The sequence below is a fragment of the Bubalus bubalis genome, chromosome 3 (assembly GCF_019923935.1).
Source record: "Bubalus bubalis isolate 160015118507 breed Murrah chromosome 3, NDDB_SH_1, whole genome shotgun sequence".
NCBI lineage: Eukaryota > Metazoa > Chordata > Mammalia > Artiodactyla > Bovidae > Bubalus > Bubalus bubalis.
In genome coordinates, this window is record NC_059159.1 from 94,501,884 (window position 1) to 94,646,062 (window position 144,179).

Here is a 144,179-nt window from a genome sequence, read left to right on the forward strand (position 1 = left end):
CAGAGCATAAGACGGTTGGATGGCATCACCGACTCAATGGATGTGAGTTTGATTAAATTCCAGGAGTTGGTGATGAACAGGGAGGCCTGGTGTGCTGCAGTCCATGGGATTGCAAAGAGCCAGACGTGACTGAGCGACTGAACTGAACTAAGAGCCAGAAGTGGTAGACAGGAGTGAAAGAGGTTAATGCAGGTATGTAGCATCAATATTGATACGTCCATTTTTTAGTGGAAAACAGGGAAAGAAATAGGGTGAGATTTGAGTGAGGCAAATATAAATATTTTAGGTGGACTTTATTCAAATTTTAGACTCTTTGCATCCTAGATTAGTGTGTCATGCAAAAACAATAATTCATAGGAGAAGAGGTATAAGGAGAGGAAATGAGAGGGAGAGAATTCCATTCTTTACTCAGACTCTGGAAATGACATGAAACTAGATGAGAATCCTAGCAACACTTTCTGGGCTTCCTGGCTCTCTACCCCTAATTAACTTTATGCAGTTTTCTCTCCAACACAATCCAGACCTTCTTCTTTGTCAGACAGAGTTCAAGCTGCCATTTCTTTACAATACTTCATTTTCTTTAACCCCTATTCACTTGGTTCTTAATATATTTCTCTCCCCCTTTTCTTATAGCTATTAAGTGGATTTAACATCTTTTGGTTTAGGCTTTTAATTGATTATTTCACAAGGAAGATACAAGGGCATTATGAAGAATTCACAAATATTCTCAAAGCAGTTATTTTTCACCAACATACATATAATACATTAGAACTTTTGTAAATGGGAAGATTAATTTGAGGACACAAGGCATATATCCTACCAATTTTAAATAATATCTAACATTAGTGGTAAAGAACCCGCCTGCCAATCCAGGAGACATAAGAGACATAAGTTCTATCCCTGGGTCTGGAAGATCCCCTGGAAGAGGGCATGGCAACCCACACCTGTATTCTTGCCTGGTGAATCCCATGGACAGAGGAGCCTGGTGGGCTACAGTCCATAGGGTCACACAGTCGGACACGACTGAAATGACTTGGCACAAGGCTCAAAACATTTACCATGTAGTATGTACTAGTAAACACTATGTCTCAGGTATAGTATTTTATTTTAAGCCTTTTACATGTTTTAACTCATCTTGCAATGACCCTCTGAGGCAAGTACTATTAATATTCATATTAATGTTGATGCTATTAATATTTTCTCTATGAGGAACCTGGGACAACTTAAATTATTGTTATATTAGGTTATTATTTGTCTTATTGTTATATTGGTTTTATTATAAGCCTATTTCCTAAGGAAATAGGACAGTTGTTGGGTAACTTATTCAAAGTCAGGAATAAGTAAGATTATTATTTCTGAATAATAGATACAGAGAAATGTGACCCAAGGAGTCTATATCCAAAAAACTTGAGCTTAACATTATATGGCCTCACTTTTCATCTTTGTAGTTAAAGGATACTGCCTCATGTACTTATTTTATAGTGATAAAATTTTAAAATCTGTGTTATCATGGATAATAGATGATTTCCTGCTGAATTGAATATCACAGTTTAATGTAGGGAGAAGTATATCTTAGCAAGCTAATTTTTACAACTCAACTAAAATTTCCTGAAGTTTTCTGCTGAAATACACTGTCTTCTACTTTCTGTTGCTTTTTATATTTACTGAGATTTTTGGAACCCAGAATTGGGGTAATTAGCAAGTGATTAATAACTAAATATTTGTTGAGCATTTACTATTATTATGATTTTTCATTTTTCTAAAAAGAACAAGAATAATAAGCCAATATAACAATAATTAAAAAAAATAAAAACCCTTCAGGAACTGTCCTCAAGGTGCTTGCAAAAATATTGAATAATCTGTAATAAAACACAGGGATATATGGAAACTAGAATTGAAGCTAGCAGCCTATACATCTATTGGTATAGCTGCTATTCATCCTCCAGCAAGTTATCAAGGAACAATAAGCCACACTAGGGAAAGTTTCTAAACTTCCATTTTCTGTGATAGATGAACTTAACCCTTTCTAATCACAATAAAACACTTAAACTCTGTTCAAGTAGAGAGATTGTTGGAGGGATTTGATGTTGCAATTTTTCCTACTTTCCATTAGAAAATAATTTGGGAAATTCTACAGGAAAGTAAGTTTTTGGACTATTGAAATTAATTATCAAAGCATGTTGGAGTAATATATTAATTTATTGATATATAAAATTAATTTTTACTTTGTGCTTTAAATGGTCTTAAGCACTGGAGAAAGAATAGTAAACAAAACATACAAAGCCTGTACCTTTGTGTGTCTTATATTCTGATGAGAGAGGTAGGAAACAAACCAATGATTATATGACATATCATAGAAAATGAACAATATACCATATCAGGTAGTGTCTGGTGTCATGGTGAAGAATGTAGTGAGAATGAATAGCATATTGGAGCTCATTGTTTAGATAGGGTTCTCCAAGGAAGGGTTTTGTGAAATGTAATATTTGACAGAGGCCTGAAAGAAGCAAGAGACCATGGGATGATAATATTTGTGGAAAATAGAATCTCAGGCAGAAGGAATGGCAAGTTCAAAAGTCTGAGACTGGAATATGTTGGAGGAATGACAAAGAAGCCAATAAGATACTGGTGCATACAGTGTTGTAGAAGAATGCTTGTTGAAATTAGGCAATGCCTGTGATAAATCAGTTCAGTTCAGTTGCTCATTTGTGTCCTACTCTTTGCGACCCCATGGACTGCAGCATGCCAGGCTTCCCTGTCCATCACCAACCCCTGGAGCTTGCTCAAACTCAGGTCCATCGAGTCCGTGATGCCATCCAACCACCATCTCATCCCCTGTCATCCCCTTCTCCTCCTGCCTTCAATCTTTCCAAGCATCAGGGTTTCTTTTAATGAGTCAGTTCTTTGCATCAGTGATAAAGGAAAATATAACATAGTATGTAAAACATTAAATGATTAATTGCTATGTATAAAAGCAAATAAAACCATCTGATAATGTGTGTTATATAAATGTAAAGATGTACAAATATAAGTAAAAGACTGTCAATACATATTGTAGACATGCCATGTACCAGAAATAATACCGATTATTATCTCTGGTGTTTGTGACATTTTTCTTATTTGCTTTTCTGCGTTTTAGTAGTTTTGTGCATTATGCACACATTATTTTAAAATCTTAGCTTAAATTGATCTAGTTAGCACAGCAGAGGAGAAGGCAATGGCACCCCACTCCAGTACTCTTGCCTGGAAAATCCCATGGACAGAGGAGCCTGGTAGGCTGCAGTACATGGGGTTGCTAAGAGTTGGACACGACTGAGCGACTTCACTTTCACTTTTCACTTTCATGCATTGGAGAAGGAAATGGCAACCTACTCCAGTGTTCTTGCTTGGAGAATCCCAGGGACGGGGGAGCCTGGTGGGCTGCCGTCTATGGGGTCGCACAGGGTCGGACACGACTGAAGTGACTTAGCAGCAGCAGCAGCACAGCAGAACTTTAAGAGTTCTGTTATGCAAAGTCATTTAACCTCTGCTTTGAGTTTTACACATGGCTTTCACATGACAGCAAAGGCAGGGTTAGAAATATAATAAAAACATAGAAAGTCAAGTGAAAGTGTTAACCGCTCAGGTGTCCAACTCTTTGTGACCCCATGACTGTAGCCCACAAGGATTCTCTATCCTTGGAGTTCTCCCAGCAAGAATCCTGGAGTGGGTTGCCATTCCCTTCTCCAGGAGATCTTCCCGAACCAGAGATCGAACCCGGGTCTACTGCATTGCAGGCAGACTCTTTACCATCTGAGCCACCAGGGAAGCTCATAAAGATATAAAGCTAAAGCCAATTGGATGACTGAAAATTACAGACTAGAGAATGCTAATGAATGTATGGGGTAATAAATACAATAAATAAGTCTAAAAATTAGACAAATTACTTATCAGAGAAAAGCCAAACATGGAATAGAGAATGGACCTTGTAAAGACCTATAATGGACCTAGTAAGGCATGATTCTGGGGCTTAACAGTGTAGAAGTGGTATATAGCACTTTGATGGATAATCAGGCAGAACCTGAACATGATTGCTGGTATTAGCTTAATAGCAATACAGAATTAATGAAACATTTAGCAGAAATTTAACATCAATTCATCATTATGTATTATCTTTAATCAAAGGCATTTTTAAGGAGAACTTTCTGTGGTTTCATATGGTAAGTGTTTTTCAAGGGAGAGCTGAATCCCCAGTGTGTTAAACACCATCCACTGTATTTCTTTTATTCAGACACATAAGGTTGGATTATAGAAAAATAAGAAAACTTTTAGCTTTAGTGCAATAGCTTTTTATCAATCAGCCCAGAAGGAACAGCAGAGTGTTTTTCGTGTGTATTTGCTTGACTTGACACCAGTCAGTTTTGCATAAAAGAAAGACATCAGTGTGTATATGTAATCAGGATGCCTTTGAGTCAGGATGCTGCTTTCAAAATGGAATTTTATTTTATAGCAGAAATAGACAACTGGCAGTTAAATGGTCCAGGCTCCTTTCTATTTGTGCCATTAGTTTTGTTTATCACCTGAGGCATAACAATTTTATTATCTGATAAATGAAGAAAGCAGCACTAGCCTGTGCCATGCAGAGAGAAAACAGTGATGACCATTTTATCTTGCAACACACACCAGTGAAAAATTAGTTTTCATCTTTATAAATAATGCAGGTTTTATATGGCTTTCCCATCTCCAAATATACCTGTAGCCTTTCTTTATAATGAGTGTATTCATCCTCATAGCTATTTAGAAGAGATCCACACAAGACAATAAATAAAAATTTGTGTGGGTATATATACCATAATACCATAAATGTCACCCGGTTTTTCCCCCCCACTGGTGAATTTTCTCGTTGTTTTTTTTTTTTTTTTTGTATTATATGTATTTTAGGTATTACATATGTATCACTAAATATTAATACAATCACCTTAAAGTTAGCAGAGATACAATTCTAACTACTTGCAAAGTGAGTGCATGATAGAGACACAGTGGCTGCCCTTCTCTGACTGTGTTATTTTCATCCACTCACCCAGCCCACACCTGTGCATTGTTGGCTGAACTTCATTAAACCCTGCTGTTACTTTCATATCCAACAGAAGTAGGTAGTTCTTGTGTTTTTCCCAAATAGTGCAGAAAGGTCACTGCCCTGGGAGTCTTACTGTTTTGATTTGCTTCTTGTCTCTTCACTTATTGTATAACCCAACCTTCCTAGAATTCTCTTTTTTTTATCATCTCTAATATATGACTGATAAAAAGTTTTAAAAAGGACTGAACAGGCTAGTGTATATAAAGTCAGTTTTCAAAATATAAACCATTTTCCAAATGTTTTGGTAACTAAAATGTCAAAATTTAAAAGGTGATTTGCCACTGTGTTTGTGGCTTTCTTCAGTGTTATGTAGGATTAAGAAATAGGAAGTAAGGTCCCAAGATATAGCTTATGAACTGGTTAATGAAACAATACTTATGATATAGTAAGAAAAATAAATGGGTTTCCCAGGAAGTGTAGTGGTAAGGAATCCACCTGCCAGTGCAGGAGACTCAAGAGACACAGTTTCAATCCCTGAATCAGGAAGATCCCCTGGAGCAGGAAATGGCAATCCACTCCAGTATTCTTGCCATCCACTCCGGTATTCTTGCCTGGAAAGTCCATTGGACAGAGTCTGGTGGGCTACAGTTCATAGGGTCGCAAAGAGTTCGACATGACTGAGCAACTGAGCACAGCACAGCACGAGAGATAATACACTTGTTAGGACAGCATTTGAAAACTATTGTAATACAAGAGTAGAAGGAGAGTCAATTGGTAATCAGTATTGATAGACAAATGATGATAAATGATGATATGGACAATAAGGGTTATTGCCCGAGGGGTAAATGGGCTTTGCGATGAGATGAATCCATTGGACCTTGTGGAAATGGGTAGGCCAGGAGTATGTGGTTTAAAGCCTTGCATACCAAGAAAGGCTTTAAGCATTAGCATGGTGGCAGATGAGAATAGAGTATCTTAATTGGACCTCTCAATTTACCTAGCTGTGTCTAGGATTACAAGTGGTAATATATTGTTTTAAGAAAAATTATGTCATTCTAAATTGGAAACCAATCTTTTTAATGATTTAAAAATCTCATTCTGTGTTTTAAACGTTTATTTGCTAACAAATAAGTTTACCAAAAAAATGAGGTAATATATTTCATGAAGATAAATTCTACTTATATTCCTTTCCTGTTGGAACTAAATCCAGGAAGCCAACTGGAGAAAACTAAGTGAGAAAAAGAAAAGTGAAAAAACAAACAGAAACTAGGAAAATCTTACTATTATATTTCACTAAGGGTATTATATCTGGTTTGTGGCATTTGTAAGAAATTAGAGTGAAATATCTGTACTGAGTACCTGAAAAAAGAATAAAGACTTATTGAATGTCTTCAAGACTTCTTTGTTCTCTTCTTTGGTGAATGTTGAGCTGTATAAGGAATAGCAGAATGGGGGTTGGACTTAAACAGAAAATTAAATTGTGATTGATGAGGATAAGCAAATTATAGAAGAAATAAATCATTAGAGAAAACATTGACCTTAATTGTAGAATGTTCAAATTTTGGTTTTCAAAAGAGGTAGTTGGAAGAGGTAGGGGCTATATCCCAAGGAGATTCAAAGTTGGAGGGAGATGAACATGTACAGACTATAGGGAACAATATTCACAAGGATTCTTTTAGAACCTGAACCATTTGAATCATTGGTACAGTAGCATCTCACCTAGAAGTGTTTATTTTGTTTGTTTGTTTGGTTTTGTTTTTGTTCACCATAAATAGCCCAAGTAACTTTTCTGGACAACCAAGTTCTCTCCTATCTGGCCTACTTCCATCTCCAGATGATTCATCGACACTGGAGTTGACAGAACTGTCTCATGGCATCTAGGGTAATGCAAAATACAGAGTGCCCAAGCATAGTCAATACCGATGGTGGTGACATGAGATAATGATAGATTTCTCTTCCTGCTTCCTCTCTTGTTAGTCTTTCTCTGTCCTTCTCATTTCAAACTTCCTCTCTTTTCCATGAAAGTTGAATACCTATGGTGATTTAATCATCTTTCCTTCTCACTCCTACAGACTGCTATTCTTTACATTTTTATTTACAGTTTGATTTAGGAGTATATTTTAAAGATTTATTTGCAGAGTGCATCGAATTTTAAATAAAACATGCAGTGAAATTCTAAGTTGTATCTCCAATATTCAAGTTATATCATTAATTCATTAGGTTTGTCAGTGACATGAATTATACAGCTAACTTCTCAAGTCATACAGCTGATTTGAATCCATAAATATCTCTATTAATAATAGCAATTTGTTTATAAGAACTGAGTTTACATGTTAATCTATAGTTTTTCTATTCCTAACTATATTCTTTATTCCAATGTCACATTCAAAAATGACAAGACTGAAACAGATTTATATTCTCAGAAGTTATTTTGCTGCTGTCAATTCATCCATCCATCCATCCATCCATCCATTCAATCAGCCATCCATTCATCCTTAGTTAGGTGCCCACTATAAAACATGCTGACCACAGGACTCATGATTGCAAAAAAACTATTGTAGTCCTGGCTGCTATGTAGGCTTCTAATATTAAAACACAAGAAACAAATATTATTGGTAATAGACCTGGCACCTAGGGCCCCTACTTTAATTCCTGTTCTTTTAGAGGGCCACACCTAGGTCTTCCTTTGGCTCTGCCCTCACTTAAGCGGAAAATACAGAGTCAAGTGTATAGAACCACATGCCTAGTACAAAGGAGGTCATACTGTGGATAACCAGGACTCCAATACTCCCTGTAAAAATGACCTTAAACTGCTTCCTTCCAATGCCTATATCAGACTCTCCCCTGGATCAGTACTTTGAGGTTCACCCAGTACCCAATGATGTTCACACTCTGAGGCCTAACGGTGTTAATGGGTCATGGATCTGGTATTTGAAGGATTGGAAGTGAAAAAAGAATGAGACAGATCATTAGCTTGAGGCCTTCATTTATTTTCTGGTTCTAGGTCTTACAAACATGGATGATACAACAATAGGTCCTACAAACAATAAATAATAGGATTTATATATAGACCCAAAAGTAATAAGATAATTGAAGGCTGATATGTACGGATGTGGTTACTTTGCAGCTGGTATGTGGTAGCATTATGCTTATCTTTAGGGATGACAGAAGTCTGGCACTGAAACTTGGCCAGGATAAGAATGCAATATACCAAATAGTGATTTATGATATGCAGTATGAAGTCCAGGACTCCTCTGGAGGCATCTTATAACATCTTATTTACATTGTTTGTTAAAATTTTATAGATTGGTATTTGGCAGTTGGGTTCCAAAAACTGGCTTTAGCCAAGTGACCAGTAAAAGAATAGTTAACTTGTGCCTTGAGACAGGAGTATCTTGCATGGATCGTGGTGGTTTACAATCTGAAGATAAAAAGGATGGGGATTAAGGCCCAGAGTTACAACAAAATGGTCCAGGACATGGTTTCTGAACGTATCAAATTACATTGATGTTTGTCTTTGTTTTCTTTGTCCTTGCTATACAACACCCTTTTTGTGCATGCTCAATCACTTCAGTCATGTCCAACTCTTTGCAACCCCTGGACTGTAGTCCACCAAGTTCCTCTGTTCATGGAATTCTCCAGGCAAGAATACTTGAGTGTGTTTCCATGCCCTCCTTCAGGGGATCTTCCTGACTCAGGGATTGAACCTGTGTCTCTTACATCTCCCGCACTGGTAGTTAATTCTTTACCACTAGCAGCATTACACACTTTATCTTTATTAAAGACTTAGCTTAGTATATGTTATAGAAGCTTGTGAATTCTTTCAGTTAGCTGACCCATACATACGTGAATGCTTTAAAACACATATATTTGGGATAGAAAATAATGAAAGTGCACACTCCTTTAGTTTGAAGGCCATAGAAGACTACCCTGAGTTGGTAATATTTCATCTAAAACCCTAAAGGATAGAACTGAAGTGCATTCATGTGGAGACTGTGAAAATTTTTGAGGAAAAGGAAAGAACAGTAGACTATTAGGAGACCAGGTTGGATTTAGAAAAGGTTTGCTTTGTTTTGGGATGGAAGAGAGACTGATTCAACACCTTGGCTTTCCAGCAAACATGCTCTAACATGTCTTTTTGTACTTCAGGCTCTAGTATCTGTCCTCCAGAAAAGGACCACGTAGGTCCCATCTAGGTCATCTGAAGTAAGGACAGTTGCCAGCACCTAAAGCCTGTCTAAAAGAGTATTCCTTACACAGGTTCATTTTTAAGGGGTTATTTGAAGTTCTTGGAAGAGATGGTGCCTGTCTTTCACACTGAAAATGGTGTACTAGATCACACCTTGTCCTGCCCTGAGATGATTTGGTCCAAGTCTGATGTAAATAATTTCCAGTCTTATAAAATATCTAGATGTGATTTAATGATGTCACAGGATTTTCTAGAAGTACACTAATGTTACAGTCATAGACCTCATGTGTCTTTTGGTAATCAAGGGCTTTCTTAAGAGTGCTATAATAATAAAATGTTTTTAAATGGCTCCATTTAGATACATGTAAGAGTAGTCTATATTTTTCTCTTCCTAAATATTTTGTCCTCACTGGAAATAGCTCAGGTAAAAATGAAGATATGTAGTATTACATTGCACCGAAAGCTACATAGCAAGAGACTGACAGTTAAGGCTGTGTGTAGAGTACATGAGATGAAAACTATGTCAGTGCTGTCCAGAGAAACAGATTTAGTAGAACATATATATGTCTAGAATGAGATTTATTATAAGGACTTGACTCACAGCTATGGAGGCTGAGAAGTTCCATGTCTGTGAGCTGGAAACTCAGAAAAGCTAGACAGCTGATGCTATGGATTCCAGTCCAAGTCCAAAGATCTGAGAACCAGGAGTGTCTAATACAGAGGATCGCTATCTCAGTTCGTCCAGTTAGGCAGAGTATGATTTCAACACTCCTCGACCATTTTGTTCTGCTGATGAAACTTGGTGGATGAGATGCTGCCTGCCCACACTGGGAGAGCCACCTGCTTTACTCAGTCTACTGATCAACATGTTAGTATCTTTCAGAAATAGTGAAAGACACTCTCAGACATAATGTTTAGCCAGATTTCTGGGCTTTCCACGATCCAGTCAAGTTGACACATTAACTGTCACAAGGCTACCCTTTGTCAGCTTGATACAATATGCATCTTCTCAAACCAGACTTATTCTCAAAATAAAGATAACAACAAGACCAAGATTATCCTAACATGATACAAATATGTTGTATACAACCAAAAATGCAGTTACTGTTTCCCTAAAGAGGAGGTGTGTAGAGTTGTTGAGAGGTATTTATTCTCCTTGGTATCCTGTAACTTAAATGCTAGGATATAAAATTAGCAAGTCTTAAGTACTATAGTATAAAGTCAATACATCTTATATGATAACGGGAATATTAGAAGAAAGAAAACCAAAGTATCTGATATATATTCATCTTTGTATGTCATAGAAGCAGGAAGCAATGATTCTGCTAATGAGTATCTAAGAATTATAATGAATAGTGCCATTCTATTTCTACCCATTGATTCCTGGACCTGGGAATCTGGCTGTGTGAGAAATAGTATTTCTACCTAATAGAAATATCGGGTGCTAATTCAGCACATGTACAGCCTACTGGAGAATCTTACCCCAGCCCTACAAGATATACCACCTAGCTGGTACTGTAACTGAGTCTTCAACAGACTATTCCATCATTCTATCAAACCAGCCTCTTCAGGATGGTGGGGGCCATGGTAAGACCAGTACATTTTAAAAGCATGGGCCCATTGCTGAACTTCATTTGCTGAGAAGTGAGTTCCTTGAGCAGAAGCAATACTATGTGGAATACCATGATGGTGGATGAGGCCTTCTGTAAGTCATTTTGGTAGAAAGTATTGCATGCAAGGATGTCAAATCTGTGTCTAGAGTGTGTGTCTATTCTAGTGAGAACAAAACATTGCATCTTCCGTAAGGAAAGTCAAGCTGTGTGATCGGTGTGCCACCGGCTGGTTGACTGATCATCCCAGTGAGTGGGGCCAATGAGGGACTCAGTGCTGTTCTCTGCTGTTGAAAGACTGGGTGCACAGTAGTGACTGTATCCATGCTGATGTTGCTGAGTAGAAGTCTTTGTTGCTGAGCCCATGCATAGCTTCCATCTCTGCCATGAAGCTTTGTTCATGAGCCCATAGCTGGAGAAAGAAGCTGACTGGTATTCATAAGACAGGTCTTCCTATCCTCTTATTATTAAAATAGTCTTCTGAAGTCACGTTTGGTAAGTATTCACTTGGGACATAGGTATCTTCAGGATTTTTCCCGTTCAGAGAACTCAGTTTATATACTTCTTTCCTGGAGTTCTTTGTCACCAATTTTCCAGTCGTGTTCCCTCCAAATCTGTGACTATCCAGCCACACTATTGCTCCTTGAATGAATTAATATACAATTTCATATCTGGCCATTTCTCCTTTCTATCACATTAGGCAACCAGATACACTGATTGAAATTCTGCACACTGGGAGGATTTGCCCTCACCATTCACCTTTAAGATTATCCCAGAGAGGGGCTGGAGTGCTACAGCTGTCCACTTTGGGGTGGTGCATGCATACGTGCAGAACCACCTGTGAACCAGGCCCAAATCGTCTATTCCTCTGTCAGCCAATCGTAGGGAACTCCCCATGAGGATGCAGGGGAGAGACAAGGCAGTGTGGCAGGAGAGGGAACCATGGGGACATGGGCCACTTCTTCATGTAATTTACCTATAATTTTAGGGCCCGTTTGGGCGCAGTCATGTATGTATCATTTGCATTTGATGATGCAGTGCTGCTGTACATGCCCAACTTTACGGCTTTGTGGGTCAGATAATATCCAGTTCCTGATGGGCAGCTCAGGTTACACGCCATCTTGGTAGCCCATCATTAGATGTTTAGTCTCTATAAGATCTGTTGTTGTTCAGTCACCAAGTTGTGTCCAACTCTTTGCAATCTCATGGACTGCAGCATGCCAGGCCTCCCTGTCCCTCACCATCTCCCAGAGTTTGCCCAAGTTCAGGTCCATTGAATCAGTGATGCCATCCAGCCATCTCATCCTCTGCCACCCTCTTCTCCTCCTGCCCTCAATCTTTCCCAGCATCAGGGTCTTTTCCAGTGAGTTGGCTGTTTGCATCAGATGGCCAAAGTATTGGACCTTCATCTATAAGGTCTAGTAGCAGACAAATAACTGTTTCTGAACATGAGAGTAGTTACCTGATTTGGGGTTTTGCTCCAAAATCCTAAGGGTCTGGGCCATAGCTCATTTATAGGAGCCTGCCAGAGGCCCCAGATAGCATCCCTACCTGCTGTTAATACTTCAGCCACCATTGAATCTGCTGGATCTTATGGCCCAAGTGGCAAGGCAGCTGGTATAGCAACCGGGACCTGTTGCAGAGCCCTCTCCTGTTCTGGGCCCCACTCAGAACTAGCAATTTTGGGGGTCACTTGGTAATTGGGCCATGGTGACATGCCAAAATGAGGAATATGTTGTTTAACAGAATCCAAAAAGACTCACTAGGCATTTGCCACTTTTTAGGTTATGTGTGAGGGTGTCAGAGGAAGCAACTTCTCCTCCACCTGAGAAGGGATATTTCAACATGCCCCATACCACTGACCCCCTAGAAATTTCTCTTGGGTAGAGGTTTCCCCATGGTGTTTCTTAGATTTATTTCCCAAACTCTGTCATGGGAATGTCTTATCAGTAAGTCTAGAGTAGTTGCTATGTCTTGATCACTAGATCCAATCAGCATAAAAAACCAATGAAATGGACCAGCATGATATCTTGTGAAAAGGAAGAGTGATAAAGATTACTATAAACTAAATTATGACCCTAGGCCAGAGAACTGATATACCTGCTGATATAAAAGAGTGGAAGTGTATTGCTGGTCTTGACAGCTGAATGCCAGTTGATTCTGGTGGACCATATTTACAAGGATGGGAAAAGATTCATTTGCCAGATCAACAGTTGCATACCAGATACAAAGGGACGTGTTACCCTCCCTGGAGGCTCAGATAATAAAGAAACTGCCTGCCAGTGCAGGAGACCTGAGTTCGATTCCTGGGTCAGGAAGATGCCAGGGAGGTGGAAATGGCAACCCACTTCAGTATTCTTGCCTGGGAAATCTCTTGGACAGAGGAGCCTGGTGGGCTACAGTCCATGGGGTCACAAAAGAATGGTACACAACTTTACAATGGAACAACAACAGCAAAACCTGCTCAAACAATGAAACCACAGCTGATACAGCCACTAGAGTTGGAGTCACTGCCTGATTAAGTTGACGGTTATCCATTGTCAGTTCTTTTGTGTCCATCCATCTTTTACGCAGACCAAATAGGTGAGTTGAGTGGTGATATTGTGGGAGCCAACACTCCTGCATCCTTTGAGTCTTTGATGATAGCACTAATCTCTGCAGTTCCTTCAGATATGTGGTGTTGCTTTAGGTTTACTAGTTTGCTATGTAGAGGCAGTTATAGTGGCCTCCATTTGGTCGTTCTCACCCTGGTAACCCTCACTCCACAGATCGGGTAACTAATGTGGGGATTTTGACAGCTGCTGATTGTATCTATTCCAATTATTCATCCAAGAAGTTGAGAAATAGGATGGGTTCAAAGACCCACTGAATCACTGTGCAGATGGACCTGCGGTAAAACGGTTGATGACCTTGATACCTTAGCAGTGAACGGTGAATAGTGCCGCGGATTCGTGGTCTCCGAAGGAGAAGATTTAACTCTGGGACCAAAGACAGTTTCAATCACTCAGTTTTGTGTAAATTTTTATTTAAAGTGAAAGTGACAGATAAAGCTTCTGATGTAGACATCAGAAGGTGGTAGAGAGTACCTGCCTCACTAGTTTAAGCAGGGCCTTACGTGCTTCTCAACAGGCTGCTGAGAATAGATAAAAATAATACCTCAAGGTTCTAAGAGTTCCACAATACCCCTTCCCAAGGCATATATCCTGAGATATATGTATTATCTCAGATTAGCCAGGGAGAATTGGTTCTGGGTGGTATCTCTGGGCAAGATACACTGTTGCTATGTAATCAGGGGTATAAGTCTTGAGAAACAGGTTCCCGGTGAAGATTTGTTACAATAATAATCACTAACATAGACCCTAAGAAAAGTATTTCCATAAGACATTGTGCTGTGTGATCCTTAGTTCCCAACCTAAAGAAAGGCCAGTGCTCGGGCGAAATACACTGTTGCACAAGGCCTAGGGAAAGTATGAGTGAGAATGTTCACCTCCTCCTTATAGGGCCACAAGCTTTAACTCCCTCAATCTGAACCCCATAAGCCCCTAATGTGATTGATGGGGCACAGTGATGTTTGGGGGGCTCTTGGAATCATTGTCAGTTCAGGGGCAGTTTCCCCTAGTCCTTGGAAGACCTGATTATTTCTTTTTTTCCCAGTACACAGTTTACCTAGCAGAGGCTTTTGGTGCTTTCCAAAAGGTTGGGTGAAAGTTTAACAGAGTAAATTTTTGGTGGTACCTCAGGATCTTTCTTTAAAGAGACCCAGCCTCCTCCTCATGGAAGCGGTTCTGGGTCTATTAAGCACTAAGTTCTGGGAATTGAATAACATACTGTGAGGCTCTAATTTTATGATTCAAGTTAGACTTTTATTCATTCAACCACGAATTTTTTTGCTCATGGAGATCAAGGAAGAATTTAGTAGGCCTCCTGATGCTTTTGAACTGTGGTGTTGGAGAAGATTCTTGAGAGTCCCTTGGACTGCAAGGAGATCCAACCAGTCCATTCTAAAGGAGATCAGTCCTGGGTGTTCTTTGGAAGGAATGATGCTAAAGCTGAAACTCCAGTACTTTGGACACCTCATGTGAAGTTGACTCATTGGAAAAGACTCTGATGCTGGGAGGGATTGGGGGCAGGAGGAGAAGGGGACGACAGAGGATGAGATGGCTGGATGGCATCACCGACTCGATGGACATGAGTTTGCGTGAACTCCTGAAGTTGGTGATGGACAGGGAGGCCTGGCCTGCTGCAATTCATGGGGTCGCAAAGAGTTGGACACGACTGAACGACTGAACTGAACTGAACTGTATGTTACTTCTAGCAACACCATGAGCAACTAGTCAATACTGCAGGCCTGCCTGAGTCAGATAATACTGATTGCTGCTTTAACTCTGCTCATTAAGGTAATCAGGTACACTGCCTTTGGCAGTAGAGTGCCTGCACCTGGCCCCTTCTACACCGGGATCTAATTACTCCCCTTGTATTTAAGTTTCCCAAGTAAGATTTGGGCTGTAGAGAGAATCTTGGAGCTCTTCAGGGACATTGGGGCTCCCAGAACAAATTTGTTTCTCACAGTACCGGTAAAAGGTGCATTTTCTTGACCATCCCAGCAGGGGTGAGTAAAACTTTATTTAACATGGTACCCTTCATGGAAGCTCTGAGCCCAGTGAAATGCGTGTATACTTTTTTTTTTACTTTGTGTGTTAAGAACTATGAAAATGAGCTCTTTTGCTTACAAGGTAGTGGGGCTCCAGTGAAATTTATATGGGGAATTTTAGTACCCTTGTTTGGTGTTTCTAAAAAGCCTTCATTTTATTCAATGACTGCCGAGGTCTATTGGGTAAATTTGCCTGGTTTGCTTTATTTTTCTTTTAGTTGCTTTATTTCCATTCTCTAATTCTGAACCGGTGTCCCTGCTGAGAATAATTCCATGCTCATGAAGTTTAGAAATGCCATGAGTTTTGTTTCTGAGAGTTTTGAGGCTTTCTGGAGGATCTTTGTGTTTTCTCTAATCCCACTTCTGAATAAAGGAGTTCAGGCTGTTCTGTTTACACCAAGTGTCTCATTATAGAGGATCCATCACACTTACAACACAAAAACATATATCATTTCTCCCCTGCTTTTTAAACTTTCTCTTTAGGCTTCAGAAATTGAGGAAGAGAAATCTGTTCTTTGAACTAGAATTTCAATTTTTTTTTTAGCTGGAAGTTCTCTCAGATTTTATAATATGACTATATTGCTTGCTTTATTAGCCCTATAAAGGGACTATTTTTTTTTTTTAAGTCCTATAAAGGGACTATTTTCCTGGAATAGGAAATGGCAACCCACTCCTGTATTCTTGTCTGGGAAATCTCATGGACAGAGAAGCCCAGTGGGTTACATGCCATAGGACTGCAAAGAATTGAACATGACTGAGTGACTGAGCATAAAGGGACTATTAATTATATTTTTATTAAAAAATTAATAGCAAATCTGTTTTGCTGATGGGATTTCCCCATTTTGACTGGTGGTGATTTCTCCATACAGTGCTCAGAAGATTTGTTCATAGAAAGAGAAAGATAAATTTCATGTGTTGCTGCCTTGAATTTTCAGTGTATGATTAGTGGTGATTGTGTAATGCCATAAAAATCACCACCACTTTTTTGAATTCAAAGTATTCCTTTTCTAGTTCACAGCATATTAAAATGAAAGGTAAATAGCTGATTTCCTAAGTAACTATTGCCTATTCCAGCTAAAGAATATGGTTCCATTTGTCCCAGCTAAACCACATAAGTACCAACGATGAGTAATTTCTTTTTACTTGAAATACTTCTGAAATTATCAGGGCTTTATTCTTGCAAGTTAAAAAAGCAACATTTTGAAAAACTGAGTATGAGAATGTGGAGAAAGGAAAAGAATAGGCAGTGGAGAAATGGAAATTAGAGAAAAATGATCTACAACAACAAGGAGATGTCAGTTCCTATCACTGTGATGAATGAAATGCATACTGGAGGAAATTTAACTAAGAACGTGTTATTGACTGGTTTTTGTACAGGCTCCTCTGGAGAATGGTGTTGTTATAGTCTGTGTAGCAGAGTGGAAACGAGCATGGGCTCTCCAACTAGGATGACAGATTAAGTTGCTGCTCCAAGAAGTGTCAGTTCTGTAATCTTTGTGTCTGTTTACTCAATTACAACACAAGGATACTGTTGGCGCTTGACTCATAGAATCTTTATGGACAAGAGACAAACTGATATATGTAAAGTGGATTGACAAGTACCTAGAATGTGGCTACTAATGCAGGAGTTGGGAAGTCTTAGGCAGGTATCCTCTATTGCAAATGAATCATTACTCCCTGGCTATATTTCTCTCCTGTTTACTTTAGGAAAATATCTGATGCTCACTAAAATGTACATTCTAGTGTGCATTATAATGCTTAGAGGCATATTACATGGTTTCAGTTGAAACAAGGGAAATCAATTCATCTCTGCAATATACTTCTTGACTATTTCTAAATATGATAAAGCAGATTACAGTCCTTATATAATTTTATTGCTGCTTTCATTGCTTTGTACTGGGGTTTATTCTATGTTTGTTTTCTTTGTACTTGTTCAGCTTTTAAGATAGGTTTCGTTTTATTTGGTTTGTACCAAAGAGACCACATTGTAAAGGCTGATCATCATTGCATTCTTAATATTGTTTTATTTTGTTTGTAAAAACCATTCATTGGTGATTAATAATCTTAACTCCCTAATTAGTCCAAAATACATTTTTATGTTCGTGGAAAAAGATTATTTCAAATTGATAACCTTTGAGACCTGTGTTGCTGCTGCTGCTAAGTCGCTTCAGTCGTGTCCGACTCTGTGCGACCCCATAGACAGCAGCCCACTAGGCTCCCCCATCCCTGGGATTCTCAAGGTAAAAACACTGGAGTGGGTTGCCATTTCCTTCTCCAATGTATAAAAGTGAAGAGTGAAAGTCAAGTCATTCAGTGGTGTCCGACTCTTAGCGACCCCATGGACTGCAGCCTACCAGGCTCCTCCATCCATGGGATTTTCCAGGCAAGAGTACTGGAGTGGGGTGCCATTGCCTTCTCAAGAGACATATGTTAACTTCTTTTTATTAACTTGTGATAATATACATTTTTACAGATTATGTAGAATTGATGACAACTTTTGCTAATTTATGGGTGTTTTGATATAGTTTATTTCATCATATTAATGGAAATAAAAGTTTGAAATTAGTTTGTATTAAAGTAGTGCTTTTCAAACTTACCTTTAAAATATAATACTTTAAAAGAAACATGCGGATTCATTTTGATATTTGGCAAAACTAATACAGTTATGTAAAGTTTAAAAATAAAATAAAATTAAAAAAAATATTTTTACTTTTAAGTTCATCTGGATATCTTGAGGTTTGAGTTATAGAATAGTAATTCATGCCCTGTGCATCTAATGACATTCAGCCTGAGGCCTCCCTCCTAAAAAATGCGTAAAGTATTTGGCCATAACTTATGTTCTGCTAAGTGTTACTGCTTTGTTTCTGCGTATTTTTACTATCCACCTCCAATCACCAGAAATATTAGAGACTCCAAGGAAACTTTCTTCTTTGACATTATCCCTACTTGACATTATCCCTATTCAATGCATTGAATCTGCATTGGCATGTTTAAATATGATCCACAAGGAAATTTAGATAGCGTGGACAGGGAAAGAAATAATGGCTTTAGCAAACAGAATATTTTGTCATAAATAGACCTCTCTTAGTCCAGACAGTGGTAGCAGTAGTTAATGAGAAGTGAATTTAGTGAAAAAAGGAAGATGAAAGTAGCCATTCTAATCAAATTCTGTTGTAATTTCTCAGGTGTCTGGAATTTATGGCACAACATTCAGCAAATCTCCAGTGATACATTTCCATAACAGGAGTTGTAAATCCATTGGCAGTTTCATTAATCAGACAAAGAGCTGTGCAGTTATTGAAATAACTCCTCAAATAATTGCCAACTTGCCATGCAGTGACATTACTCCTAAGAGAAGTGCTTCAACAATTGATGATTGAGCCCTGGTAAATTAGCATTTCTGGCACTGAGACATCATTGTTGGGCATACCATGGTTCCAAGGAAGCAATTCCTGGCATTGTTTCCCTTCACAGGCAAGATTTAAGGAGTGCTGATGATCAACAATTTCCTTATTTTACACATGAGAAGTGTGCAGGCTGTGCACTCATCCCTCTTTATACTAAGGTTAACTACTAAGCTATTAAAAAATTCAAGTGCTGCCAATTTAATTGCTTTAATATTTGTTGAGTGACTCTCTAAGCATTATAAACTCAAGGCTGCTAAGCAGTCTTATTTTATATAAGACATGACTCCCTCCTCTCAGGTAGATCCTATATTACCCTTCTGGGTATGTTACGGTGGTTGCTCAGTTGCCAAGTCGTCTCCAAGTCTTTGTGACCCCGTGGACTGCAGCACACCAGGCTGAATGATATGCTACAGTGGAGTAAACGCCGTCACAGAGGGTCTACCAACAGAGGGGGAAATATTAGGTACCTAAGTGGGAAGAAGATCGGAATGGGAGTACAGTTATGTGTTCTTCCGCAAGCTTTTTGATGCTCTGTACCTTGATTTTTCACTTAAAAACAAATTGATAATTCCCTTCTATTTTACGATGAGTTCCTAACTTAAAGTTTAAAAAGTTGGAAATAGAATTTTGTGTGGGAGGAAAAAACCCAAAAACATAAATATTAAATTAATGGTATTTTATGTCTTGGAAAACTATAAAGACACAATTTCAATATGTTTCTAGTAGATAAAAAGTAGTCATGTGTTATAGTCATATTTACATGATATAAAAATAGTTTTCTGCAGTTATTCCTTTTGTTTTTAATTAAATATTTTTTAAAATTTGCTAATTTATTTGCCTGCTCCTGGTCTTAGTTGCGGCATGTGGGATCTAATACCCTGGCATTGGTTGAATCTGGATCCCCTGCACTGGGAACTTGGTGTCTTAGAGACTGGACTGCCAGAAAAGTCCCTGCATTATTCCTTTTAAGTATCTTGTATGTTCTCTTTTGGAGAAGGCAATGGCACCCCACTCCAGTACTTTTGCCTGGAAAATCCCACGGATGGAGGAGCCTGGTAAGCTGCAGTCCATGGGGTCGCTAGAGTCGGACACGAGAGACTGAGCGACTTCACTTTCACTCTTCACTTTCATGCACTGGAGAAGGAAATGGCAACCCACTCCAGTGTTCTTGCCTGGAGAATCCCAGGGACGGGGGAGCCTGGTGGGCTGCTGTCTATGGGGTCGCACAGAGTCGGACACAACTGAAGCGACTTAGCAGCAGCATGTTCTCTTTTAGCTCTAGATTTAAATTGGCAAAGGAACACAATTACCCTCAGTGAACTAAAGACATAATAGTAGAATACAGTGGGCAGTGTAAAATGCTTTATAAATTTAACCATTTTACCTACTCTATTTGATCCATTCCTTAAGATTCACATTTGTTTTTTTTCCATTTCAAGTTGTGTCCGACTCTTTGTGACCCCCATGGACTGCAGCACATCAGGGTTCCCTGTCCTTCACTATTTACTGGAGTTTGCTAAAAGTCCTGTTCATTGAGTGGATGATGCCATCCAACTATCTCATCCTCTGTTGCCCCCTTCTCCTCCTGCCTTCAATCTTTCCTGGCATCAGGGTCTTTTCCAATGAGTCAGTTCTTCACATTAGGTGGTCAAAGTATTGGAGCCTCAGCTTCAGGATCAGTCCTACCAATGAATATTCAGAGTTGATTTCCTTTAGGATTGACTGATTTGATCTTGTCCAAGGGACTTTCAAGATTCTTTTTCAGCACCATAGTTTGAAGGCATCAATTCTTCGGCTCTCAGGCTTTTTTATGGTCCAACTCTCACAGCTGTACCTGACTACTGGAAAAACCATAGCTTTGACTATACAGACCGTTGTTGGCAAATTGATGTCTCTACTTTTTAACATGCTGTCTAGGTTGGTCATAGCTTTTCTTCGAAGGAGGAAGCATCTTTTAATTTCATGGCTGCAGTCACCATCCACGGTGATTTTGGAGCCCAAGAAAGTAAAATCTGTCCCCGTTTCCTTTGTTTCCCCATCTATTTGCCATGACGTGATGGGGCCAGATACCATGATCTTCATTTTTGAATATTGAGTTTTAAGCCAGCTTTTTCACTCGCCTCATTCACCTTCATCAAGAGGCTTTTTAGTTCCTTTTCACTTTCTGCCATAAGGGTGGTGTCATCTGCATATCTGAGGGTATCGATCTTTATTCCAGCAATCTTGATTCCAGCTTGTGCATCATCCAGCCTGGCATTTCACATGATGTACTGTGTATATACGTTAAATAAGCAAAGTGACCATATACAGCTTTGACATACTCCTTTCCCAATATTGAACCAGTTTTCAATGTTCCATGTCCTGTTCTAACTCTTGTCTCTTAAGCTGCATACAGGTTTCTCAGGAGGCAGGTAAGGTGGTCTGGTATCCCCATCTCTTTGAGAATTTTCCACAGTTTGTTGTGATTCACACAGTCAAAGGCTTTGTTGTAGTCAATGAAGCAGAAGTAGATGTTTTTCTGAAATTCTCTTACTTTTTCAATGATGCAACAAATGTTGGCAATTTGACCTACTTGTCTCCTTGTTCTACAGAAATTAATATAGTCTTTTGATTATGCATTAGTTCTGATGTATCAAATTGCTTTCTATAAATACCTATGAAGTTTTCATGTTTTTGTATATACAAAATAGTCAGGTGATGCATCCATGATATAATTATTCTCCAATTTGAATTTTGCTTTTGAATATATCTTATTAAGTGTAAGCTGATGCAGTAAAACTTTATATAAAAATTCTGAATTCAAGAGCTGAATACTTGAAAATAAGAAGTTATACCAAAATATGGTGGACTATTGTAACAGAATATGTTCTTCTTCAAGAACACTACTCAAATGGTCGATATTTGCCTTCACTTATAATAGACTTTATCAATTATGTATTTATTGTCATGATTAGCTATTTATTGTCATGATTAATGTTGTATTAAAATGCTTATATGTCTGGGCAGTGTTCACCTCACCATTATGTTTAATGACTATAGCAATGCCTGGCATATTGTATTACTGTGTAATTTGAGGAATTATGTCAAAATTATGTAAAATCAAGTATAAGTAGCTTTGTCAATTAAATGAGATTTTGTTGAGTATAAAAATAATTATATCCTCTTATTTGTATATATGTGAAAACCTGAAATATTATTTTGCTAAATTCCTTAGTTCACCATTGGTTGCATTGGTAATAGAGAAATATAATCTTTGTTAACAAATAGGCTGAGTTTTTTTCAAAGTTTGACAGTGAGTGAAGTAAATTAGAAACGAGATGTGAACTGTTTCTTGGTAAATCACTTCACTAAGATGTTGATAATGATTTTACTTTTCCCATCACTGTCAAACTCTGACAAAGGTGAACTTTTAAAAGAAAAACATATTCCTTAAACAGAATTATCTTTAGACTTGGTTGAGACCAGGATATTGAGAGCACTAGGGATTCTTATTGTTTTCTGTAAATCCCACATAAAAATGACTGCTCCCCATATTTGATGTCTATACTTTTTGCTTACAGTGACTAATTTTGTGATAAATTTTAAATAACAAAGCATTGTGAATTCTAAGTTTTTTTGTCCCCCCAAAATTTGTTTAGAGATAGTCTTTATCAACTCTTCCTTTGGGCTGAAAGCTGGCAAATAAGAGAGGGAAAAATATATACAGGATAGTATCATGATTGTAAAAAGATACCTGTGTTGAAACTTAATCCACCATAGAATTCTAAAGAAATGGTTTATGTACCAGTTATTTTAAGCAGTTCCTTGATCAGGCAGATATAATATAAGTTGCTTGAATTTTGGAGGAAAGGGGGTCAGGAAGATATGCCCCTTCTCATTTTAGAAAGAGAAAGCAATGGTTTTGCTTATTTCTTACCTGAATTAAAATCGTATGATTTATTGATGAATGAATATATTATTTTCTTTTATTAAACATAGATCTTAACAGAAAGTGTAAAAGAGCCTAATTACAGTACTGAGGAAAAGCCTGCTCTGGGTACTCTTCAACATACTTTATTCTGTGGAATTACCTCACCAGTCATACCTTACCAAATACTGTGTCGCCTTTTGCTTACATGAACAGATTCAACAGTCTTTGTTGCAAACACAGGCACAGGCCAGCTTTCTATTGCTTCCTCCATGCTTTTTATGAAGGTTCCTCTCATCTAAGCGTTTTCCTAGACTTTGGGCTTTGAAAACATAAAGCTTTCTACTGCAAAACTGACATTTTGAGTAACTTCACGGATTAATCATTCAAGTTTAGCTCATCTCAAGGGCTCATGTCTCAAAACAATTATAAATGTGTAATTCTTTCCAAGAGGACAGTAATCCTCCTTAGGATAGCATGATTATGAACATGCCACTTTTAATAGCCCATGGTAAAAAATAGGCTGTTAATAGGATGTTAAGTCTGACATTGTTTGGATTTGTCTGTGTCTAAATGAAAGCAAAATATTCTTGCGGTTTGAGGTTAATGTATGTATCCTCATTAAATTTTGTATGATTTGCTTCAGCACCAAAATACGCATTCTATTTCAAAGAACAAAAGAAAATGGATTTTTAATTCAGTGCCTTTTTTTATACCACTGAAAGTAAGACTAGAACCATCCTTGTGCTATGCTTTTATTTTATAATGCTATCCCCCCTTGACTTGTGTGCAAAAGGTAGCAGATGCTTTGGGTTTTTGGAGCACACCTGGTTTTTATGCAAAGAAAATGTATAATTTGGACTATCAAGTGAATAATTAATGTCAAATTAATTCAAGATGCATTATAAAAAAATCACGTGTGAGATTTCTTGCTTTCTCTAGAAACTGCTGATATAGGCATCTTTATTTTGAGTTTTCCTCCACTTCTCACTAGAAAATTCCACTCAAAAGTAAAACACTTGTGCTGATTTTTCCCAGAAAAAATACATTTGCTGGGTTTTTTTGTTTGTTTTTTAAGAATATGTTCACTCTCGTACAATGCAGGTTTTTTGTGATGTACCTTGAACTGACATAGCACTTTCTAGAAGATGGCTATTTCCTGGGATATCACCCCAGAGATTTAGAAAAATGCCTGTGTCAGAGATCTGCCCATATTTGGACTATTAATGGCAGTCTCAAGATATATGCAGAAGGATTTATCTTGTCATGTGCTTGGTTATTTAGAATCCCAAATCTTGAAGTGATGTCTGTATTTAACCCCTGCCTTTCAGGGAATGGGCTGGGCTGGTTGTTGGACCAGTTATGCTGCAGAGTAATTTTGCTCTGTATGTCTACAGACAAATGAGTTTTTTATTTTTTCTTCAGATAAATGACATTAATCCTAACTGTTGCTCTACCCCCATGCTTTTATTTCCCCCTACCTAGGGAGATATGAAAATAGTCAAAATTTCTTTCAAAGTATTTGAGGAGAATGGGGACAAATGATAAGAGTTTAGCATGAAATTCTGTGGATTTAATGTCAACATATAAAAATAAATATTAAAATCTACCTGAAAATGGGAGTTGGAGAACTTCAGTGTATTTTAAACTTATAAACTTTGTTTGTGAGTAAACTTATAAACTTTGTTTGTGAGTAAACTTATAAACATTGTAAAAATAATCTTATCTGAGCTTCTAGCAAACTGATGTAATTTGCATATGTTTAGTTAATAACAATTTTTGAAATAGTACTATACGTGCATGGGCTTCCCAGATGACTCAGCAATAAAGAATTCACCTGCAATGCAGGAGATACAGGATACACAGGTTCAATCCCTGGGTCAGGAAGATCCCCTGGAAGAGGAAATGGCAACCCACTCCAGTGTGCTTGCCAGGAAATTTCCATGGACAGAGGAGCCTGGTGGGCTGCAGTCCATGGGGCTGTGAAGAGTCAGACATGACTGAGTGACTGAACATGTGTGCATTATATATACATACAATGTGTGTATGAACATAAGCCAGCCCTGATATTGGTAGGCCTATCACATTGCACTCCTCAGTGAGTATCTTTTATAGCCACTGAAGCAAATCAGCTATTTTTTTCTCAATGTCTTTCATGCCTGATTCTCTCTAAAATGTAATAAATCAGGAGCTCTGCATTACAACCCATCCCAAAAGCTAATGATCCTTCCCTTTTCACTTGAGACTACATTATCCCATCAAATAACCATTTGTAGCTATAGTTTTAATTCCAGTTCAGTTAGAATGACTGTGGGCTGGATAAGGAAACATACTTCAAAAAAAAAAAAAAAATTTTTTTTTTTCATCTACCACTGTTTTGGCAGACTCTGCATGTCTCTCCCTTGCATGTTTCCCAATAATGGTGAACTACCTCAGAGGTTCACCTCCATCACCATATAAAATGTCTTCAGATCTTTCCATTTTAAATATCTAGTCACTGTGGGATAACATCTGTGCTATTTCCATAGGAAGAAGTTTGGCTCTAAGTATTTCACTCTCTGCCTGTACTCTGAGGTCAAATATCTGGTCAGGCTTTAAGAAAACGAGTGCCAGTGGCTGTCTGGATCCTGACCTACAGATTCTGAGAGAATACAGACCTCTGTTTATGCAGTGGGATGAAGACGGGACTTTCAAAGCAAGATCAGCCTTCATCCATGGAGACTGAGATTGCTGTTTCTTATTGCTGGGTTACCTTCTTATTGCTGGGTTACCTTCTTAAGCACACCTTCAAAAGCTATTATTTTTTTAACACCCACAATAATGTCAGTTCCTAAGAAGAGTTTTCTTCAGTGTTTCAACAAGGCTTTAACTTTATCCTTTAAAAAATAGGTTTTTGAGCAGCATTTTGACAATTTTATTTCAGTAACCACATTAACAAAACCCACTCTCAATGGTAATAGTTCTCTCTTGGGATCTCAGAGAGATTGTTCAGTTCAATTCAGTCCCTCAGTTGTGTCTGACTCTCTGAGACCCCATGGACTGCAGCACGCCAGGCTTCCCTGTCCATCACCAATTCCCAGAGCCTACTCAAATTCACATCCATCGCTTTGGTGATGCCATCCAACCATCTCATCCCCTGTCATCCCCTTCTCCCACCTTCAATCTTTTGCAACATCAGTGTCCTTTCCAATGAATCAGTTCTTCACATCAGGTGGCCAAAGTATTGGCGTTTCACCTTCAGCATCAGTCCTTCCAATGAATATTCAGGACTGATTTCCTTTAGGATTGGCAGGTTGGATCTCCTTGCAGTCCAAGAGACCCTCGAGAGTCTTCTCCAACACCACAGTTCAAAAGCATCAATTCTTCATTGCTCAGCTTTGTTTATAGTCCAACTCTCACATCCATACATGACTATTGGAAAAACCATAGCTTTGACTAGATGTACCTTTGTTGACAAAGTGATGTCTCTGCTTTTTAATATTCTGTCTAGGTTGGTCATAGCTTTTCTTCCAAGGAGCAAGTGTCTTTTAATTGCAATTTGATTAAATCTCTTTCATGACTCCTCATCTTTTGCTGATATAAACTGAGGTATTTAGTTAAAGTTTGTATAATATTAAATAAATACACAAATGAAATAGTAAAAACTGTTCCAAATAAATAAAAGAATAAGCATAACAGTTTCTGAGCATTTGGCAATATATACTGATAAATTTTGAGTAGATTTTCTGTGAACTTTAGGATTATGTACAAAGCTATTTTTTATCTTCTCATAATTTTTATCTTTGAATTTAAACAGTTTATTTCCATTTGCAAACCCAGTTCAGGAGTAACAACATGATGATTGAAAACTTCAAACTTCTAAGTTCTTTCTTGTTGTTTTTTATTAAAACAAGGTTAAATAAGATAGTTTGAATTTTAGCAAATGGATATATATATTATCTTCATCTTTGTTGTGTTCTTTTTTTCTTACTTGAAACTGTTAATTCTATATAAACATAGACGAATTTCCAGATAAACAAGCTGTATACCAATTTACATAAGGAGCAGAATTTATTAATTGTAGTATTTCATAGTATTTATGCCATATATATAAAGAATTAAAGTGTATATCTACTCCTCATATTCAGTTCCTTACTTTTATCAGAGGCAACTATTATATAAAGAGATACATGCAACATGCGCATGTGCACACACACACCATACTGTTTGTATCATATTGCCTCTTGCTTTGTTTGCTTAATAATTTAATTCTATTATTTATATGATCTCATTCATTTAGAAATATGTTTATATATTTATGTTAAATATATTTATGCTATAAAATATACATTTATATATATTTATGTTAAATAACACAACATACAGTGGAAGTGAGAAATAGATTTAAGGGCCTAGATCTGATAGATAGAGTGCCTGAGGAACTATGGAATGAGGTTCGTGAATTGTACAGGAGACAGGGATCAAGACCATTCCCATGGAAAAGAAATGCAAAAAAGCAAAATGGCTGTCTGGGGAGGTCTTACAAATAGCTGTGAAAAGAAGAGAAGTGAAAAGCAAAGGAGAAAAGGAAAGATATAAACATCTGAATGCAGAGTTCCAAAGAATAGCAAGAAGAGATAAGTAAGCCTTCTTCAGCGATCAATGCAAAGAAATAGAGGAAAACAACAGAATGGGAAAGACTAGGGATCTCTTCAAGAAAATCAGAGATACCAAAGGAACATTTCATGCAAAGATGAGCTCGATAAAGGACAGAAATGGTATGGACCTAACAGAAGCAGAAGATATTAAGAAGAGATGGCAAGAATACACAGAAGAACTATACAAAAAAGATCTTTACGACCCAGATAATCACGATGGTGTGATCACTGACCTACAGCCAGACATCCTGGAATGTGAAGTCAAGTGGACCTTAGAAAGCATCAATACTAACAAAGCTAGTGGAGGTGATGGAATTCCAGTTGAGCTCTTCCAAATCCTGAAAGATGATGCTATGAAAGTGCTGCACTCAATATGCCAGCAAATTTGGAAAACTCGGCAGTGGCCACAGGACTGGAAAAGGTCAGTTTTCATTCCAATCCCAAAGAAAGGCAATGCCAAAGAATGCTCAAACTACCACACAATTGCACTCATCTCACACACTAGTAAAGTAATGCTCAAAACTCTCCAAACCAGGCTTCAGCAATATGTGAACTGTGAACTTCCTGATGTTCAAGCTGGAAAAGGCAGAGGAACCAGAGATCAAATTGCCAACATCCGCTGGATCATAGAAAAAGCAAGAGAGTTCCAGAAAAACATCTTTTTCTGCTTTATTGAAACTATGCCAAAGCCTTTGACTGTGTGGATCACAACAAACTGTGGAAAATTCTGAAAGAGATGGGAATACCAGACTACCTGATCTGCCTCTTGAGAAATTTGTATGCAGGTCAGGAAGCAACAGTTAGAACTGGACATGGACCAACAGACTGGTTCCAAATAGGAAAAGGAGCCTTAAAAAAGGCTGTATATTGTCACCTTGTTTATTTAACTTATATGCAGAGTACTTCATGAGAAACGCTGGACTGGAAGAAACACAAACTGGAATCAAGATTGCCAGGAGAAATATCAATAACCTCAGATATGCAGATGACACCACCCTTATGGTAGAAAGTGAAGAGGAACTAAAAAGCCTCTTGATGAAAGTGAAAGAGGAGAGTGAAAAACTTGGCTTAAAGCAAACATTCAGAAAACGAAGATCATGGCATCCAGTCCCACCACTTCATGGGAAATAGATGGGGAAACAGTGGAAACAGTGTCAGACTTTATTTTTCTGGGCTCCAAAATCACTACAGATGGTGACTGCAGCCATGAAATTAAAAGACGCTTGCTCCTTGGAAGGAAAGTTATGACCAACCTAGATAGCATATTCAAGAGCAGAGACATTACTTTGCCAACAAAGGTTTGTCTAGTCAAGGCTATGGTTTTTCCAGTGGTCATGTATGGATGTGAGAGTTGGATTGTAAAGAGGCCTGAGCACCGAAGGATTGATGCTTTTGAACTGTGGTGTTGGAGAAGACTCTTGAGAGTCCCTTGGACTGCAAGGAGATCCAACCAGTCCATTCTGAAGGAGATCAGCCCTGGGATTTCTTTGGAAGGAATGATGCTAAGGCTGAAACTGCAGTACTTTGGCCACCTCATGCGAAGAGTTGATTCATTGGAAAAGAGTCTGATGCTGGGAGGGATTGGGGGCAGGAGGAGAAGGGGACGACAGAGGATGAGATGGCTGAATGGCATCACTGACTCGATGGACATGAGTCTCAGTGAACTCCGGGAGTTGGTGATGGACAGGGAGGCCTGGCGTGCTGTGATTCATGGGGTTGCAAAGAGTCAGACACAACTGAGTGACTGATCTGATCTGATGTTAAATAAATATATTATAGTTTATTATATGTTTCCATATGTGAATTGAAAAGACTCATGGCCCCAGAGACTCAAGTTGCCTAATATGTAAATGGAAAAGGATGAAGTCCAGTTCTAGCTTCCTTGGGACCAAGGGTCCTCCACAATTCCAAATGCGGGCTTTCTTTATATTTTAGAAACATCTTTTAAATATGAATACTTGTGTTATTATTCAATCTGAGACTCTTTTGTATTTACATATTCTATTATATTTATTGTAAGTATTGATAGCTTGAGCTTTTCCTTATATATTAGTGGTTTCCACTCAACAATTTTTTCTTAGATCCACTATTTACCATCTTCATTTTTCTGAATTGATCAAGGTTTTCTATTAGCTTGGTTGTAATTCCATTTTATTGTTTTAATAGGTAGGATCATATTATATGATGTATAATTTAATTGAAATACCTATACCTTATTATCTCATGGACTTGACATGACAGACTTTAGAATGATTTGACACATAAACTTTAGAATGATTTACTGTTGGCTTTAAATTAAATCAGAAGTTACATTGCTTTCCCAGTTTAAAATCACTTTTTCACTTGATTTTAATTGATGATAATTCTTTTGTATAAAATATGTCTGTTATCATCTTATTTTTTATTTCTCTTTGTATTTGGTGTTCTTCATTTTGTCTATAATATGTATAGGTGCGAATTCCTTATTAGCTATACTGCTTGGGAATCAATCTGACATTTTGGTGTGATAATCATGTTTTGTATGTGTGTTTTTCCTGAATTCTATAAGAAATTATAGTCATTGCTCTTTGAGAATTTCCTTTAAACTCATTTTCTTTATGCTCTCCTTTTGTAGCTCTTCATAGTTACGTTAAATTTCTATATTATGCCTTTTCTCTATTTAAAAAAATTATTATCTTTCTAGCTCTAAAATGAAGATTATTTCTCTAGATCAACATTCTAGTTCAATAATTATGTCTCCAGCAAGACAGTCTGTGGTTTAAGATTCTCATTGTGTTGTTTAATTTTAGAAATTTATTATATCTTATAAAGCAGTCTTCCTTTACTGTATATTTTAATTTTTTCTCTCTAATCATGGCAAATATTAGCTTAACCATTGCAAAAAAACTTTTTGATGTCTCTTGATATTAGCATGGATTTCCTTTTCTAGTTTCTTAATGGGATAAATTATTTAGCTTAATTTTCAAATGTTAAGCCATGCTTTGTGGTAAAACTCATGCAAAGAGTTGACTCATTGGAAAAGACTGCTGCTGGGAGGAATTGGGGGCAGGAGGAGAAGGGGACGACAGAGGATGAGATGGCTGGATGGCATCACCGACTTGATGGACATGAGTTTGGGTAAACTTTGGGAGTTGGTGATGGACAGGGAGGCCTGGCGTGCTGTGATTCATGGGGTTGCGAAGAGTCAGACACGACTGAGCAACTGAACTGTACTGTGGTAAAACTTCCCTAATTTGGTATGATGCAGTATTCTTTTAACATATTTTAAATCTAATTTGATAGTATTTATTTAAGAGTTTTGTGTCTTTTTTTGTGGGACATTGTGGTCTGTGGGATTTTTGTTTTTTTAATTGTAATAATTTTCTGGTTTTGGTATTAGTGTAATAGCGGCATCATAAAATGAATTGTAAAGTTTTTTCTTCCCTCCTATTCTCTGGAAGGGCTTATGCAGAACTGACATTATGTTTTCTTTATCCTCTTGGTCAGTTTGGAGTTTGCTTCATGGGAAGATATTTAACTATGAAAATAATTTTTTAGATACCTATGATGTTATAAATATTATGAAGTTCTTCATGATTAAGATTTAGTATATCATGTGTTAAAAGAATATCATTTAACTTGTAAAAACAATTGCTATAATATTTCTTTAATATTCTGTTTCATTAGTGATATTTTTCCTGTACCTTGAGCCTCTTTTCTGTTTTTCTCATCATTTCAGTAAAGTACTTTGAAATGTCAAAAGTAGAGATCTCTTAAAAAAAATTAGCTCTTACTTACTTATTGTATCTTTAAAATATTTATCTATTTTAATAGAAGTATATTGTTTTCCTTGTTTTAGTTTCTGCTGTAGAACAACACGAAACAACTAGAGGTATACATATATCCCCTTCTCTTAAGCCTCCCTCCCATCCCACCCCTTGACATCATCAGAGAGCACCAGGCTGAGTGGTGCTGTTTAGCAGCTTCAGTAGCTGTCTATTTTACACATGGCAGTATGTATATGTCAGTGCTACTCTCTGAATCTGTCCCACCTTCTCCTTTCCGTACAGTGTCCACAAGTCCATTCTCTACATCTGTGTTTCTATTTCTGCCCTGAAAATATAGATTCATGAGTGCCATTTTTCTAGATTCCATATATATGTGTTAGTATATATTTGTTTTTTCTCTTTTTGACTTACTATTTATGACCTACTCTAGGTTCATTTAAATCATAACAATGACACAGTTTTATTCATTTCTATAGCTGAGAAATATTCTATTGTATATATGTACCAACACTTCTTTATCCATTCATTTGCTGATGGACATTTAGGTTGCTGCCATGTACTGGCTACTGTAAATATTGCTGCAATGAATATGTGTATTTTTGAATTATGTTTTTCTTTGGGTGTATGCCCAGTAGCGGGACTGCTGGGTCATAGGTTAGTTTTAATTTTAGTTTCTTAAGGAATCTCCATACTATTCTCCATAGTGGCTATATCAATTTACATTCCCAACAGAGTAAGAGAGTTCCCTTTGCTACACATCCTCTCCAGCATTTTTGTTTTTAGCTTTTTTTGATGATGGCCATTCTAATCCGTATGAAGTGATACCTCATTGTAGTTTTGATTTACATATCTCCAATAATAAGCAAAATTGAACATCTTTTCACGTGTTTGTTGGCAATCTGTATATCTTCTTTGGGGAAATGTCTGTTTAGTTCTTCAGCCAATTTTTTGATTGGGTTGTTTTTATGATATTGAAGTGCATGAGCCACTTGTATATTTTGAAGATTAATCCTTGGTCACTTGCTTTGTTTGCAATTATTTTTTGTCATTCTGGTGGTTGTCTTTTCATCTTGTTTATAGTTTCCTTTGCTGTGCAAAGGATTTTATGTTTAATTAGTTCCCATTTCTTTATTTTATTTTTTCTATTTTCATTACCTTAGAAAGTGGGTCAGAGGATCTTGCTGTGATTTATGTCACAGACTGTTCTGCCTATGTTTTCCTCTAAGAGTTTTATAGGGTCTGGCCTTACATTTAGGTATTTAATCGATTCTGAGTTTATTGTATATGGTATTAGGAAGTATTCTAATTTCATTTTTTAACATGCAGCTGTCCAGTTTTCCCAGCACTGCTTATTGAAAATGCTGTATTTTCTCCATTGTATATTTTTGCCTCCTTTGTCAAAGACAGGGCTTCCCTGATAGCTTAGTTGATAAAGAATCTACCTGCAATGCAGGAGACCCTAGTTGGATTCCTGGGATGGGAAGATACGCTAGAGAAGGGATAGGCTACCCATTCCAGTATTCTTGGGTTTCCCTTGTGGCTCAGCTGGTAAAGAATCTGTCTGCAATGCGGGAGACCTGTGTCTGATCCCTGGGTTGGGAAGATAGCCTGGAAAAGGGAAAGGCTACCCACTCTGGTATTCTGGCCTAGAGAATACCATGGGCTGTATAGTTTATGAGGTTGCAAAGAGTCAGACATGACTGAGTGACTGTCACTTTCAGATAAGGTGACCATAGGTGTGTGGGTTTATCTCTGAGCTTTCTAGCTTGTTCCACTGATCTTTATTTCTGTTTTTCTGCCAGTACCATACTGTCTTGATTACTATAGCTTTGTAGTGTAGTCTGAAGTTTGAAAGCCTATTTACTCCAGCTCTTTTTTCTTTTTCAAGATTGCTTGGGCTTTTTGTATTTATTATCACTATTTATCACTATTATCACTCTTTTCCATTTCATTAACTGCTACTTTTATTCTTATTTCCTATATACTGCTTGGGGCTTCCCTGGTGGCTTAGACAGTAAAGAATTGGCCTGGAATGAAAATTCCCTGGAGAAGGGAATGGCTACTCTCTTCAGTATTCTTGCCTGGAAAATCCAATGAATTGAGGAGCCTGGTGGGATACAGTCCATGGGGTTGGATATGACCGAGTGACTAAGTATACATACTACTTACCTTAGGTTTAATTTGTTTAAGAACTTTGGGTCATTAAATCACTGAAATACACAAATACCTGAGTATTTCAATAAGAATCATACATCTACTAATGAAATCCATTCTTAACTGAAAAAAATCCCATGAATAAAACTCCAGGCCCTCATAGATAGACATCAAATAAGCACATGAAAAGAGGATCAGCACCATTAATTATTAGATAAATGCAAATGAAAACCACAATAAGAATCTGCTAAACACTTAATGGTATAGATAAAAGGTTGGCCATTCAAAATGCTGGAGAACATGAGGAGCAAGTGAAACTTTCATGTACTGTTGGTTGGTATGTGAAAAAGTGGTACAACCACCTTGAAAAATATTTTGACAATTCTTACAAAGTTAAGAATTTAGTTACTGTATGACACAGACATTCTACTCCTAGATATTTACCCAAGATAAAAATGTTATGTGCAAAGATATACACAAAGACAAATGTAATGCCCATAAGTTGGGGAAAATCCAAATGTCTATCAGGTGAATGGGTAAATAAACTGTAGTATATTTATAGTACCCAAACAATGGAATACCATTCAACATTTAAAAGTAATAGAGAATTGACAGTAGCATGAATCTGGGCTTCACTGGTGGCTCAGATAGTAAAGAATCCTCCTGTAATGTGGGAAACCTGGGTTCGATCCCTGGGTTTAGAAGATCCCCTGAAAAAGGGAACAGCTATTCACTCCAGTATTCTGGCCTGGAGAATTACATGGATGGGGAGCCTGGCCAGTTCCAGTCCATGGGTTTGCAAAGAGTCAGACGTGACTGAGCAACTTTCACTAACTAAACTAACGTGAATCTGAAAATATTTTTTTGAGTGAGTGAATGAATGCAGATGAGAGAATGTTATTATCAATATTACATGATTCCATGTATATAAAACTCTGAGGAAAAAAAAAAAAAGCAACCTATGATGAGAGAGAGCTCATCAGTTGTTGCCTGGATATGAAGAGAACAGAGATTTAGGAAGGGATTACTAAGGAGTATAAAGAAACTCTTGTGGGTCATGTAGAAGCCCATTATTTTGTTTTCATTATTTTTTTTTTTTGTATACACATGGCAAAAGTTATCAAATTGTCTTATTTAAATAAATATGGTTTTAATTTTGTGCCAATTTTACCTCAAGAAAACTTTAGAGGAAAAAAGCACTAGATTCAGCACAAAGAAATGAATTTATACACAGGTAAGTTTGTCTTGATTATGCATTGGCATTTCCTCTCCATCTTTAAAACAGGGAAAACATAGTGGTTCTGACTTGCTTATGCGGTTGCTTAAAATCAGACAGAATTATATCTATATGCGCTTTTAAAAAGTGTTACGTAGCCATGAATCATTATTATAAAGGATCTGGTTAGATTTGAGCAGTACGGTTATGATGCACTGCATTTACATTTGTGTGTGTGCGCGTGTGTCCCACTGGCAGACTTCTGGCTATGTTCCCCCCAAGGTTCTGATTCCTTCTTTGCAGGTGCTTTGCTTTAGTGAGAAGTGGAAAAAGGATAAATGGAAGGATACTAGCAGCTAGCATTTTCTTCGGTACACAGGATAAGCACATGAGAGAAACATGATTGGATTGGCATGTGGGGGTTTTCCAGGTGGTGCAGCTGATAAAGAATCTGGCTCCCAATGCAGGAGATGTAAGAGACGCAGGTTCGATCCCTGGATCAGGAAGATCCCCTGGAGAAGGAAATGGCAACCTACTCCAGAATTCTTGCCTGGGAAATCCCATAGACAGAGGAGCCTGACTGGCTTTGGTCCATGGGATCACAGAGAGTCAGACACAACTGAGCACAACACAACATCACCAATAAATGTTTAAAAGGATGGCTGCCTGAGCAAGGTGGATGGCTATGTGGTAGATGTAGCACAGCAACAAGGTACCCCAGACTTGACTTTTTTGACCAACTCCGACATTTCTCAAGTCCCAGTTTCCTTCAGCTTGCGTGTGGATGGAGGATGAGTGTCTCCAAATTTCTAAATTGTTGTGTGTAAAGACTCTAAGTCAGGGTTTACTTTCCTGGAGCTGCAGAAGATGGCTGCAAGAAAAATGAAGGAATATGTTTCCAGCTTTTACTATGGTTTGCATACAATGATTATCTTTGATTTTATTTGGAAGTTGAATTCCAATACTGATTGGGAAAAAATATTTGTTTCCCTCAAGAACTCTGTTTCTTAGCTTCTCCAAAGGGAAAATATTTATTTAAGCTTTACAAAGACACAGACACACATATTTACACAAACATCCATTAATGTCACCAATGTTTGTGGGTCTAAATGTCATCAGAGGAATGTTGGAAATAGGTAATTAAAAAATAGACAGGAATGGAGCAGTAGCCATTATCAGAAGCATGTCCCTTCAGAAGCAGCTGAGTAGTTTAACAGAGTTGGAGTTGATAGAACTCCTTATCTACATATCTATAGCAGTCTTATTTTTAGAAATTTTAGTAAGAACTAATACTCTTTCTAATATCCAGGCTTACTAAACTTTGTAAGGTTTACATGGAGATAGATCATAGCTGACAGTGACTGTCTATGTATTTTATATTCTGAGGTCAAAGAAATAGCCTTTTCTTTGAGGTAGATAAATCACCTCCAGATTTAGGAAAAGGTAGCATTCCTGCCAAACTTGTATAGCAGACTCCTTGCCCTCTAGTTTCTACGAATAGAATGAGGGCTGAAAGGTGAGGGTAGGCTTTGTAAAGGAGAAATGAGTTCATAAAATCATAGACGATTTCTTTCTCCTCCCCTCATCCTTCAACTTGTAGCCATAGAATGGCATACACTTACTGAGCTCACTTCACATTTATGAGTGCTTCAAGATAAGACAGTGTGAAATTGGACACATCTGCATCTTATTCCTGGCCGGTTGTTCGCTGAGTCACCTTGGTCCTATCAGAACATAGAGAATTTAGGAAGAGGGCAGAATGAACTAACAATTTGGGAAAGGGCAAATATTGCTTACCAGAGTTAGCTGAGGAGCCAGATCCACGTGTATTCTGTGGGTTTGAGTAAGTTGAGAAAAGGAGCTGAAGGCAGTGTGGGCTGTCTACCACCCCACCCCCATTAGGGACTGTCCAGGAGAACAAAGACAGATCAACATTGTATGGAATGCAATTGTCTGGCATTGGTTAAGGGAAGCACTCATATTTCTCCTGTATTATTTGTTGTTTAGCCTATGGTTAACGTCTGCTAGGTCTTCAGTGATCAGAAAATGAGCTCTAAAATAGAGCAGAGAAATAGCCACTGTAAAAAGTAGAAGGTCAGACTCACTAATGTCCCCAGCAACCAGAGTCAGCAGGGCCATAACCACAAACAGTAATACAGCTCTCCACACCTACCCATGGCTCTTTATCCATTTAAGAAAATCTCCCCACAGCTGCAGCCTCTATGGCAATAAGAATGATGGTAGAAATAGAAGAAATAACTTGATTTTTTGCAAGTAACCTCATACATATAGACTGAGCTGAGTCAGGAGTTGTTGTTTGTTGTTTAGTCACTAAGTCATGTCTGACTCCCTGCAACCCCATGGACTGTAACGTGCCAGGCTCCTATGTCCATGGAATTCTCCAGGCAAGAATACTGGAGTGAATTGCCATTTCTTCTCTAGGGGATCTTCCTGATCCAGGGATTGAACCCACGTCTCCAACATTGACAGGTGGAGTCTTTACCACTAAGCCACCAGGGAAGCCCTGGGTCAGTGGAGTTTTGATTATTCAGAGTGGACTAAGACTTGAACCAGGAAGTAAGTTTAAAAAAATATTGAAGCTGACAGAAAAATCAGGCATAACTGGGAAACTATTAATCAGAAAATTTAGATTCTCTATCTTCCTTCTTCATTAATGTAAAGAAATGAGTGGAGGTTGGGGTGCTTGGAGAGTAAAGTTATTATTCATGTTTACCAAATATATTATCTCAATGAATGCCATTAAATCTAAGTTATAAGATAAACCCAATTATATGAGTTTCATACAAACACAGACTCAACATATCCTCAATTAAATGTATTCATTACCTTTCTCTAGTCTTCCTTCCATGTTCCATATTTCAGTAAGTTGTGATGCTGTCCATTTGGTGGATAGGTAAGAGATATTTTTCTCTTTGATTACTCTTAGTTAATTCTGGCTGTTGTAACAAAGTACCATTGATTGAGTGACTTATAAACAACATAAATCAATTTCTCTGAAGTTCTGGAGGCTAGAAGTGTGAGATCTGGTGGGAACCTACTTTCCGGTCGGCAGATGGCTGTTTTCTCACTGTTACCTCACAGAACAGAGAAAACTCCTTGGGGGTCTCTTTGATAAGGGCACTAATCCCATTCTTGAGGGCTCCCCCTCACAACCTAATTATATCCCCAAAGCCCCACCCTTTAACACCATCATATTGGGGATTAGGACTTCAACATCAGAATTTTGGGGGAGACAAAACACTTCAGCTGATAAGCTGCTGCTGCTGCTAAGCCGCTTCAGTCATGTCCGAATTTGTGCAACCCCGTAGACGGCAGCCCACCAGGCTCCCCTGTCCCTGGGATTCTCCAGGCAAGAACACTGGAGTGGATTGCCATTTCCTTCTCCAGTGCATGAAAATGAAAAGTGAAAGTGAAGTCGTTCAGTTGTGTCCGACTCTTAGCGACCCCATGGACTGCAGCATACCAGGCTCCTCCGCCCATGGGATTTTCTAGGCATGAGTACTGGAGTGGGTTGCCATTGCCTTCTCTGGCTGGTAAGCTACTGTCTGACAATTATCAATACATCTGACAGTTTTCCTCAACAACTTCCATGTCTACTTACTTCTTTTCACTCATTCTCCTCATCATTACCTTGGCTCAGGCCTGTCATTTCTCAGCTGCCTTTATCTTAGGGCCTCATATCTTATAGCTCCCTACCATGATGGTGAAAATAATTTTTTAAAGCATAAGGGGATTGCCCACCCTTGCCCACTGAAAGTTATCTCATCACTGCCCTCAATGTGAGTTTTAAATGCACATGTAACTTCAAAGGTCTACTCACATGTGAACTTCAATAATAATTTACAAAGTCCTTCACAGTCCATTTATCACTTTGTTTCCCTTTCTTCCTGTCATTTCCATCATGCTTGAGCATCTAGCTTAGGGGCTTAAAAACCATGTCCCAAAGAATGTTAGGCTTTTACAAAGTACTTTCAGAGACTATTGGTTGTGTGTGTGTGTGTGTGTGTGTGTGTGTGTGTGTCTGTGTCTGTGTTGTGAGTTTGTCTTGAAGTATGCAGGAGCAACTGGGGCAGAACCTCACTCCAAGACTGCTTTGAAACCTCATGTTCAATCAGTAGCTATATAGGTGGGGAACAGGGAGAGGGTATATATTGGTTCTCCATATGCATGGTTCTTTAAGGAAAGAGTGTCATGGCTTAAAGACTGATCAAATAAAACAAAAACAACTTTCAGGACCACTACTCTGCCTTACTGATCGATGAACAATTTCTTGGAAATACCATGCATTTTCTTTTTGAAGGTTCTTTTACTTTCCTATAATCTTGTTCTGGAAGATTCCTTTACTTTCTTTCATTCTTATCATCTAGTCACCTAGGTAACGCCCACTCATGTTTCAACTGTCCAGAAGCCATATATTTCAGGAAGACTTCACTGAGTTTTCAAGATTAAATTCACTGTCTTTGTTTTTCTCTGTATTTTCAGCACTCATCATGGTTGATTATAATTGTTATTTATCTGTGAAATTAAAGTCTTAAGTCAAGTTTGACTCTTTATGACCCCATGGGCTGTAGCCTGTCAGGCTCCTCTGTCCATGGAATGGAATTCTCCAGGCAAGAATACTGGAGTGGTTTGCCATTTCCTTCTCCAGGGGACTTTCAGACCCAGGATCAAACCCAGGTCTCCTGCATTGCAGGCAGATTCTTTACTGTCTGAACCACCAGGAAAGCCCAATTTATCTGTGTTCCTTCCCAAATGGCAAACTCATGAAGCCATGCAATATGCTGGTTTCATCATAGCACTCAAAGGTCCTAAAGGAAACTGCCAACATCTATTTATCTTAAGATAGATAAACTCTTAAAAGAAATGTTTAGATAGTCAAAGGGAGAAGATTCTATGCCATCAACTTTCCTCCAAATCGAAACTTAAATTTGACACTATTTTTGAAGAAATAAGGAGGTAAAAACTGTTTCCTCCAAAAGTAGCCCTTATTTTTTCCCAGGAACTTTTTTTGCCTTTATGTTTCACTGCCTATTTCAGTAGATTTTTCTCTATTTCTGCATTTGCATCTTTAGGATTGCTGGCTGCTATTTGTAAATATACTTTGCAAAAGAAAATCTTATATGAATAAATCATGACATTCATTTGTTTGATGGAAAACACCTCAAAGCCCTATAAATAAAGGATGCTTATTTTACTTAATTTATCTTATTCATATTTCTTTGAGAAAAAGATATGTTTCAATATTTTTAATAAAGTATCAGAGGTTTCACCTTAATTTAAAACCTTTTAAAATATTTTTCTTATATATTTCTGACATATGTAAGGAAGACCAATGAGCAGACTAGGATAATGTGATTTCAGTGACAACAGAGTAAAAATAAACCAGGATCACTGCAGAAGGGTTTGTTTTTGAATAGAAATCCATTTACACTGATCTGATCTGATGAAATTATGAACAATTAAAGTGCATGCTTACTTGAATTGAAATGAACGTTTATAAAACAGCTGAAATAAAGGAATACCAGGTGACCTTTTTTATGTTCTTGGAAAAAAAGAGAAACAGAAACAGTAGAATCATTATAGAAAACCATATGTAGTGAAATGATTTTGAATTCTTTCAAGTAAATAGGAGATTTACATTTCTGGGCATCTCATTAAAATGTTCCAATTCATTAAAATAAGCCATTTGCATTTAAAGAAAAAGAGTGTGAATCAACAGAGGTCTTGCTATTAGCTTTTCATGTCCTGTATTAGGGTTTTTCAATTTGCAGAGCCTGATAGATCAAAATATCTTCAGTAAAACAATCACCAGGCATAATATCACTCACACACCTAGAGGTATATGACCTTGTACAGATTGCATTACTTCTCTGATATCTGCTTCTCTTCACTGACAAATGTAGGTGAAAATCTTTACCTTGTATGTTCCTAAGAGTTTTGAAAGCAGTAATGCTTGCAGTATACCACACGCATGGTGTATGTTCAGTTGCTCAGTTGTGTCTGACTCTTTGTGACCCCAGGGACCAAAGCCCAGTTAACCTCCTCTGTCCATGGGATTCTCCAGGCAAGAATGCTGGAGTGGTTTGCCATTTCCTACTCCAGGGGATCTTCCTGACCTACAGATTGAACCTGAATGTCTCTGGCGTCTCCTGTATTGGCAAGCAGTTTCTATAGCACTGAGCCACCTTGGTAGCCCTATACCAAATATAGACCCTTAACGTATAACATGTGCTCAGGGATTGACATTTTTCAAACTGATGTCACAAGTCAAGGAAATAGATACCCTAGTATTGTTTTCATGTTAAGACACTATATGAGTAATAACTGTGATGGAAAAATCTTGAATGAGTGAGAAGAGGGGTAAGAACTGTGCAAATGGTTATTTGTATATATGAGATATTCTTATTTCATAACCAGGAGTGACTGAGGACTGCAAATGAGCAAGAGCACCCATAAATAGAGATTTCTAGTTGACAGGCTACCGATAAAACAGTTTTTATTCTAATATGATGAAGCAAGTTAAGCAAACATATGATTGAAGCTGCAGTGTAAAAAAGAATGCAGAGTATGCTTTTGAAGTAGAAAATGATATAAGTTTGATTACAATAACTTTGACATATATATTATATGTAGATATGTGTATGCATATATCATGTGCTATCATGTGCATATGTTTGTATATAGAATGTTTGTATATGTATGTACGTATACATATGTATTTTTATCTATCTGAAATCCTTAGTATAGTACAAGGCCTGTAGCTGAGAGTTAAATGAAGACTTGAATGATTATGTGGCAAAACAAAAAGTGAGAGAGACTTCAAGAATAATCATCCCAGTAGAAAACTGTAGGAATAGATAGGGGAAACATCTTAAGACCTAAGACTTGAAAATTTTAACATGCATGTAACACACACCACAGGCATACCCAATAAATGACCCAATCAAAAAATGGGCCGAAGAACTAAATAGACATTTCTCCAAAGAAGACATACAGATGGCTAACAAACACATGAAAAGATGCTCAACATCACTCATTATCAGAGAAATGCAAATCAAAACCACTATGAGGTACCATTTCACACCAGTCAGAATGGCTGCGATCCAAAAGTCTACAAGCAATAAATGCTGGAGAAGGTGCGGAGAAAAAGGAACCCTCTTACACTGTTGGTGGGAATGCAAACTAGTACAGCCACTATGGAGAACAGTGTGGAGATTCCTTAAAAAACTGGAAATAGACCTGCCTTATGATCCAGCAATCCCACTGCTGGGCATACACACTGAGGAAACCAGAAGGGAAAGAGACACGTGTACCCCAATGTTCATCGCAGCACTGTTTATAATAGCCAGGACATGGAAGCAACCTAGATGTCCACCAGCAGATGAATGGATAAGAAAGCAGTGGTACATATACACAATGGAGTATTACTCAGCCATTAAAAAGAATACATTTGAATCCGTTCTAATGAGGTGGATGAAACTGGAGCCTATTATACAGAGTGAAGTAAGCCAGAAAGAAAAACACCAATACAGTATACTAATGCATATATATGGAATTTAGAAAGATGATAACAATAACCCTGTACGAGACAGCAAAAGAGACACTGATGTATAGAACAGTCTTATGGACTCTGTTGGAGAGGGAGAGGGTGGGAAGATTTGGGAGAATGGCACTGAAACATGTGTAATATCATGTATGAAACGAGTTGCCAGTCCAGGTTCGATGCACGATACTGGATGCTTGGGGCTGGTGCACTGGGACAACCCAGAGGGATGGTGTGGGGAGGGAGGAGGGAGGAGGGTTCAGGATGGGGAGCACATGTATACCTGTGGCGGATTCGTTTTGATGTTTGGCATAACTAATACAGTGTATCAGGTTTTAAAAAAAAAAAAAAACTAACTAAAAAAAAAAACAAACAAACAAATACTAGGAAGACAGGTATCATAAAAGAAAGGAATAAGAGAAAGACTTGCGTGTCATTTTGTCATTATTGTTGATTTCTCTGTTGAAATCAACAGAGCTGATTTATACAGCTGTTTAAACGCTTCTTTTTAAAAATTTCCCCTCGTCTTTAAGCTTCCTAGGACTCAAAAATAGTGCTCCTTTTCAAATGCAAAATTTTAGCTTTCTCTTCTAAATCACATTTTATTTTTCCTTTACATCCTTAATATCTCTCCTAGAATGTAGTCTTGAATTCCTGATAAATATGAGTAGCTCTCTACTTGCTACATTTGGATTAGTGTCATCTCTCATTATTCCTCTTCTGAAGGTACCTGGGTTATCCTCTCCTCAACTTTTTTAACTTGTTTTTTCTCTTTCTTCATCAGTCTGTTTCTAATTATGGAACTTGTGTAATTGTTTCTAATTGTGCATGTGTGTATTCAAATCCACTTCCAGATCTTCCATCAATCTGATTTTGTAGTTCATTTCCCCAGAAACAACTTGGCAGACCAAGCCGATGGAGTCAAGTTCTTACTTCTGAAGTCACTTAATATTATTAATATATTTTCTTTAGTTTTCAAATACACAGGGGCTTCATGGCATTGTAATCAGAAAACTGATGTAAGATAGAACTAATTTCAAATACTCACACAGTTCTACCCATTATTTTTCTGCTGCTGCTGCTGCTAAGTTGCTTCAGTCATGTCCGACTAAGCGTGACCCCATAGAGGGCAACCCACCAGGCTCCTCTGTCCCTGGGATTCCCCAGGCAAGGACACTGGAGTGACTTGCCATTTCCTTCTCCAATGCATGAAAGTGAATATGAAACTGAAGTCACTCAGTTGTGTCTGACTCAGCAACCCCATAGACTGCAGCCTACTAGGCTCCTCCATCCATGGGATTTTCCAGGCAAGAGTACTGCAGAAGTAATTTAAAGCCTCTGGAACCTCAATTTTTGTCATTGGTAAATTCATAATAATGTCTCATTTTCATAGGATATTTTAGTATTGCCTAATTCAGGTATGACCTAAATCAAATCCCTTATGATTATACAGTGAAAGTGAGAAATAGATTTAAGGGACTAGACTTGATAAAGTGCCTGATGAACTATGGACGGAGGTTCCTGACATTGTACAGGAGACAGGGATCAAGACCATCCCCATGGAAAAGAAATGGAAAAAAGCAAAATGGCTGTCTGGGGAGGCCTTACAAATAGCTGAGAAAAGAAGAGAAGTGAAAAGCAAAGAAGAAAAGGAAACATAAAGCATCTGAATGCAGAGTTCCAAAAGAAAGCCTTCCTCAGTGATCAATGCAAAGAAATAGAGGAAAACAATAGAATGGAAAAGACTAGAGATCTCTTTAAAAAAAGTAGAGATACCGAGGGAACATTTCATGCAAAGATGGGCTCAATGAAGGACAGAAATGGTATGGACTAACAAAAGCAGAATATATTAAGAAGAAGTGGCAAGAATACACAGAAGAACTGTACAAAAAAGATCTTCTTGACCAAGGTAATCATGATGGTGTAATCACTCACCTAGAGCCAGACATCCTGGAATGTGAAGTCCAGGGGGCCTTAGAAAGCATCACTATGAGCAAAGCTAGTGGATGTGATAGAATTTCGGGTGAGCTATTTCAAATCCTGAAAGATGATGCTGTGAAAGTGCTGCACTCAATATGCCAGCAAATTTGGAAAACTCAGCAGTGGCCACAGGACTGGAAAAGGCCAGTTTTCATTCCAATCCCAAAGAAGGCAATGCCAAAGAATGCTCAAACTATCACACACTTGCACTCGTCTCACACGCTAGTAAAGAAATGCTCAAAATTCTCCAAGCCAGGCTTTGGCAATACCTGAACCATGAACTTCCAGATGTTCAAGCTGGTTTTAGAAAAGGCAGAGGAACCAGAGATTAAATTGCCAATATCCACTGGATCATGGAAAAACCAAGAGAGTTCCAGAAAAACATCTATTTCTGCTTTATTGACTATGCCAAAGCCTTTGACTGTGGGTCACAATAAACTGGAAAATTCTGAAAGAGATAGGAATACCAGACCACCTGACCTGCCTCTTGAGAAACCTATATGCAGGTCAGAAAGCAACAGTTCGAACTGGACATGGAACAACAGACTGGTTCCAAATAGGAAAAGGAGTACATCAAAGCTGTATATTATCACCCTGCTTATTTAACTTATTTGTAGAGGACATCATGAGAAACGCTGGACTGGAAGAAGCACAAGCTGGAATCAAGATTGCCGCAAGAAATATCAATAACCTCAGATATGCAGATGACACCACCCTTATGGCAGAAAGTGAAGAGGAACTAAAAAGCCTCTTGATGAAAGTGAAAGAGGAGAGTGAAAAAGTTGGCTTAAAGCTCAACATTCAGAAAACGAAGATCATGGCATCTGGTCCCATCATTTCATGAGAAATAGATGGGGAAGCAGTGGAAACAATGGCAGACTTTATTTTTTGGGGATCCAAAATGACTGCAGATGGTGACTTCAGCCATGAAATTAAAAGATGCTTACTCCTGGGAAGGAAAGTTATGACCAACCTAGATAGCATATTCAAAAGCAGAGACATTACTTTGCCAATAAAGGTCCGTCTAGTCAAGGCTATGGTTTTTCCAGTAGTCATGTATGGATGTGAGAGTTGGACTGTGAAGAAGGCTGAGCACCGAAGAATTGATGCTTTTGAGTTGTGGTATTGGAGAAGACTCTTGAGAGTCCCATGGACTGCAAGGAGATCCAACCAGTCCATTCTGAAGGAGATCAGCCCTGGGATTTCTTTGGAAGGACTGATGCTGAAGCTGAAACTCCAGTACTTTGGCCACCTCATGCTAAGAGCTGACTAATTGGAAAAGCCGCTGATGCTGGGAGAGATTTGGGGCAGGAGAAGGGGACAACAGAGGATGAGATGGCTGGATGGCATCACTGACTTGATGGACATGAGTTTGAGTAAACTCCGGGAGATGGTGATGGACAGGGAGGCCTGGCGTGCTGTGATTCATGGGATCACAAAGAGTCAGACACGCCTGAACGACTGAACTGAACTGAATATACATATAGGTATGTGATTTAAGTTGCTTTATGAATAATCAACACACAAACTTGTAGGTATGGCACTTATGCATACATATTTATATATGCAGTATTATAATTACTGTATTGACACAATTACATAAAGCAGTCAATTCAGCTCCTGAAATGAGAAGTAGTACATAGTTATTATTTTCCTGGTTTTTATCGTATATGAAGTAGTTCATATAAAAGTACCTATCTAAGTATCCCTGTGTTATGTTGAACCCTTCTTCCCATATTGATTGTCACCTTTCTTCAAAAGACCTTTTTTAAAAAATATGAATTGCTTCTCTGACTTCCTGTTACCTAACTTCCAGCTTTCGTATTGCATGTTAGCAATTATGTTAGATGGTGAGATGACAAAAGGAGAGAAGGCAAGCCCAGAATTAGCCAGAGTAAGTAATTATTAACAACTGAAAATGCTTAAAGAGGAATGATATTTGCTCAAACATGGAAAAGGCATTAGGTGTAGAAAAAGTGGGAAAATTTGTTTCCTCTCTCAAAGTTCTTTTCACAGAAGGTAAAATTGAGAATCAGCTTAGAGTATTTGCAATTATTTTTTTCTAGCAAAATCATGATATTGAATCCAAATTTCTAGCAAGATACTAAGAAATTCCTTCTTATTCGTCTTATTTCAGGTGTGGTGTAAGTTGAGTATTTCAGTCTCAAAGAAACTAGCTTAAAGCAAAGCTTACCTTAAATGTGTGTGACAATTAAACTCGACATACTAGAAAACAAGTTAATCACATGCTTGATGTTTACATTTCAAGAAGAGTGAACAGTAAGATGGCTTTTTAGGGAAAGACGATTATAGTTTGCTTTGCTGTGCTCATTCAGTCTCTTTAGGGAATACAGAAATTTGGTTTTCTTCTGCCTTATAACTTTTAGATGGCAGAAAGCCTGCCAACTTGTCTTTATTCTGCTGCACTGTCTCCCAAATACTCCCTTGCCCTTGATGATATTAAGTATCAAGGACTTTTTGAATCCTTTAATATGGTTCTTAGCATCTACCCAGCTTCTGGGTAGCTCTAAAATATTGTTTGTAGTCTCTGTTATAAGAGCCACACAGGACCAAGAAATGATGAATATTATAATTTAGATAGTACAGAAGTGACACCCACAGACCTAATGACTTACATGATATTATCAGACCTTTTCTTTATTAATTGGGCAATGAATATTAATTTTCAACAGCATGCAAAATTACCGTGATTTATTTTATCCTCCTTTGTTAAAATCCAGGGCAGGTGGGGATGCATGATTGCTGTGTTTCATCATTTTGAAGATATAAAAGTAGAGTGTAACTAGGACACACAGAAATGCTGAGTGTGTAAATGCAAGGAACGGACAGGAGAGTCCGGGGATCCTCATCACTGTAAAGCGACATTGAGATTATAGAGGACGATTCTGCCTTCTGGCTTTGCCTAAAAATACTGGATTTGAACTAGGTTACAGTCACAGTACAAGGGAAATAAATAATATGCCTTGGATTTTGTGAACGCATTTGCTTTTTTCTGTGTGCAAGAAGCTGTTGCTTACTACAATATTGGAAGCAGATTCCTTTACTGCATCATTTCTACCCTCCGGATAGTGGTAATTTTTTATGACCTCAGAGAAAAGCTTCTTTATGATAGAACATTCAGAAAATACAAAAAAAAAATCACAAATGGAATAAAAATCTGTTAAAAAAGTCAGGGATAGCCATTACTGAAATTTTGCATGCATAGTCATATTTGTCTCTTTTTATGTATATTCAGGATTATATTTGTATAATGTGTATCTTTTAAATTTTAGGAAGTTATTTCTGTTTGAGTACACATCCTTCTATAATATTTCTAAACACCTATATATTTCTCAGTAGGTGTATAGACCATGATTAAATCAATTCTTGTTTTTCATATGTATATTTGGTTTCTCACTTGAAGTAACTACAAAAAATTATTTGACTAATTTCCACATACACAAGCAACCTTAGATACATTTGTGGCATTATTACATAAACCTCCCTGTAATAAGTGATTAGGGGCACCAAAAGTAGAATCTGTGAATTACAGGCCTATGGGTGGCTCTTAGACTTTAACACCCATTCTCAAATTTCCATCCAGAAAACTTGTGCAGTTACTCCTTCCGCCTGTAGTGTGTGGATGTCCCCATTAACATACTGAAAGTGCACAGTGGAAAAAATAGTAAATAAAAATAATTAGTGAATAACAAATGTAAGACAGGAATTAATTTTAAAAGATTTTTTAAATGAAAAATAAAATTTCCTAAAATTTAAAGAATATAGAATTCAAGCTTGAAATTGAGGAGTAAAAATGGTTAGGGGATGTTTCTGGAAAATACAAAGCTATTTCTCTAATTAGGGGTAGTCCCTATGCTCTTGAAGACAAATCAATCAGCCTCACTTTTCCTTTTGCACGGTAAGAGCAGTTACTATAAAAGCAGAAACTATAAAAGGATTCCAACACAGTACAGTCCATATGTGTCTGCAAATTGCAGTGAGCACCCAGTAAAATCTTGAGGGGAATTATACTAAAGATGGAAGTTTTTAATGAACTGGGGAACTGAAAAGAGCACATAATTCTATCCAAGATGTTTCCTATAAGTTATACTTACATGGGAATTGGTATAAACAAGAGAACTTATACTCATTTTCTAAATCACATATTTTTATGTGCAAACATGTATAGGTGACCTGCAATCCTGTCATATATAAACTTTAAATCCAAGGTCCTTACTGTCTGAATTGTTCATAGATATGTATTAATTAAATTTTCATACAGGAGCAATTTATCCTTTGGAAGGGACAGAAAAGTTAATTTTGCTAATAGTTACAATCCCTGGTGGTTCAGATGGTTAAGAATCTACCAGCATTGCAGGTGGATCAGATGGTTAAGAATCTACCTGCCCTGCAGGTAGACCTGGGTTCAGTCCCTGGGTTAGGAAGATTCCCTGGAAAAGGAAATGGCAACCCACTCCTGTATGCTTGCCTGGAGAATCCCATGGACAGAGGAGCCTGGCGCGCTACAGTCTGTGGGCTGGCAAAAAGTCAGACATGACTGAGCAACTAACACTTTCACTTCACAATGTAAACTTAGAACAATTACCACATATGTTTCTATTTTACTTTAGGTGGTAAATCATAAAGGAATTTGACAATCTGCATGTGTAAATTCAGTTGAATCAACAGTGCTTTATGGAGTGTCTCTAACTTGATAGCACAACTGACTTGGTAGTTAGATTATAGAGGAGGGGAGTGATGTAGGATAGAATTTTATGTAGCATAACAGAGAAGGACTTTAAGAATAATTACCTGGACAATATGGCACTGTATTTTACAGTGGTCACTTACTGATAGGACTGTATCTGTTCAAATCGCCAATCCATTTCTGCATTCCATTTCAGAGCTCTCGTTAGCTACTACTCATTGAGATTTTTCTTTATGTGCTCATTTCCAAAGGGGTAATGGCTGCAACATCAGCAGAATAGGCAGATATGGCAATCCAGACCTCTTAGAAACAGATGAGCTTATCTCTCTTAAAGAGACTTCTTTTATATGCTCTATTCTGGCAATGATCTTTTAGTATTTAATATAATGTGCTAAATACAAGTTTAAGATTTAAAAATATATATATATATATATATACATATATTAAATAACATCTTCATTAAATAACTATTATATGCCAGGCCTTTTGCCGTGTCCTACACAAATGTCAAGACTGACAGGAGAAATATCAATAACCTCAGATGTGCGGATGACACCACCCTTGTGGCAGAAAGTGAAGAAGAACTAAAGAGCCTCTTGATGAAAGTGAAAGAGGAGAGTGAAAAAGTTGGCTTAAAGCTCAACATTCAGAAAACAAAGATCATGGCATCCAGTCCCATCCCTTCATGGCAAATAGATGGGAAACAGTGGAAACAATGGCAGACTTTTTCTTTTGTGGGGGGTAGGGTGGCTCCAAAATCACTGTAGATGGTGACTGCAGCCATGAAATTAAAAGATGCTTACTCCTTGGAAGAAAAGTTATGACCAACCTAGAGAGCATATTAAAAAGCAGAGACATTACTTTTGCCAACAAAGGTCTGTCTAGTCAAGGCTATGGTTTTTCCAGTAGTCATGTATGGATGTGAGAGGTGCACTATAAAGAAAGCTGAGCACTGAAGAATCGATGCTTTTGAACCGTGGTATTGAAGAAAACTCTTGAGAGTCCCTTGGACTGCAAGGAGATCAGACCAGTCCATCCTAAAGGACATCAGTCCTGAATATCTATTGGAAGGACTGATGCTGAAGCTGAAACTCCAGTAATTTGGCCACCTGATGTGAAGAGCTGACTCATTTGAAAAGACCCTGATGCTGGGAAAGATTGACGGTGGGAGGAGAAGGGGACAACAGAGGATAATATGGTTGAGTGGCATCACTGACTCAATAGGCATGAGTTTGGGTAAACTCGGGGAGTTGGTGATGGACAGGGAAACCTGGAGCACTGCAGCCCATAGGGTCACAAAGACTCGGACACAACTGAGCAACTGAGCTGCACTGAACACATGTGTCATCTCTGTATTTTTAATTTCATTGGTAAGAAAATAATTGCACCTAACATTTATATCACACAATATCACAGACAAACATCCAAGAACTTTATATATCATGTCTTATTTAATCCTTACAGGGTTAAATATTTTAAGGTAAATACTAGTATTATCTTTCTTTTTCGTGAAGAAACTGAGGGGCAGGTAGGCCCAGTATTACAAACCCACAATGTGGTATGCCTAGAATTCCTTCTGAAACAGCCTGAACTGAGTCATAGCTACAAGCCCTACATATAGAGCTTTGTTAATCAAACTATGATTTTGTTTTCACTGCTATGACTGGTTAAAAAAAAAAAACAAAAAAAAACCTACATGGGGGGAAAATTCACATAATGATAAAGAACTGTATGGTAGCACACGGCTCTGATTCCAATCTTGCTATCATTTTCATTTTCCTATCTTAATTTTCACTTGCCATTTTTTTAATTAAAAAAAACTCTACTTTTATTGTTCAAATTCTATATATGTCTTCAAGTTTTTCACTGATTAATTCATTTTGGGAGAAGGTGGCATAAATAAGGAAATTTAGAAAAGCATCCCACTGATTCCACCAACAACTTTACTGCCTTGTTAGGTAGGTTTTTGTGAATCCTGGGGTTAAAAGAAACAAAATGTTTTGGTCAAGATCACACAGCTTCTCACTGCCTAACTAGGCTATGGTTCTTTAAACCCATTCCCTTTCATTCAACATTCATTCAACAGATATTTATTGATCACAAATGTTAATTCTTTTTCCGGGATTCCATGCTGCCTTTTGTTCACCAAAGCAAATTTGTAATATTGGTGTCCCTTAGGTCTTTGTACTAACTGTGCATTAATGAGAGCATAGCAGATGGTTTGGATGCTAATCTTTAGTGGTAACTGTGGAGGCTGTAACAGAGGATTCTGTGCTATAGGCATGCTCCACAGGCCTGTGTGCAGAGCTCTAACCTTAAGAAAGCACTGGTGAATATCATGTCTGACCAAATGCAGTGTAGGTATCTACTGTCCAATATAGTAGAAACACGTCACGCGTGTGGTTACTGAGAACTTGAAACATGGCTGATACTAATTGGAATGTGCTGTATTTGTAAATTTCATGTCAGATTTTGAAGACACAGTAAGAAAAACAATGTAAACATTTAAGTAGTGATTTTTATGTTGACTAAAAGTTGAAATGATAGTATTTTTGTTAAATGAAACATTAAAATTAATTATAAATTCATTAAAATTAAAGCAAAATTTATCTGTTTATTTTTACCTTTTTAAATGTATGTACTAAAGTTTTATGTGGCTCTCATATTGGGCAGCACTGATTTAGAGCATAAAATTAACTTATTGTAACTTTCACTTTTGATTTCTCTCATATTTGACTCAAACAAAGGAAATCATAGAATAGATAATTGCAGTCTGAAAACTCATCCATTTTGCAATACTCTAATGAATTTCTTAGCTTATTTTAGATTTACATTTTTAATTATTTATTAGTTGGAGCTGTTTATATATTTTGGATATTAATCCATTACATATTATGCCATTTGCAAACATTTCCGCCAATTATAGCATAAATTCTTAACTCTTTAATACATCAGAAGTCTCATAATTTATAGTTAAAGAAGATTTTCATTTTTTCTGCAGTTAAACTTGTCATTCTTTTTCTCTATGACATCTTGGCTATATGTGGTTTAGGAAATAGTGTCCTCATACCAAAATTGCAATTTTCTTCTATTTTTCTTTTAATGTTCTTTTATTCATTTGACATTTAGCTTTTTAACCACCTAAAATTTAATATTTTCATGTAAACCTCTCACCTACTTTTAAAATTCTTACTTTTGTATGGGTAAAAAAATATTCTAATGTTATAAATTGAAAAGTCTGTCTTTCCCATTTTTATTTTTAATGCAATCTTTATCATATAATGCATTCCTATATAGCCATGGGTTTGTCTTTGGATTATTAATTAGTTTGAATCAGTTCTTGCAATGGACTGATTGGATCTTCATCCAGTCCTCTCCATTTATATGTTTAAACTTTAATACTACTCTGATATTATTTGGAGGAAGGGCCTGTGGGAAGTAATTAGGTCATGAGGGTGGAGTCCCCATGAATGACATTACTGGCCTTAGAAGAGGCTAGACATCTAGCTAACCTTCTTTCTGCCATGTCAGGATATAAGTGGAGGTAGGAGGTGTGGTGTTGGAGAAGATTCTTGAGAGTCCCTTGGACTGCAAGGAGATCCAACCAGTCCATCCTGAAGGAGATCAGTCCTGAGTGTTCATTGGAAGGACTGATGCTAAAGGTGAAACTCCAATCCTTTGGCTACCTGATGCGAAAAGCTGACTCATTAGAAAAGACCCTGATGTTGGGAAAGATTGAAGGCAGGAGGAAAAGGGGACGACAGAGGATGAGATGGTTGGATGGCATTACCGACTCAAAGGACATGAGTTTGACTAAACTCCGGGAGTTGGTGATGTACAGGGAGGCCTGGCGTGCTGCAGTCCATGGGGTCGCAAAGAGTTGGACACAACTGAGAGACTGAACTGACTGAAGTGAGGCAGGGTGCAGACCTGAAAACAGTCCTCAGCAGAACCTAACCATGCAGGCTCTCTGATCTTAGAGTTCCAGTTTTCAGAACAGTGAGAAATGAATATTTGTTGTTTAAACCACCTAAGTCTATGGTAAATTGCTGTAACACCTCAGAGTGACTAAGACAGTTATTTTTTTTTTTTTATTCCTATGCCATATTTTATTCTTTCAATTTCTCTTGACTTTTACTTTTTGCCCTGATGTGACCAGTCTTTCCTCATTATTCTTCTTTTAAAATGTATGCTTTTCTCCCCACTAGTCTCTCCCTTCCAGAAGAACTTTGTAATCTGGAGGTCAAGATGCATAAATCATATTACTTATTCTTTCAATTACTTTTGATTTATTAAAAGAACTGTCATTGTAAAAATATTGAGTCTTTCCATGTAGAATGTAGAGTTCCCTTATAGAATCCCTTTTCTCACATGAATTTCTTTTTATTAAATGTCCCTACTGATTTTATGTTAATTCCTATATATTTTAAAGCTTAAATTGATATTATAATTTTCCATTACCTTTAATTGGGCATTACTGTTATTTAGGGAGCTGTTGATTTCTTAATTTTGCATGTATTCTTCTGAGTATGTTTTTAGCTTTTTGCTTCTGTATTGTATTAACTAGAACATTTAGCATACTGCTATAAAGTTGTATATTTATGGTCATCTTTGAGTTGTTCTTGGCATTTGAATATTTTCACCTTTAGGGATCATTCTTTTGGAGTTTTAGTCCCTGTGCCTTATTAAAGAAGTCTCATTCTTTTTCTATACTTTTACATTCTGGTAGTGTATAGCAACAAAGAAGATTAAAAAAAAAAGTTTATTTTATTGGTAAAAAAAGACAAGAGTTTTTATTTTAAGTAAATTTATTTATTTTTAGAGAATATATCTAACACCCTACATCTTCTATCATTAAACTCAAACTTTTCCTTCAAAATGTATCACAAATAAGCCTTTGCAACCCTCCCAGAATGAAAACAATTCCATTCTACTGTGCTCCTGTAGAAGTTTGTATATAATTCTTATAGATGTATCTTATATATAATTCTTACATATATTTACTGTAAAAGTTCCAAATCTATTAGTCATTGTTCAAGTAGTTATATATCCAATAGCTACATGAAAGTTGAAAGTGTTAATCTCTCAGTCGTGTCTGACTCTCCAACCCCATGGACTTGTAGTTCACCAGGCTCCTCTGTCTATGGAATTCTCCAGGCAAGAATACTGGAGTGGATTGCCATTCCCTTCTCCAGGGAATCCTCCTGACCCAGGGATTGAACCCGAGTCTCTGGCAATGCAGGCAGATTCTTTACCATGTTAAAGCTGAATATGCAGCTATTTATATTTAATTATTTGGGCTTCCCTGGTGGCTCAGCTGTAAAGAATCCACCTGAAATGCAGGAGACGTGGGTTCAGTCCCTGGGTCAGAAGATCCCCTGGAGAAGGAAATGACAACCCATACCAGTATGCTTGCCTGGGAGATCTCATTGACAGAGGAGCCTGGTGGGCTATAGTCCATGGGGTTCCAAAAGAGTCAGACACAGCTTAGTGACTAAACAGCATCAAATATTTAATTATGTATCACCACTTATTGCTTCATATGGGGCTTCCCAGGTGGCTCAGTGGCAGAGAATCAACCTGCCAAGCAGGAGACACAGGTTCAATCCCTAGGTCAGGAAGACATGCTGGAGGAGGAAATGGCAACCCACTCCGATAGTTTTGCCTTTAAAATTCCATGGATAGAAGAGCCTGGCTACAGTCCATGGGGTCACAAAGAGTTAGACATGACTGAGCATAGAAGCAGCAACATTGCCTCATAGAGTTAAAGACTGGTATAAGTTGTACTGTGTAAAGCCAAAAAAGTTTCTTGAAGACTCAGGGTTCTTGAACATTCTATAGCTTCTGTTTTTTCTTACACACTCCTCCAGTGCTATCATTCTATATTTCTATACCTGTTTCCTTAAAACTAAAAAAAGAAAAAAAAAAAAAAAACTAAAAAAAGGTTTAGACAAACATGTTTTTTATCTCCATCATTAATATGAATATAGTGATTTTGAAGTTTCCCCCTCTTCCACACAATGTAGAGAATTCACATTTTTGTGACACCTTTTCCCAGAGTCTATGCAATTTCATGCCTTCTGCATCTAAGTCACATACTAAGTGGTAATAAAAAGTTTTTAATTCTTGCATTGGGCTTTTAAATTTTGACTTCTTAGTACACAGTCAGACTTATCACAATTTAGTAGTATAAAACATAATATTACTTCCCAAAATATTAATGCTAACAACTGTTTAATGCTCTTGCATTAAACAATGCAATGCACTGGAACTTTATTTATGTATCTGGTGATGTTTTTAATAACCTGTAACTGTAGAAAAAGAGTTGATATGTTAAATAAATGTTTTCATAAGGACAGGTATAAAACACATCAAAATATATTTTTTAAAAAGGTAATTTTTAAAAATAAAATCCAGAAGATTGTGGACTCATTAAGCATAAAAATGGTTTACTTATGCATCATTCTTCCTTTAGTTGATTAGTAGAACATTTTAGTAGACTTCATTCCTAAATAGAATCTTGTTTATTTTAGAGACATGAAATTTTCTCTTTCCTTCCCACATGTTCTTTGTTAATTATATCATTTAAAAACTATTTCGAGTCTATGCCTCTTCCTCATAGAATTATAAGAGGTTCAGTTCAGTTCAGTCACTCAGTCATGTCTGACTCTTTGCAACCCTATGAATTGCAGCACACCAGGCCTTCCTGTCCATCACCAACTCCTGGAGTTCACTCAGACTCACGTCCATCGAGTCAATGATGCCATCCAGCCATCTCATCCTCTGTCGTCCTCTTCTCCTCCTGCCCCCAATCCCTCCCAGCATCAGAGTCTTTTCCAATGAGTCAAGTCTTCACATAAGGTGTTCACAATGTAGAAAATTATAGTTGTAATAGATTTTAGAAATTGCCCAGTGTACCTCAACTAACATGTTTTCATATTGTTGCATTTGTTGATAATATTTTATCACAATTTGATGAATACTATATTACCATTTCATTTATTATAGGTGATATTTATATATTTAATATTTTTATTATAAAATGATAAATATGAAAAATAAGTATATGTCAATATGTTTTACTTATAATTATTGGATCATTTTATATCTCTGTGTGTCATATATATTCAACATTTATTTGTGTTAATCCATCATTCAAGGCTCATCATTTTCTTGACCAGCTAATTAAAAAAAAAATCAATATGCCTTTTTTCTGCTTCTCATGACAAGACCCTGTAATGTGTTTCTATATTGTCAATTCGATCCATTAGTTACTGGCTTAAAATATTCTGTGATGTCAAATCATCTTAAATATGTAAGGTCCTTCCTAACTTGTCCCTTCTTCCATGCCTGGTTTTATCTCTTGCCATTCTAATACATATCATATAGATCTGCTGTTAGGAACTAAATTGTAATTTCACCAGCTACCTCCTGTTCACCCCCTGCTGAGACTTTTCACATGGTATCTTCTGTCTGTAATGCCTTTAAATCTCTATTCTCTTCACTTTTATAATTCCTAATTGACCTTCAAAATTTTTCTCAAGTATATTACTCTGGGGGATGTTTTTAAAAATGCACCCCAAACCTAAGACTACATTAATTGCTCTTTTTTGTGTGTGCTTTTATAAGGTTCTACATAAAACTTGATCAAATTCCTCATTACTATGCATTATAATTTTATACTAGCTTGTGTTCATCTCCCATGAGACTGACATTAGGGATCCCTTCAGCTGATTAACTCCAACTCCTCTGTATTATAATATTAACAGTCAACTCTACACACCAGCTTACTAAACTTGTGTATTATTATGTGTGTGTGTGTGTATGTAATCTCTCAAAGATTATAAGCTTCCTGAAAAATTTCTCTGAGTTTGTTTCTCCTATATCTTTGGAAATATACAGCTCAGTGTTGAAGTATACCAGGAGTAAGGACCAAGTTTTAAAACAGTGTTCAGCAGTGGAATGAGCAAAGAGAAGTAGGTTTAAATCACAGATTTGTCAGAATTTAACTGTTTCAAATTGCATATTTCATTTAAACTCTATGAGTTTTAGTTTCTACATCCATCAATAGACATAGTGTCGTTTGCTTCATGAGAGCCTTTGCACTTTAACTGAATTAATGTTTATAAAATGTTGAGTGCTATGTGATGGTGGTTTAGTCGCTAAGTCGTTTCCAACTCTTGTGATCCCATGGACTATACCCCGCAAGGCTCCTATGTCCCTAGTATTTTCCAGGCAAGAATACTGAAGTAGGTTGCCCATTTCCTTCTCCAGAGGATCTTCCCGAACTGGAGATTGAACCAGGTCTCCTGCACTGCAGGCAGATTCTTTACTGACTGTAGCTACCAAGGAAGCCATATTTATCTAACTTGGATCTTGTGAACTTCAAACTGTTCAGATATAGATACATTAATAGTCCCATTTTGTGCATAAAATTTGAAGTGCTGAGAATCTTTTTTATGGGTGTTGTATTGTTGGTGGTTGCTTTTGTATCTAGATAGTATATTGAAAAGCAGAGACATTACTTTGCCAACAAAGGTCCGTCTAGTCAAGGCTATGGTTTTTCCAGTGGTCATGTATGGATGTGAGAGTTGGACTGTGAAGAAAGCTGAGCGCCAAAGAATTGATGCTTTTGAACTGTGGTGTTGGAGAAGACTCTTTTTTTTTTTTTTTAATTTTATTTTATTTTTAAACTTTACATAACTGTATTAGTTTTGCCAAATATCAAAATGAAGACTCTTGAGAGTCCCTTGGACTGCAAGGAGATCCAACCAGTCCATTGTAAAGGAGATTAGCCCTGGGTGTTCTTTGGAAGGAATGATGCTAAAGCTGAAACTCCAGTACTTTGGCCACCTCATGCGAAGAGTTAACTCATTGGAAAAGACTCTGATGCTGGGAGGGATTGGGGGCAGGAGGAGAAGGGGGCGACAGAGGATGAGATGGCTGGATGGCATCACCAACTCGATGGACGTGAGTCTGAGTGAACTCTGGGAGTTGGTGATAGCCAAGGAGGCCTGGCGTGCTGTGATTCATGGGGTCGCAAAGAGTCGGACACGACTGAGCAACTGAACTGAACTGAACATAATTTTAACATAATTTTAACTGGTAGAAAGTAATATCTACTATTCTTTGTTAGTATCCTGTAACCTTACTATTGAGATGTACAATAGTAGTTTCTCAAAATATTTTTGTAAATATTACCCTTATAATGTAAAAGCTTATTTATATTATGTAATAATTCCACCCAGATATTCATAATTAATGGTATATCATCAATGCTGACCAAAAACATCTAAAATAAGTAAATTTGGAATTAACAAAAATTGATCAGAATTTAGAGAAAAAACAATAAGGCCAAACCACAAGAAAAATGTTAATTTAGGACACATATTTCTTTTTTTAATTTAATTTAATTTTATTTTTTAACTTTACATTATTGTATTGGTTTTGCCATATATCAACATGAATCTGCCACAGGTATACACATGTTCCCCATCCTGAACCCCACTTCCTTCTCCCTCCCCATACCATCCCTCTGGGTCATCCCAGTGCACCAGCCCCAAGCATCCAGTATCGTGGAACATATATTTCTAAATGTTAAAGATAATGTTATAAAACTTTTTGAAAAGTCAAAAGTTATTTTGTAGTTTTAAGTTTGCAAAAATCAACCTATATTAAAATATAAATCATGGGAAAATTGAATATTTGCAATATGCAAAATTGATGCTGCCATAATGTACTACTAAGCAATCTTATTTTTTGTGTTAGGGCACAAAGCTCTTGATAATTGAAAAAAAATAAAAAGGAAAAATTTACTCATCCCAAAGAAAGGCAGTTCCAAAGAATGCTCAAACTACTGCACAATTGCACTCATCTCACATGCTAGTAAAGTCATGCTCAAAATTCTCCAAGCCAAGTTTCAGCAATATGTGAACCGTGAACTTCCTGATGTTCAAGCTGGTTTTAGAAAAGGCAGAGGAACCAGAGATCAAATTGCCAACATCCACTGGATCATCGAAAAAACAAGAGAGTCCCAGAAAAACCTCTATTTCTGCTTTATTGACTATGCCAAAGCCTTTGACTGTGGATCACAATAAACCGTGGGAAATTCTGAAAGAGATGGGAATACCAGACCACCTGATCTGCCTCTTGAGAAATCTGTATGCAGGTCAGGAAGCAACAGTTAGAACTGGACATGGAACAACAGACTGGTTCCAAATAGGAAAAGGAGTACGTCAAGGCTGTATATTGTCACCCTGTTTATTTAACTTATATGCAGAGTACATCATGAGAAATGCTGGACTGGAAGAAACACAAACTGGAATCAAGATTGCTGGGAGAAATATCAATAACCTCAGATATGCAGATGACACCACCTTTATGGCAGAAAGTGAAGAGAAACTCAAAAGCCTCTTGATGAAAGTGAAAGTGGAGAGTTGGCTTAAAGCTCAACATTTAGAAAATGAAGATCATGGCATCCAGTCCCACCACTTCATGGGAAATAGATGGGGAAACAGTGGAAGCAGTGTCAGACTTCACTTTTCTGGGCTCCAAAATCACTGCAGATGGTGACTGCAGCCATGAAATTAAAAGACGCTTACTCCTTGGAAGGAAAGTTATGACCAACCTAGATAGCATATTCAAAAGCAGAGACATTACTTTGCCAACAAAGGTTCTTCTATTCAAGGCTATGGTTTTTCCTGTGGTCATGTATGGATGTGAGAGTTGGACTGTGAAGAAAGCTGATCACCGAAGAATTGATGCTTTTGAACTGTGGTGTTGGAGAAGACTCTTGAGAGTCCCCTGGACTGCAAGGAGATCCAACCAGTCCATTCTGAAGGAGATCAGCCCTGGGATTTCTTTGGCAGGACTGATGCTAAAGCTGAAACTCCAGTACTTTGGCCACCTCATGCGAAGAGTTGACTCATTGGAAAAGACTCTGATGCTGGGAGGGATTGGGGGCAGGAGGAGACGGGGACAACAGAGGATGAGATGGCTGGATGGCATCGCTGACTCGATGGACATGAGTCTGAGTGAACTCCGGGAGTTGGTGATGGCCAGGGAGGCCTGGTGTGCTGCGATTCATGGGGTCGCAAATAGTCGGACGCAACTGAGCGACTGATCTGACTCATCAATTTCCTGCAAATTTATGTATTCTAGGAACATATTTCCCTTACTTATATATTGATTACTATGAGGGAATAAGTCTTGAATTGAGTTTTGATTTATGTAAATAGCGTAACTTTTTCCATGCCTTTTTAATTTCCAGAACACAGTAGACATTTAGTGTAATATAGCTAATCTAATTAGTATTAAATTCCAGGAAAGAAAAATTTAATACTGAATTTTGATCTTGTTTTGAGTCAAAACTTCAGATCTCTATGAGCACCTTCTGCACTTTGAAACCTGGTATGAATATTGTCATTTCTCAGGAAACATTTTGGATGTTGTTGTTCAGTCTCCAAGTCGTCTCCAACTCTTTGAGAGCCAATGGGCTGCAGAACGACAGGCCTCCCTGTCCTTCACCAAATCTCAGACTGTGCCCAAGTTCATGTCCATTGAATTGGTAATCCCATTCAGCCATCTCATCCTCTGTTGTCCCTCTCTCCCAGGTTTCGCAGGAAGCAGGTAAGGTGGTCTGGTATTCCCATCTCTTTAAGAACTTTCCAGTTTGTTGTGATCCACATAGTCAAAGGCTTTAGCATAGTCAGTGAAACGGAGGTAGATATTTTTCTGAAATTTCCTTGCTTTCTCTATGATCCAGTGAGTGTTGGCAATTTGATCTCTGGTTCCTCTACCTTGTCAAAACCCAGATTGAACAGTTCTCAGCTCATGTACTGCTGAAGCCTCACTTGAAGGATTTTGAGCATAAACTTAATAGCATGGGAGATGAATACAATTGTCCGATAGTTTGAATATTCTCTCGTACTGCCCTTCTTGGGAACTGGGATGAGGACTGATCTTTGCCAGTCCTGTGGCCACTGCTGGATTTCCCAAATTTACTGATATACTGAGTCTAGCACTTTAATAGCATAGTCTTTTAAATAGCTCTGCTGGAATTCCATCACCTCCACTAGCTTTATTGACAGCAGGGCTTCCTAAGGCCCACTTGACTTCACACTCCAGAATGTCTGGCTCTGGGTGAGTGACCATACCATCATGATTTTCCGTGTCATTAAGATATTTTTTTGTACAGTTCTTCTGTGCCTTCTTGTCATCTCTTCTGCTATTAAGTCCTTTATTGTGCCCATATTTGGATGAAATATTCCTTTGACATCTCCAATTTTCTTGAAGAGATCTCTAGTCTTTCCCCTTCTGTATGCTTCTATTTCTTTGCATCATTCATTGAAGAAGGCCTTCCTGTCTCTCTGCTATTCTCTGGAACTCTGCATTCAGTTGGTTTGCAGAGTTTTCTTTTCCTTTTCTCCCTTGCTTGTCATATCTTTTCTTTTCTCACTGTTTGTAAAGCCTCCTCAGACAACCATTTTGCCTTCTTGCATTTCTTTTTCTTTGGGATGATTTTGTTCATTGCCCTCTGTACAATATTATGAACCTATGTCCATAGTTCTTCAGGTACTCTGTTTACTAGACCTAATCCCTTGAATCTATTCATCACATCCACTGTATATCATAGGGGATCTGATTTAGGTTGTACCTGGCTTGCCTAAAGGTTTTCCCCACTTTCTTTAGTTTAAGCCTGAATTTTGCTATAAGGAGCTGATAATCCAAGCCACAGTCAGCTCCAGGTCTTGTTTTAACTGGCTGTATACAGCTTCTCCATCTTCGGCCACAAAGAATGTGATCAGTCTGATTTTGATATTGACCATTTGGTGATGTCCATGTGTAAAGTTGTCTCTTGTATTGTTTAAAAAGGGTGTTTGCTATGACCAGTGTGTTCTCTTGGCAGAATTCTGTTAGCCTTTGCCTTGCTTCATTTTATACTCCAAGGCCAAACTTGCCTGTTACTCCAGGTATCTCTTGAATTCCTATTTTTGCATTTCAATCCCCTGTGATTAATAGGACATTTTTTTTTTTTTGGTGTTAGTTCTAGGAGGTCTTATAGGTCTTCATAGAATTGATCAGCTTCTTCGGCATTGGTTGTTGGAGCATAGACTTGAATTACTGTGATTTAAATGGCTTGCCTTGGAAATGACCCAAGATCATTCTGTTGTTTTTGAGGTTGTGCCCAAATAGTGCATTTCATACTCTTGTTGACAATGAGGGCTACTCCATTTCTTCTGTGGGATTCTAGCCCACAGTAGTATAATGGTGATCTGAATTAAATTCATCCATTCCTGTCCATTTTAGTTCACTGATTCCTAAGATGTCAGCGTTCACTATTGTCATCTCCTGCTTGACCACATCCAGTTTACCTTGATTCATGCAATACTGCTCTTTACAGCACTGGATTTTACTTTCACCGCCAGACACATCCACAACTGAGCGTCACTTTTGCTTTGGCCAGCCACTTCATTCTTTCTGGAGCTATTAGTAGTAGTCCTCCACTCTTCCCCAGTGGCGTGTTAGACACCTTCTGACCTGGGAGGCTCATCTTTTAGTGTCATATCTTTTATACAGTTCATGGGGTTCTCATGGCAAGAATACTGGAGTGGTTTGCCATTCCCTCCTCCAGTGGATCCAACATTTTGGATGCTTATATCTTATTCAAGCCGCATCCTGCTCCTTGCCAAGCCACCCACAGCCCTGAAGTCAGAGCTGGTCTCAGGGTGCTAAGACTTCCCAGTCGCAGCAGTTTGTCTTCTCCTTTGCCACATTCGTCATTTGTCATAGGACATGAGGAAGACATGTGTGGCCAGCCCCCCTAATGTTTCTTGATCTGGGCCTTTCTGGAAGGCAATTATCCCTTGGAAAACATACAAAACCTCTCACTGTTGCTTCAAAATTAGATGCCAACATCTAGTTTTTGTCTTTTAATAGAAGTCAAGCTTTTATAACAAAGAAACATAGATTATAACTACTCAAATCTCTTATTCTGTGTGACAAAAGATATATAACTTCTACTTTCATGCTTTTTTATGGCTGTATTTTGTGCTGCCTGTTACTTAGATATCTGTAGGAAAAGAGCATAGCTAAAATCTTGCCTAATGCATTATTCAAAGAAAGGATCATTCATATATTTCACTCATTAATACAACCAAACTACAGAGAACATGTCTAAAGACTGCTTGATATCAGAGGGCTGACCGTTCTTGAGTAGTAAGTATTCTCGTTTGTGAAATATTCTGTGGGTCTTTGAAATTGTCAGAAAACCTCTGTAGCTCAGAGTATACTAGGAACATAAGAGAACAGGGTGAGTTATTGGATTTTAAATGTACAGATGTAGTAAAAATCAGTTGCAGGGTGAGATGGAGTGCAGTATAGTTTTCAGGTTCTATTAATAGATAAATGCATAAATTTTCAAGACAGTCAAATACCACTACTTATATTTCCTTTTTGAAAAAATATATTGCTAAATTTATCTTAGCACATTAGCATTATAAGCCTTAAAATCTCTTCCTTAAAAATATGCTACCCATCTGTTTTTCCTGTATCTCTAAAGATGCATTGCTTCTGAAAGTATAGATACACTTTTCACATATCAGGGAACATTTAAGTATGTTAGAGTATAAAACTGTGGCAAATATATAAATTCTTGAGTTACGCATTTTTCCCTGGAATATTGGAAGACATGAGTACTGGCAAACTCACTGCTTCTACCAACCTCACTTCCCTAGATTCATTGAGTTTTAAACCAAATGATAACTAGTTGCATTTGAGTATTAGACACAAAGTGAATTCCAGTTCAAGAATTACCATTTGAGTACCCCATAACCACAATGTACTGAGATGAACCCACGAAAGGGGAGTTCATTTCCCTGCTAAAGGCTGTGATTGTTTTTATTTCTAACACCAGATGGCACTCGTACATTTGTAATCAGCTTTGATTTCTTTTTTTTTCTTTAAAAATTTCCCCTACATCTCTCTTTTTCAGGAAGATTTTGCTTGAAAGATTAAAGTCCATATATGTTTTCTCTCATGTAAAACTTAGTTGAAGGCTTTCATGTATTGATTAAAACTCATAGCCCATTTTCACTTTTTTTCTTTTCCTTTTCCTTTCTTTTCCTTCATTGAGCAATATTGTTAAAGAATATTGAATATCACAGGAATAACTGCTAAAGAGGATCTGCATTAGTGACCTGAGGGAACTGTCCAAAAAGTCACTGTCTAGTTATTTAGAAATCCAATTCATTTAGAAATTGCTCTAATTTTCAAAATGATTTTAGCCTGGGTTTCATTCTTCTGTCTTATTAGTATAAGAAGAAATACACTAGTAACTAGGAATTACATTTATCCATCATCTATAAGAGAGCCCTGTCTATGTGCAAATTAGTTTTATGTGAAGCCCCATGGGTGTCTGAAATTATTCCTCTTACAAACAGTCTCTTGTTCTGCCTCATTCTCACATTTCAACATCTTTGTCACTTTATTTTGCTTAAACTGTCAAACAGATAATAGCATGAAATTAGGCTCCATATTATAAGAGCATTAGCCATTGCTGCTTCTTTGTTTTTTTTTTTTTTTCTTTTTTCTTTTTTTTCTCCTCCTCTCTCCTCTCTTTCACTCTGAATTGATTATAACTAATTTTTACTTGGGAGAGATATGGCATGCTATAAAGAACATTCTCCATACCCTGTCTCTTCATTTTAACAAAAGCTTTGCAAGTGGGCCTTAAGCCCTTACAGCAGTTGCTTCCCCCCACTCCCCGCCAACTCCCAGGAATTTATCAACCACCTCTGAGATACTAAGTTTAAACAGGGGTTCCCCACCATCAACAATAATGAGAGAAACACATATCCCTGTAATGTATAGTGTAGAAGACTGACAAAATTTTAAATTGAAGGAAACTTTTGCAGTTTTTATTCTTTATTTTTGCCTTTTAGTGAAAAGTGGTGGGAAAATACAAAACATATTAAATGAAATTCACAGGACAAAGGCAATAATCACATCCTTTACAAAAAATCAGTCTGAATGTGAGAGTGAAGAGATGTGTTTCTCAAAAAAAAAAAAAAAAAAAAAAAGAAAGAAAAAAGAAACCCTATTTCCCCTGGCTAAAATGCAAATTGTTCTTCTCATTATAATGAGCCCCTTATCTAGCTCAAGAAATTCATTTAGAAACTTGAATTTTCCCCTGTTGTTAGTTGAGAGGATTATTGACCAAAGTGCTTTGGTTGACTTTGATATACTAATAGTAGCACCTAGATTGTGATAATGGTCTTAGCACCCAGACTACGAGAGTTTTGTCCTATCTTTTCAGGAGGAGTCTATATTACTTTTTGGAAATATTCCCACATAAGCCACCAAAAAGTATTTTCTTTTAGAACAGACAGTTTGTCTCTTGGCAACCCTTTCCTGATGCATTGAAACTTTAATCAGAATCAAAGTTGAAAAAATTTGATTTAAAAGCTTGTTGAAAATTGAGCAAGATTAAGGAAACAGAAGAGAAGGCATTGAACCTTTTTCTTTTTACTCAACTGCTATAACATTAAGATTTTTACATTAGTCAATCTTCTATTTATTTGAGGAACTGGATCTCCTGCAACTCAATATATATTTTCCACATTGCAGTGTTTGTTTTTGTTGTTGTTTGTTTGTTTGTTTTTAAGTAATAATGAAACAGAACAGAATCCTGTGGGGGTATATCTTGTCCACATTGTTTGTAGAAAATTGATTTCATTCTGCTGTCTTGACCTTTCCTGAATTCTAAAGGGTAGATGCAAGCAGTTGCTTATCAGGAAAGGAAGGGAATGCAGAAACAAGAGAGGAGCAGTCAAGAAACAAGAGAGAAGCCCTGGTCCTTCTACCTCATCAAGGAATACTCATAACAATACCTTTGAGTTCTCCTTTAGGATCTAAGGGCTTCCCAGGTGGCCATAGAATCCACCTGCCAATTCAGGAGACATGGCTTCTTCAGACTGAACACAGGAATCCTAGAACATTGCCTTGTTACCTCACCACCAACCAACCAAAAGAAAAAGTGCATAAAGTAGTAGAAGATAATCTGAACCAGGAACAAGCTGGATTTAGAAATGGCAGAGAAGAGAAGATCAAATTGCTAACATCTGTTGGATCATACAAAAGGCAAGGAAATTCCAGAAGAACTTCTGCCTCTGCTTCATTGACTATGCTAAAGCCATTGACTGTGTGTTTTACAATAAACTGGAAAATTCTTTAAGAGGTGGGGATAACAGACTACCTTACCTGCCTCCTGAGAAAACTATATGCAGGTTAAGGAGCAGCAATTAGAACCAGACATGGAATAAGAGACTGATACAAAATTGGGAAAGGAGTATGACAAGGCTATATATGGTCATGCTTCTTATCTAACTTACATGCAGAATACATTTTGTGAAATGACAGGCTGGATGAAGCACAACTGGATTCAAGATTGCCAGGAGAAATATCAATAACCTCAGATATACAGGTGATACCACCCTAATCAGAAAGCAAAGAGGAACTAAAGAACCTCTTGATGAAAGTGAAAGAGGAGAGAAAAAGCTGACTTAAAAACTCAACATAAAAAAAAAAACTAAGATCATGGCACCTGGTCCCATCACTTCATGGCAAATAGCTGGGGTAAAAGTGGAAACAGTGACAGATTTTATTTTCTTGGGCTCCAAAATCACTGCATATAGTGACTGTGGAAAGGTTGTTGCTGAGCTGAGAACAATGCCGGGGTTCTAGGCCACCAGAGGAGAGGAGTTCAAACTGGGCCCAGTGATGAGGCTTGATCACTGAGAGCTTTTGTATGATAAAGTTTTATTAAAGTATGAAAGAGATAGAGAAAGATTCTGACATAGACATCAGAAGGGGGCAGAAAGAGTGTCCCCCTGCTAGTCTTTAACAGGAAGTTATATACCTACTAGCAGGTTGCTAATGAGAGAAAAGAAATGTCTCAAACCTCAGAGAATGGCACCAGGCCCCTCACCCACAACATGCGTTTTAGGATAACATTGGCACAAGGTGAGTCATCCTGGGCCATAGAATGATTGAGGTGAATCTGGAAGAAAGGCAGGTTTCCAAGCAAACACATAGTCTCATTAACATAGATTAGGAGAACAATTTTATGAGTAAAACATATTGATTTGTTGAGACATTATCAGTTCTGAGCCTTAGGCATAAGTGACTTGAAGAAAGACAGAGTCTTGGATAAACACATAGTTCATTAACATAGCTTAAGACAAATATTTGCATAAGAAAAACCCATTGGTTAGCTCAAGGTTTGAGAAAAGTTAAGTTCAGGTGCAACCAGGTGCCCTCATGGCAACACAGAATTTTAAAAGAAACCTCCTTTTAATTTTGTATCACTTCAGTTCACTTCACTCTCAGTTGTGTCCGACACGGTTGCGACCCCATGAATCACAGCACTCCAGGCCTCCCTGTCCATTACCAACTCCCGGAGTTCACTCAAACTCATGTCCATCGAGTCACTAATGCCATCCAGCCATATCATCCTCTGTCGTCCCCTTCTCCTCCTGCCCCCAGTCCCTCCCGGCATTAGGGTCTTTTCCAATGAGTCAACTCTTCGCATTAGGTGGCCAAAGTATTGGAGTTTCAGCTTCAGCAACAGTCCTTCAGCATCAGTCCTTCCAAAGAACATCCAGGTCTGATCTCCTTTAGGATGGACTGGTTGGATCTCCTTGCAGTCCAAGGGACTCTCATGAGTCTTCTCCAACACCACAGTTCAAAAGCATCAATTCCTCAGCACTCAGCTTTGTTCACAGTCCAACTCTCACATCCATACATGACCACTGGAAAAACCATAGCCTTGACTAGACGGACCTTTGTTGGCAAAGTAATATCTCTACTATTTAATATGCTATCTAGGTTGGTCATAACTTTCCTTCCAAGGAGTAAGCGTCTTTTAATTTCATGGCTGTAATCACCATCTGCAGTGATTTTGGAGCCCCCCAAAATAAAGTCTGACACTGTTTCCACTGTTTCCTATCTATTTCCCATGAAGTGATGGGACCAGATGCCATGATCTTCATTTTCTGAATGTTGAGCTTTTACCCAACTTTTTCACTCTCCTCTTTAAATTTCATCAAGAGGCTTTTTAGTTCCTCTTCACTTTCTGCCATAAGGGTGGTGTCATCTGCATATCTGAGATTATTGATATTTCTTGCGGCAATCTTGATTCCAGCTTGTGCTTCCTCCAGCCCAGCGTTTCTCATGATGTACTCTGTATACTCTGCATATAAGTTAAATAAGCAGGGTGACAATATACAGCCTTGACGTACTCCTTTTCCTATTTGGAACCAGTCTGTTGTTCCATGTCCAGTTCTAACTGTTGCTTCCTGACCTGCATACAGGTTTCTCAAGAGGCAGATCAGGTGGTCTGGTATTCCCATCTCTTTCAGAATTTTCCATAGTTTATTGTGATCCATACAGTCAAAGGCTTTGGCATAGTCAATAAAGCAGAAATAGATGTTTTTCTGGAACTCTCTTGCTTTTTCACTGATCCAGCAGATGTTGGCATTTTGATCTCTGGTTCCTCTGCCTTTTCTAAAACCAGCTTGAACATCTGGAAGTTCATGGTTCAGGTATTGCTGAAGCCTGGCTTGCAGAATTTGAGCATTACTTTACTAGCGTGTGAGATGAGTGCAATTGTGTGGTAGTTTGAGCATTGTTTGGCATTGCCTTTCTTTGGACCAGCTCTCACATCCATACATGACTACTGGAAAAACCATAGTTTTAACATATGGAACTTTGTCAGCAAAGTGATGTCTCTGCTTTTTAATATGCTATCTAGGTTTGTCATAGCTTTTCTTCCTAGGAGCAAGTGTCTTTTAATTTTGTGGCTGCAGTTGAGAGGGTAACAGGCAGGAAGGCTAGGGGCGCCCAAACGGAGGAAATAGGCTGCAAGTGTAAGATGTTTTTCCTCTCTCTCTTAACTGGTAGGAGAAAACAACTCAAATTGACTCAGAATTGAGTCTAAGTCTATATTGTATAGAGAAGGGGAAAAAAATTTGACACTTGTAGTTTGTTTCCTCCTACCAATTAAGAGAGAGAGAAAAAACGTCTTACACTTGCAGCCTATTTCCTCCGTTTGGGCGCCCCTAGCCTTCCTGCCTGTTACCCTCTCAACTGCAGCCACAAAATTAAAAGACACTTGCTCCTAGGAAGAAAAGCTATGACAAACCTAGATAGCATATTAAAAAGCAGAGACATCACTTTGCTGACAAAGTTCCATATGTTAAAACTATGGTTTTTCCAGTAGTCATGTATGGATGTGAGAGCTGGTCCATAAAGAAGGCTGAGCACTGAAGAATTGATGCTTTTGTACTGTGGTGCTGGGGAAGACTTGAGTCCCTTGGACAGCAAGGAAATCCAACCAGTCCATCCTAAAGGAAATCAGTCCTGAATATTCCTTGGAAGGATTGAGGCTGAAGCTGAAACTCCAATACTTTGGCCACCTGATGCAAAAAGCCAATTCATTGGAAAAACCCTGATTCTGGAAAAGATTGAGGGCAGGAGGAAAAGGGGGTGACAGAGAATGGGATGGTTGGATGGCATCATTGACTCAATGGACATGAGTCTGAGCAAACGAAAGGAGAAAATGAAAGGCATGAAAGCTTGGCATGCTTCCATGGGTCGTAAAGAGCTGGACACGACTGAAAGGCTAAACAACAAATGTTTCTGATGCCCTTCCCACATAACTCTCCCTTTAAAAGCTTTCATGGTCAAGCAGAATCTTCAGAGTTGGTTTCTGGACATGAATTTATCTTCTCCCCAGGTTGAGGACCTCATGAATAAAGCACTCGTTTCTTTTAAACCAACACTTATCTCTAGAGTATTGGCTTTCAAGTAGGGAGTGGCCAAACCATAACAGCAAACAGAGCTTGTAAGATTGCCTGGCCCAACCTTGACCAGTAAAGAAACGGCAGTAGTGTCCAGTGAAAGGACTTCTTCCATGTTTGCGGCAGAACTGGCGTTCAAGAGAGGTTCAGTACTGATTTCTACTGCAGGGTAGTATCCTATTTATTATGTGGAGTTATTAGAATGCTCGATTTGCCCCCCAAATTCTCCATTTCAGAGGGGAAATGGCTTCAGAGGGGAAGCCAGTGTTTCCATTTGCCTTAATGGATCTTATGATCCTATGCCATCTGGCATCTGCTCATTCCATTACCTCTCATCTTATCCCCATCCCTCCATCCCCACCAAAAGCATTGAAAGCACCCTGTTCCAACCATGCTGAACTCTTTTCAGTACTCCCAAAGCACAAACTACAATTGTAAGGTTGGGATAATATTACCCCCAGATAGCTGCAAGACTAAAATTTTTTAAGTCTTTGTTTACCTTTTACCTTCTCAATGAAACCTACTCTGCATATCCTATTTTAAATTATACTCTCACCCTTGTGTCACTCTGGATTATTCTTCTCCTGCTGTCTGTAATTTTGTATTTATTAACTCATAGCATATATTAACTCATATCCTTTATATTTTGCGAGACATTTTTGGTATGCCAAGATGGAGATAAGGGTAAGCATTCACAGCCAATTAAAATAGATATAAATAATACTCCTAAGTTTATATCAGTAGAATGCTTTCTTTATTAAGTTTAAATATGAAAAGATATCCTTGTTTTTAGACCTAACTTATTTTTAAAATTCAACAGTCACTCTATAGAAAAATGTTTGGATATGTCTAAAGATTGCCAGCTGAAAAAAGAAAAAGAAAAATGCACAACCTAAAAGTTGTGAGTTAAGTTTTGTTTGGGGACCTTACTGAGGAATATAGCCTGGGAGGCAGCCTCTCAGATAGATCCTAGGAACTACTCCAAAGAGGTAAATGAGAAGGCAGGATATATAGAAATATTTTACATAGGAGTACAAAAAAGTACATAGGAGTATAAATGAATAATGTAGTCATATATCAAAGAGTATTGCTAATCACAAAAAGCTGACATCTCAAGGTAATGATTTTAGTGTTTTTCTATGTATGAGAAGACACAAGAATCAGGGTTTGTTGAAATTATTCCTTAGAGGTGCATCTTTACTATCTAGGGTTAGTATTCAGGGCACGGAATGCCTCCTTTTTTTTTTCCATCCTGAATGCCCCTCAGGATGCACCATCTGTGGAGGTGGGGGGCTGTAGTAGCTGAAGGCTTGATGGCAGACAACATGTATTGTTTACTGGAATGGCAGAAAACATTCTTTGTCTGCGGGATCAAGATCTCCTTTATAGGAGAATCTCATATTTTCAAGTGTGGAAATAAGAGAACCTAAATGAGAATGAACACAGGCTCTTATTTGGAGCTTGCTATAGTCAAGGCTATGGTTTTTCCAGTGGGCATGTAAGGATGTGAGAGTTGGACTGTGAAGAAGGCTGAACGCCGAAGAATTGATGCTTTTGAACTGTGGTGTTGGAGAAGACTCTTGAGAGTCCCTTGGACTGCAAGGAGATCCAACCAGTCCATTCTGAAGGAGATCAGCCCTGGGTGTTCTTTGGAAGCAATGATGCTAAAGCTGAAACTCCAGTACTTTGGCCACCTCATGCGACGAGTTGACTCATTGGAAAAGACTCTGATGCTGGGAGGGATTGGGGCCAGGAGGAGAGGGGATGACAGAGGATGAGATGGCTGGATGGCATCACTGATCGATGGACGTGAGTTTGAGTGAACTCCAGGAGTTGGTGGTGGACAGGGAGGCCTGGTGTGCTGCAATTCATGAGGTCACAAAGAGTGGGACACAACTGAGCGACTGAACTGAACTGATAGTAAGAAAGCCAGTAACTATTAACTGTGTTTGGCAGACACTGAAGGGCAGACAGGGCAGTGAGAAAGCTTTGTTAATGGAAAACTAGGGAAGGTTTTAGGTTTGCTTTGATTGGAGGTTATTGGCATTGATCGTGGTGTCCATAATGCCCCCCACAGCTTGTGTAAACTCCCTAGTTCCTGACTACAAGCTCTTAATCTCCCTTTGCTTTCTCATGAAAACTTGGAATTGTAAATTCTCTTCTCCATGTCACAGGACTGTTTTTCTCAAGGACCTGGGAGTCATCCTTTTGAAAAGTGAAAGTGAAGGCTGCTCAGTCATGTCTGACTCTTTGTGACCCCCATCGACTATACAGTCCTTGGAATTCTCCAGGCCAGAATACTGGAGTGGGTAGCCTTTCCCTTCTCCAGGGGATCTTCCTAACCCAGGGATCAAACCCAGATCCCCCTCATTGCAGGCAGATTCTTTACCAGCTGAGCCACAAGGGAAGCCAGGGGCATTCATCAAAAAGAAAGAGCCCCTCTCTCCCAGTCTCTGGGGGGTTAGGAGTTTAACTTTGATAAGAACAACTAGTAAACACAGGGGGCTAAACCACATTGACATACCTCCCAGTCAACATCCACCAAAGTTTTTATATTAATTCTTCCCAGCATTTAAAAATCCTTCTGCGTTTGGTTTTAGAGAGTTTAATTCAGTTTCTCTGTCTTCTTTCAATGGTCTTGACCTCTATAGAAATAGTTTTGAATAATTTTTACACCAGAAAATTCTGCTGTAATTTTCTTTGACAGAATGAGGAAGTTGGAAGCAGTCTAACTAGAAACTAGTAGTCTATGTGACTGATTGGAGAGTATATTTGGGTTTTTCTATAATATTTGGTCTTGAGTTGGAAGCAGGAACAAAAACTAGAGAAGATGACAGTCATTGACCAAACTCTTACCTTTTGCCTATTGCTAAAGAAGTGTCAACTGGCTTTCTGGACTATTTGCTACAGAGACTGTGGGTCAGCCTTCTCTAGTACTTTATGGCCTGCCCATTGTCTGTATATTCAGTCTTTCACAAGAACACTGATATTACTGAATGTAGGAGATTCCAGCATTGAATCTGGAAAAGAGAAAGTGTGTATTATATAGGTGTATTCCTTTTCTTCCACTTGTCCTATAGAAAATGCTAGAGGATCCCAGATGAGATGCAGCAACAATGTAACATTGAGGATCTACTTGGATAAAATTAAGGAGAATCCGGACTATTGCAATGCTGAATTGGAGTATGAAAGGTCAGGGTTACTTCTTCATTTTTCAAGCAAGAATTGAAATAGGAAGACTTTTAGGGAATATCATAACTTTCAAACAAGTATAGGAATACAGTTTCAGTGGGATGGTAAAGACAGATAATGACTTGCAGGGCATATGTGAGTGGGATTCTTCCCAGTCCAGTGGGAAATCTGGTAGAGAGGGTTTTCAACAGGTCTGGCTGCCAGAAACCACTGGATAATCGTTCCCAGCACTCACTCCCAGACATAAGCACAAAGCATCTGCAATATAACAAAGATAGACTAAACAACAAGCAATCCAGACTGAACAATATAAAAGCCACAAGACAGTCACTTGGAACTAAAGTGTTTACAATGACTGACTTCTTACTTGCTGCTTTATCTTGACCAAACTTCAGTCAGGCTTCTATTTCCTACAGTCCCCCTTTGAACCCTACTTACCTTTAGGCTTGAGCAGGCACACACACAAAAAAAGAGGGAGGCACCTGTTATGGACTGAATATTTGTATCTCTTCCCTCTCCCACCCAATTCATATACTGAAATCCTAGACCCAAATGTGGTGATCTCAGGAGGTGAGGCCTTTGAGAAATAATTAGTTCACAAGGAAGAAATCCTGGTGAATGGGATTCGTGCCCTTATAAGAAGACACAGGACTCTCAGTCTCTGCTTTGCAATCTAAAGAAACAACATGAAGAGCAGTGTGTATATGTTCAGAGAAGGCAATGGCACCCCACTCCAGTACTCTTGCCTGGAAAATCCCATGGACGGAGGAACCTGGTGGGCTGCAGTCCATGGAGTCGCTACAAGTCGGACATGACTGAGCAACTTCCCTTTCACTTTTCACTTTCATGCATTGGAGAAGGAAATGGCAACCCACTCCAGAATTCTTGCCTGGAGAATCCCAGGGACAGGGGAGCCTGGTGGGCTTGCCGTCTATGGGGTCGCACAGAGTCGGACACAACTGAAGCGACTTAGCAGCAGCAGCAGCAGCAGTGTGTATATGTTAATCCCAACCTCCCAATTTATACCTCCCACCCTCACTTTTCCCCTTTGATAACCATAACTTTGTTTTATAAATCCATGAGTCTATTTCTGCTTTATAAACAAGTTCATTTGTATTATTTCTTTGATTTCACATATGTGTTATCATGATTTGTCTTTGTCTGACTTACTTTACTAAGCATGAAAATCTCTAAGTCTATCCATGTTGCTTCAAATAGCATTATTTCATTTTTTTATGACTGAGTAATATTCTAGTGTGTGTGTATCTGTGTGTGCACACCATATATTCTTTACTTATTCATCCATTGATACACATTTATGTTGCTTTCATGTCTTGGCTATTGTAAATATTGCTGCAATGAACATAGGGATGCATGCATCCTTTGAATCATGTTTTTCTCCAGATATATGACCAGGAGTGGGGTCATTTGATAGCTTTTTTTTTTTTTTTTTAGTTTGTTAAGGAATCTCCATACTGTTCTCTGTAGTGGCGTACTAATTTACATTATCACCAACAGTGTAGCAAGGTTCCCTTTTCTGTACACTCTTCTCAGCATTTACTGTTTGTAAACTTTCTAATAATGGCCATTCTGACTGCTGCAAGGTGATACCCCATTGTAGTTTTGATTTGCATTTCTCTAATAATTAGTGATGTTGAGCATCTTTTCATATGGTTTTTGACCATCAGTATTTCTTTGGAGAAATGTCTATTTATATATTCCACCATTTTTTTTTAAAGTATATTTTATTTATTTATTTTTAATTTAAATTTATTTATTTTAATTAGAGGCTACTTACTTTACAATATTGTATTGGTTTTGCCTTACATCAATATGAATCCACCATGGGTGTACACGTATTCCCAATCCTGATCCCCCCTCCCAGCTCCCTCCCCATACCATCCCTCAAGATGATGACAATAACCCTGTATGCAAGACAGCAAAGGAGACACCATTTTTTTGATTGGGTTGTTTTTTTGATTTTAAGCTGCATGAGCTGTTTTTATATTTTGGACTTTAATACCTTGTCAGTGGCATCATTTACAAATATTTTCTCCCATTCTTTGGGTTGCCTTCTTGTCGTATTTATGATTTCCTTTGCTGTGCAAAAGATTTTAAGTTTAATTAGGTCCCATTTGTTTGTTTTTGTTTCCCATTACTCTAGAAGATGGATCTAAAAGATATTACTGTGATTTATGTCAGTGTTCTGCCTATATTTTCCTCTAAAAGTTTTATTGTATCCAGTTTTTTGTTTAGGTATTTAACCCATTGTGAATTAATTTTTGCGTGCGGTGTTAAAGAATATTCTAATTTCATTCTTTTAACATGTAGCTGTCCGGTTTTCTTAGCAGCACTTATTGAAGAGACTATCTTTTTTCCATTGCATATTCTTGCCTCCTTTGTTGTAGATTAATTGATCGTAGCTGCATGGGTTTATTTCTGGGCTTTCTATTCTGTGCCATTTATCTATATTTCTGTCTTTACAGTAATCAAAACTATATTGTCTTGATTACTTTATAGCTTTATAGTATAGTCTGATTCCTCCAACTCCGTTTTTCTTTCTCAACATTTCTTTGGCTACTTGAGGTCTTTTTTGTTTCTATTAAAATGCTATTAAATAAAAAAAGTTTTCTCTTTTATTTGAGACACTTGCAGACATTAATAGTCACGGTATTTTTCCTGTTGCAGTAGTCCCTTTCTCTCCCTTGAGATAATCATTCTGAATAAAAGTCTCTACTTATTAAGTCCTGACTTGTTTTTCTTTGATAGAGCCCATAGAAGTAATTAATTAACAAAACAGCTAACATTTCTGGAGAGCTTACTCTGTAATAGGTGATGTCCTATGTACCTTACATGAACTACATCATTTAATGCTCCAACAAGCCTATAAGTTAGGTATTGCGATTATGCATTTTTTTGCAAGTGAGAGAACTGAGGATTAGACAGATTTCTTCCTCAATGTGGGGCAGCTGAGAACTGACAGACAAGACACAGACCTGAGCCGTTTGACTCTATATCTGGTCTCTCAGCACCACACTCTATTACCTCCAAGGGGAAAAAAGAGAGAAGGAGCATGCTGCGTAGAAAAACTTTTACAAGAAGATTGAATCTCATTGATCTGATACAGTACCAGATTGGGAGGTCACATCATTTTTAAAGAGGAAGGTATTTTTTCTTCCTCCACTCCTCAAAGCCAATCTGTTAAAAGAAAGCTTTTTCTCTCTTGTTGATTCATAAGATCTGGGTGCAAGTCAATATTTATTTGTCCTCTGCTCTTTTTCCTGATATGTGGAGATGAAAAGAACCAAGAGGTTCCTCTTGGAGATTTCCTCCATGTTTTATGAAAATGAGTTATGGCTTACTTCTCCTGGATAGGAATCTTCAAGCTTTTCTGCAACTGGCTGTGTTTCCCAAGTGGAGTCTGACTGCTGCTTTAAAGCCAATAATGAGGCAAGGCTTGTGGAAAGGAAAGTTTGCTTTATTTTGGAGGTCAGCAACCAGTGGGGGCGGGTGGACTTCTATCCAAAGGTCAACTCCCCCTGACTGGCAACCAGTGGGCAAGAACTTTTACAGATGGAGGGAGGGGGCCTATTTACAGAAACAGTACAGTCAGCTGTGACAGTCATCTTAAAATTGGTTATGCAATGGTCTGATCAGTGTCATCTTGATTGTTTAAACTACAGTTCATCTTTAGTTCCAGGATCAATTTTTTCCTGTTTCTTTGAGGCCAGCCTTCTGAATTATGGCAGCTTAATGTCATGGTTACAGTCCAGTTGGTTCTCATGTAGTTAACTTCTTCCATCTAAATAGGGGTTTAGCCTCTATAAGACAGTGCACAGGACATGTGTCAGAATATTATCTCTATCCCTTGAAGAGTAACTAAAGGCCCTTGGCCATGCTTAATGATTAAACTATTATTAATTACTCTTGTTGGACTGTTTTCCTTTGTTTTTGCATTTTCTCACTTCTCTGAATAAGCTTACTCTTTGGCTAAAGTTTTTTCACAGACAAAAGGCAGCCTGAGGACATGAGGGGCAAGAATCTTAGCATCATGCTCCTTTTCACTTGATTTTAATCTGTAATTTGATTATTAAGAAGGATGTTGGTCAGAGGAGGCCCCATCATAATCTTGGTTTTAAGCTATATTCTTCTATTATTAATCGCAAAGTTATTTTCCCTTCCATGTACTTCCTATGTCACTTGCTCAGTTGCTTCTGAACACGAAGGGGAGACAGATTGTAATTAATTGATATCTTAAAAAAATGTGCTTTCCATTTCATGTCACTTTACCAGTTTAAAAATTTGACACAAGGTAAACTTCTCATCTGCATTTCTAAGAATCTCTCCTCTCAGTCTCCTGGAGTTTCAGAAGGTTTCCAGAGGCAATGTGGCATTTTCATGTTGTAAGTTCTGAAGAGATGAGGTAGTGCTTACAGTAGAAACTTTTAGTAGAATAATTTGGATGGAACTGGATGACTTAGAACTTGTAAGGGTAGTAATGTTAATGAAATGAACAGAAGATGCCATTGCATTAAATGTATATATTCTCTTAGCACAATTGTGTTTTCCAAAGATGCACCTAGATTTCAATAATGGCCATTTTTTAAGGATTTTAACCTATGTGGAACTGCATTATTATGTTATTAAAATTCTTGGTTACCAGTAACACATTGCATACAGCCAGAAATGGATATGTGGCTGATGGTGTCTGATTGCAATGCTTCTGAATAGTCTGGCAATAAATATTTTGGGCACTGTTACTACCCTATAATAATCAAGAATTAATTGTTCAATAGCTTTAGAATATATGTAAGTAGATGCTTTGTCTTACAAGTGATTTTTTAAAAAATGAAAACAGATGAATTGTTATTGATCTAAGATCACACTAGCTGGCAAAGTAACTTCAATCTTCTAAACCTCTCTGTAGGAATATGATTTTGTATTGAAGATCTGTCGTAGTGCCCAAACTGGTTTTTCTAATGTTTTGTCACTTTCTAGTTATGGTATCTTGATATAAGTATAGCTTAATCTCTCTGCATTTGATTTTCTTCATTTATTAAATGAGGACAGTGATACTTACTATAAATTGATGGTTTTAAAGTTTGCATACCTAGTATCCAAATTTACCCATACTGATGTCAGCTTTATTTTGAAAGCCTCTCTTCTGTTCTGAGATATGTTATTTGGAAAATATGGTCTCTGTTTTTAGTTATATGGTTTAGATCAGAATACTTAAAAACAGCTAGGCCATCCCATTGATAGACAGGAACATGATCATATATGAGCCAATGAGACGTGAGGAGACAATGTCTTGGGCATCTTGGAAAAACATGTCTTTTCTTTTCCATAGAAGCTGTGAAAAGAGATGTTTGCTTGTCCTCCAGATAATGGAGTTAAAGATGTGCTGCCTAGGGGACAGTCTAGGGAGGCCACAGTTGTGGTTTTCTAAGCTTAGAATCAGTGCTGAAAGAATCTACTTAATCATAATTAATAGTTAGGATGAAAATAGTTAATACAGTTCTGAATGATTCATATCCAGTACTACATTTTCTTTTTAAACTGTTGCTCTACAGTTAAATAGCTCAGTTGGTAAAGGATCCGCCTGCAATATGGGAGACCTGGGTTCAATCCCTGTGTTGGGAAGATCCCCTGGAGAAGGGAAACACGATGCACTCCAGTATTCTGGCCTGGAGAATTCCATGGACTGTACAGTCTTATGGGGTTGCAAAGAGTCGGACATGACTGAGTGACTTTCACTTCAGTACTTCACTACCTTCTACAGTCAAATGTGTTTTTTTGCAACTAGATTGACTTTGAAGGAAACAGTTAACAGCATATAACTTAGAGAGGAAAACAAGTTGGGTAATAACTGTGCAGTCCGGTGAGATAGGGAAGAGCAGACGCAGGGTGACCTGAGGTTTAACGTCTTAGATGCCTGGACCAGGAAACTTGAGGAGAGGCCTGGGGGCAAGGCTCTCTGGTGAGGTAAAGACTTTCTGACCGGGCGAGAGTAAACAGATGAGTGTCATGGGGACTCATTGCCCAGATCAACGGATAGTGCTGGAGCATTGCTTCGGGGCCTGCTTCTAGGGGTTGGCAGCTAGTGATTATTTGGAGCTTACATTTCTCTGCATGTTTTCAGTCTTTTATAGCAGAGTAGGAAGGCAGCACAAATAAGTTTCTTAAACATGAACACATCCTCTGAGTGAGCAGGGGGTAAAGGTTAACACTGATGGTCTTCAGAGTATTCCTATTTTCAGTTTTCTGTAACCTTGGCTTGCTTTTGTTTTAACAGTCTGCAAAACTTGTTTCAGATACTGAGCTTTTTCTCTGACACATGCCTCCCGTTGCTGTGAGTGAACATTTGAGAAATAGTTTCTTTGTTTCTATACTAAGACTATAACTTTAGTACTAAATAAATGGCTTTCTGAACCTCTGTAGAATATTCATGGTGAAAATAATATTATTCTGATTCATTGACAAGGTTGCCAAATCCAGAAAAATACAGTTATTTGGCAGTGGTGACATTTTGGGCTGATTTTTGAAATCGGCATTGGATGCTGCTCAGCCCTCAGTCGTCAGTAATGGCTGACAAGATTGGGAAGTAGGTTGACATGGTTTGCCTTTAGTGTGACATCATTTTCCTCCTTCTTGAATTTCTGCTCCATTTTCCTTCTTGATAATATTGTCTTGTTTTCAGCGGGGGACATGCCAATCACTCCTAAGTTTTTAGTATTTGATGCTTGCTTATGAGGACTTAAGATGGCACACCACTGCACTTGGAAAGACAACGTGTTACTGATAGTATTAAAGACTCACTGTTGGAATGGCCGGCCATGGGATTGCTGCTCTGTAGGTGACACTGCTCAGAAATCCCTTGAATTACACCCATGCTTTGAACATCTCTTGCTTAAACAGTCATCACTAAATATTCTTTAACACAGATATTCCTATCCCATGTTTATTGGCATAATAAGCATGTCTAGGTTGAGAATTTGATCATCTTTGGAGCACTGTCACTGCTCTAAGTAATGAGCCTGTTCCTCAGTTTTCTTTGCAATCCAACTGCAAGAAATATGATTTATATGTAGCTGGGCAGGCCCACTGGCCCCCATATTTAGCCTTTAATTGATAGTTAATCATTTTCAGCCCTACATTGTCTCTCTCTAAAACATCAGTTGTATCCAATAACAATCATTCTTTTCCATTATGGTTATTATTACTATGTCTTCCATATTTTTCAAATTTTGTAGATTTGTAGATTTCTAGTATAGTTCCTCCTACAAGTATAACTTCTAGTTCATCAGCTATGTAACTTTTATATTTAATTACATAGCCACCTAGTGTCTGCAGCTAACTTTACCTACAAACTCTGATAGGGTACACGTTTCCAGCTGTAGTGTGACTCGCAAAGATCTTCACACTTGTATAACCCTCTCCTCTTGCATGTTGGATAAACCTACTGATTGTTTCTAGCAAACAGAATATGACAGGATGATGGGATGTCCCATCCATGATTTGGTTACAGAGAACTATGACTTTTCACTTGCTGACTTTTCACTTTCACTCCTCTCCTATCTTTTTTCTTCTTTGGTCTGATTCCACTGTGTGTCATGAGTTATTCTATGGAGTGGTTCACCATGGCACAGAACTGATAAAGGATTCCAGCCAACAATTTATGAGGAAATGAGATCTTACTTCAGTAGTCCATGAGGAATGACTCCTGCCAACAACCATGTGAGTGAACTAGAAAGAAAATCCTTTCCAGTCAAGCTTTGAGATGACTTCAGACTTGTACGAGGCTCAGAAACTGAAGATCTGGCTAACCTTTGTCCAACCTCTTGACGCATCTTATCTTGGTGAAGTGATAAATGTTGTTTAAGGCACTAAATTTGGGGGTAATTAGTTGCACTTGTTGTTGTTCATTTGCTAAGTCATGTCTGACTCTGCAACCCCATGGACTGCAGCACACCAGGCTTCCCTGTTCATCACCAGCTCTCAGAGCCTGCTCAAATTCATGTCCATTAAGTTGGTGATCCATCCAACCATCTCATCCTCTGTCATCCCCTTCTCCTCCTGCCTTCAGTTGTTCACAGAATCAAGGTCTTTTCCAATGAATTGACTCTTCACATCAGGTGGCCAAAGTATCAGAGCTTCATCTTCAGCAATAGTCTTTCCAACAAATACTCAGGGTTTATTTCCTTTAGGATTGGCTGGCTTGATCTCCTTGCTGTCCAAGGGACTCTCAAGAGATTCAGTTGCACAGCAACAAGTAACTAATACATCAGCCTTTTCATGAGGAATTGTAGGCAGCCTACAAGATGGCCCCAGATGATTCCTGCATTCTTTTATTCATACTCTGTGTAGCTCTGTCCTACACTATACCAGGATTGCTCTCCAAGACCATAATATACAGCAGACATGTTAAGTATGTCACTTTTGAGATGAGACTCATAAAAAAATGTGGCTTTGGTCTTGAGCTCTCACTGTCTCCCTTGGATATTTGTTTTGTGGTAAGCCAGATGCCATGTATTGAGGCATCCCCTTGGAAAGGCCTATGTGGTAAGAGGCTGGAATCTTCACCCAGTGGCCAATGAGGAATTGAGGTTTGCTGACAGCTGCTTGAGAAAGCTTGGAAGCAGACCCTTCAGCCTCAGTGGAGCCTGAGATGAATGAAGTCCTGCCTGACAGCTTGATTGCCACCTCCTGGGAGACCCTAATGCAGAACCACATTGCTGAGGTGATTCTGGATGCCTAACACTCAGAATTTGGTTGAAATGATAAATGTTACAAACTGGCAAATTTTGAGTAGCTGTTACCCAGCAATTGATAACTAATACAGTCACCCATCACCATAGTACAATTTTAGTGTCTGCTATATTTTGGTTACTCCTAAACCAAGCCTTTTATGGAAGTGAGAATGCAGGAAGTTTATTTAAGAGAGCTATCAGGATATCAGAGACATCACTTTGCTGACTAAGGTTCATATTTCAAAGCTATGGTTTTTCCAGTAGTCATGTTTGGATGTGAGAGTTGGACCATAAAGAAGGCTAAGTGCTGAAGAATTGATGCTTTTGAACTGTAGTGGTAGAGAAGACTCTTGAGAATCCCTCAGACAGCAAAGATATCAAATCATTTGATTCTGAAGGAAATCATCCCTGAATATTCATTGGAAGAACTGATGCTGAAGCTGTAGCTCCAGTACTTTGGCCACCTGATGCAAAGAGCCAACTCACTGGAAAAGACCCTAATGCTGGGAAAGATTGAAGGCAGGAGGAGAAGGGGGTGAAAGAGGATAAGATGATTGGATGGCATGATCAACTCAATGGACATGAGTTTGAGCAAACCCTGGGAGACAGTGAAGGACAGGGAAGCCTGGCGTGCTACAGTCTTTGGGGTCACAGAGTTGGACACAACCTAGCGGCTGAATAACAACAGTCAGAATATCTACTTGTGGAGAGAAGGAGAAAAAAAAAGGGTGACAAAAAGAAAGTTTTTCCTGAGGTACAATCATAAGAAAACTTCACAGGAACCAGTAGAGAATGTTGGAACTAGGATAGCCATCAAAGTTATCAACAATTTGAGCCAAAGGTCAAGTCATAGGTACCTGCAAGTGCTAGTAATTGGAGGTAGGCAACACTGGGATGAATCTTAAGTTAAGGAGATCTCTTCAGCTGAGCAAGTTCCCAGAGGCCTGACTGCTGACATTTATCAACCACTGACCCTCCTGAGGATAGCACACTACAGCAAACACAAAGTTAAATACAAGCATAATTAATCTCAAAGGAAAACCCCATAATAGTCTTATAAAGCAAAAATAAAGTAATAGGATTCAGTGCAACTTTTCTGAACCAGAAGATTTGAAGCTACATTTTTTCAAAAACAAAACAAAACAGGCAAACTGATCCAGCATAGTAAAAACTAAGACATAGGCTAGCAAGTTAGGAAAATAATGGGGCTTTTCTTAATCATCTCTAGGTAAATAAATCTGAAAATTCTTGAACAAGGATAGTTCCTAGAACTTCCCTGGTCCAAGGATTAAGACTCAGCGCTTCCATTGCAGGGGACACAGGTTCAATAGGATCCTTCATGCTGCACAATGTGGCCATGAAAACAAAACAAAACAAAGAAGCAAAAAAGATGCTTTCTTAGGAATATACATTAATACATTTAATAAACTGATACTGCTGTTGCTGCTGCTAAGTCACTTCAGTCGTGTCCGACTCTGTGCGACCCCATAGATGGCAGCCCACCAGGCTCCCCTGGCCCTGGGATTCTCCAGGCAAGAACACTGGAGTGGGTTGCCATTTCCTTCTCCAATGCATGAAAGTGAAAAGTGAAAGTGAAGTCATTCAGTTGTGTCCGACTCTTCGCGACCCCATGGACTGCAGCCTACCAGGCTCCTCCGTCCATGGGATTTTCCAGGAAAGAGTACTGGAGCGGGTCGCCATTGCCTTCTCCAAAACTGATACTAGATGAAAAGAAACATTCAAATTGAACAATTTCAAAAAAGAAAGTTTTAGAACTGTATCTTTGTCTCACAAAAGCAGAATATACAGAAAGTGTAAATAGAGACATTGTATCAACAATAACCTCAGATATGCAGATGACACCATCCTTATGGCAGAAAGTGAAGAGGAACTAAAAAGCCTCTTGATGAAAGTGAAAGTGGAGAGTGAAAAAGTTGGCTTAAAGTTCAACATTCAGAAAACGAAGATCATGGCATCCGGTCCCATCACTTCATGGCAAATAGATGGGGAAACAGTGTCAGACTTTATTTTTTTGGGCTCCAAAATCACTGCAGATGGTACTGCAGTCATGAAAGTAAAAGACGCTTACTCCTTGGAAGGAAAGTTATGACCAACCTAGATAGCATATTGAAAAGCAGAGACATTACTTTGCCAACAAAGGTTCGTCTAGTCAAGGCTATGGTTTTTCCTGTGGTCATGTATGGATGTGAGAGTTGGACTGTGAAGAAGGCTGAGCACCAAAGAATTGATGCTTTTGAACTGTGGTGTTGGAGAAGACTCTTGAGAGTCCCTTGGACTGCAAGGAGATCCAACCAGTCCATTCCGATTCTTTGGAAGGAATGATGCTAAAGCTGAAACTCTAGTACTTTGGCCACCTCATGCGAAGAGTTGACTCATTGGAAAAGACTCTGATGCTGGGAGGGATTGGGGGCAGGAGGAGAAGGGGACGACAGAGGATGAGATGGCTGGATGGCATCACTGACTTGATGGACGTGAGTCTGGGTGAACTCCGGAAGTTGGTGATGGACATGGAGGCCTGGCGTGCTGCAATTCATGGGGTCGCAAAGGGTCGGACACGACTGAGTGACTGAACTGAACTGACCAACATTTAAGGAGCAGATACTTCCTACAATTTTGAAACTTTTTTTCTTTCAAAAAAGAAGTAAAATTCCTAATTCTATTATGTGAGGATAAAAATCAAGGCAAACATGATGTTTTCACGAAAATTAGGACTATATTTTACTTATGAATATTAAAATGAAGATGTTAGATAATATATCAGTATGCAGAAGGAGATTAAAATAATGATAAAGTTTTAAACGAATGGATATTATTTTGGAAATGCAAGGGTAATGCAAAATTAAAAAATATTTTCATTTAGTTTATTATTTAATATATTTAAAGAGAAAAGTCATGTTTAACTATCAGATAAACTATTAAGAAAATCATGTTGACAATACAGTAGATCAGCAAATCTCATTTTGAAATTTGAATACAAATTATTTAATTTCACTAAAACAAAAGTTAAACTAACTTTTAGTTAGTTTAATTAGTCATCTCTAAACACTTTGTACTATATCACATAATGTTTCCATATATAGTACTTAATATTTACAACACAACACAAATGCTAATTACTTTTCCTGTATCTTTATCAGTTAAAGTTGTCATCCATATTCTTGCAAGTGGTAGAGCAAAAAAATAATAAGAAATACATAAATTGTATCAAAAATTGGGAGCTGCTTTTTTTTTTTTAATAGGGCATTTGACCAGGCTTCCCTGGTGGCTCAGAGGGTAAAGAATCTGCCTGCAATGAGGGAGATCTGGGTTCGATCCCTGGGTTGGGAAGATCCCCTGGAGTAGGAATTGCAACCCAATCCAATATCCTTGCCTGAATAATTCCATGGACAGAGGAGCCTGGTGGGCTACAGTCCATGGGGTCGCAAAGAGTCGGACACAACTGAGCTACTGACGCTTTCACTTTCTATGACCAACATATTTATAGGAAAAGATAATTTGAAAAGTTCTGTAACAATTCTGGGTCATTCTTTTCTCTAGTAGGTTTTGGGCATGTCTCTAGTCGTAGAGTGAGGATAAACCAGTGGAGTGTTGGTATGAGGTGTGACAGTATACTCCTGGGGTATTTCTTTCTGCAAAAGCTGCTCCATTTAACTGAGTCTCACTCTAAAGTTGGCTCTGACAGCCAGATACTCATACACAGAATAACGACTTGGTAATAATAATGACCATATTATGTTATGGTGTTATGTTGTATAAGAGCCCCTAAGAGTATTTCATGTGCATTGACTCTTCAAATAAGCATAGATGCTATCATCTTTTTTATTCTTCATTTCACGTCTCTCCCAATGATACACATGGATAAACTGATTTCCTATTGGTAATAAGAAGTAATGGCAAAGGTAGAAGAAGAAAACATGTCATTTCTTAAAGCTCTAGACAGTAATATGACCTATTATATTTCATTCAGTTGCATCTGATTTCTTTGTGTGAATATTTACAAAGATAAGGCATTTTGCTATCTGTAACACTTTTCACTTTCATAATAGTAAATTAACTATAATTTTCCTAAATTTAGCTTGAAAATTATTTGTAACAGAGTAAAAATGTTAAATATATTGTGCCTCCTTTTATTAAAACAGCAATAAAACAATACAGTATTGAAGGAGGGAAAAACCTGAAATTGTGTTTGTTTATAGCTTACCATTCCACTGGAGTTTTATTAAACTGATAAAAGTAAATGGATAAAATAAAAACTAAACTTAAAAAAATATAGGCTTTTTTGTTTGTTTAAATAATGACTGGAAGTCATAAATTATAACCATGACTGAATTAAATGATTCTAGTTCCATTTGTGTTTTTTCCCCTTTCTTACTGCTTTAAAGTTTCAATAAAATATAGATGTGTTATGAGATTTGATCTAAGAATAACATGGTTAAGTCTATTGCATAGGAGAGAGAAGTAGATTTCTGCTTTGTATTTCTAAGGATCCATGAGTGAGAAACTTTGCATGAAACCACAAAAATGGCTGTAGCTTCTTAGAAATAAGTAATCTAGGACAAACTGAACAGTTAATCTCGTTTAATTTTGTGAAACCTGACTTGTATCAAAGAATGCTTCCCGGTATTTCTGATGACTTTTTTGTGCAGTTACTGTAATCTAGGGTTATACACATATAAGGAGACACATGACTGCAGTGTTTCCTTTCAATCAGGTTACAGAATTCGTCCTTAAGTAAAACTTTAAAAGTCACTCAGAACTTCCGTAATTATTTTTGTAGGCCAATATTTATACTTGTATCATGTGTGTGATTTAAGTGTGAGGAGGATTAGTAGTTCTTTGTGTTTTTTGTTCACTTTATATTTTATTTATATAAATACTCTTTCATTCCCAGCACTCACAGTTCCATCTGTATCAGTACCAGATTAATTTTTAAGCAAATATTCTAGTTATTTTCTTACTATGGACAAGTACTAGCAATCTTTCTTTGGGAGAAAGAGGAACCCATAATTGTGTGAAGAGGAATTTGCTTTCTTTAAATTTATAGACTTGATATACATATGCTTTATTTTTCAGAATGTTGCTTCTACCCACATTATTCTTTAAGGACATCTCATAATAGGATACTATTAACCCAAATACCTAAGCCTACACATGAAATGTCCATGTGAAATACTCTGGAAGAATTGTATAGAGAAATTATAGGTATAAATACATTCTGACATCTTAAAAAGATTTTCAAAACTAAAAAAAGATCCTGTAAAATACGTGATTATTTACTTCCAAAAAAACCCATAACATTTTGCAATTTTAAAAGTTATATTTAATGAAAAAAAAGCCACAGAGATTTAAAAATCTACCATTTTAAAAATGAAAAACATGTTGCCTAGACAAATTCAGCAACTGTCTCAATCTTATGGAAAGTTAGATTCCATTTGGGAGATTGAGAGTATTATTGGGTGATAAAGCTTGCTTCCAGTCATTCATTGGTGAGTTGATATATGTAAGGGTTTTGATAATTTGTTTTAAGTGGGAAAGGATTAGGGAAACCAATTTTGTGGAGGAAGGAGAACATATGTATGCAGATGCTCAAAATGAAGAAAGGATACATTAAAATAGAGACTAGTATGACATTTGTCATTGCCTCTAAAGAGATTGGGCTTCCTAGGTGGTGCTAGTGGTAAGAACCTGCCTGCCAATGCAGAAGGTGTAAGAGATGTAGGTTTGATCCCTGGCTTGGGAATTTCCCCTGGAGGAGGACACAGCAGCCCACTCCAGTATTCTTGCCTGGAGAATCCCATGGACAGTAGAACCTGTTGGGCTATGGTTCATAGGGTTTCAAAGAGTCAGACAAATATTGAAGAATGAAGCAGACATGAATGAAGCAACACAGCACACTGAAAGATATCAGTATTGAACTCCTGAGAGTTTCTCTCTACATAGTGAAGACGGTTGTTTTAACTAGAAAATACAAATACATGTATGTACATGAGAAAACCTTTCTGAAATCCCAGAAATTACTGAGGATACAGTGCGAGATGGAGGTTGAGTTTAGATATTCTATAGAACCATGCTAACAAACTAATGAGGTTTGAATGTCGGTATTGTTTGTACCCCAAAATGGGTGAAGCTAGAGACATTCACGTTACTTTTTACAAAGCAAAACATGAATCTTCAAATTGCTGAAACTAAGGAAAATTTGCATTGACCTAAAAAATAAGTAACATATTTTCCTCTTCTTTTTTCTTGGAGTTTTGTGACTAGAGCTTAGCACCAATCATACGGATAATCACTATATGTTGTGAAATTTCTGGTTGTTGTGCTTCATCTAAACTTTACTGTTTATTTTTCACTCTTTAGACTTCCATTTCTAAAACACTTCTTTAATATTTGTAGGCAATACACAAATATACTTATATTATATTAAAAAAAAAAAGTGAGCTCCATGATGACAAAGGAGACAAGGGGTAATGTAGATCAGCGGCACATGGTTTCTGTCTGTGGCCATAAAAAGATGGGGAAGTCAGTAGGCACATAGCAAGTTCTGTTTTCTTTAAATGACGCCTAAATGCAAGCTAAGCTGTGGCTAGCTAATGTACTCAGGTCACTTTTTCTTAAGGTGCTATCTTAGAGAACATTAGTTACCATCCTCAACCATTGCTTAGCTGGAATATAGAAGCGTGTGTGTGTGTGTGTGTTAATCATTCAGTCATGTCTGACTCTTTGTGACTCCATGGACTGTGGTCTGCCAGGCTCCTCTGTCCATGGAATTCTCCAGGCAAGAATAATGGAGTGGGTAGCCATTCCCTTCTCCAAGGAATCTTCCCAACCCAGGGATGGAACCTGGGTCTCCTGCATTGCAGGCAGATTATTTACCATTTGAGCCACAGAGTATGGAAAGTGAAACTATTACAAATGCAACTGGTTAGGATATAACTATCAGTTCTGGAACCTGAATTATGTATAAATCACACACTGGATCATAAGACTGTAAGACTTCCATGCTTAATCCTATATGTGGTTCCTGTGAGCATTATGGCTCTTCAGTTCAGTTCAGTTCAGTTCAGTCGCTCAGTCGTGTCCGACTCTTTGCGACCCCATGAATTGCAGCACGCCAGGCCTCCCTGTCCATCACCAACTCCCGGAGTTCACCCAAACTCACGTCCATCGAGTCGGTGATGCCATCCAGCCATCTCATCCTCTGTCGTCCCCTTCTCCTCCTGCCCCCAATCCCTCCCAGCATCAGTCTTTTCTAATTAGTCAGCTCTTCGCATGAGGTGGCCAAAGTACTGGTGTTTCAGCTTTAGCATCATTTCTTCCGAAGAACACCCAGAATTGATCTCCTTCAGGATGGACTGGTTGGATCTCCTTGCAGCCCAAGGGACTCTCAAGAGTCTTCTCCAACACCACAGTTCAAAAGCATCAATTCTTCAGTGCTCAGCCTTCTTCACAGTCCAACTCTCACATCCATACTGACCACAGGAAAAAACCATAGCCTTGACTAGATGGACCTTTGTTGGCAAAGTAATTATGGCTCTTACTGAGTGGCTAATATTTCTAAATCATGATAATCTGTTCATCCTCATGAAAGCAAATTTTAGCATGTAAGCTCTTTCCTGGGGGGTGGGGAAAAATATTTTACTCTATGAAAAGAACACCAACATGGTTTCTTATACTTCTGTCTCACTTGATTCATTGACTGCAGTGGAATATGCAATTGGATTTGTTTCTGGAATTTTACCCACATAAAGGAGTCTGGCTCTTTATTGATTAGGAGTTACAATTTGATGACTAAAAAAAACCAACCAAAGAACAACAATAGCAAACATCTTTGGAAATCAGTTCTTGTGGTCTTAGTTCATTTCTTCCATTGACAAAGGACACTGCCTCTACCCATTGTAAAATCTGGTTAAATTACCTAGAAATACAGGTTTTACCTCTTTGTGGAGCAGGAGGGTGGTAAAGTCTATCAATGGCTTCTGCCTTGGATCTGGTCAGAGGCAGACAAGAATGGATTCTTGAGTGAATTTTCCAACTTAGTGTGCTTTACAACAAGACAATGAGATATATGTGAAAGAAGATGCAGATAGAATGCAAAATTGGTTCTCTCTCATGTGAGGCAGGAAAAGATGAGGAGAAATGACAGATAAGGATGTGATTCTGTGTCAGGAGGGGTGATTCTGTGTCGAGAGGGCATAGGAAAATTCTGGTATGCTCACCATTGGCTTTTGCTTAATTTTGTCTTTCTCACTCTCTTTCCCCCTATTCTCCTCCTTCCTTTCCACAATTATTTGAGTGTCTACTTTGATTAGGAGATTAATATGCAACAAACATTTTAATAAAGGCCCTTGCTTTAATTGAGAAAAACTCTATGCTTGGTATAGTGTGTCTTTATATTTATAGATGCTCCAAATTTTTTTATGTTTTAAATTCCTTGTCCTTACTTCCAGATATCATTATTTTATTTCCTGATATATGTAATCCCCAATATAGGGTTTACTTCTCTTCTGAAAGCTTTCAGTCAGCTCCCATGTTATTCATTTACTTTCAGTTACCTGGTTGAAATTTTTTTCTGATTATTCATTTCATAGAAAACAGATTAACTCTCCAGCTCTCATATATATTCTTTAAAGTTCATCATTGTGAGCAGTTCTTAAATTTAGTATGGGTGCCAATACAGGAAAAGCTAGTTGGATTCATTTAGCCGAAGATATATCTAATGTAACAAATAAAGCATTTTAACCATTTAAGATAAGAAAACTCACACATGCTATATTTAGAATAAGGGAAATTCTTTTATATGATTATATCCAAGCATTCATTCTTCTAAAGTATGTAGCTATGACATCTATAATGTTTAGGAGAAGAAAGAAATAGTGATTCCTATATTGGAAAGAGTATTTAGGAAGAAGTCAAAGATGAGATCTAAAGAGGAAAAGTGGAGTATTTATATTTACTCATTTTTTTCCTTCCAGTAATGCAACACAGAGTTCCCACTGAGCTTTGGAAGTAGTTTGGAGTGTTAAAGGGAGCTTAAATCATTCATAATGCACCCTCTGGAGAGGTCATTTCTCTTGTGTGACTGCACAATAAATGAAGGTGCATATTCTGGACTTCTGGGGCCAGCTTGATTTTTTTTTTGTTTTTCTTCTTTGCTTGCCTGAGAAGTCTCTAGATAGTATTAGCTATCGTGGATATAAATGGAATTCTTCACTTCTGTAATATAAAGATATTTTCTCTTATGATTTTGACCTCTCAGATCTCTACTTTATTGTTCCAAATCACAGCCATAGATTTAGTCCTAAGAGGTCTCCCTTTCCTGGCATTTGTATCTATGGGATGGATGATGGTATGCTGTGACCTTTTTATGCCAACAGGCCACACTATCTTTTCTGTACTGTTGCAGATTTTTCTCTTAAGAAGTAGTGCTGCTCTGAAGACTCCTGGAGATCCTGACAACATTTTCCATTAACTGGATCAACCAAGAAGCTTTGCTACCTCAAGGAAGTAAGGCATGAATATAAAAGTGAGTTTCCTTTTTTCCTGTTTCAAAGTTCATAAAGGGAATTTTCTTGATCGAGTTAAAACATCAAGGGTATCTGTATATTTCAATATGAGATTCCTTGCTGTCTTGATGTTTGGTTTTGCATTTGGTAGGAAGATAATCTTGAAATCTAAAATGCTCCAAATATCTTTTGCTTTGCTTGTATGCCTCTTTGAATTATTATTTTTTTCACTGTCCCTGAACAAGCCACATAAATAGAGCCTCAGATAATCATTCATTGCAGGGTGTGAATCATAATTTTTTCATATAAAATCTAGATGATGATCAGATAATATTTTATGTGAAAATTGTTATTCTTGTAACTTTCTATTAACCCTGTAAGATGTACTCAAGTTTCAGTTTTCTCTTCTGAGGATATTTCCTCAAGAGAAGGTTCAACTCAGGCTATTAGGCTTGGTTAGTAATTGCTAGTTTTTATGCAGAAACTTGTTCCTCTTTTTCCTTAAAATTGGAGAAGCCTTTATTTACAAGTTTATTCTGCTTAAAATAAAAGGTAACTAAATCTGTGGGATAAATGCCACAGGAGATAAATAAGTAAGATTACTTTCTAAATCCCCCTCAAGAGACTAGAATTACTAGGAATGTTTCTTTCCCTATTGGCAGAGGATGGGGGAGATAGCAAGAACAACGATGATGACATCATTGATAACACAAACAAAGTGATATCATCATATAGACATTGAAGACACATCTGAGAAAACCATATGCCAGTCTCTTGGAAGGTTTCAATTATTTTTCTTTTTTAAATTTATTTTTAATTGGGGTATATTTGTTTCACAATATTCTGTTGGCTTCTGCAGGTTTCAGTTATGTGTGTACAGTCTATATCAAGTGAAAAAAGCTCACTTGTTCCTAGAAAAACTATAAAATTGTCTTGGAAAACGGCGATAAATCTTTTGAGAGAAGAGAAAGTATAGTATGTACCTAAAAATAGCAAGAAAGAGGATGAAAACAGGAAGGAAGAAAACAGACAAGATTCTTTCAATACTTGGTAAAAGTTCTTTTTGCTTCTTTCACCATGATAGCAGTCTTTGCTTCTCCTTCACAACATTTGATACTAATAATTATCCAGGCATTTATAATTAATTGAAGTAATTTGTCCTTGGGTTTCACCACCAAAGGACAGACTTTTTGAGAGTATGATATTATATTTGCTCATATACTATACCTTTTCTTTGCTACAGTGTGAAATGTACAGCTGGATGATATCCAGTAAATATTTGTTAACTAAATCTGTCTAAGAGTGTTTGTTGTCTGGGAGATCAAAAGCAATATGTACAGGGAAGCTTTCTAAACAGTAAATAAATGATAGCTTGATAACCTTATTATGTACATGGGTAGGGACAGAAGACTAAGTAGTGTTGATGTTTCAAGGAAATACAGTAGAAATTTATGTAAAACCCGAATGTAAAAGTGAAAGGATATATTTCAAGGTTGAGAAGTATATTATAATTTCAGTTCAGTTAGTTACATAGTCATGTCCAACTCTTTGCAAGCCCATGGTCTGCAGCACACCAGGGATCTCTGTCCATCACCAAATTCTGCAGGCTCCTCAAACTTATCTCCATCGAGTTGGTGATGCCATCCAACCATATCATCCTCTGGCATCCCCTTCTCCTCCTGCCTTCAAACTTTCCCAGCACCAGGGTCTTTTCAAATGAGTCAGTTCTGCATAATTCAGTTCAGTCTGTCGTGTCCGACTCTTTGCAACCCCATGGACCACAGCACAACAGGCCTCCCTGTCCATCACCAACTCCCGGAGCCCACCCAAACCCATGTCCATTGAGTCGGTGATGCCATCCAACCATCTCATCCTCTGTGCTCCCCTTCTCCTCTTGCCCTCAATCTTTCCAAGCATCAGGGTCTTTTCAAATGAGCAGCTCTTTGCATCAGGTGGCCAAAGTATTGTAGTTTCAGCTTCAACATCAGTCCTTCCAATGAACACCCAGGGCTGAACTCTTTAGGATGGACTGGTTGGATCTCCTTGCAGTCCAAGAGACTCTCAAGAGTCTTCTCCAACACCACAGTTCAAAAGCATCAATTCTTCAGTGCTCAGCTTTCTTTATAGTCCAACTCTCATATCCATACATGACCACTGGAAAAACCATAGCCTTGACTAGACGAACCTTTGTTGGCAAAGTAATGTCTCTGCTTTTTATATTGAGGAATGATTGTTAATTTTTATTTATTTTTTTCCTTTTTTTAAAATATAAATTTATTAATTTTAATTGGAGGTTAATTACTTTACAATATTGTATTGGTTTTGCCATACATTAACATGAATCTGCCACAGGTATACACATGTTCCCCATCCTGAACCCCCTTCCTTCCTCCCTCCCCGTACCATCCCTCTGGGTCATCTCAGATATGCTATCTAGGTTGGTCATAATGTTCCTTCCAAGGAGTAAGCATCGTTTAGTTTCATGGCTGCAATCACCATCTGCAGTGATTTTGAAGCCCCCCAAAATAAAGTCAGCCACTGTTTCCACTGTTTCCCCATCTATTTGCCATGGAGTGATGGACCACATACCATGATCTTAGTTTTCTGAATGTTGAGTTTTAAGCCAACTTTTTCACTCTCCTCTTTTCACTTTCATCAAGAGGCTTTTTAGTTCATCTTCGCTTTCTGCCATTAGGGTGGTGTCATCTGCATATCTGAGGTTATTGATATTTCTCCCAGCAATCTTGATTCCAGCTTGTGCTTCTTCCAGCCCAGCATTTCTCATGATGTACTCTGCATATAAGTTCAATAAGCAGGGTGACAATATACAACCTTGACGTTCTCCTTTTCCTATTTGGAACCAGTCTGTTGTTCCATGTCCAGTTCTAACTGTTGCTCCTGACCTTCATACAGATTTCTCAAGAGGTGAATCAGGTGGTTGGTATTCCCATCCCTTTCAGAATTTTCCACAGTTTTTTATTTTATTTTATTTTTTAACTTTACAATATTGTATTGGTTTTGCCATATATTGAAATGAATCCGCCACAGGCATACATGAATTCCCCATCCCGAACCCTCCTCCCTTCCCCCTCCCCATACCATCCCTCTGGGTCGTCCCATTGCACTAGCCCCAAGCATCCAGTATCGTGCATCGAACCTGGACTGGAGGCTCATTTCATATATGATTTTATATATATTTCAATGTCATTCTCCCAAATCATCCCACCCTCTCCCTCTCCCACAGAGTCCAAAAGACTGTTCTATACATCAGTGTCTCTTTTGCTGTCTCGTATACAGGGTTTATTGTTACCATCTTTCTAAATTCCATATATATGCGTTAGTATACTGTATTGGTGTTTTTCGTTCTGGCTTACTTCACTCTGTATAATAGGCTCCAGTTTCATCCACCTCATTAGAACTGATTCAAATGTATTCTTTTTAATGGCTGAGTAATACTCCATTGTGTATATGTACCACCGCTTTCTTATCCATTCATCTGCTGATGGACATCTAGGTTGCTTCCATGTCCTGGCTATTATAAACAGTGCTGTGATGAACATTGGGGTACACGTGTCTCTTTCAATTCTGGTTTCCTCAGTGTGTATGCCCAGCAGTGTGATTGCTGGATCATAAGGCAGTTCTATTTCCAGTTTTTTAAGGAATCTCTACACTGTTCTCCATAGTGGCTGTACTAGTTTGCATTCCCACCAACAGTGTAAGAGAGTTCCCTTTTCTCCACACCCTCTCCAACATTTATTGCTTGTAGACTTTTGGATCACAGCCATTCTGACTGGCGTGAAATGGTACCTCATAGTGGTTTTGATTTGCATTTCTCTGATAATAAGTGATGATGAGCATCTTTTCATGTGTTTGTTAGCCATCTGTATGTCTTCTTTGGAGAAATGTCTATTTAGTTCTTTGGCCCATTTTTTGATTGGGTCATTTATTTTTCTGGAATTGAGCTGTAGGAGTTGCTTGTATATTTTTGAGATTAGTTGTCAGTTGCTTCATTTGCTATTATTTTCTCCCATTCTGAAGGCTGTCTTTTCACCTTGCTTATAGTTTCCTTTGTTGTGCAGAATTTTTTAGTTTAATTAGATCCCATTTGTTTATTTTTGCTTTTATTTCTAATATTCTGGGAGGTGAGTCATAGAGGATCCTGCTCTGATGTATGTCAGAGAGTGTTTTGCCTATGTTCTCCTCTAGGAGTTTTATAGTTTCTGGTCTTACGTTTAGATCTTTAATCCATTTTGAGTTTTTTTTTGTGTATGGTGTTAGAAAGTGCTTTAGTTTCATTCTTTACAAGTGGTTGACCAGTTTTCCCAGCACCACTTGTTAAAGAGATTGTCTTTAATCCATTGTATATTCTTGCCTCCTTTGTCAAAGAGAAGGTGTCCATATGTGTGTGGATTTATCTCTGGGCTTTCTATTTTATTCCATTGATCTATATTTCTGTTATGATCCACACAGTCAAAGGCTATGGCATAGTCAATAAAGCAGACAAAGATGTTTTGCTGGAACTCTTTCTTTTTTGATGATCCAGAAGATTTTGGCAATTTGATCTCTGGTTCCTCTGCCTTTTCTAAAACCAGCTTGAACATCTGGAATTTCATAGTTCACGTATTGCTGAAGCCTGGCTTAGAGAATTTTAAGCATTATTTTAATAGTGTGTGAGATGAGTGCAATTGGGTGGTAGTTTGAGCATTCTTTGGTATTGCCTTTCTTTGGGATTGGAATGAAAACTAACCTTCTCCAGTGCTGTGGCCATTACTGAGTTTTCCAAATTTGCTGGCATATTGAGTGCAGCACTTTCACAGCATTATCTTTTAGGATTTGAAACAGTTCAACTGGAATTCCATCACCTCCACTAGCTTTTTTCGTAGTGATCTTTCCTAAGGCCCACTTGACTTCACATTCCAGCATGTCTTATTCTAGGTGAGTGATCATATCATCATGATTATTCATGTTATCACATCATCATTAAGATCTTATTTGTTTAGTTCTTTTTTGTAATCCTGCTACCTGTTCTTAATATCTTCTGCTTCTATTAGGTCCATAGAATTTCTGTCCTTTATGGTACCCATTTTTGCATGAAATGTTCCCTTGGTATCTCTAATTTACCTGAAGAGCTCTCTAGTCTTTCCCATTCTATTATTTTCCTCTATTTCTTTCCATTGATCATTGAGAAAGGCTTTCTTATCTCTCCTTGCTATTTTTTGGAAATCTGCATTCAAACGGGTATCTTTCCTTTTCTCCTTTGCCTTTCAAGTCCTTTTTTTTTTTTTTTTTCACAGCTATGTGTAAGGCCTCCTCAGATCACCATTTTGCCTTTTTGCATTTCTTTTTCTTGGGGATGGCCTTGATCACTGCCTCCTGTTCTGTATCACAAACCTCCATCCATAGTTCTTCAAGCACTCTGTCAGTTCTAATCCCTTAAATCTATTTGTCACTTCCACTGTATAATCCTAAGGGATTTGATTTAGGTAATAGCTGAATGGTCTAGTGGTTTTTCCTACTTTCTTCAATTTAAGTCTGAATTTGGCAATAAGGAGTTCATGATCTGAGCCACAGTCAGATTCTGGTTTTGTTTTTGTTGACTCTATAGAGCTTCTCCATCTTTGGTTGCAAAGAATATAATCAATCTGATTTTGGTATTGACCATCTGGTGATGTCCATGTGTAGAGTCTTCTCTTGTGTTGTTGGAAGTGGGTGTTTGCTATGACCAGTGCGTTCTTTTGGCAAAACTCTGTTATTCTTTGACCTACTTCAATGTGTACTCCAAGGTCAGATTTGCCTATTACTCCAGCTATCTCTTGACTTCCTCCTTTTGCAATCCAGTCCCCTATAATGTAAAACACATCTTTTTTGGGTGTTAGTTCTAGAAGGTCTTGTAGGTATTCATAGAACCGTTCAGCTTCTGGTCAGGGCATAGACTTGGGTTAGTGTGATTTTGAATGGTTTTCCTTGGAAACCAACAGAGATCATTCTGTCATTTTTGAGAATGCATCCAAGTACTGAATTTCAGACTTCTTTGTTGAGTATGATGGCTACTCCATTTCTTCAAGGGATTCTTGCCCACATTAGTAAATATGATGATCATCTGAGTTAAATTCACCCATTCCAGTCCATTTTAGTTTACTGATTCCTAAAATGTTGATGTTCATTCTTGCCATCTCCTGTTCGACCACTTCCAATTTTCCTTGATTCATGGACCTAACATTCCAGCTTCCTTATACAATATTACTCTTTATATCATTGGACTTTACTTCCATCACCAGTCAAATCCACAACTGGGTGTTGCTTTTGCTTTGGCTCTGTCTCTTCATTCTTTCTGGAGTTATTTCTTCACTGATCTCCAGTAGCATATTGGGCACCTACCAACCTGGGGAGTTCATCTTTCATATCTTTTTGCCTGTTCATACTGTTTATGGGGTTCTCAAGCCAAGAATACTTAAGTGTTTGCCATTCCCTTCTCTGTTGGACCATGTTTTGTCAGAAATCTCCACCATGACCCATCTGTCTTGGGTGGCCCTACAAGGCATGGCTCATAGTTTCCTTGAGTTCGACAAGGCTATGATCCATGTGATCTGATTGGTTAGTTTTCTATGTCTGTGGTTTTCTTTCTGTCTGCCCTCTGATGGAGAAGGATAAGAGGCTTATGGAAGCTTATTGATCGGAGAGACTGAGGGGGAAACTGGGTCTTTTTCTGATGGGCTGGGCCATACTTAGCAAATCTTGAATCCAATTTTCTGTTGATGGGTGGGGCTGTGTTTCCTCCCTGTTGTTTGACCAGAAGCCAAACTATGGTGGAGGTAATGAAGATCATGGCGACCTGCTTCAAAAGGTTCCATGCACACACTCTGGCACTCAGTACCCCCAACCCTGCAGCAGGCCACCAGTGACCCACACCTCTGTCAGAGACTCCTGAACACTCAGGCGAGTCTGAGTCAGTCTCTTGTGGGGTCACTGCTCCTTTCTCCTTGGTCCTGGTGCACACAAAGTTTTGTTTGTCCCCTTCAAGAGTCTGTTTCCCCAGTCCTTTGTAAGTTCTGGTGGCTCTATGGTGGGGTTAATGGCAACCTCCTCCAAGAGGGCTTATGCCATACCCAAGCCTACCCAGAACCGCTGCTGCAGTCCGCTGCTGACCCAAACCTCCGCAGGAGATAGTCAAACACAATTCTAGCTCAGGCTTTGTGGCATGTCTGGGTCCTGGTATGCACAAGGCTTGTTTGAGCCCTCCAAGTGTCTCTGGCAGGCATGAGGTTTGGTTTTAAAGGTGATTTTGCCCCTCCTACTGCCTTGCTGGATCTTCTCCTTTGCCCTTGGATGTGTGGTATCTTTTTCTGGTTGGCTCCAACATTCTCCTGTTGATGGCTGTTTAGCAGTGAATTATAATTTTGGAGTTCTCACAGGAGAAGATGAGTACATGTTTTCTACTCTGCCATCTTGACCTAAATTATAATTTCAAGGTTAATAATGTGTTTCTCCTTAAGACTACAAATTCAAAATATATATATTTCTCAGTGATGTTATTTTAATCATTTGCCTGTTTTACTCAATCCCTCAGTAGATTAGCTCTTTTTCCTATTTTATTTAGTCATGGCAAATTAGCCAAAATTAGCCAAAAATTAGCCAAAAATGACAAAATACTTACTATATGTCTGTGGAGAACAAGATTACTTTTAACAATTGCTCCTTTTGAAATGAGAAATATAGAGACAGAAAAGAAAACAATTTAGAAGTCAGAAAAACAATAATTTAGGGCAAATGGAAGATTGGCTTATCTCCCTAATTTTTATACCTACTTACACATACCTAATGTACATATTCATTTGCAAAGTAAATCAAGTTGACTATCTCAGAATAGTGAGACAATATCTTACTATAGTGAGACAATCTCAGAATATATCTTAAATCAAGTTGATGATCTCACAATATATCTTGTATCTTATCTTATATCTCACAATATATCTTATATGTGTGTTATTGGTCCAGAAATATTAATAGTATATATTACTTAATAGTATAAAACATTTTAGTTTACTGAACTCAAAGACCATCTGCTTATTGTATCAAAACTTCAATGAAAACCTCTAGAGCCTTATTATAAGGGAGAAAATATGAAACCTGCTTTTACTTTTTACAAATGTTAAAGTAGTTTTATACTGATAATGTTTATTGCAACATTTCTTATGTTCTCTCAGGCCAAGTCAGAAGTTATTCAACATCAAGTAGAATAGAAACTCACATTTATGTGGGAACTTTAGTGAAATATTGTATTTTGGCAGTTCCTTACCAAACCAGCTTTGATATTTGCCCTTCAGATAAGTAGACCTGCTTTATTGTCTGTTTCTAGGCTATGTTCCATGATCTTCACTCTTGCCAGAGAGTTGTACCAAAGCCCAGCTGGTAGTATAAGCCCTTGAATATGGGTCCTTATTCTCAAAGATAGCAAAAAGGGGAAAAGGACAGTTGTGCAAGCCAGCTAATAAGTGGAAGTCGACTATATTGTGGTTTGAAAGATTAATGTAAAGTGAAAAAAGACCAACACACACATCTTCTCATCCAGTTGCCTGGGGCAACCAGTCTTTTTTCTATACTTAGCTTTTATTTACAAAGTTATTCTACCAAGAAATGACATATATTAACTAATTAGTCTTCCTAATTTTTATGCGTGTACTAACAGGGTTGGATCACAAAAACAAAATATGGGAAAAAAATACCAAGACAAAAAACAAAAATAACAAAGACACCAATTTTTATTAGGTTCACATGAAAAAAAAATGTAATACTTAAAAAATATAAAGAACAGACTTTTGGACTCTGTGGGAGAAGGCAAAGGTAGGATAATTTGAGAGAATAGCATTCAAATATGTATATGTCAAATAGATGACCAGTCCAAGTTTGATGCATGAAACAGGACACTCAAAGCTGGTGCACTGGGACAACCCAGAGGGATGGGGTAGGGAGGGGGGGTGGTTTGGGATGGGGGGACACATGTACACCCATGGCTGATTCATGTCAATGTATGGCAAAACCACCACAATATTGTAAAATAATTAGTCTCCAATTTAAATAAATTAATTAAAAAATGAACAAGCAAACAAAAAATACATACCTAGGTTGTATAACTGCAAAGGAAAGTAACAGTTAGCTCTCTTTGGGAGAGAGAAATTGGATCAGGAAAAGACACCTGGAACTTATAGGATGCTGTCCAGCTTTCACTTTACCTAGATAACTAATTACATAGAGACATATGTATGGTTGTATTAACAGAGAGCTACAGGGTTTGGGGACTAGAAGAGGAGCACAGTCAACCTGATGCTAATGGGTGGATGATTCCTCTGTTCCAAGTATCTGTTTGAATCCATTTTTTGTTTGTTTTCCCCTCACTTTTATTCAGATAGAATAAACATAGCATTTTATAGTGTTATGGTGTATAACATAATAATTGATCTCTATAAATCCATTGATTTAACCAGTGGCTAGAAAAGGCTTAAACAATTGTCACACATAAGTAAACATTTTTCAGATGTTCATTCAGAATGAATGATTCCTGCAACTTTTCTGTAAGTTTGAAAATTTTCAGAATAAAAGGGCAAAAAGGGTAAGAAAATTATTAATCACATGTTTAAAGACAAATCAGAATAACACATTGAACTTTCAGGGTCCTATTTTAATAAAAGTATCACCTAACATGGTCATTTCTGGCAACAACAAAAACCCCCAAAAGAATTGGACCTTTGTGACAGTGGTTGGGTTCAGACATTTACAGACAAGGAGAATGTATTGAGGGATACTGGTGATAGAAAGGGAGAAAAAGAGAGAAAGAGAGCATCTTTCTGATATCAGTTTACCCTCATCCATTGGACCTTATAGCTTGAGAATCAGTCGGCCAATTTACATTTGGAAGTGCCTATTGATATTCCAGTGACTAAGCTTCATTCACCTATTGACCCAGCCTAACATGCTTGCACATACACACATGCATATAGAGATAATTATGTTATTTTTATAAAATATATAATTAAGTTATATATATATTTTTAATATAAATTATGTTTATTTATAGAAAACTCACTGGAAAGGAGTGACAGGTAGTCTGGATGTTAGTAAAGCTTGTGAGAAGCTGAAATTTAATTCATTTCCAATGTGGAGGACCTTGCTATAAAGTATTCATGGTTTTTAGTTATCAAATCATCTGTGAAGTTTTATGGAGTGTAAACAGTGCTCCATCTGTGTCTTTGCAGAGCATGATTGTTATTATCCATTGACAGTCAACAATGTGAGCTAAAGCAAACAGGTCATTCTGCACAGCACCCCGCCCCCCTCCAAGGGCAGACTAGGGCATCTTACCACCAGGAATATTGTTAAAATTTCAAATGAATCCCACTTAACAGTTCAGATGTTCCTTGTTCTATTCTGCTCCACCTTTATATGCATCCATTAGATACCCAACAGCTTTGTTCTTCTCAGTTGCTCATAGTCTCCTTCAAATGATTGGCAGTCCAGTTCCAGTTCCAGTTCAGTCGCTCATTAGTGTCCAACTCTTCGCTATCCCATGAACCGCAGCATACCAGGCCTCCCTGTCCATCACCAACTCCCAGAGTCCACCCAAACCCATGTCCATTGAGTCGGTGATGCCATCCAACCATCTCATCCTCTGTCATCCCCTTCTCCTGCTGCCTTCAATCTTTCCCAGTATCAGGGTCTTTTTAGATTACTCAGCTCTTCGCATCAGGTGGCCAAAGTATTGGAGTTTCAGCTTCAACATCAGTCCTTCCAATGAACATTCAGGACTGATCTCCTTTAGGATGGAGTGATTAGATATCCTTGCAGTCCAAGGGACTCTCAGAGTCTTCTCCAACACCACAGTTCAAAAGCATCAATTCTTCGGTGCTCAACTTTCTTTATAGTCCAACTCTCACATCCATACATGACTACTGGAAAAACCATAGCCTTGACTAGACGGACCTTTGTTGGCAAAGTAATGTCTCTGCTTTTAATATGTTGTCTAGGTTGGTGATAACTTTCCTTCCAAGGATTAAACATCTTTTAATTTCATGGCTGGAATCACGATCTGCAGTGATTTTGGAGCCTAGAAAAATAAAGTCAGCCACCGTTCCCACTGTCTCTCCATCTACTTGCCATGAAGTGATAGGACCAGATGCCATGATCTTCGTTTTCTGAATGTTGACCTTTAAGCCAACTTTTTCACTCTCCTCTTTCACTTTCTTCAAGAGGCTGTTTAGTTCCTCTTCACTTTTTGCCATAAGGGTGGTGTAATCTGCGTATCTGAGGTTATCGTTATTTCTCCCGGCAATCTTGATTCCAGCTTGTGCTTCCTCCAGCGCAGCATTTCTCATGATATACTCTGCATATAAGTTCAATAAGCAGGGTGACATTATATAGCCTTGCCATACTCCTTTTCCTATTTGGAACCAGTCTGTTGTTCTATGTCCGGTTCTAACTTTTGCTTCCTGACCTGCATACAGGTTTCTCAAGAGGCAAGTCAAGTGGTCTGGTATTCCCATCTCTTTCAGAATTTTCCACAGTTTATTGTGATCCACAGTCAAAGGCTTTGGCATAGTCAATAAAGCAGAAATAGATGTTTTTCTGGAACTCTCTTGCTTTTTCCATGATCCAGCGGATGTTGGCAATTCGATCTCTGGTTCCTCTGCCTTTTCTAAAACCAGCTCGAACATCTGGAAGTTCACGGTTCACATATTGCTGAAGCCTGGCTTGGAGAATTTTGAGCATTACTTTACTAGCATGTGAGATGAGTGCAATTGTGCGGTAGTTTGAGCATTCTTTGGCATTGCCTTTCTTTGGGATTGGAATGAAAACTGACCTTTTCCAGTCCTGTGGCCACTGCTGAGTTTTCCAAATTTGCTGGCATATTGAGTGCAGCACTTTCACAGCATCATCTTTCAGGATTTGAAATAGGTCAACTGGAATTCCATCACCTCCACTAGCTTTGTTCATAGTGATGCTTTCTAAGGCCCACTTGACTTCACATTCCAGAATGTTTGGCTCTGTGAGTGTGAGTAATCATACCATCATAATTATCTGGGTCTTGAAGATCTTTTTTGTTCAGTTCCTCTGTGTATTCTTTCTACCTCTTCTTAATATCTTCTGCTTCTGTTAGGTCCATACCTTTTCTGTCCTTTATTAAGCCCATCTTTGCATGAAATATTCCCTTGGTATCTCTAATTTTCTTGAAGAGCTCTCTAGTCTTTCCCATTTTATTGTTTTCCTCTATTTCTTTGCCAATAATTCCAAAATCCCATTTCAAATACTTGAAATTATTATATTATTTCTGGTTAGAAAAACTGTCAAGTAGCCAGTTAACTTTTTCATTTCTCCTGCCTCAGTTTCCTTAGTTTATTATGACTATTGCAGCTACCATTTGCCCTGCACTTATCTTTCTTTTTATCCCACTTATCCCATTGTATCTCAAAAATTCAGACATGAGAAAAGTATTACAAATGTGTAACCTTATCTTCATCTAAGTATGGTAGGTAGCAACTCTTAAGTTTTGTTCCCCACAATATTAATATCTCATGTTAGCTTAATAGATACTCTCTAATTATAAACAATGATTTTGAAAAGTAAGATTAGTCATATGCACAGTGACATATTAAAATAGAAATAGATAAATAAGAATCTCCATATGTACCAATTAAAATCACTTAGTACTCCAGAAGTTAAATGGAGTACAGCTTCAAGATACTGGAACATTTTAATTTATCCTCACTCTTATGTTGATGCTTATGTTGTCCTATTCCTGGCCATTGAGATTATGATGGTGCGTACAAACTGTCCTTGGGACAACCCTGGCTGATTATTCAGTGCTAGTCATCTGGTTCCATGGTGGGCTCTGGATTTTGGCTCAATGGCCTTGTAGGTCATCTTCTTTTCTGTCTACATGTAATCCATGACTGGTTTATGACTGAATGCACAACAGACCCATAAGTTTCCTTGACAGATTCTTTATCTAATTTACAGTGATTTTTAAATCTGATTTTAGTGTCTACATTACATGTATATATATTCACAAATAGAATGAAACCCAATGACACTCTGGACACATCATTTGTTTTTAAACTTTTCATTTTGTATTGGGGTATAGCTGGTTAACAAACAATTTTTTGATTGTTTCAGGTAGACAGTGAAAGAATTCAGCCATACATAGAGATATATCCATTATCCCCCTAACTCTTCTGCTGTGAGGCTGCCTCATAACACTGAGCAGAGTTCCACATGCTATACAGTAGGTCCTTGATGGTTATCCATTTTAGATATCACAGTGTGTACGTGTCAATTCCAAACTCTCTAACTGTCCCTTTCCCCCATACTTCTCCCTGGCAACCATAAGCTTGTTCTCAAAGTCTGTGAGTCTCTTTCTGTTTTGTAATTTCATTCATATAGTTTCTTTTTAGATTCCACATATAAGGGTGGTCATATGATATTTTTCTTACTCTGTCTGACTTGCTTCACTCATAATGGTACTCTCTAAGTCTATCCATGTTGCTGTAAATGGCTTTATTTCATTCTTTTTAGTGGCTGAGTATATATTCCATTACATATATATGCACCACATCTTCTTTATCCATTCCTCCGTTGATGGACATTTAGGTTGCTTCCATGTCTTGGCTATTGAAAGTAGTGTTGCAATGAACATTGGGGTGCATGTATCCTTTTGGATCACATTTCTCACTGTATACATGCCCAGGAATGGGATTGCAATAGCTTTAGTTTTTTAAGGAACCTCCATACTGTTCTCCACAGTGGCTGTACCAATTTACATTCCCACCAACAGTGTAGGAGGATTCACTTCTTTCCACACCCTCTCCAGCATTTACTGTTTGTGGATTTTTTGATGATAACCATTTTGACTCGTGTGAGTTGATATCCTATTATAGTTTTGATTTGCATTTATCTAATACTTAGTGATGTTGAACATCTTTTCATGTGCCTGTTGGCTATCTGTATGTCTTGTTTGAAGAAATGTCTATTTAGGTCTTCTGCCCATTTGTTGATTGGGTTGCTTGTTTTGATGCATGAGCTATTTGTAAATTTTGGAGACTAATCCCTTGTCAGTCACATTATTTATAAATATTTTTTCCCAATCTGTGGATTGTTGTTTCATTTTATTTATTATTTCCTTTGCTGAGGCATATCATTTTTGATTCTTGATTCTTTTCATATTTCCAAAGATGCTTTTAAAGAATTACTAAATTGCTATTGTTGAAAATAGCTTTAAGAATCAGTTGATTAAGTAATACCTGAATATAAATGTTACCTAAGAGGTTCATAACATGTCTTCACTTTGACTTTTAGACTTTTTTTCAGTTAAAAGTCCAATATTCTAAATAATTTGGCTTCTGTATGAGTGAGGTGTATAAACTTTGCTTCACAAACCATATCCAAGACAGGTTTTCAGACAGGGATATAAGAAATTTCCTCTAGACAAATAAAAGTACTAAAAGGCCAAGATTTCTTATTGTCTAAAATTTCCACAACTTTGGGCCAGGACAGATTTTCTAGATGACTCCCTTGAAACTCAAGGAAGAATGATGGCTAAGACTTTACTAATTCTTGTCTCTTTCATGTTTAACACTGGTAACAATGCTATCCATTTCCATAGTGCTTTTTAATCTTCATAAGATCTTCATAATCTTTTGCTATCAGTATATAAAGCAGAGGTCTCTGCTTAATAGATGAGGAATCAGAGACGAGAACAATTAAGTAAATCAGCTAAGATAACTCTCATATTGCCATCAGGGTTTGAAAACAGCTACTCTAATCCAAAGTCCTAAGAGGGTTCAGGATGGGGAACACATGTATACCTGTAGCAGATTCATTTTGATATATGGCAAAACTAATACAATTATGTAAAGTTTAAAAATAAAATAATAAAAAAAAATCTAACCACCAGTGGACCAAGGCTGGGTACATTATATATGCCTCTGGTTTTCAAAATTAAAAGTGAGAAAGTCAGTCCTTTTCAAGTGGTTGTTTCTTTCTTTATGAGGCTCATGAGCACACTGGTGTTCATTGTTTCTCACTTTGTATGAAAAATCAGGTTTGCAATGAATAAAAAAACAAAGAGTGGAGAGATGTGGAGGGTCCTAACAACACTGAAGATGCTCATTCCCTGAGTCTCTAAGGTTGACCTGCATGTCTGCTTTTTACCAAGTGAGCTATTTATCTTGGTTGAATTAAAAGAGTCAATCAATCAAAATTTCCTCTTATGTGTCCCTTGGGTAAAATTTTTTGACTAATTCATACTGCTAGCCTGAAAAGTTCAAGAATTTTCATACCATTTTTGTCTACTATTTAAATCAAAAATCTGTATTTTCTTTGGTGAAAATAAAAAATATATTCCTAATTGTGTGTAATGACCTAGGTGATTTAATTAGTTATTAGTTCACCCCACCCCTGGAGTTGGGCTTCCCAGATGACGCTAGTGGTAAAGACCCTGTCTGCCAATGAAGGAGATATGAGAGATTGCGGATTCGATTCCTGGGTGGGAAAGATCCCCTGGAGGAGGGAATGGCAACCCACTCCAGTATTCTTGCCTGGAGAGTCTCATGGACAGAGGAGCCTGGTGGGCTACTTCCATAGGGTCACAAAGAGTTGGACATGACTGAAGCATCTTAGCATGCATGCAAAGATCTTTATTTAAATAGAACAATCATGTGGCTGCCAGAGAGGAAAGCTTGGGAGTATGAGCAAAATAGGTGAGAGAGACTGAGGTACACACTTCCAGTTACCAAATAAATGAGTCATGGGGATGAAATGTATAATGTGGAAAATTTTCATGGTAATGAAATATCTTTATGTGGTGACAGATGGTAACTAGACTTATCCTGGTGATCATTTTGTAATATACAGAAATATAGGATTACTGTGTTGTGTTCCAGAAACTAACACAATGTGTAGGTCAATTTTACTTCAACAAACAGACATGGAAATAAAGAAACTCATAGAAAAAATTAGATCAGATATTTGGCTACCAGAGATGGGAGCTATAAGGAAGAGGAATTGGATGAAAATGGTTACAAGGTACAAACTTCCAGTTACACTAATTATTTACATGTTGTTATATATGAAAGTTAAGAGTAAATCTCGAGTTCTGATCACAAGGTAAACATTTTCTTTTATATCTTTAAGAGATGATGGATGTCCACTAAACATATGGTGATAACCACTTCATGATGTAGGTTACTCAAATTATTATGCTATACAGTTTAAACTTATACAGTGCTGTATATTAATTACATCTCAACAAAATTGGGAGAAAAATTCTGAATGAAGCGCTAGATCACTAGGGAGGCTGATTTCAAAATCCAGCTCCTGTCACATTTGAAGTATGGTTTGGGGTTCAGACTGTTGAAACTGAAAGGGGACTGTAATACGAAGGAAGCTTTTTATCACAAGCTTATCTCAATGTTTATCCAGGACGTACATGACCATCCCCAAACTCATTTCAGGAGTCATGACACCAGGAACTTTAAAAAGGTTTTAAGGTTTTGTGATTCAAACTGCTTTGTTATCTTTAAAATTATCCTGTAATTCAGAGTCAATTTTTAGAAAGTTTCTTATTTTTGCTATAAGTTTATTATCTTGTGAGGATGACTGAGCCTGTACTTCCTATGTTGGAGGCTTTCAGAGACGAAGTATCTATTTTCTCTGCCTAAAGAAACTCTGACCTTTTCCCCTGTCTCTTTTAATGGCTAAATCTATAGTTACATCTTGAACATGCAGCTTAGATGAGGAATTACATCTTTTGGACCACTTGAATTGCTACCTTGGCTCCTCCATTTTATGGGTTGGATGTCCTACCTGTAGTGCTCAGCATCCAGTACAGAGCTCCACAGAGTCACTTACCATTACTCTGCATATCTGTTCACTACATGGTGATGCTCTGAAAGGCAGGGAGCATCTTCCATTGCCTGGTTGCTAGTACTGAGCATGTTGTTGGATCCTAGTAAAGGCTTGCCAGATAATTAAATAAGATGACAATAACTCCTTTAACAATTTATAGCACAGAAGTATCTGTCCAGTCTCTTGTGCTCATATTCTATAGGAAATCTTTCTTTCTGAATATGTGTTACTTAACTAGAGAAGTCTGTGAAATATTACACACTGAATTTGTCTTCCTATCTCAAAATATAAAAAATAAAATATATTGTGTTTTTGAATTGCTTCTTGTGTTAAAACTTTTGTGCAAATTAGAAATGATTTTTCCCTCAATTATAAAAAATAAATCATTAACATTATTCTATAATCACTGTTACCATTTGGGCTTTATTCTTTTATCTATGTACTGTGTGTGTGTGTGTTACCATAATAATGATTATTATATGAAATATATATTATTTTGGCTACATGTTGTGTCAGAGAAGATGCACTTAAAATTTTTTATATGCCATCCTCTTTTTGATCTGAAAGTGAAAGAGAAATTTGCTAAGTCGTGTCCGACTCTTTGCAACTCCATGGACTATCCAGTCCATGGAATTCTCCAGGCCAGAATACTGGAGTGGGTAGCCATTCCCTTCTCCAGGGGATCTTCCCAACCCAGGGATCGAACTCAAGAGTCATACATTTCAGGCGGATTCTTTACCAGCTGAGCCACAAGGGAAGCCCAAGAATACTGAAATAGGTAGCCTATCCCTTCTCCAGAGGTTCTTCTCGACCCAGGAATCAAACTGGGGTCTGCTACACTGCAGGCAGATTCTTTACCAACTGAGCTATCAGGGAAGCCCGGGTCTCCAAAATCACTGCAGATGGTGACTACAGCCATGAAATTAAAAGACACTTGCTCCTTGAAAGAAATCTATGACCAACCTAGACAGCATATTCAAAAGCAGAGACATTACTTTGCCAACAAATGTCCATCTAGTCAAAGTTATGGTTTTTCCAGTAGTCAGGTATGGATATGAGAGTTGGACTATAAAGAAAGCTGAGCACTAAAGAATTGATGCTTTTGAAGTGTGGTGTGGGAGAAAACCCTCGGGAGTCCCTTAGACTGCAAGGTCAAACCAGTCGATCCTAAAGGAAGTCAGTCCTGATTGTTCATTGGAAGGAATGATGCTGAAGCTGAAACTCCAGTACTCTGGCCATCTGATGTGAAGAACTGATTCATTGGAAAAGACCCTGATGCTGGGAAAGACTGAAGGCAGGAGGAGAAGGGGACACAGAGGATAAGGTGATTGGATTGCATTACTAAACTGATGGATATGAGTTTGAGCAAGCTCCAGGAGCTGATGATGGACAGGGAAGCCTGTCTTTTTGCTCTCCATGCCATTAAATACAGCTGGTCTACGAGAAGGCACTGGCAACCCCACTCCAGTACTCTTGCCTGGAAAATCCCATGGGTGCAGGAGTCTGGTAGGCTGCAGTCCATGGGGTTGCGAAGAGTCAGACACGACTGAGCGACTTCACTTTCACTTTTCACTTTCATGCATTGGAGAAGGAAATGGCAACCCACTCCAGTGTTCTTGCCTGGAGAATCCCAGGGACGGGAGCCTGGTGGGCTGCCTTCTATGGGGTCGCATAGAGTCGGACACGACTGACGTGACTTAGCAGCAGCAGTAAAAGGAAAACTTGAGATATTTCCTTAACTGTCCACTGGATGGCATCAGAGTTGTCTTCATAAATCCAAATATTAGTGTTTTTCTCTGACATTTATGCTCTAGACTCTTAAAGCAGAAACTTTCAGATCTGAAGATTTGAGAATTCATAACATCTTTTTTATGGTTGGTCCTCATATCTCCATTTTGATGCTAATTCCCAGTGTAGTTACATGGGTGAATAATCAGCACAGCACTAAGAGGAAATAAAAAACTTGGCCTGAGTAAGCTTGAATAAATGTCAGGATTTAAAGCACTTACTAAATGCAAGGAGAGGGACAGATAGTTTTCTGATGGCAGGGGTACCAGTAGCTGACTTGTTGATTGGATGTTTAACAGAGCATATAAATTCAGCCGCAGATAGTTGCCAGGAGCAGTTGCACAATTCACATGAAGCAAGTTTGCATCAGGGTAAGTCAATACCATGCTTTGCATTTTTCAAGCTACACTTATTCTCAGAAAGATAATATCTAGTTTCCTCAATATTCGAGGGCTGTACAAGCACAGATATGAATAGACACTTTCTCAGAACAACCAAAAGCAAACTTGACCTCAACTTCCAAGGCATACTCCAGATGTAAGAAATTGGGACAAAGACACTTTTTCTGTATTTCAGGTAGGAGCCAAAAATGTCTAGATATTCCGTTCTCTTGTAGCTGTAGTGCAGATCAGATCTGTGACCAGGCATCCTGGTAGACGTTTTGTTGTTGTTGTTTTTTTTTTCTCAGAAAGGCTTTGCAATACTGGGTGTTGCCTTAAGACGGGATTCTGTGAAAGTAGAGCTTTCCTTCTGGATACTTTGCTACCTGTACATGTGATTTGAGACAAGCATTTTAACTAACCTCTGTCTTAGTTGTTTTTTCCTCATTTTAAAACTTAATAGGTGGAAACATATGGTCTTTAGGAAATCTTCAGCATCTCATGTTTTATGAGTGTATTTCTATTTGCATTAAAGTTTCTGATCCTCACTGTTTTAATTAAAAAACACATTCTTTTATATTACCAGTCTGTATGTAAGTCACTTATTTAGAACTCAAAATGATCTTTTTCCAGGAATGTAGCAATACATTTAGAGATTATTTTTCCTAATTAAATGTCTAGCAATAGCAAAGTATAAAAGCAGGAGTTCAGTAGTAGGAAATTGCAAGGATCTTTGACAAAAAAAGTTTCAACAAGGGATGCAGAAGAATAGCTGTGAAGGGTAAAAATGAGATGAGATTTGGAGAAATTTTGCTGGTAAAGATTCTAGTGCATAAGCAACATTTTCTGAGTAAGAGCAACTCTTAGAACTGTGGGTTTTTCAATAAAGAAGGAGAAATGAATACATTTGTGCAAATTATATGTCACCATTTGTATACATAGTTGAATTTCTAATCCACTTTGTATAGAAGTACTATACCCTTTTATATATATCATATAGTCATAGAAAAAAATATTCAACAGGAAATGAATGATAAAAAATATGCTAAATTAAATCAAGTTAAGTTCCAATAAAAATGCAACGCCAATGTCATGAGTATGATATTTTGCAAGACTTGAGATGTTAAGACGGCTTAGATCACCTGTTTTTAAAAAGCATGTTTAAAACATTAAACAATAAACAGTACAGTAATAATAGGATGAATAATTTTAGTATAGTGAGAATTAATTGAGTTATCTAAGGCATTGCAGAATCACAGGACCTGTTTTAATTGAAGTATAGTTGATTTACAATGTATTTATTTCTAGTGTACAGCAAAGTTATATGTATATAAATATATATATATATATATATATATATATATATATTCTTTTCCAGTATGGTTTGTTACAGAATATTAAATATAGTTTCCTGGGCTACACAGTAGGACCTTATAGTTTATATCTATTTTGTATATAGTCATTCATATCTGCTAATCCCAAACTTCTAATTTATACTTCCTCCTCCCTCTCTTCCTTTAGGTAACCACAGTTTGTTTTCCATGTCTGTTTTTGTTTTGTAAATAAGTTCATTTGTATAATATAGATTCCACATGTAAGTAATATCATATATTTGTCTTTCTCTTAATATGATACTCTCTAGATCTATCCATGTTGCTGCAAATGGCATTTTTTTCCTTTTTATGGCTAAATAATGCTCCATTATGTATGTGTGTGTATATAAAACATCATATCTGTATTCCACATCTTTTTAATCCATTCTTCTGTTGATGGACATTTAAGTTGTGTCTGTGTCTTGGCTACTGTAAATAGTGCTACAATGAATATTAGGGTGCATCTATCTTTTCAAATTAGAATTTTCTCTGAATATCTGCCCAGAAGTGGAATTGCAGGGTTATAAGGTAACTCTATCAGGATCTGATTTCTAAGTAGAAAGTTGACCATATGTTGATGGGGAGGAGAGTTTAAGAAGATTTCAGGTATAAAAAAAAGCAAAGATATGAGTGAGCATCTTGAGTGTTGGGAACTAGAGTTACTTTCCAAGTGAGTAATATTAAGAAAGGGAACAGGAAAGATTATTTTGATTAAGAAGGGTCTGGTATGTATGGTACATATACTTTTTTTGTGGTTAATGGGAAATCATTTCAGGACATTAAATGTGAAAATCAAAGTACTGGAATTTCCTTTAACAAAAAATCTATCTGGAGCAGTGTCAAATGAAAAAAAGGATTGTTAGTAATCATCTAGGAGAGAAAGTACTTGGACTAAGTCATTGTTAATATTTGGAAAAGAAAGGGGAGATTCTAGAAATATTTAGTCACAGAGTTTAATAAGTGAACTCAAGAAAAAGACTTATTTTGGAATAAAATTTTTTCCTGACTGAATTAGGATAGGCTATGCTTATAGTTTACACGCAACTTGGGGTAAACAGTGGATCGCACGCGGTTTAACTTTGCATTCTCTCAGATGCTAAATCAACAGACAAGTAGTGCAAAGGACACTCTTGAGCTGAAAGATATCAATGAATAGATGCAACTTTCTCCTGTTTTTCATGGAGGTTTACATAAACTACAGTAATTTAATTCCATGAATTAAAAAATTTTAACAATCTCAAATGAATTTAAGAATCTACCATTTAGAAGACACCAGAACCCCAAGCTTGATGACTTTTGCATGAGTGACTGAAAGGAGAGAAGTGAGTACTTACTGATATAACTCCTTAGCATATAAGGAGATTTCTTCTGAGCTAGGGTTACACACTTCTGTTTTTGATTTCTCACTGAGTCATAAGGCTTTGGCAGTCCTAAATTACCTATCACGTGGAAGAAAATGCAATACCATATGGGGACATATTTTAATAAGTTTAGCTAGAGGCATTTTTCTATTATTAAATAAAAGATAAACATGAAGCTTCTCTCTGTAATTTCTCTGTAACCCCACATATTCCACATTAGAGCACATCTAGTACATTATTATATGGTTGTCATATATTAAACTTCCTTTATTTTCTATGAAATATTTAGTGGCAGTATTGCAGAACATCTGTACATCTCATATCTCACACAACTGAATTGGAATGTTCACGGAGTGCATAAATTACCAGAAGTTGTATAATGAGAAGAGCCAGGAAGGTATCACAGATAATTCAAGTCACATTCAATGGCAGGTGACGGTAACACAGAATTTCAATTACTCCCACATTCATGGTAATAAGAATTGATAAATGACTTAGGAAGGCCCAACTATCTATGGAGATAATACAGGGCTAATTGTCTACCCAGTTCAATAGAAAATCAACAAGATCAGTCCTGCTAGCAAAGTCAGAGCGAACATGTTAACAACAGAAATGGTAGTAAGAAATGTGTGACTATAATGAGAAATTCAGATACGAAATTGTCTTCATTGCAAAAAGAAACAGAACCTATTGACATATGCATTGAAAAAACCCAAGTTTTTAGTTATTCTCCATGTAGCACCTAAAATTTGAATAGCAATTAAAGAAGACAATACAATATGATAATTTTAATTAAATTCAATTGTCAAAAATGACAACAGTAAAACTTTTATCAGTCAAGTTATGAGCAGCTTCAAGGACATGCAAGTACATTTGTGTGTGTGTGTGTGTGAATTTTTCAAAGCAGGATAGAGAAGGTAGAAAGAAATTCTTTCAATTTAAAAAGCAATCAAATAAGGAAGTTGAAAAAATGAGTTTAGCAAAAGCTTGTTCTTAGAATTTTTATACTGGAATTTTTCTAACAAATGACAAAATAGCCCCCAAACACCATATTTTCTTATTTAAGTAGAAAAGAATATTGGCTTTCAAATTCTTCACACTCTAGAGCTTTATGAGAATCTGTTTGTATTACAAATTTTAGATGGAATGCAGAACAGTTTTGTAGTTTTATTTCACAGACAGTTGCCCAAAACACCTTTTTTTTTTTTTTTTAATATTACTGAAGTATCTACTGTGAAAGATTTCAAGATAAACTACTTCTCCTGCCATGAAAAAAAAAATGTGCAAAGAAATAAAAATCCAGTTTTATTAAAGCATAGAAAAAGGGCTCATACTGATATGGAAATAGAAGATTCTTTCAGTGGTACATGTTGCTTGAATGGTGAGATTTGGGTAAAATTGTGATAGATTAGTTAAAGTTTATGGGAGATTATTTTATTATAGGAAACTGTATGAATAGAAGAAATGATCATGTATTAGGAGGAGCATGTTTAAGACATTAAGTTTGATTAAAGGATACATTGAATATAAAAGTAGGACATGTAAATTAGTAAGAATCAAATTTGAAAAGGTAATGGCTATACTAGTTAAGGATTGAGCAATGTTGGCTTTTACTCATAATAGGAAATTAAGAGAAAAGGAAGTAAAAATTGACTATTAAATATGTATCAGGTGCTTTATGCATTTTTATGATGTCATCCTCACAGTTATAAGGTGGGTTATTGAAAGTGAAACTCATGTAAGTTGCCCAGGGTAGTATACTTTGCAAGGAGAGTTTTTTTCCCCACACTCCCTAAGTCTTACATAATAAAACATTTCTGCTACTAAACAGATGGGGCTTCCCCAGTGGCTCAGTGGTCAAGAATCCCCCTGCAGTGAAGAAGATGCAGGTTTAATCCCTTGGTGGTGAAGATTCCTTGAAGAAGAAAATGGCAACCCACTCCGGTATTCTTGCCTGAGAAATCCCATGGACAGAGGAGTCTGGCAGGCTACAGTCCATGGAGTCTCAAAAGAGTAAGACACAACTTAGCAACTAAACAGCAGCAGCAAACAACAATAAATAAATAAATATAAACTCTAAGGCCATAGGCCTTAGAAAAATATTTCAAAAACAGCCAACCTGAGACAATGAATGTTCGTAATAGAAAATGAGAGTGCTGAATAGGCAGAGAAGTTTGAATAGCTAACCAAACTCAAGATGCTCTAATGATTTTTTTGGTCTGAAGGTATAGGCATCCTGACTTGACCCTCACAGATATTCATTTAGATATGATAGAATATGTTAATAATTAACACCTACAATAATAAGTTAAATGTTAAGCACATTAAATATTTTTCCTGGGAATATCATTTTAATTAATTTTTAATGTTCTTGTCTAGCTCAAAAGAAATATTATTCACATTAACATTTTAAAAAATTATAAAGTAAACACACAGACAGGTGTTCTGTAAAGTACAAATTATTTTTACTTCATAATATAGCAAACCTCTTATTTTTAATTTAAATAGAATTTATTATTTAAAAATATAGTTCAAACTCATCCAGTTTTCTCAGTATGTCATATATGTTATTTTCATATTCATCTTTGTAAAATCTTTATTATGTATCAGATGAAAAATATTCTTTTCATTTATAACACATACTTAATGAGTCATGTGGCAAAGTGATAAGAATATTTTAAATCTGAAAAATCATGTATACTTTGAATTATATCCTATACAGTTCTATAAATTGTAGTTTATATATTAAATCACTTGAAAATTTTCAAAGTGCTTTTTATATACTATTGTCTCATTAAAAATTAATAGAAAACTCTTACAGTGAGCCACGGTAGAATGTCTTGTTCTACCATTCTTGTTAGAACAAGAATGTCTTATTCCAACACAGAGTCTGTTATTCTATTTATAGCTTCATTGAAACCCCATTTCTTATATACAGGTAACTTACCACAGCATATTGTAATAATGTAAAAATGATGAAATAGTCCATATACATTTTGGGAGGATATGCACACCTAATGAGTAATGAAAATAAGTACCAGTAGATATTAAGTGATAGTATGTGTAGCTGTTGACTTTAAATATAGTGATTTATTTCTTTGATCAGTAGATTTAGTCATGATGATTTGTGTTTGTTAAATTAAAACATTCTTCAAAATTGTGACCTTAAAGTGATATCATAATGAAAACAGTGGAATGAGAGGTCAGAGGGGAGTTTAGACACTACATCATATGGTTAAGCAAAGGGTAGAAGTTCCAACAGCAAAGACTAGAATATATCCAGCAGGCAATAGGAGCAGTTAGTAGAGAGAGAGAGAGCGAGAGAGAGGAGTAGAAATACCAAAAGGTAGTGTAGGGGAGAAGTTGAACTCTGTTCCTGTACGTTATTCAGACTCTGGAAAATCAGGCAAGATATGAGTCAGCTTTAAATTTACTAGTGTAAGTCACATTATATACAAAGAGGGTTACCCTTAAAATATAAAATGGGATTAACCTAGAGTAGATTTCTAAATGTGCCTGGCTCTAGGAACATTTAGAGAAATGCAGGTATTAGACATAATCAGATAATTTACTCCAGCATTTCTGTTCTTGGAGCCTCCCCAATAGGAACATGTCCTTCTTCTCAAGTGTAATAGCTCAGTGTTATATAAGAGTTTGTGTCATATGAGAAGATTGAAAAAGATCCTTGGAAATGAAGTGTATAATACCATGTTAATTTCATAATACCTAAAATAGTACCTTTAAGGTAATGAGCATCAATATATATCTGCTCATTCATTCACTCATCATTTTTCAAATTGAATTAATGTAATGTGTCAGGCACTTTTCTGCTCTGGAGAAGCTACAGTGAAAAAAAAAAGCCATTCTTTTCCTTTTCTCTCATGGAATCTATGTTTCAGTAAGATAATTATAAAAATTATAGATACATAAGTAAATAGAGAGTAGTACAATACATGTTATGAAAAAAAACCGAGACTAAGGGGTAAACAGTGAAGAGAGTAATGTTGGTGGAGTATTTGTGCAATTTCATAATGCTTTGGTCAAGCAGTTGGGGTGCATCTCAGAGAAGGCCACATCTGAGCTGAGACTTATGTTTAAAAAAGGAGCAAAACTTATGTATGCAGGTAGAAGGAAGGATAATAAGCACAAAGGCCCTGGGCTGAGTGTTTGCCAGTATATGAGGAAATAGCAGGCATCTATCTGGTGGAATTAGTGCAGTGAGCAGGTGACAGACATGAGACCAAGTCACACAGTTGTGCAGTCAGATCATGGTGACCTTGTGAATTATGAAAAAAGCTTTTGTGTGAAATGGGAAACCATTGTCACTTGACAAAGTGCTGCATGACTTACATTTTATTTGGATCGTTCTAATCGGTGGAAATAAGCCGTAGGAGAGAGAATTGGAGGGGAAGCAAGAAGACCAGTTCAGAAGTGAGTGTGTTAAATAAATGCTGTTGTATTCAAGCACTAGATGATTCCTACATGTAGCTGGTAGCTGGGGTTTCAAAAAAGAAATAGGGACTTCCCTGGTGGTCTAGTGGTTAAAACTCCACAATTCTCAATGCAGGGGGTACAGATTCCATCACTGGATGGGGAACTAATATCTTCCATGCCATGTGGCAGGGCCAGAAAAAAACAAAATCTAGAAAAGAAGAAATGTATTGACTAGTCTATTGTGTTCCCTGATGATATCACACTAATTATGTTTAAAAATAGGAATGATTTAGTTTATACAATATTACTAAGAGTTGTAGGCTTTTCAGGCTCCACTTTACAAGTGGAAAATGGAGTCTGAGAGAGGTTCTTAAAACTCTTGATTGAATGAGAATTGCTATAGAGAAAGGCAGTGGTTGAAACATGTGTAAGCTTTGGAGTCATACAGACATGGGTTCAAGGCACTCTTCTGACACAAAGCAGTAGGGTCAAGTCAAATTGAGCCTCTAGTCTTGACATTTTCAGTTTCCTTCATGTTTTCTGGAAAGTGGACTTAACAAAAAATTTACTTCAGTGGGTCGATGCTAGGTTAAATGAGATGATTTATGTAAAGTGCTTATTACCGTGTCTGGAATATAGTAACTGCTCAGTCACATGTTGCAGTTATCATTATTTTTAACCTCAAAAGTCATCTTTAACATAATTGAAAGTTTTCAACAGCCTGAAAGTTGGTTCAAGATAAAGCTACACCATCAAATCATATGTCTGGCTTAAAGACATAGAGACATCTCCCTTTTTGAGTGGTCTATATTTTTTCTTCTGGACTCCTGGATCCCTCCTTATATACTGGCATCCTTCAGATTCTTCCCACTAGGAAATGTCTTCCTTCTGTATTTCAAAATCCTCTGCTTTAAATACTAGGAACTCAACAGGACACATTTCATAAATGTAAAAAATTATGGTTTACAATATCTCTGGAAATATCACCATGACTGCTATTGTCAAATAAAATTTTGAATGTGTTCTTACATGCATGCACATTTCCATAAACAGGATACTCACCCTAAAGCAGTATACGTATATAGGGCCTATACATTCACTTATCTTTGGATTTAGCAAGACATACACTATAATCCAATTAGAAAGTAAAATAGGCTTAATTGCTTAGCTCAGATCAAAGAACATAAGCTGCAAAGAATCTAATTAAAATTAATAATATAATGGGTAACTTTATCTAATGCCTAATCTAGGGCATTTCATTTTAATTTAAACTCCATAGTTCTCAAATTCACAGGAAGGTCGCATCACTGTTGCTGATTATTATGAAATCTGATAACCCTGTGGCAAATCCTTTCTGTGTATTTGTTGCCTAATTCTATGTAATAGATTTAACTCTGTTCTACAAAGAGAGGTCAGAAAGTTCACCCTGCTACATGTTTATATTGAATTTCTTTAGCTTCCCATCTCTTATTTTAGCCTGATTAATATTCTTCAGATGTTATTGAATAGTGCAAATGATGTATGAAATGTACATAGCCACAAGCATATTTATATTGAATAGGAGCAGCACTTAAGTTAATCAGGAAGTCACATTAGTTCAGTTCAGTTGCTCAGTCATGTCCAACTCTTTGTGACCCCATGGACTAGAGCACACCAGTCTTCCCTGTCCATCACCAACTCCTGGAGCTTGCTAAAACTCATGTCCATCAAGTCAGTGATGCCATCCAATCATATCATCCTCTGTCGTCCCCTTCTCCTCCTGCCTTTGATCTTTCCCAGCATCAGGGTCTTTTCCAATGAGTCAGTTCTTTGCATTAGGTTGCCAGAGTATTGGAGTTTCAGTTTCAGCATCAGTCCTTCCAAACAACATTCAGGACTGATTTCCTTCAGAATGGACTGGTTGGATCTCCTTGCAATCCAAGGGACTCTCAAGAGTCTTCTCTAACACCACAGTTCAAATGCATCAATTCTTCAGTGTTCAGCTTTCTTTATAGTCCAACTCTCACATCCATACATGACTACTGGAAAAACTATAGCTTTGACTAGATGGACCTTTGATGGCAAAGTAATGTCTCTGTTTTTTAATATGCTTTCTAGATTGGTCATAGCTTTTCTTCCAAGGAGCAAGCATCTTTTAATTTCATAGCTGCAGTCACCATCTGCAGTGATTTTGGAGCCCAAGAAAATAAAGTCTGCCACTGTTTCCATTGTTTCCCCATCTATTTGCCATAAAGTGATGGGACCAGATGCCAGGAATTCACATGGATGCCTCTAAACCGCACTTAAGGTATATTTTCGAAGTACTGCTTATTTTAATGTTTGTCCTAAACTGATCCCCTGATAGAGCCCAACATCATTTTGTTGATAATCTGTAAAGAAAGAAATCTAGTTAATTTATGGATGTACAGTCTTCACTGTTAACTTCTGTGTGTGTGCATGTGTACACATGTACATCATAGGAATTACACATCCAGACCAAAGTGGTCATCCTTTTACCTTGATTGGTTAATGCAAGCCTGAGTCTGTTGCTTAACTTTCAGGCAAATGACATATTTCCATCAGCTATTATAATTGCCTTAAACATCTTTCCAGGAAGATAAATCAAAACATTGTAAGTTGAACTTGACTATGAGCTTGACTATGAGCTTCATCCTTATTTAAACAAAGATTTTAGAGGTAATTTGATACCAAAACAGCAGCAATTGGGTCTGCAGTCAAAAGAGGTAAGAACTCAGGAGAAGTATATAGCCCCTTAAAATGTCAAGGGCAGCTTTGGGAGAAAAAGCACAGTCAGATGCAGTTATCCAGATAAGAACAAAGTTATGGTAAAACAGGATAAGAGTCACAATGGATGGCTTAGATGAGAACCAAAGTGGGAAGAAGCTTTAAAAAGAAAATGGGGTTTTAAGAAAAGGTTACAAGTCTTGAGCCTTGCTGGGGATATTCTGCTCTGTGAAATGTATGTGCTGACTCTCTTTTGGCAGTTACACAATTGTGTTCTGACAGGCTTCCCTTCATGCATCTTACAAAGCCAAAGGTATTAAATCTTAGTGTCTCAGTGTACAGAAGTCTGGCTAAAGAGACCAGATTTCTAACACATGCCAGGAAAGAGAAAAATAAATCATTATGTTGGTGAATTATTTTACATAAAAATATTTTCTGTAAAAGTCTGATTAAGCTCCATTAAGAAAACTAAACTTGCTTGAACTGATTGGCTAATACATCAAAGTGATTGAAATCTGTGGTTATACACAGCAGGGTAATTCTATTGTAGAGAAAATTCATTTAGTCAATATCCTCCTTGTAGTGGTGCTTAAACTTAAGCACTCCCTGATTGTTCTACCTGGTTTATAAACTCCCTGAGAGTGTACATAATCAAACACTCCCACTCGTAGAGGGTTGAGCCACAATATTATTTTGCCCTTGGGAATGTTTCTCTGGTTGCTTTACAACCAACCACAGCAATTGGTTTCTGTGTTACTCCAGTGGCTTTGTATCAATACAGCAGGAGACGTTTTTGGTACCTTTTGATTCGGCACTTTCTTGCCTACTATGTATTAAACAAACTAAAAAAAAAATAGTTAAGATGGATGAACGTTTATGTTATGGATGAACATTTAAGTTGTGAAAGTTTATTAATTTTGAGATAGCAGAAGAGAGAGAGAGAACTGAATACATTGGAAAGATTAAACAGGATGATCTGGTTAAATTCCCTACACACCAAAAAAGAAAAAAAAAAAATATAAGACTTATGACCACTAAGGGAAATTTTGTACCTCTATAGAATAAATGTTGTTAGGAGAATTCAAATATGAAGGTAGGAAAATATCATTGTTGTTTTGAAACATTTAATACAGAGATGAATTAGTCTGCAGTATAGAGTACATAAAATACAAATATATCATGAAGAAGATGAACATATATTGTGTTATTTTTTGAAACATATTGTGACATCTCTATTTTGAAAAAAAAATACACTTGCTTGCATGTTGTTAATTATGAAGAATGGAGAAAAATAACTGAATAATCCCAAGGTACAAAGCACATAATCTTGTTTTGATTGGATTACCATGGCTGAATGTCAAGAGTGCTTTAAATTAATCAAATAACATAGTAATCTTCAGCTTCTTGAATATGTCAACTTGACCTTTGAGTCATCTTTGATGATATATTTGAATAACTGGAAACGTTTTGTCATTCATATTTAATCATAAAATAAAAATAATTGTAGAGTCTGGGTATTTCACATATCTTACATATATACTAGATGCCAGAATACCAAACCATGTTAACAGAAAAGATTATTCATCAGGTTTTTATGAACAGTGATTCTTCATAATTTCTTAGAATGCTAGCTATGTTGTAGAGTGACATGGAATGATGAACCTAAATCAAATCAAACAGTTTTGGAAAACTGATTTTATTCATGGCTTTATGCCAGTAATTTTGGGGGGAACAAAGAAGGCACAAAAGTTTCTACTCTCAGAATGTTTAGGATCAGATCAGATCAGATCAGTCGCTCAGTCGTGTCTGACTCTTTGCGACCCCATGAATCGCAGCACGCCAGGCCTCCCTATCCATCACCAACTCCTGGAGTTCACTCAGATTCATGTCCATCTAGTCAGTGATGCCATCCAGCCATCTCATCCTCTGTCGTCCCCTTCTCCTCCTGCCCCCAATCCCTCCCAGCATCAGAGTCTTTTCCAATGAGTCAACTCTTCGCATGAGTAGGCCAAAGTACTGGAATTTCAGCTTTATCATCATTCCTTCCAAAGAAATCCCAGGGCTGATCTCCTTCAGAATGCACTGGTTGGATCTCCTTGCAGTCCAAGGGACTCTCAAGAGTCTTCTCCAACACCACAGTTCAAAAGTATCAATTCTTCAGCACTCAGCCTTCTTCACAGTCGAACTCTTACATCCATACATGACCACAGGAAAAACCATAGCCTTGACTAGACGAATCTTTGTGGGAAAGTAATGTCTCTGCTTTTGAATATGCTATCTAGGTTGGTCATAACTTTCCTTCCAAGGAGTAAGCGTCTTTTAATTTCATGGCTGCAGTCACTACTGAGGTGATTTTGGAGCCCAGAAAAATAAAGTCTGACACTGTTTCCACTGTTTCCCCATCTATTTCCCATGAAGTGATGGGACCGGATGCCATGATGTTTGTTTTCTGAATGTTGAGCTTGAAGCCACCTTTTTCACTTTCCACTTTCACTTTCATCAAGAGGCTTTTGAGTTCCTCTTCACTTTCTGCCATAAGGGTGGTGTCATCTGCATATCTGAGGTGATTGATATTTCTCCCAGCAATCTTGATTCCAGCTTGTGTTTCTTCCAGCCCAGCGTTTCTCATGATGTACTCTGCATATAAGTTAAATAAACAGGGTGACAATATACAGCCTTGATGAACTCCTTTTCGTATTTGGAACCAGTCTGTTGTTCCATGTCCAGTTCTAACTGTTGCTTCCTGACCTGCATACAGATTTCTCAAGAGGCAGATCAGGTAGTCTGGTATTCCCATCTCTTTCAGAATTTTCCACAGTTTACTGTGATCCACACAGTCAAAGGCTTTGGCATAGTCAATAAAGCAGAAATAGATGTTTTTTCTGGAACTCTCTTGCTTTTTCCATGATCCAGCTGATGTTGGCAATTTGATCTCTGGTTCCTCTGCCTTTTCTAAAGCCAGCTTGAACATCAGGAAGTTCATGGTTCACATATTGCTGAAGCCTGGCTTGGAGAATTTTGAGCATTACTTTACTAGCGTGTGTAGGATATAACATGTTAAATGAATACATGAGAGGTAACAAGAATATTTCCTGAGGAAAGAAAAAGATAGGACTTGTTTCTGTGTCACAAATAAGGCTACCTCAGGTCAGTCTCCATGGAGGAGACTTAACTGAACTGATGATAATTGTCAGGAATTTGACACAGGAAGAAGAAAAGCATAACAAATGTAGGAGTTTTTAAAGAGACAATGGGATAGAAAAATGCAAAGTGTTCTTGAGTAATGGTCATTCTTCTAGTTTAGTTGGAGCTAGTTGGTATACAGATAAGTGGGGGGAGGGATAGGTGGGCAAGAACTGGGAACAGATCAGGGAAGATTTTGATGGCTGTGCTGTAGAGATTGGACTGTATACTATAGGCCTCAGTGTACAATTCATTAAATTGTACAGTGACTTCCAGTAGGGTTCTGGAGGTAGACAGTGGTTGTTCAAAGCCCCACCCCAACAAGTACTTACTTAGGTAGCTGCCAAGAATTTAGGTAGGCTTAAACCTTCCTGATTTATCTAAAAAATGGAGATGATAATGGTACCAATGTGTTGTTTTGAAATTCATGGCAGTTAAATCTGCTATATAGCTTAGAACATTTTCTGGCACGTAGTGAGTGTTATATGCTACCCATCATTAGCCTTGAACCAGAAAGATATGCACAAAACACATTTGACAAGGTGAAGTATGGGAAATGTTAGAAATAATTCTTATTGGATTACTCTTCTGGAACATTCACTTTGCTGTTAATAATCACTTTCGGCATGCCAACCCTGTCAGGTCACTGATGGTCACTAGTATGTTACTTCTGCTAAGAACACTGATTTAAAGGATGAATTTAAGAAAAAACAAAAAAAAAAAACATTTACTTTTATTTTTTATTAACTTATTTTTAATTGGAGAATAATTGATTTACAATTGTGTTGGTTTTAAAACATAATTTCAAATTATTAATGAGAAATGTTTATTTTCAGACAAATATACAAGGTGTTTAGTGGGTAAAACCAGAAGCAAATACCACAATCAATGAAAATTTAAAAACAAGCAGAACTTAAAATGAAACTGGAGCCTATTATACAGAGTGAAGTAAGCCAGAAAGAAAAACACCAATACAATATACTAACGCATATATATGGAATTTAGAAAGATGGTAACAATAACCCTGTATATGAGACAGCAAAAGAGACACTGATGTATAGAACAATTTTATGGACTCTGTGGGAGAGGGAGAGGGTGGGAATATTTGGGAGAATGGCATTGAAACATGTATAATATCATGTATGAAACGAGTTGCCAGTCCAGGTTCGATGCACGATACTGGATGCTTGGGGCTGGTGCACTGGGACGACCCAGAGGGATGGTATGGGGAGGGAGGAGAGAGGAGGGTTCAGGATGGGGAACACATGTATACCTGTGGCGAATTCATTTTGATATTTGGCAAAACTAATACAATATTGTAAAGTTTAAAAATAAAATAAAATTAAAAAAAAAAAGATTTTTTTAACCATTCCAAATAGAGGTAATTATATTTTTGTCTTTATACTTCTCCAAGATTTGCTTTGCTTGAAACAAGATTTTTTTCCCTAAGCAAACAGTGTTATTCTCCCTTACTTCCAGGTTTCTTGGGTTCTAAGAAGCCATCTAGCTGTAAGGTGACTCATACTTTTTATTTTAAATTCTCAGCACATCTGGTTCTTTTTCTTAATTCTATATTAATAACATATACTGAAGAAGGAGAGTAAATATTGTAGCATATTAGACAACTTTGAAAAATTATAAAATGCAATTGGTTTTAATGTGCCCTGAAAACCTACTTAAGTCCAAAAAAGGAAAATGTCACTTTGATAATGGAAGCAGTGGGAATGGTTAAGAATTTGGGAAGAACACATCAAATAAGATAGTAGAATTAAGGCTAAAATGCTGGGAAACCGCAAAGTTTCAGAGTTGAAGTAAAAATAACACTTTAATTGAGCACTTATTATGTGCCAGGTACTATAATAAATGCTCTACATGAATTATATTATTTAATTTCTGCTATAACACCATGGGATATTTGCCATGGTTTTACCAACTTTGCAGATGACTAAAATGAGGTATAGTAATTTGTACTCTTGCATAGGTAGAATGTGATAGAGTGATGATTTGGACCAAGGAAGGCTAATTTGCAGAACATGGTTTATTAAACTATTACACTAAAGAAAAGGACTTAATAAAGAAAAATGGAAGGAATCAAAATATTTGCTCTGATTACCTATTGTTGTGTGGCAAACTTCTCCAAAGATTGTAAAAATAAAACAATGACTACATTTCTTTAGCTCATAAATTGGAAATTTGGACAGGGCTCAGCAAGGACAGCTTGTCTTTGTTTCACTCATCAACTACAGCAACATGAAATCTAACGGCTGGAATCATCTATAGGCTTGCTCCCTCATATCTGGTGGTTGGTGACGACTGCTGGCTGAAATTGTAGCTTCAGTTTTAGCTGGAATACCTAAATGTGGTTTCTTCATGTGAACTTGGCTTCCTAACAACATAATGGCTGGATGCAAGGTGATCATCTCAAGAGAGAGAACCAGATGGAAATTGTCTGCTTTCTATGAACTAACCTTGGAAGTGAAGTAGCATTCCTTTTCTACATTTTGCATGTTGAGGTAACCAAACAGCTCACCTCATTTCAAGTAAAGAAGAAATAGGCTCATTGCTTGGTATGGTAGTGGCAGGGTTCTAAAACAGCATGGACTGGAATTATTGTAGAGGCAAGGTCTGGAAATTACAATCTACCATAATTTCAGAGATGAATAAAGAGAGTGGGGCACTGATGTTTCCAACAGAAGAGGAAGCAGTGTTCAATAATAGAGGGAGTGTTTGGTAATACTGAAAATCAGTAGTGATAACTGATAGGTACAGTGACAAAGTCATTTTTCCAAATATGTGGAAGCCAGGTCGCAGTGACTTACAAAGTGAATGGGAAAGAAGAATATGACCAATGAAGTCTTGCATACTCTGGCTGTCATCAATTTCTCTGGGCTTATCTCAAACCCCATAGCTGGCTGTGTGCTCCAGGAACAGTGGCTTTTTACCAAGACATTGTGCTGTTTCCTCCCTCCATCCACATATTCTGTGTACATACTATTTCTACTGTTTGGGATGCAATCTCTGCTTTTGTTTACCTGGTGTAATCCTACTCTTTGTACTGATTTCATTTACTTTATCAAAGATTGTCCTGCTACCATACCAAGCCAGGTGTTTCATATTACTCTTTCCTTCAAAATAGTTATATTTGTAAATATTTTTTTCCTGCAATTATTTGATTAATATCAATCCACTTTACAAGATCTGAGTGACAGAATATATCTGTTTTTGTTCAGGCTAAGAATCAACTAGAATGGATGAATCTAATTGTGCTCTCAAGTGGTTTTTAAATGTGTTTTTTGAAACATTTTTTGAAAGTTTCCATGTAAAAGGAAAGACACTGGTAGCATCTAGAGGAAAATGTAGTATCCAAAAAATTCACTAGACAAGTAAAACTATTTTCAATCATCCTGAGAAAGAATTATTTGGTCACATTGTTAGTGTTGGGTAAGTCATTCTTTGTAAAAAAAATTACACCCAAAATGTATATTGGCTCAAACAAAAGAGAAGTGTATTTCTTGCTCAGTTACAATAAAAAGTAAATTCTAAAAGACAGGCAGGCAGGGATGCTGTTCCACACAGTTCAGCAACCTGTACTGATATGTGTCTATTTTCTATGACACATGATTTTCATGGTCACTCTTGTTTGTTATCTCCATATTATTCAGCCAAAAGAAGGAAAAAATGTGATGACTTTATGGTTTGAGTTTTTCTTAGAGCAGGTTTAAGAATGGCACCCATCATTTTTTTTCTCAGTGTGAGCTAGAATCTTGTCAAATTACTGTAACTGAGCTCAGATATGCAGATGATACCACCCTTATGGCAGAAAGTGAAGAGGAACTCAAAAGCCTCTTGATGAAAGTGAAAGTGGAGAGTGAAAAAGTTGGCTTCAAGCTCAACATTCAGAAAACGAAGATCATGGCATCCGGTCCCATCACTTCATGGGAAATAGATGGGGAAACAGTGGAAACAGTGTCAGACTTTATTTTTCTGGGTTCCAAAATCACTGCAGATGGTGACTGCAGCCATGAAATTAAAAGATGCTTACTCCTTGGAAGGAAAGTTATGACCAACCTCGATAGCATATTCAAAAGCAGAGACATTACTTTGCCAACAAAGGTTCATCTAGTCAAGGCTATGGTTTTTCCAGTGGTCATGTATGGATGTGAGAGTTCAACTGTGAAGAAGGCTGAGTGCTGAAGAATTGATGCTTTTGAACTGTGGTGTTGGAGAAGACTCCTGAGAGTCCCTTGGACTGCAAGGAGATCCAACCAGTCCATTCTGAAGGAGATCAGCCCTGGGATTTCTTTGGAAGGAATGATGCTAAAGCTGAAACTCCAATACTCTGGCCACCTCATGCGACGAGTTGACTCATTGGAAAAGACTCTGATGCTGGGAGGGATTGGGGACAGGAGGAGAAGGGGACGACAGAGGATGAGATGGCTGGATGGCATCACTGACTCGATGGACGTGAGTCTGAGAAACTCCGTGAGTTGGTGATGGACAGGGAGGCCTGGCTTGCTGCGATTCTTGGGGTCGCAAAGAGTCGGACACAACTGAGCGACAGAACTGAACTGAGCATAAGAACCTGAAAAATGTGGGCTAGTGATGCACTCAGAAGAGAAAGCTAGTGGTAGAGAAATGCCATTGCCTCTGATACAACAGTCATGCAGCAGTATCTTGAATTATCATGGCTTGGATGTCTATCAGAATACCTTTTGAGAAAGCTCAAAATGTTTGCTGATATATAATTACTAAAGCAAATGCTACTGATCTTACAAGTTATATGATAAAGCGGAACAGAAATACATCTGAAGCTGAAATGTGGGACTGGATAGTAGGAACAATTCACTAGATGATCACTGAAGTATCCGGGGGGGGGGGGGGGGGGGGGGGGAATTGTCTTCTTTTGCAATTACCTAAGCAAAAGCCAGAATGTCTTCTCTGAAAACCTAACATGACTGCTTGACTGATTATTCAGAATTTCCGTGTACTATTCATCAGTTGTATAAGAAAAAAAAATGTGCAAATGATCATTTAATGATGCAGCTTCAAAAGGGGCTAGAGGGAAAGGGAAAACTAAAATCATTAGACTCTCAAGATCATAATTATAGACCTGATTTTTAAGCAGGGAATTTTCCAGACTTAAAAAAGATTTTTAAAAATCTGAGTATGAAATAAACTGAATAAGAAAGGATAAATATCACTAATTTCTTTTTTCCACCTCAAATATTCCTTTATAGAATTAAACCTTAAACATTATTAAAGAATATAAAATGTTCTATTAAATTTGACTGCTTTTAAATATCTATAGAGTATGACTGAGAAATTACATTTTAAAATCCTGATGGAAGGGTTGTAAACTATTTCTGCCAGTTCCTTCTTCCCTTTACGTTGAGGGACCAATTATTTCTAAAAAGGGAGCTAAGCACTTGCAGCAGATACAACTCTGTTAAACTTGGTGTGGGGAAACCGTATCAGTCAAGATTCTATTAAAAGCAGGTGACATACAAAAGGAGTAAGAAGGATTTTATGATTATGCTATTTATTAATGTGTGTATGTAGGTAGAACTAAGGAAGAGGGGAACGGGCTGGTAACAGTGAGGAGGGGAAAGGAGACAGAGAGGTTTACATGACCTACTTAGAGCTGCTGTTGTAAGAAAGGGGCTTCCCAACTAGAGGACGCAGCCTCTGTCTACCCTCTGCATTGTGGGGATTGGGGCACAAATAGCTCAGCCTCTCTCTACCATCTCACACTGGTTTCCTGCCAGTATAGCCTTCCATTGCTCAAGCCAAAATGAAAGCTAGAGAGCCAGGTAGCCTGATGATGAATTCAGTCTTCTGGGGCAAGGCATAAGGTGGAGGATTGTGGAAAATATACCTAAGAGTCCAAACAGAATATTCAGAACATTTGTGTGAGAGAGATTAATAGTGTAGATATTAAAGCAAACTCATTTATATATTCTTGAAATCTATATTTTGTTCAATGAGAAGGCTGTAAAGTTATTTCCTTTGAACAGAAATTTGAAAATTTCAAAGAGAAACGATTGAATCTGTAGAAGATCTCCTTATCAAAAATAGATAAGGGTTCTGAAGTGTGATTTTTGAGCTATTGCCTGATTATGATGTAACAGAACAGCACAGGAGATGCCAAGACCGAGAGCCAAGAGCCCTGATGAAACTTGAGTCTGTCTGTACTCCATGTTCACTGAGGGAAAGAGGGGAGAAGAAGAGTCATAATGAGGACCTAGAAGAGGAATAATGTTCAAGTCAGGCAGAAAGAATTGGCAGAATAATGGTCAAGGTACTCAGACTGATGACCAGGGTCTAGATTTTCTACCCCTGCAGCAAGGTCACTTGAAAATTAATTGGTATCAGTCTGGTTGGGAATGTCCATAACTCAGGATTATACACAAGCACATGTTCAGAGGAGAAAATTGGTGATGGATCAAGCAAAGAAGATGAGAGATCTTGGCAGGCAGGCAGAGCTCAGAGGAATCTGGCAAAGGGCAGCGATGAAGGAGGTCTATGACATTGCTGATTGACCATAGAGAAGTCCATCACAGTGGCTTGATTAATATCATACAGATGGTAGATGCATGAGTAGAAAGTCAATTCCAGATCTTTTTGTCTCAAATAAAAATTCTTTCTGTTGTAACATATGGCCTACAGCAAAGAAGAAATATCATCAATTAAAATGAACCATTTTTAACAAGTCTGGAAGTTTTTTCTAGCAACTGAATCTTTATCTTTCAACCCAAGCAACGATGTATTTGTAGTGTACAGTTGTACAGGGAGGGATACAATTATAGTAGATCACATCTCCTTGCAAAGTTAAAGACTTTGATGATAGACACAGACATTTGGTCTTTAAGATGTCTATCTTGCATTAGATTTGTGAGCTAGATATTTTTATACTTTGAGGGAAAATTTTGTATATTCTAGATAATTGTTTTATTATCACATCTGAAGCTATTTGTTTTCCAAATAAATCCCTAATAAATTTCATAACAAATAAATGAATTTACTGGGCCTATTCCTCAGATATTTTAGTATCATCAGAAAGTTTTGTAGGAGTCACAGATTTTTACTTTTATAGTGAAAATTGAAGAAAATATTTACATATTTTAATTTAGAAACAAAATACTTTGGTTGAAAGCTCTACTGTAAAGTTAAATAATGTATAATTTACAGTGTATTTGAACCTTTGTTTCCCCTTCGAAAAACCCAGGATACTGTTATCTGTTTCGCTTGGTTGTTTCCTAGTCCATAAAGTCTATGAAAGCATTTTGCGATTTGTGGGGGTTTTAGGAAGGCATGATTCTTTTCTAAATGTCATTTGCTGGTTATGCCTCAAAGAACATAATGATAATCAGGCCCCTTTTTAAAAATATTGTATATTCCAGGACTTTGTCCTATAGGTATGATGGTGTCACTGGAAAGCTTGAATGCTTTGATAAAATTTGTTGTTGTTGATATAAACTAAAAACGAATTCTTTGTACATGCCTGGGGACTCCAATAACCTCTTTTTTTTTTTTTTGCTATATATGAGATAATATTACTTAAATTGATCACAGAAGAAGATATGCCAGAGTACAGAGAATCCCAAGACAGTGCTCCTTTATCCCTGTTGATCACGATCACATGTTTTCTTTTGTCTTCTAGTTCACCTACATATATTACCAGTACTAAAAATAGTACAGAAACATATAAAATCTGGATATTGATAATGCATCTAACATCCAATGGTTCCTAGTTACATTACTTTTGTTAGTTGGTGCTTATTTGCCCAACAGTGATGGGCCAGAGTATCAGAGCATTTAGTAATTTTCAACCTCTGCTCTGGCCACACCTAGTATTTTGAGACTGAATCATACTATGTAGTCAATCCTATTGATTAAATCAGCATAATACTTATAAGTTTCTTCCAAGTGATTATAGCTTTAACAAATCAAGGAAAAAGCCCCTTACCTGTCTTAAGTTATAATTTTATGAGAATTCATTTATTATATCATTGTAGCATTTTTTATTTTTCCTGTAGAGGTATTTTTTTAATGAAAAAAATACACTAACCCAAAATATAAATGTGAACAATTGCTTTTTTGTTATTACTTATATGCTCTCTTATGATGGAAATCCTGATGTTTTGTTTTTTTCTCATGAACCAGCCTGGCCTTTTATTAAAAATTCAAATCAAGTCCATGTACATTTTCTTCCATATTTTTATAACAGTAGAATTGGTTTCATTACTAAATTGGATAAGGTCACATCAATTATTTTTAAATAAACTCTTTATTATTATAAAATCTCCATGTAATCATTTGGAAAAAAGCTTTATCAATCTCATGTCCCAACAATTTAATTAATTTACCCTTGAGAAATTGTAGCCCAGGGAGGCTTAATGACTACTTCTAGATCAAACAGTAAGTCAAGACAAGTGCCAGAACCAAAATTGTGTCTTCTAGCTGTCATCCAAGTGTCATATTCCAGCTCCCCACCCTAATTCAGAGCTAACTGATACTTCATGTGAACATACAGTAAATGATGGTGATACAATCACTATTTATGTACAGGACCAGGTCCCCCCAAAATCAGTAGAGTCCCTTGAAAGAGGGACTGTTTGTAGAATTGTAATAAATGTATGGGACTCTGGAGCCAGCCTGCCTACATTCAAATCTCAGTTGTGCCTTCAGTCACTATAAGACTTCAATAGTTTATTCCTCAATCTTCCTGTGGTTTAGTTTCCTAAAATTTAAAATGAAATAATAATAGCACTGATTCAAGAGTTTTACATAAAGATTATTTCAGGCAACTGCCTGGCAAATAATAATAGAAGTGAAGTGAAGTCGCTCAGTCGTGTCCAACTCTTATCGACTCCATGGACTGTAGCCTACCAGGCTCCTCTGTCCATGGGATTTTCCAGGCAATAGTACTGGAGTAGATTGCCATTTCCTTCTCCAGGGGATCATCCTGACCCAGGGATCGAACCCGGGTCTCCCAGATTGTAGACAGACGCTTTACCGTCTGAGCCACCAGGGAAGTGGCTCTATTAAAATGGTGTCCGACAAATAAACAGCTACTGTTGTTGTTATAGCCATCCAGTTTCACATACACAGTGACAAAATTAAAGCTTTGATCAAACATTATAGATATAAAATAGAATTTAAAATGTTTTTGTTTTTCAAAATTTTCTGTGAGGCAAAATATTGAGTTGCAAGATTTAATACTAAAGGAGGAATAACCTTAGTCGTATATTATATTAACTGACTCTGTGTTAAGAATTGATATTCGAACATGCTGTGCAATCTTTTAAAGTTTCTTTTTTTGAAGTATAGTTGATTTACAATGTGTTAATTTTTGCTATGGGCTTCTCTGGTGGCTCAGATGGTAAAGAATCTGCCTGCAATGCAGGAGAGCTGGGTTTGATCCCTGTGTCGGGAGGTATTCTGGAGAAGGAAATGTCTACCCACTCCAGTATTCTTGCCTGGATATCCCAGGGACAGAGGAGCCTGATGGGCTACAGTCCATAGGGTCACAGAGGTGGACATGACTGAGCGATTTCTGTTACATAGACAAGTGATTTAGTTATATATATATGTATATATATATATAGTGACTGAAGCCATGAAATTAAAAGATGCTTATTCCTTGGAAGGAAAGTTATGACCAACCTAGATAGCATATTCAAAAGCAGAGACATTACTTTGCCAACAAAGGTCCGTCTAGTCAAGGCTATGGTTTTTCCTGTGGTCATGTATGGATGTGAGAGTTGGACTGTGAAGAAGGCTGAGTGTCGAAGAATTGATGCTTTTGAGCTGTGGTGTTGGAGAAGACTCTTGAGAGTCCCTTGGACTGCAAGGAGATCCAACCAGTCCCTTCTGAAGGAGATCAGCCCTGGGATTTCTTTGGAAGGACTGATGCTAAAGCTGAAACTCCAGTACTTTGGCCACCTCATGCGAAGAGTTGACTCATTGGAAAAGACTCTGATGCTGGGAGGGATTGGGGGCAAGAGGAGAAGGGGACGACAGAGGATGAGATGGCTGGATGGCATCACTGACTTGATGGACATGAGTCTGAGTGAACTCCGGGAGTTGGTGATGGCCAGGGAGGCCTGGCGTGCTGTGATTCATGGGGTCGCAAAGAGTCAGACATGACTGAGCGACTGATCTGATATACACACACACACACACACACACACACACACGCGCGCGCGCCAAAGATTTGATGCTTTTGAACTGTGGTGTTGGAGAAGACTCTTGAGAGTCCCTTGGACTGCAAGGAGATGCAACCAGTCCATCCTAAAGGAGATTAGTCCTGGGTTTTCATTGGTACAACTGATGTTGAAGCTGAAACTCCAATACTTTGGCCACCTGATGTGAAGAGCTGACTCATTTGAAAAGATCCTGATACTGGGAAAGATTGGGGGCAAGAGGAGAAGGGGACGACAGAGGATGAGATGGCTGGATGGCATCACTGACTCAATGGACATGGATTTGAGTAAACTCCAGGAGTTGGTGATAGACAGGGAGGACTTGCGTGCCGCGGTTCATGGGGTCACAAAGAGTAGGACACAACTGAGCGACTGAACTGACTGACTGACATGTATATTTTTCATATTATTTTCTTTTTTTCCCCCACTGGAAAATTATTTTATTGAGATTCCACCAGCTGTACAATCTGTTTTATTAGACCCCTTCTTCCTTTGCAATTCAGTCCTTCTCAAGTGGTCCCATGAAGGCTTTCTTTTCCTCCACAGTCTGGAAGCAGCCATCGCCAAATTTGGAGGTGGTGTCAATAAACTTGAGTTCTATCTACAGGACTTGCTCAGAGTGAGCATTTGCTTCTTGGTTCCCACCACACAGCTTTTGCGCATGACAAAGTCATAGGTCACTTCATCATAGTGGGCGATGCCACCTAGAGGGTTAATGCTCTTGTCAGACAGATCATAATCAGTAGAGGCATTTTTCTTGATCAGTTTGCCATCCTTGATGAGGTAGCCCTGGCCAATCTTGTAGATCTTCTTGTTGATCTCAGTGCAGTGGTAGTATCCTTTCTGACCAGCCCAAGCCTCAGAGAAGGCCACCCAGGTAGTATGCCATGCCCCAATACAGGCACCCTTGCACAACCCTCGGTGGGTCTTATGGGGCAGCTTCGTAGTGTGCCAATGGCTGGTGACCCCTTTGTAGTCTTTGCCCTTGGTCGCCCCAATGACCTCAGTCATTTCATCCTGGCCAAACACTTGGTTCACAGGGACCTGCTACTCTAGCTTTTCATGGGCTCAATCCAGTTTTTCAGCCACAGTGCCTCCATTCACCTGAATCTCCATGAGGTGGGCCTTCTTCTGGTGCAGAGGAAGCAGGAGCATCTGGGTGAAGGCGATGACATGGATGACCTGGCAGTACTTCATGCTACTGAAGTCCCTTTCAAGTTGCTTCTTGCCATCTACGTCCTGCCACTTCTTGCAGTACTTGGTGAAGGCCTTCTTCTTAGATTTATGCCAATTCTCATAGAAGCTCCTTTTGCACTCATTGCTGATATGCTCAGCAAAGATGGTCTTACGGGTCCAGAGGCCTCGGGGTGTTTCCACATAGCCCACGATGCCCCAGTCAACATGGTGTAGTCTCCACCATAGTCACAGGCTCCACAACTTCCTTCTTGTTTACCTTGGACCCTGGCCTATCGACCTCCCTCTCAATGTGGGTCATGCCAGCCTTGTAGCGAGGAAGGCGGTGAGGTGCAGGGGCTTGGAAGAACCATCCTTGGGGAAGCTCCTCACCTTGCCACAGTGCTGGCTGCTATGCTTCTGAGGCAGGAAGCCCAGGGACCTGTGCCTGGGAGCAGAGAACTTCCTGTGAGACATCCTGCCCATTGGAAGCTGACAGTAGAGCTCGTATTATTTTCCATTATGGTTTATCACAGAATATTCAATAGAGTTCCCTGTGCTATATAGTAGGACATCATCATTTATCCATTCTATATATAGTACTTTGCATTTATATATAGTACTTTGCAATCCCAAACTCCCAATATACCCCTCTCCTCCCCTCAACCCCTCATAACCACAAGTCTATTCTCTGTTTTTGTGAGTCTGTTTCATAGATAAGTTCATTTGTGTCATATTTTAGATTCCACATGTAAGTGTTATATGGTATTTGTCTCTCTGACTATTTCACTCTGTATGATAATCTCTAGGTCCATCCATGTTGCTTCAAATGGCATTATTTCATTCATTTTTATGACTGAGTTGTATTCCACTGTGTATATGTGCCACATCATCTTTATCCATTCATCTGTCAAAGTTCATTTAAGTTTTGTCTGTGTCTTGGCTACTGTGAATAGTGCTGCTGTGACCATAGGAGAGTATGTATCTGAATAAGAATTTTGTCCGGGAGTGGGCAAAAAATAATTTTTTTTAATTATGAAAGTATGATAACACATTTATAGGAGACTTGGAAAACAGAATCAGGTTACATATAGTTCCATTATATATTGCAATTTTTTAAGTAGATAAAATAAGATTTTTTATTTGGAGTTTCAATATCAAACTTGCACAAATTAATAGAATGAATATACAGAGAAGTAGAAGAATATAGTAGACCTGAAAAACACTGTTACAACATAATTAAGATTTATATAATTTTCACACAACAGTAGAGTACAAATTCGATTCAACTTTCCATGGATTATAAATTTGGAGACACTGGAACATATCCACGGACATAAAACAAAGTGAAAAAATGTCACAGTCTAAAGGTATTTCTAGTATTTTGAGAAACCTCCATACTGTTTTCTGTAGTGGCTACATCAGTTTACATTCTCACCAACAGTGTAAGAGGGTTCTGTTTTCTCCACACCCTGTCCAGCATTTTTGTTCATAGATTTTTTTTTTTTTGATGGTGGCCATTCTGACTGGTATGATGTGATACCTCATAGTATTTTTGTTTTGCATTTATCTAATAATTAGCAATGCTGACCATCTTTTCATGTGCCTCTTAGCCATCTGTATGTCTTCTTTGAAGAAATGTCTACTTATGTCTTCTATCCATTTTTCGATTGGGTTGTTTTTTTATTGTTGCTGTTGAGCTGCATGAGCTGTAAATATATTTTGGAGATTAGTCCCTTGTTGGTCACATCATTGGCAAATATTTTCTCCCATTCTGTGGGTTTTCTTTTTCATTTTGTTTATGATTTCTTTAGCTTTGCAAAAGCTTTTATTTAGTAAGGCCCTATTTGTTTATTTATTTTTCTTTTATTTCTATTGCCTTGGGAGATTGACCTAAGAAAACACTGGTACAATTTACGTCAGAATGTTTTGCCTGTATCCTCTTCTTGGAGTTTTACAGTATAATTTTCTGCTTAAGTCTTTAAGCTGTTTTGAATTTATTTTTGAGTATGGTGTGAGAGTATGTTCTAACTTTTTTGATTCACATACTGCTGTCTAACTCTCCCAACATCATTTGCTGAAGAGACTGTCTTTTTGTCCATTATATATTCTTTCCTCTTTTGTCAAAGATTAATTGACTCTAGGTGTGTGGGCCTATTTCTAGACTCTGTATTCTCTTCCATTGATCCATATGTCTGTTTTTGGGCCAGTACCATGCTGTTTTGTTTACTGTCGCTTTGCAGTATTTTCTGAAGTCTGGGAAGATTATGCTTTCAGTTTTGTTCCTTTTCCTCAGGATTGCTTTGCCAATTCTGGTTCTTTTATGGTTGCATATAAATTTGAGGATTATTTGTTCTAGTTCTGTGAAACAGGTAATTTGACTGAGGGATCTCAATAAATCTGTAGATTGTTTTGGGTAGTGTGGCCCTTTTATATTATTCCCAGTTTAAGAGCATGGGTTATTGTTCCATTTCTTTGAATAATTTTCAATTTTCTTTATTAATGATTCATAGTTCTCAGTATATAAGTCTTTCACTTCCTTGGTCAAGTTTATTCATAAGTATTTTATGATGCAATTTAGAAACATTTTTTTTTCATTCTCTGTTGACGATACACAATTTTCTGCTGATCATTATTTTTCTTTCTCCCTTTTATCTTTCACATCTGAAACCTGCAGATAAAAGTATGCTTGATACTGTTTTAAGATTTAATTGAAATAAGATTTGAATGTCATAAATAAAAAAAAATTAGAAAACAAAACTTTAAATAGCTTCTTCAGCTAAAAACCATGAGAACTCATGTGAAATTGCACCTTCTGAAATTTTGTCCAGAGGGCAATCTTGCCTTCCCTAAAAACACATGAAGTGAATTTCCAAGGAGAAAGCACATTTGCTTTTACTGCTGGAATGTTGAGTTTATGAGTCAAATGGAGTCACTTAGCAAAAATAAACAGCAGCATAACAATGATTACAAACGGCCTTATGTTTGTGTACCTCTGCCTTGCTGCAGCTCAAGGCCTTTCACAGACTGTCTTTCCAATCTCCTTCGTAGGTCTGCCAAAAACAGAAGCAGATAAGGACTAACTTCGAAGTTTGCATGTGAGTAAATCACTGACATAAACCGATGACTAATTTATTTTATGCTACATTTCAAATCAATGACAAACCTCAAAAAAGATCCTGACATTCTGAGTTTCAGTATTATTACCTTGAACACAAGGAAAATGCTTTCTTTTTCTAGCTATTTCTGAAGTTCAGCATTGTTGGAAGGGAGGCTAGAAGGCACACTGCATGGTGATGTGATGTTTGATCATATCTGCCTCAGTTCAGTTCAGTTCAAAAGCTGTCGCGTCCAACTCTTTACAATCCTATGGACCACAGCACGCCAGGCCTCCCTGTTCATCACCAACTCCCAGAGTTTACCCAAACCCATGTCCATTGAGTCATTGATGCCATCCAACCATCTCATCCTCTGTCTTCCCCTTCTCCTCCTGCCCTCAATCTTTCCCGGCATCAGGGTCTTTTCAAATGAGTCAGCTCTTTGCATCAGGTGGCCCAAGTATTGGAGTTTCAGCTTCAACATCAGTCCTACTAATGAACACTCAGGACTGATCTCCTTTAAGATGAACTGGTTGGATCTCCTTGCAGTCCAAGGGACTCTCAAGAGTTTTCTCCAACACCACAATTCAAAAGCATCAATTCTTTGGTGATCAACTTTCTTTATAGTTCAACTCTCACATCCATATATGACTACTGGAAAAACCATAGCCTTGACTAGATGGACCTTTGTTGGCAAAGTAATGTCTCTGCTTTTGAATATGCTATCTAGGTTGGTCATAACTTTCCTTCCAAGGAGTATGCGTCTTTGGCTGCATATCTACATCAACTCCCTGTAAAACTATGCTAAAGCAAAGTGAAGATACTCTTCATTTCTTTAGAAGGTATAAAGCATCAAGAACATTTTTTCCAAAATGGCTTATTTGACTCAGCAGCTTCATGAAATATGTTCATTTTATTTTAAATTCCTTGTAGCCTACAAAAGAAAAGGAATTAACAGAGATTAAGGCTGAAAGGAACATTGAAGACCTCCTTATTGAACTCTCAGATTCATACATTGGATCGGTCTGGTGATATTACTTGTTAAAGCTCACACCTTGGGTATTTATTTTAGAGCACTTTCAGTCATACAGAGCATTATGTCTTCGCTCTTCTCAGCCTTTCAGAGGAGTAAAGAGGAGTGTGCTTCTCCATGCAGCTGTCATTCTTTTTTTCCTCTCATTCTTTGGCTTGTTCCTCTCATTTTCTCTATTAGTCTTTATATAAATATCTCCTCAATTAGTAATCTAGAGAATATTTGGAAAGTCACCAAAGAACTTGAAATTCCTCAAAATTACCTCTTGATCACATCTGTCCTGGGAGCCCATCTGATCCTCTTCCTGAAGGTCTGTGGGGAAATAATGGTTTATCTCTCAGATTAAAAACATTTGTTTTGTTTTAATTTAACAAATGCAGTGTTGTTAATCCTTCTTCAAGCGTAATATATTCCCAACTTTTGATATCTTCACTGTCCCTCAACTGTCAAGCTGATCATAAACAGCGTCTCTTACCCCTAAGTGACAGTAAGACATAGAATGTTACAGAAACTGAAATAGCAAGTGTGTACTGTTCATGCTAAGTCACTTCAGTTGTGTCTGACTCTGTGATCCCATGGGCTGTAGCCTGTCAGACTCCTTCGTCTGTGGAATTTTCCAGGCAAGAATAGTGGAGTGGGTTGCCATTTCCTTCTCTAAGGAATCTTCCTAAGGGATCTTCCCTTCCCTACTGAGGGCTGTGAAAACAATAGCTATAAACTGAAAGAAATTCAAGTAGGAAAGGTAAATCTGATTACCTTTTGCATAATTTCCACTTTCTTTTCATATGTATAAGATGATCATTCACTTCCCCTTTAATGGTACTCAGAAAAGAGTTACTCACCCTGTGGTATCCAAAAGGATTATACTGTTTCTTCCAAAACTTGGAGTTTTTTTGTTTATGTTGTTTGTTTTGTCTTAGAAGTGAAATAATGATAGTTCTTCTACTCTGTTAAATCTGTACTCTGTTCAGTAACCTGTGCCTGGGATGCCATGACATTGTAGATGAGAAGCACACGGTGCAAAATTTTGTTCCAGAAATTCTTCATATGTCTACCCTTGGGAGCTGGGATTCTTTCCAGATAGGACAATTAGTATCAGAGGAGCGAATTCATTATCCTAGTGCTGAGTATGAATTGCACTGACTGTATCATCACAAGGATTCTTTAACAAAATAGCTCTCAAGCTTTCAGAGATGAACTTGAATATACTGAGCTTCTCCAAGTGATATCCAATGACTGTGGCTTCCCATTGCTTTATTAGCTAGCAAATGTATTGATAGTAAGGATAAATTTTTGGCTTTGAATGATAGTCATTATTATTATTTGGCTGTGCTGGGTCTTTGTTGCTGTGCATGCACTTTCTTCAGTGGTGGAGAGTGGGCTACTTTCTAGTGGCGCCTGGGCTTCTCACTGCATGGACTCTAGACATGAGGGCTTCAGTGGTTGCGGTTCCTGGGCTCCAGAGCACGGGCTCAGTACTTGTGGCACATGGGCTTAGTTTCTCTGTGGCATGTAGGATTTCTGGACCAGGGATCGAACCCATGTCCCTTGTATTGGCAGATGGATTCCTATCCACTGCATCATCAGGAAAGTCCCCAATAATCATCGTTATTCACTTATGGCTATTTTCTTTTGTAGGTTTTGATTTCAATACTGAGTAGCTTCTTTCTGATACATACACATCTTTTTTTTTTTTCTTTTATTATTATTTTTTAATTTTATTTTATTTTTAAACTTTAAAATATTGTATTAGTTTTGCCAAATATGGGAACACATGTATACCTGTGGTGGATTCATTTCGATACATACACATCTTAGAGTACTTATCTGACTCTCTGTCCCCTCCAATACAAAGTAAAATTTTCAGTGAGAAGTGACTTTCGTAATTATATCCTTCTACTCCTGTGTCTGACTCCAGAATGAACCCCACAGGTGGATCACACACCAGGATTTAGTGCCTTTTCAATGGAGACAAGTTTCAGAGTGTACTGTTTGACTAGACTTCAAAAGCAAAAAAAAAAAAAAAAAAAAAAAAACAAACAAAGAAAACAAGAAAGAAAATTCTAGTGTTTTTGTATTTCCATCAAGGGCAACAATACAGGTAGCAGACTGGTAGTGCTTTCCACTAGAGTTGATGTTAAAAAAGTTAGTTCAGTGTAGCTTTTCTACAAATCTATCAGAATCTGTACATCCTATTACCAGTATTCTTTCCCTTATTTCTGATTTTCATCAGAATCTCACATATTTTTAAAACAAAAATAATAATAAAAATATATTTCCCATAGCCTATAGGAATTTATAGTATTACACATGATTATTTTTAATATTCATGTTACAATAGGAATGTAATTGAATATCAGGATTCATGTATCAAATTAATAACTAAAATAGGTTATAATTAATACTGGGCTATTTTACTTTAGAATGTTATTCTAAACAGTTGTGGAGATTGTGCGTAGTTAATTAATAATTTGGTTGATGTCCCCTGTAGGCCAGAAATAGATATTTCTTATCCTCTGCTTCATACAATTGTTTTTCACTCATGAGGTGTGCCAAACACTTGTGAAAATACTGTATTTTCCTTGTCCTGTATGTATTATTTCTTGGATAAGAGACACATTCATTTATGTAACAAACATACACACACATTGGTTATTTCCTTAGCAAAAGGGTGGTCGTGTGACTTAGACCCAGCCCTCAAAGGACCCCAGACTTAACATCTTTCTCTGGTATATATAACAGAAGAAAATTTGTCTTTTGAGCCTGCTTGTGTTGGGTTTCTACAAGAACAGACCCTGACGCATAGATTTAAAAGAAATTAATTTATTTGAGAGGCTATCCACAGAAACACTGGTGGGGCACAGGGAATGATCATGAAAGGAAAAAGAATCATTTGAGGGTGTGTGAATGAGCAGGTGATTGCTTTGGGAAATGGAAGCTCAATCCCATTGAGAACTTCTTGGCAACAGTATAGAACAAACCTTGAAGTTAAGGTTGCTCCAGGGCTGTTAACTGCTCCACACTTCCAGGTTGCCCTTGCTCCAGCAGCCACAGAAGGCCCCCAGGTAGAGAGATTGCAGATGCTTGGGATAAGAAGCCACTAGCATGCATAGGAACTACAAGTGCCAAGGGACAATCGGCAGAGCACCAAAAGCATCCAATACAATGGTAAACTGGAAGGAAGAGACTCTTGGGTAACTGGTGACTATAGGACTTCAGTGTGTAGTGAACCTAACCAAGGTTAAGGATGAAACAGAGAAAATTAGAAGCAGAAAAAAGTGGATAAAGGAGATACACAGAGAAACCAAGGTGGAATATTATTTGAGTCCTTAGACCCAGCTGTTCTTCAAGATTAATCTCCAGATGTCCTAGTCACGTGAAGCACTACATTCCTTTTTGCTTCCCCTTCTTAGTGCGAGTTTCTATAACTCATCACTAAAACAAGTCTTAATTAATATATCCACAATTATGATTGTTAGGTCCAGGGCTTTCTAAAATCTTAATTGTATATTAAAAGAGGATAGTGAAAAAAATTGACTTAAAACTCAACATTCAAAAAATGAAGATCATGGCATACGGTCCCATCACTTCATGGCAAATAGGTGGCAAAACAACGGAAACAGTGGCAGACTTAATTTTCTTGGGCTCCAAAAATCATTTCAGAAGGTGACTGCAGCCATGAAATTAAAAGATGCTTGCTCCTTGGAAGAAAAGCTATGACAAACCTAGACAGTATATTCAAAAGCAGAGACATTGCTTTGCCAGCAAAGGTCCATCTAGTCAAAGCTATGGTTTTTCCACAGTCGTGTATGGATGTGAGAGTTGAACCATAAATAAAGCTGAGTGCTAAAGAATTGAGTCTTTTGAACTGTGGTGTTGGAGAAGACTCTTAGGAGTCCCTTGGACAGCAGGGAGATCAAATGAGTCAATCCTAAAGAAAATCAACCCTGAATATTCATTGGTAGGACTGACCTTGAATGTTAGTTTCCATAGCTCATTCTTGAACTTGCTTTCTGGTAAAATAGAATTATTGATCAAAATCAAGGATCAAAAAGTTTTATATTCTACTTTAGTGGAATGATGAGAAATACAAGCAAAATGCCAGGTGAACACCACTGTCTAAGATAGAAAAGTGCCCTAAATAATTAGTTTCCTACTCAATATTGTTGAAGCTCTCTATTTCTCTTAGAAATTTTTATATTTTTTGTGGGATTTAAATCAGTGTGTAAGTATGTCTTGAATCAGAGAAGTTGATATTCATGGAAAAATATCATTTATTTTTCCAGTTACTTCCAGTAATATTGGACCCACACATATTCTCCATCACATCCCCATCTCTACTTCCTTTTAGGGCACACTTTGTGTGCCATAAAGGAACACACAACACACTACAAATGCAATTCAGGATCCTTTGGTCAAAAGTGCCTAGTTCCTTTTCACATCCTCAGGTATTTAAGTCATGCTTGGTTCACCATTTTTTAGCACTGGCTGTTGAATCCCAGTGACTGTTCTCAATGAGGCAAGTTTGATATGAGCAATCCTTCTTTTTCCTGATTGGTACCAGTTAATTTCCTATATTTTGAGTTCTAGAAAATAAAAACAACTACCTCAGCCTACTTTTACATAAGATAAGGGATTTATTGTACTAAGAGTTATACAGTGCATTACATGAGTAATTATTATATCTAGATTGAACTGTAGTATCATAAGTATTTAAGAAATCCTACCTGAAAGAGTAATTCCCAAGATGAATAGGAGATTTTCAATTTGAACCCTAGACTTCTGTTACCAAGCATTCTGCTTTTGCTTATGCCAGAGAAACAGGATCTTAGATCTTTTTTTTTTTTTTTTTTACTGTCTCTAGGGGTTGTCCTGACCAACTGAACTGAAAGATCTGAGTTAGAAAGAATAAGCTTGCCTTCATAATGAGTAGGTTTGTTAGATGAAGCAGTCACAAACTCCTCATGACTGGTCTAGTTGTTGTTGTTGCTGTTTTGGCAAAAAAGATTTTAAAGTTATTCATGCAGTTTTTCCTATTTACTTTCCTTTTACGCCTCCTATTGAATATAGGTAAATCACTTTATTTTGTCTTAATTATTTTCAAATCATGAAGCAAATAATATTTGACATGAAGACAAATAGGTTTATCATAGATTGTTTCTACACCTGTAACAATTGCAGTTATTTTAATATAAAGGAAATTCTGAAAATGATGTAGTGGGTAAGAAGCAGAAAGATGGAGCAGGGATTTCCAAAACCCCATTCTTCCATAAAAAGTGATTGCCTTTAGGGCAGGCCCAGGTGGAGGAAAAACATATAAAAGGAGGAGCCAAAGCGCTTTCTCTCGGACTCACCCGTGTGTAT

The 144,179-nt window shown here is 37.6% G+C and overlaps 1 long non-coding RNA gene and 1 pseudogene across 2 annotated transcripts; one reads left to right on the forward strand and one right to left on the reverse strand.

The window, feature by feature from the left end:
• Nucleotides 1–15,326: 15,326 nt before the first annotated feature.
• Nucleotides 15,327–114,856, forward strand: LOC123332812. Of its 2 annotated transcripts, none has more exons than XR_006549869.1 (3): nucleotides 15,327–15,464; nucleotides 91,071–91,190; nucleotides 114,797–114,856. It is a non-coding gene; the product is annotated as an uncharacterized LOC123332812 (long non-coding RNA). The 2 variants fall into 2 exon arrangements; XR_006549868.1 differs by lacking the exon at nucleotides 114,797–114,856 and adding an exon at nucleotides 91,833–92,023.
• Nucleotides 114,857–133,986: 19,130 nt separating this feature from the next.
• LOC102406153 lies at nucleotides 133,987–135,177 on the reverse strand (annotated as a pseudogene).
• Nucleotides 135,178–144,179: the final 9,002 nt, after the last annotated feature.